The following is a 107,153-nucleotide window of genomic DNA, read 5'->3' as shown; positions in this document are numbered from 1 at the left end:
ATCGTTCTGAGATGACAACATTTTCCCTTACCCTTGGCAATATCAGGCTTCTGAGCCTTCTGCTCTCTTTCATGCAGCTTATTTAAAAACAATATCAGGCTCTTTGTTTACAGCCTTGCATTTTCTTCTAAGTTTCATGGTGTAGTAGTTATGCCCTTTCTCAGTATTGTCCCATTCTTTTTCAATGTTGCTGATACCTCCAAATTTAGAGCTTGCACTTCTCCAGGCCACAATAGAAAACTTTAAGAAAGGTTGTTCCGTTGGTGGAATGTGTTTTGTTTCTACAAAATCCACTGTCTCTACTGGTTGTGCAGTATGCTTTTTTTTTTTTTTTTTTTTTTTTAATTAAAAAAAAAAAGTTTTGGAGAATAATCTTAATTTTTCTCCATTTTTTTTGTTAGCTGCATCTCCTCTGAAACCCTTTGTAATGCTTCATTTAACAGCAGAGATTCTGAATTTGCTACGCTGCCATGCCCAAATGAAGTTAGTGAGATCACCAGTAAGAGGTGCCAGCTAATCTGGCACATGCTCCCTATGGTGAATTTGCGTTGTCTCTTTACCTCCAGGACTCAAATTTTACTTTTCTTCTGCTCATGCTTAGAAATCCTGTATAACACTGAAGCTAAACTCACAAATATTTGAGTTGTTTGTGTCTCTATTTTGGAAAGGAATTAAATGTATTTAGTATGCAGCTCTTTCATTGCTGGGAGGTGTGGATGATTGGATTTTCCTCTTTTGAGCAGCACTGGGTTGGTTTTTGTCTGAGTTTTCATACCACCTTTCTGGCAGTAATTTCTGGTTATCAAATTTAGTCATCTCATCCTTTGCAAATCTGTGCCACACTTATTCCTAATGAGAAACAAAGTGGTTAACTTAATTTTTGGATCAGAAATTGAGTGAATTTCTTTATTCTCTGTGTTTTCCATACTAGATAATAGTCATAGAATCTTTAAGGTTGGAAAAACCAGTAAAATCATCAAGTCCAACCATCAACCTCCAGGATTTCTTTCTGCACTTGCATGAGGTAACAAAATGGAGTACAACTTATTTATATGCTTGTGGGACAAATACTGCTGCTGATTTTACTCCAGGATGCTAAACAGATTCAGGACTTCATTGTTTTTATCTGATTTGTGAAAAAGCCTTCATACTGAGAAAGCTCATTGGGATTTTTGCCTTCCAAGCCTGTTTTGGGTAATGGCAATCCAACCAAATGGCTGGTGTTCCTGAGAATATTAAAATGGGGTGGATGGGTCAAGAGTTAGTATAAACTACTTCAGGAACACTCTGCGTATGCTATGGGTGGAGCAGTTCTATGTGGGAGGGCAGCAGCAAGCTTGGTACAGCACAAACAAGGGACTGGGGAACAATTCTCTGGGAAATACACTGTAAAATCTTGTACTGATCCCTGAAAAGGTGGCTTCAGGTCTCCAACATGGAGTTGTGGTGCAACTCTAACACTTTTCTGTGTTGTGTAAACCCACAGAGGGGCTCTAAGCCCCCATGCCTACCCAATTAAAGCTTCAGCTCTAGCTGAAGCACTGGAGCTAGTGTTGTATAAAGGGATATTGCAGTATCTCTTGAGCACTGGCATTGCAGTATCATCACATCATATGTGATGATGGCAGGACAATCAGGGGAGGGATAGAGTGGAAAAATTCCCTGGAATAAAGATTTGTTGTGTTTTTTTTTTCTAGTTTTCCTGCTTACTGATAATTTGCCTGTTGACAGCTGTCTACATACATGTTAAGTCAGTCTTAAGTCAGCTAACAATTCTGAGCCTTTGAGGTTCCCAGCTGACTCCTTGTTTCACTGAGGCCAAAGAAAAAATTTTAATAACTACATGTTTGTTCAGATTTGTTTGTCCAGCTCTCATTGCTTAGTAAGGGTCACTTAACATCTCTGCAGTGTTGTATAGGACAAAATGAAAAATGAAGCTGTCCTTAGAGGAACTGAGACAACAGAATACAGCTATGCAAGCTGGAAAACAAATGGCTTCCAAAATACACAGTAGGAATTCCCCTTGGCACAGTTGTACTCAGAAAATATGCCATGCATTTGCAGTAGCTACAGAGCTTGGATTTGCCACTCGTTGGGAAAAAAAAATGGACTTGATTGTTTTTCTGCATTAGAACTTACACAAGGCTGTACTGTACCCACCTGCTTGTGTTACACTCTTCTCAAGTTGAAGAAAGTCCATGGTGCTAACAGTGCTAACATAGGATTGGGATGTATTTGCTGAGAGTAAAAAAGATGCTCAGCCCCATTTGCAGCCTAAGTGCCTTCTGCTTTATCATTATATTGTCCGTGTTGTCAATATGGTGCAGTATTCTTCATTTCCTGCCCTGAAAGACTGTTCAGTTGTACCGACTGTTGTTAAACAGAGGTAGCATTTCACCCAGTAGCTGGCTGTGTATCAATCCTGGATAAAGTGGTTCCTTGTAAAGAAAGCTTGCAAAATGCTTTCTGTCTGAACAAAGCTATGGGTCAGTTTTTATTACATGCTATTATTATAATTATAGGTTCTTCTGCTTAATCAGGATGTGCTTAATTAGGATAGCCATTTAATTGGGACATCTCCCAAGGAACCAATTTAGCTTAATGATATTAGTGCTATCTAATCAGGGCAGCTTCAGGGGGAAAAGAAATAACAAAAAGCTTTAAAAAAAAAAGAAAAGAAAAGAAAAGAAAGACCCTAGGAGGAAAAAAGATAAGCTGACATTTTGCTGGTCTGATGCATCTACTCCATTCCCTGAAGGTTTGGGATGCACTGAGCAGCTGAATGGATATCTCATTAAGGTTGTGGTGGTGTTCTGCTGTGAAAGTACCCGGCATCACAGCTGCTGCTGGTGGCTGCTAAGTAGCCTGGAAGATGAGGCCCAGGAACTTCATATTGTTCCTCAGTGGGTGAGGAACAAATGCCCTGACCAATGGCTTAGTGGGGCACAAGGCTGACTTCAGTGGTACAGTTGGCTTAAGGAATCCCAGGCCCTAATGTTCTCAACCCCCTGCTTGTTCCCATGCTGAAACATCACTGTCTCTTTAGCTGCAGTGATACAACATTAACTGGATCAGTGACAGGACAAGGTTTAAAATAACTTCTTTTTTTTTTTTTTTGAAAGTTTGTGGGCTTTTCTTATTTTTAAATGCTTATCAGTTCAGCTTTCCATTTGTCAGCTCTCCTGGGATGCACTGCCATGTCTCATGGAGTAATGAACAAGTGGATAGAGAGAGCTGGAAAGACACTGGCACAATTCAAGAACCCAGTATAGTGTATAATTGCATACTGACTTACGCTGTCTCACTGAAAGCAGGAATGGCTATTACCTGATAGTAATTAAAGTCAGTCTTCATCTGACTCTACCTCTTGGGTGCTTTTCCTGTATGGGTATGCAGAATCACGTGTGTCTCCTTCAGTGCACTTGAGTAGTGAGCTAACAGTTAACCAAGAAGAACTGAAATTGCTTGAAAGTATATCCAGCAAGTTCTGCACAAGTATGTACTCCTCAGGGGCTGCAAGAAGTGAACTCATTCAAGCTGAGTTAATTACAAAATCAAATGATTCTCCAGGAATGATGAATGTCCTAATTGTTTGCCTGCTTGTATTTGGGTCACCTTGTGCAGCCCCATCTTCTTTTCAATGCTTTTACTCCTGAAGACACATGGCTGCAGTTTCCAGACTCATGCAGCTGGCTGGCTGGTAAGTGCAGGGCTGAGTTCCACACCTGCTTAGCTGTCACCTTGCATTTGCTGTTAGATTTCAAAACAGTTTTAGGAACTATCAAGGATCTCCTTCTGGGCTTTGGGTGCCTAATCTTAGAGCTCTGAGTTGTGTCATTTCTCTGCTGCACATGAAGTCTGTTGTGATTTGTAAACATCTATTAAAACATTTGCCAATGTCTTCTTCAATAGATATAACTATTATTGAAAAAGAAATTTGATAAAGAGTAGATATTCCTTGGTGTTGTTACTACTTATTGGCCCTATACCTCTAATAAATTTATGTTTAGCTGTAAAATGAAATATTAAACACATTCTAAGTATAAAATATAGCATTGCTACTGATAAACACACTCAGGATAAACATCACACTGCTTATTTTTGTTCTCTAACTATAACAGACCTCTCAGACAGAAGTGAGTGTAGCCAGCCCAGCTGTTGGTTGAGTCATAGCAACAGCATCAATTAATCTGTTTCCAGGTTTAAAAAACTAATAAATACTTTATGCAATCTCCTAGATGCAGGAGGCTTACATCTGTTCTTTATACTCACATATTCTCTGTACACACAGACACCCAATGCCACATCTTTCATTAGAATCCTATTTCTAAAAAATGATGTTAAGAAGGAATCATGGCATGGTTGGGTTGAAAGGGACCTTAAAGGCCACCTACTTCCACCTTCCCTGCCATGGGCAAGCTAGTTGAAGTAAAGACATGTTTCTTCTTACTGTACTTAGAAGAAGCATATTTTCTGTGTCGTGCTGCACAAAATCATAGCATTCAACTACAGACCAGTCACAATTCTGCTTTCATGTGTGCTCTACTATCTTGGATGTGGATGCTTTTATGGATTATTTTAAAATATATATAATATACAGTACCCCTGATCCTGGGAAATGGTATGGTAATTATATATATGAATCCAGGAATGCTCTGCATGTTGTTGTTTGAACTATTTGTGGTTTGTGGAAAACTGATTGGTGGAAATAGTTTCAACCATAAAGCTGCCTATTGTTATCACTTACAGCTTAGCATTTGCATTTTTGGACCATAAAACATTGATTTTGCAGTACAGAGAATTGAGCTGGATCAAGATATGTTGTTAGAAAATACGTTGCCTGTTACTCTGAGTGCAGATAGAGTATTTCCCCTTGTTTCAGCCAGATGGGCCCCTTTTTCCTTCCCAACAATGTAAGGTGCTCCTTAGCAGTACATCTTTGCCTAAATGTAAGCAACTCAGAGAATGCAACTGCACTGCTGTGAAACCTGCTTTTGCAATGCATGTGGAATAAATTCATCCTGTTAAAATCTGTATTTCACAGAGTATTCCTGAGGGAAAGCAACTGTACTAGAGGCCAGCAGGATTAATAATCCCAACTGGTCTACTGGTAATGATGAGCTCGCTTGGTGTGAAGTTGTGCATGCCTGTGTGCACTGTGCTGTGTGGGACTTCTGACATGCTGGTGGAATTGTGGGTTGTTGTGAAAGGACTCTTCACAATCTGCAACAATTTAGCTGTAGTTCTGATGGATGGAATTAGATTCATGCTGAATGCATGAGGAAATGGTGTAGTTGGATGACCTTGTCAGCTTTAAAAGTGTCAGCCAACTTCTGTTGTCTTTGGATCCATCAGTCTTCCCAAAATCACAGGGCAGAGGGCACATGCACATTGTGCTCCTCAACCAGTCGATGCCTTTGCTGTTGTTTTTAACAAAGTTCCCCATTTGAAAGTATTTGCTGTGAGTTTAACAGAAATGCAGAGGATACCAGAACTTTCTGGTATTTTTCAGCTCTCTCTCTATTTTTCAGAAATTGGTCTTTAGGATATCAGTACCTCTTCTACTGTCTGCCTTTAAATGAAATAAATACTTAGTACATGGAATTATTTATAGTCATTAAGTAACCTATCAAGCAGTGGCAGTTATCTCACCAAGGGCATAGCATGGGATAAGTGCATTCTGCTTGCAGTCATGCTGGAATAAAATGTAATCAAGGCAATATATATGAATGATGAAGCAGTGTTTGCCCACTAGCTGTTGACAGGGAGGTTTTGTATTCCTACAGTCTGAGTAGAGGGCACAATAATTCATGAGCTACAATTATTGCATTCAGAGAGCAGAGATTTCTAGCTGGAGCCTTAGGGACAATACAAAGCTTCATGTTTATGGGTTAAAGTGCAAGTTTCATGTTCTGCATGTTATCATAGCTTGCAACTGACAAAAGCTATCTTTCTACTATCAGAGATATCTCGAGTCTAGTAAAATTAAGCTGTACTTGCATCTGTGTTATCCTACAGTAAAAACATATTATTATGTTGATGTCACTGTGTCCAGCATAACCCACCATATTTTGCCAGTTGATTAAAAAAAACAAAACTATGCAGTGTTGTATTTTCTGTGCACCATGACTAAATATATATTTTTAAAGCTTTTAATTTCTGAAAAACAACAATCAACAACCCACCAGCATTCAGTTTCACCGTGGGTTTCTATCATACAGTCTCTATGCTGCTACTGGACTTCAAGTTTATTGAGCGGTTATTGGAAAGATAAGAATAGGATAAGATTGGAAATTCAGACTAAGGCCTAATTAGCATTGTCTGGCAGGAAAAGGTATTGTACAGAAGTATAAATCTCAGCTGTATTCTGCTTATGACTTCCTGAGTTCAAAGAAATGGCTTTGTTAAGCAAACTGAGATAGCGAGGGAAAGTTATAAAAGCTATGTGGATAATATGCAGTGGTAATAAGCAACAATGCTGATATTAATGTTCAATATGCCCTGGAAGTCTGGCCATTAGAAATTCTGAAGAGAACTGCCTATGAAAGAAATGTCAGGTGGAAATGCAAGGAGATGCACAGGTCAGTGTAAAAGAATCAAGAGCTTCTTGGGTCCTCAGGATGTGATAATTTACTGAAGGCTCTTGGCAGTCTTGGTTTCTTCTGGTTGTGTTTGTGACTACAGTTAGGGACATTATGTTGTGTAGGGCCAGTCTCCTGCAATCTGCCAAGTCTGTAAAGGTGAGCTGCATCCTGGCATCAGAATATTCAGGTGTCCCATAGTGAATTTTTGATACCTGTCCTCTCCTCCTTAGTTGGCTGTGCTATACTACTGTCTGTCCCTGGGAATAATGCATCAAGGTTTTAATCCTTCACATATCAGCGACACTTATCATGTGTTGCAACTTCTGTTTTCTCTTCTTGAATGCTATTTGAGAACTAAATCTTATGTACTTAATACTGTGATTAATATAATGCCATTTTATAAAAGCAGAGACAAAGTAACATAGGCCATAGAATTTTATTTGTTATTACTAGGTTTCTCAAAATGTGCTGCTTATGTAACAGTAACAAGTTGTTTTCCTGCTCTGAAAATCTTACAATTGTTTTGAAGCACATCACAGGTGCAGGATTATTAAAAGCCTTCTCATAAAAAATAAATGTTATGATAAAGTCTTAAAATTCCATGAACTGATGATTTGTTACTTAAGCGTGTTTCTCCTGAATTACCCTTGTAATCCAGTAACAAGGCTTTTTAAAGAGCATACTCAAAAGCATTGCTGTAGTACAATGAACACAAAATTGGTTGATCCTTCTTAAATAGCTAACCAAGATCACATTTACGGATGGGTAAAATATATGTAAGGTTTTGTTTGTTTGTTTTTGTCCTGTTACCTTTTTCTGGGACTAAAGAGACAGATTTTCCCCTCGGTTGCATGAAAGCCTCAAAGCAACAAATGAAATGCCTTTCAACATCCATGCAGACATAATTACATCCAGCCTTGTGCTTTTGCCTTCAGTGGGAACAGGGTACAGTTGCTAGAGCTGTTCACTACAGTGAATAGCATATACTACTTTCTACTGCTTTTGTGCACAGCTACATTCTGTGCATCCTTTATGTCCCTGCGAAATGAAGGAACGATGATAAAAATACCACTTGTGTTCTGGCTATTTGTGAGAGCATGATGCCCAGTGCATAATCAAAGATAGAACTTACATGTGGCACAGATAGTCAGCCCTTTGAAACTTAGATTCATTTTCTGGATTTACTCTGAAGTTTGTTTTGTTACCTGGGGTATCTTTTAAGCAGAGTTTGGTGGGACGAAGCGTCTACCCAGCAGCAAGTCCGTTAGTGATAAACAGTACTTAATTCCAGACTTGACGCTTCCTGTCTTCACTAGAGGGAGCCACGTTCCTGCTCATGTCAGTATGGGTTATTGTAAAATTGGGTCCCTTTGCTTTGCATGGGCAAAATGGCAGCGTGAGTTGCAGTTCACAGGAGAGTCAGACCCTGCTGATAATTCTCTACAAAAACATTCTGATTTAAATCTTACAGTAAAGATGCACACTTCCAAAAGGAAAAACTCTGAAGATAGCTATTTTCATTTAAGAGAGTGATGCTTGAAGAACTCTATATGTAAGATTATAAATCATAGTCTTCTATGTTCATGTTTAGCAGGATATTTTTACTGTAGCTTGACATACATTAGTTAGGTGCTGAAATTGTAACAAGCAAATAGAACAGGCAGAATTACTCAACTGATTAGATGAACAACCCTGAATATAAAAACACTCCAAAATGTAATTGGCATTCATGCACTCAAATAATACAACACAGTTCTGGTAAGAGTGAAGTTGTTTATGAGACATTAATATATTTTTACTACTCAGCATTGCAAGGTTGTATCAGCTCTGCTTTCAGCTACAACAGAAAACTAAAAAACTTTTAATTCAGGGTAAGATAAAATGTGTCCTCTTGTTCTGCATTTCTTCTAATGGGCTTGATATCCAGTCTAGAAATGACATTGCATACAAAGAACCAAGAAAAGCAAGAGATAAGTTAAAGAAAAACAAAAGATGCAGCAGAAGGCCACATGAAAGAAGCAAAAATGTCTTGCCAAGTAGTTGAGGAAGATGCAAAAAGAAATCACATGAACTCTCCAGTTGACATACACACGTTCTGCCCAGAGTAAGAAGTGTGGCTATGTCAGAACACCTTCTGCCTGAAGATTCTACATGCAAGAACTGAAGGTCCAAACCTGAAGCTTTGCCACCAATTTCTGTGCCCCAGTACATGGATGAGATTTAACTTCCATTTTTGCCATCTGCAACTGTGAATTCATCCTTAATGGCTCTTGTTACCCTATAAGCAAGCTCTTAGCTCTTAAGCTTATGCCTTCAGATGCTCAGTCCCAAATTAACATTGCCTGTCAAGACTGATAATCTTTCTAACATCAAGTTGAAGGAAGATTTCTGCATAACTGTACATTAGATAGCTTCAACTCTGTGCAAACCCTTTAACTACAAAGAGTAATGACCTGTGATAAGTAATAACATAATTCAAGATAGAAATAACCTAATTTGGCCACATAGTCAGCCTACTGCTAAGGTTAGTTTAAAAACACAGGACAGAACACAGTTCTGTATTTCTTTATTATTAATCCTCTTCATTTTGAATAAACTCGATGGTTTCAATTTTTTTTTTTTTTACAAATTTTTTTTACAATGAACTTCTCACTCTTTTCTTTATCTTTTTTTTCCCTCACTATGAGCTTTCTTTATTCCTCAGCAGTCACTGAGCAATATCTCCTTACTATACTGCTTATTTACATGTAGCTTGGTTTTAAGGTTTGTGTTTCCATCTGACCTGGATTCCAGTTACGTATTCTTATTCAGCTCCATCTTTGTTGTTGCTGTCAGTGAGTGGAAGTGATGTCTGATATCCACTTCTATGTTAATAGGAAATGGTCTGCATGTGTACACTTATTTCTTTGGGACTGTACACACTCTGAAAAAACAAGGCTTCTTTGAACAGCTTTTCATGCATGTTCAGACTTTCTGAATTAGATGCAATTAGAGCACCAAGGAACTAATGAGTATTTTGCTGCTGAAGCAGAAGTGAAATCTTGCTACCAAGACACGAAACATCTCCAGTAACACAGTCACCTTTTCTCATCATGGTGTGTGCTTCTAACTTTGCAGAGCTTTGTAACTGCCAGCAGCAGGAATTGCGAAACCAACTAGATTCATTTCCATGCAGATCTGCAACTGTTTTTCATTTGCTTGAAAATAGCATTCTGCATCATGTCAATGTATTCCACGAGCTTAATTCAAGTAACATTTTCATTTCCCACTGCTCCTCTGTCAGTAACTTTCATCTTTCTTGTTCTTTGCCCAACTTCTGTGGGCAATGTCAATTTCCAAGCCCGTGTGACAAGAAGGAGAAGTTCTGGACTGACCTCCAGCTGTTTGATGCAAATTGGATCTGCTGAATGCTAACAGTTTGTCAGTTAGGAAAGCACAAAAAATATATATATATTCACATGTCTCTGTTCCCCTGGTGTGTCATCAGTACATAAAAAGTCTTAATACTGAAAAATGAAGCCTTTGTGAATGCAGCTTTGGCAGCCTGCAGTGGTGACGTTGGATGCATGAGGTTCTACCTCAGCCGTGCTGGAGATGTGAACTTAGCTGATAGACCCAATGTCAGTCTAGGTGCACCACAGCTTATCCATTGAACTGGCAGAGCAGCGGTTTGTACACCAGTCTGCACCTCCTCAAAGACACAAACACTCGCACGCCCCAGGAGCCACTGAATGCATTTACTAACTTTCTTTGCTTGTTCTTAGAAAAATCAGGCAGCAGTGGGATCCTGTTTGCATTCCAGCTTTGGCATCACCAGTTGCTTTTATACCTGCAGGTATGACTGCTGTGTGGTGTCTGTACAACCTCTGAAGTGCTTTCTGCTGGCTAGATAGAGTTATGTCTGCAATTCAATGACAGTGAGCCCTTGGAGACTTCTGTCTGCATAGTAGATAAAGGTAAATGATCATATTCTTCCATTGATGCAGTTACTGAATTATGCTGGCAGCTCAGAATCAGTGACTTCACTTCTTTTTTGAAGTTGCTATTGAGGAAACCATAGATGACAGGGTTGACACAGGTAGAAGCCATGGCTACCAAGTGGCACAATGAGAAGATAAGATTGTGGTGGCAAGGTGAAATGATCTTGTAATTCCAGTCCACAATGGTGTTGAAAACATGCAGTGGTAACCAGCAAACAGCAAAAGCAGCAACCATGGATGCTAACAAAATATTTATCCTTCTTAGCTGGACTGCTCGGTTACTGTATTCACTCTTCTCAAACATGTCCTTTCGCTTCTGTAGGCGTAAGTAGATACGCAGATAGCAAAGTATAATGAAGAACAGTGGGATGCAGTACTGCAGAAGAAGTAGAGTAGTGGTGTAGATAAGCCTGTGTTGCTCAGAAGGCCACGAGTCAATGCATATGGCCTTGTCGTAGGAAAAATTCATGATGTGTGAGAGCTGTTCATACAAATCATTAGACAAGATGGATGTGGTCAGAAAGGGAAGAGACATGAGACATGCTAAAGTCCAAATGACTCCAATTCCTAGATAGGCTTGGGAGATGCTTGGCCTCCAACCAGTTGGGTTTATGATCAGCTGGTGTCTTTCCAGAGCAATAAGGACAAGGGAAAGAATTGACACTGTCACAGATGTGCACTGTGTGAAAGAGGTCATTTTGCACATGACCTCCCCAAATATCCAATAGTCCATCATGGTGTAAACAACAGTGAAAGGCAGGCAGACAAGACACATAAACAAGTCTGAAATTATTAGATTGGAAATGAGGATGTTGGTGACATTGGTCTTTTCCTTCTGCCTGGCTATAACAGCAATCAGGCAGATGTTTCCCACAATGCCTAGAACAGTCTCCAAACTGTAAGAGGCGGCCAGAAAAACAGTAAGGTCAGTGACATTCCTGCACTGATTTGAAAGGTGTGAGGGGAAGCTTCGATTTGAGCTGAAGTTCTTACTATTCAGGAAAGGAAAAGCATCATTAACTGCCCTTGTCTTATTCATCCTGGGCCCCAAATTTTTTATCCGAAAAGGTGATAACCAAACACAGACTGGGTCTTCTGGAGCTGGCCTAAAAAGTTATCTGTTCTATTTCACTGCAGGAGGTCTGGTTAGGTCTGCAAAGGAAAGGAAAAAGATTGCTTAGTTATGTTACAAGAAATCAGTCAAAAGTGCAGTGGGGGAAAATAAGACCGAGAAGCAAGCAATAATTCTGTTTATCTTCAGCTCCTTTTTATATGGCTAATCAGATTGCGAAATGGAATGGTTTACAGATTTATGAAGTATGGAAATCTGTGCAAATCTACTGAAATATGACTTTGCCACTTGTGAAGTTATCCCTAGGATTTAATATCGACTTAGAGCAGTACCTTGACTGCCACTAACTCAGTAGAAAGTTGGATCAAAACACACCCAGGGGTAAAAATCATGTATGATCTTGTATTTCATAGAATCATAACATGGCTTAGGTTGGAAGGGACCTTAAGGATCAAGTTCCGAATCCCTGCTATGGGCAGGGCATTTGCAAGACTCTGATCCACAGCTGTGGGAAAGGCACTTTATTGGAGGCATGTTCCTTCACTCAAGTAAATCACCAATGCAAACATTAAAATATATTGATACACGAAGCTAACACCAGAATATTTTAACACAAGTTACTCTGTGAACTGAAATTGTATTTGCAGCCAGAACACGCATTTGCTTGAGACAGTATCACCATGCAAAAATTCAGGCTTGTATCCTCAGGAGGGATAACATGGGACAATTTTGAAAGCATCTGAAATAATTCAAAATCACTTCAACATTTTTCCATTTCTACACAGCTGCGATAGGTCATGGGAACTGCAGTCCAAGTTCCCTACTTCCCCTTTGTGGATGAACCCCATTGCCCATGAGGCACTGATGTCTCCCTCTGGATGGCCAGTGTGGCCATCACAGGGCTTGTCAGGAATATATTCCAACCTATTGATTTTGGCTTTCTGACTAGCTGTATTTGACAACCCTTCTTAATTCCATGTGACCAGATTCCTCCTTCAGCAGAACTTTACTCTTATTAACCAAGAGGGTTCAAATGTTCTAACAGTATGTGCCGTCCACCGGGTGCTGTTTCTGCACAAGGTATGGATCTGCCGCTCAGCCATAGCTCCAGCCCCTGAGCTGTGATTTTCATTGGGATCTCAGGAAACCAAGAGTTGAGTTAATTGAGGCTGCATGGTTTTGGAAATCTACCCACAGGAGTGCCTGGGCTCTACCAGAAGACACCTGGGAGGCTGCTGTAATCACCTGGCATGTTCCTGAGTTCCTTTTCCACTCTGCATGGGGGGTGATATACCCTTTCTTTTTTGTTACCAGCTCCTTTCCTCCAGCTGGCCATCAGGGCACACTGATGTAAATGAATACCCCTTGCTTTAGTAGAGCCTTCTCTATCATCCTTACTCTGGAACCCAAATCTACATCCAGAAATGAAAGAAAAAAATCTGACCCTGCTGGGAGCTCTTCTCCAATCAGAGGCAGTTACAGGCTGTATGAAGACTTCTGACTTGAGAAGCAAATAAATACACAGTGATTTATACCATTTACCCAATACACAAGCCCTTCCTCTGCAATCAAATGCTACTCAAATCTGTGAAGATGTGATAAATTTCTCAGAGCTTCAAAAAAAACAAGTGGTCAAGATAATAATGCATACATTAAGTGGTATGGTGAGACTCACTGTTGGAGTAGCAGTAACTGCTGAGCAAATTCACTCATCAAGGTAAAAGTATAAGCCAGATCCCACAGATTTAAGGGGCATGCTCCCAAGAGGAACACCAAAGGGAGAGTGTGAGTGTGTATTTGTTGCAGACAGTATTGTGGTGCCTCTGAAGGCTCTGCATTTTGTTGGGTTAGGCATCTCTTTCAGTGCATTGCATTCTGTAATATTTCTCACAAGATGACTGGCAAGCACTTCCCAGTCATGTGTTCTCATGGTGATGCCACAGGTTCATAATATATTATCACCCTCATATCACAGGCTAGGGGATGAGGCAGGGAAGTGAGATGTGAGCGTCTCAGCAAAAGCTTTGGTGCACTAAGTAGATGTGAAATTGCTTGTTGGACCTGATTCCTTTGGAAAGTCAGAGGCTAGATGACCTGTGTGCAGCTCTCTGTATCTCTTATTCCAGTGTCTAGCATGTAAAAAACATTTCTAGAAAAGTAGAACAGTGACCTTATATCTACGTATCCTGTTACAGCACCCCTAGATGACAAATTCTTAGGGTCAGTCACTGCCAAGTCCTGTCATCTCAAGGTGTTTAATGCTATTCAGTTTGGTCTAAGTTGAAAACTAATAATAATCAATATGGGCTCCCTCTGTTTAGACAGTTGAATTAAATGTTGACTTACAAACTGAATCACCAGTGCAGGTGGAAAAGAGTTCTGACTCCCCTCACTGTATTAAAAGCATGTTGATTACTCAGTAAAATACACAAAGAAAACAAAACAAAACAAACAAACAAAAAACTGTGGGCAAAGGCAACAGCTTTTTTTTTTTCAGAAAGTGAAGTAATACTTGCTTGGCTTGCAGGAGCAATGAGCTTCCTAAATCAGCATGGGGAGGAAGTTGGGAGAAAGAGTTGAAATTGCTGTTCCTTTGTTTTTAAAGAGGAAAGGATATACCAGCTCAGAATCATCAATGAACTTCAGGAAAGAGGTCAACTATGAAAATCAACATGCTCCAAAAGCAAGGTCTTCTTTAATTGATGCAGTGTGAAATGATATTTCTAAAAAGTGGGTGACACAAAAGTCTGCTGCAACTTTACTGGATACAGAAGAATACAACAGGGAACTTTCAGACTTAATCTTTGTTAAATTCTTCATTTGTTTCCTTTACCGACATTCATCGTTCTTTTGGAAGCAAGGAAATAGAGCAGCTGAGGTCTGAAGGATTTGCTTCGCTGAACAACACAGTCTTCTAAACTAAGAAAAATCACTCAGGATATCCCAAAGAAAAAAATTGAAAAGAAACTACAATCAGCTTGACTGCCATATCCTATATATGCCAGAAAAATTCTTTGAGGAAAAGGGAATTCCGGTGACATTATGTCAGCTACCTAGGAAAGAGCAGATTGTTCTTGCAAAGCTGACCAGCACCAGCTCTTCTCTGCATTCGAGTCAGTCTCTGTATAGCTATGATGGGCAGTGTGTGTTACTTCCTACATTAGACATAAGTAGAAGGGAAAAAACGTTTGCAGTTCTTGGCTTCATCATTTGGTACTCAGACACAATTACTTGTCTGGCTCAGAACTTAATTGGTAGCTCAAGCCCTGTTTGCTGCTTCCAGTCCATAAGTCTTCATGAGAGAAGCAGCTCTTACAGCCAAATGGCTGTATTACTGATTTAGAGCTATGACAATTATCTGGAGTAAAGCAGCTATGGGCTGTCTCTTTTAAACTAGAGACAAATAAGTATTGGAAACATTTAACAGAACTCTGAAACGTATCACTGAGTACGTACAGAAATCCCACAGCCATACAAAATCCATAAAGCATTTGATACAGTGAGATTTAATGGTGAACATTTTTTATACTCTTCCTCTTAGCTAAATTCTATTCCAAAAGTATTGGGAGGGGCTACCTTAGATCACTGAAGGAGCTAATGTTAAGTTTTTCTAAAATCTGGGGTACAAGACATGTGAATTAATATGTTACAAGTCTATAACATTGAAAGATGGTTTAAATACCCACAGAAGTGAGCAAGGCTGGGTGCATCTGTCAAAAACTGTCACTGCTTAGTGGAAAGTGATGGTTTGGTGCACCCATCCTCTGCGAGCTCAAATCCGTATCAGTCCGGCACTGACAAATCAATTGTTTGCACAGCCTTAATCTACACTGAATGATAAAGTTAAGTATTTGTTATGGCCTCTCTTGCTTTTATAAACCTTCTTGCTAAATTATTACTATTAATAATTGTGTTAATGTTTATTGTGGCAGTATTAAAATCTAATTGAGTGCTTGGTGCTGTTCAGATCTAGGGGAGGTGACAAGGCTCTCTCTGGCAACAGAGTTAGGGAAAGAGCTTTAAAAGTATACAAACAGAGCAAAGTATTTATTACTGTTTTTCCTTGCCTTGTGACTGGATTCAGAGCTCATTGATCCTTGTGGACTTTGGATCAGATTCACTTCACGTTCCGTCCTTGTTTCTGTACGGTTTTAAAACCACCAAGAAATCCACAACAGTTTCATGGAACTGAAGAACTGTGTAAGAATTCTTTGCTTTCAGGAATCCAACCTGGCTTTCATTCCACGGCTTATCTTGAATTTAAACTACATCCCCATCAGCTCCAGTGACCTAATTTTAACATGTAAATGCTAATTGAATGTGTTTCATTATTTCCTGTTACCATAATAGTTTACTGAATGAAAAGTCAGAACTGTTCTGAATCCATATTTTCATGTTCTTCTAAAACTTGTTTGTTTGAATTGTATGAATGTAGTAACTACTCAGCAACTCAGTCCTATACATCTCAGATATACAGTTCTTCCCTCACGTCCTAGGTTAAAGTTTCAGGTGAATCCTCACTGAGCTGACTGGTTTCTGACCAGAAAACCAAAGCAGAAGGAGATCAGAATATAAAGGAATTAATAATGATATTATCATCTGTCAGCAACTGAAGCTGAACAAATGTTGACAATCAAGAGTGATACCTTTATTAAAGAGATCTGAGATCTTGTAAATCTGAAATAAATACTTCAGAAAATTCTTACCTCTCTCTGATGGAGGAAATGACCACTGTTGCTGCACGTTTCTGTCTTGGAAGAAGGGAGAGCTGTTACAGCAGCAAAGTTAAGACCATCTGTGTTTCAGCAATCCAGAAGAGATATTCTGCTCGCTGCTTCTGTAGGTAATTTGGGTGGCAATTCTCCCCCTTTTACCCCCCGCCCTCCTTTCTCCTCTTCAGTTTAGCCAATGAATCCCGCTTCATCCCTGTGCTCTGACTTTGAACTTCTGGCTCCCTCTGCTGTTCCATAAGTGCAGAAATTCTACAGATACATGAGATGGAGAGCAGCTTCAGGAAAGAGCTATGAAGTGATTGAAGCACAACACCCATTCATGCTACACTCTTAACATGTGTATGAGTGGAATTGCTAAAGCAGAGAGATGAAGTACAGGAACAGAGCCCCATTCTCTTCTCCTTCCTGAGGAAAGATTTCTGCAGGCTCCACAGTGGATTTTACTTCTTTTTCTTTTTTTAACATTGTCAGTATTGGTTTTCTCATTTTTATTTGCAGTTCACCAAAAACTAGAATTGGAGTTTTATTTTAGGAGAATGCAGGCTTCAGCCTCTAAACACCCAGCTTATGGAAAGGGAAAGGTGGACTGTAACTCAAGCAAACAACTCAGAAGTGTAAGAGCACTGCAAGATTTGGAAATAGAGAGGAGAGTTTGCACCACTACCAGCTTTCCTTGGATTGTTTGTTCATTAGCTTGCTTCTTGTGAAAACACAAGGCAGAAATCAGAGCTGCAAATTTTTCCCTTGCATTGAGAGAACATAGAGACAATATTTTATTTCCAAGGGCTACAGCAGGGTAATCTAATTTTCAACTTTACTTAAAATGTGCTTTAAGCTGAAGCCAGCCACTTACCTGGTCCTGTGGCTGCTGCTCTTCTGGTGTTTTTCACAAGGTGTGATAAGTGGCTGTAGCAAATATGTAGTTACATTTGTAGGCATGTAGTATGCTGACAGAAATCAAACATTTCAATATCAAAAATAATGACAAGCTCTTATCAACTCAACTAACTGTGAAAATTGTCATTTATTTGTACTGTATTCTCTTTCTTTTTTTTTTTTTTTTTTTTTCTGGTACCAGCTATTAAAGAGATGTGTCAATCTACTTTAAGCACTTGCCTGATATTTTTCATCACTAAAGGAATAAAGCAGAAGTAGAAATATATAAGGTATTTCTAGCTTGTATTGGCATTTCTTGTGCTTTGCAATGCTGAGAGACTTTAAAATTGAAATGTGTGCTGTATGCTTTAAGCTGGAGAAAGGTCCTTATTTGCTGCTCCTTTCTTCAGTGCATGTCTGCTTCATTTCTTATTAAGTATTTTTCCCATCTTCCTTTTCAGGAGCTTTATTTACCAGCTGGTTTGTAGCAGCATCTCCCTTCTTGCCATGAGCATCTCCATATGTGGGGAAGGCAGCGTGCAGCCAGCTGGGCAGGCAGCACCCAGTCAGACCCAGATCTTCTTTCCAGCTCCTTGGGCAGTAGAGGCTTCACATCCTCCTGGAGCCAGAGGAGCTGGAATGATTTATCTGGCCTGCTCACTTCTGTTTCTTCCTTAATTTGTTTATGATATGTTTATTAGTTCTGCTGTTCCAAGCATCAAAGAAGGGGAGAGAAGCTGCTAAGAAGCAGACAGCGCTTTTTCTGGGGAATGTTTTGATTTAGGGAGCTGTTCATCCTGTCTCCCTCAGCTTGCAACAGTGCTCAGCCAGCTGTCTCTCCACATCTCCCAAACAGTTAAAGTTACACTGTGTCACATTTATTCTCTCAACCCATACCTTTGGGAATAGCCTGCAACCATCGAATTAGCATCTGCTTTCCTCTTGTGGTCAATAGAGAAAAGCTGCAGCACTGGTCCTGAAAGACTGCTCAGGATTCTGCAGCCCAGGGAGCAGAAAATGACCTGACCATGACTACTTGGCTACAGTATCGAGATCTGTCTTCTTGACAAATTTTTGGGATGAATTGCTGTATCAAGGTTCTGGTCATATTTGGTGAGGTGGATGGGGTTATGTTAGAGTTCTGTTTCATGCAGTTTTTTCACACACAGCCCAGATGCTCACTGTTAACTAGTTGATGTGGGAGGAGCACTTGTGTCTGAACCTGGAAACATGCAGCAGCTGCTGAAGCAGGATATGGTAAAGCTGGGGCTGCCAAGCCCAGCTGTCCCAACTACAGCAGTGCAGGAGAACACTGGAGCAGCACGGGGTAAGAACAGCTGCAGCAAGACAAAGATGCAGGTGCCTCTTTCCTCATCCAAGTGAGTCTCGTTGCTTGATTCAGTGCCTTGCTCAAAGGGATGCTGGTAGCTGAGCTGGCTGGTTTGAATGTGGACATGTTTAATTGCACTGTTCAATAGGGACTACTCAATTGTTACTTGCAGAGAGTTGGTAGGGATCCTGATCTGCTCAGACTTTTGGAAAATGCATAAGCAGGGTTTGTATGAGGGTTCCAAGAGTGGAAATTCCTTCATATGCAAAATGCTTGCTGCTGGAAAGCAGCCTGGAGTTCAGTAGTCTCAGCTATTCTAAGTCCTCTGTTAGTCAGGCTGGCTGTTCCCGTTCATGTCAATAGGTTTACATAGTCTAGCAACCAACGGACCAGCCCTTGTTTGCTGTTGATAGGGAAAGGAGTAAAACTGTGGCTGGCATGGTGTGAGCCTGTCCTCCCACCTCAGTGATAAGCACACGTGCTCCCGTTGCTGCCCACAGCGTGCGCCCCTGATACAGGAAGGCACTTGAGATCTGGCCTCTTTCCTCTGCTGTGCTTTTATATAACACTTGGACTACCCGAAGATAACGTGTTTCTAGGGGGTTGCATGGGGAACAGCACTCTTTGTGATGGTTAGAGACCTCCTTTCTGAAAGAGGTTATGGTAATAGCAAGGCCCCAGCCAAGAAACATTCACTGGGTACAGTTAGCACTTTCCTGGGAGTGAGGGGGATGTCACAGCACTGGGACTATGACTGCACCTTGGATGCTCTGAGGGTCCCTTCCAGCCACATTAGTCCTCATTGATGGAACCCTGGAGCTCTGTCTCTCTTTCTCTCCTCTGAGCTTGGTATTTGGGAGGCCAGTTCACCTACAACACATTCAGCAAATCAAACTATGGTTCAGCATTTGGAGTCCTGATCTTTCCGGCACTCTTAAACAGCATGAGGTACTTAATGACAAATATATTATGGAGGAAACGTACCAGAGAGCAGCACATAGTCCATGCACATGCTAAGGGGCTGCAAGGTATGGTCTGAAGGAGTTACTACCAAGCAGGTCTAGCTAATCCTGAAGGACACAGATTTAAGGATCCATGATTGCATTTCTCGTTTTACTTTCATTATCAAATCACCCTAATGACTTTCTGGAAGTACCTGGAACCATGAATGAGTTTTCTTCTAAAATTTAGTAAGCAGTGTTCCTTAGTATGTGCAGCTTTTCTACTTGCACTCTCAATACTGCCCTTGAAGATAGGTTGTGTGACTGTTTTTCCTCAACAGATATGCAGAAAATAATGGTTTTCCATCAGCTGAAATATGCCCTTGTAATATGCTTCAGCAAGGTAGAAAAAAGAACATGAAGAAAACATCTATGTGTTACTCTTAAATAAACTGAACTCACTAAACGATTTATATGGGCTTTTTGTGCTGGACAGCAGTCTTATTATAATTGCTATTTATATTGTCTAAACATGTTTTATAGGATACTTTTCATATAAACCACTCTCATGGACTTTGTACCAGGCACAGAGTCATGCCTGAAGCCTACTCTCTAAACATGCTTTATAGTCTAGGTTTTCTATACAAACAGCTTTCACAGGGTTGTTTGTCACTGGACTTTGATCCAAACAAGATTATTGCAGGAAATTCTACCCCAGTATGGAAAGCTACAGAGCTATTTATATGGCATTTCTTTGCAATAGGTTGGATTCTAAGGCATGAGCTGGCTGTTTTTGTAAGATACCAGTTATCTCCTGAAAAATATTTTTCCTTGTATATCTGCGCTAATGGATTGACCTACAGAAGGCACTAAGGTGGAAGAGGCTTTCAAAGGGCTTTGTTCTGTTTTGTTCCATCCTGTTTTTCTAGTCCACGTGTCCTTGGGAGAAATGTCAATGAGTGTAACAGCATAATGAATCCGTTTGTCTGGCTGCTTTATGTAATAACTATTACTCTAATTGCTAGATTATTTCAAAATCAATATTTAGCTTTACTACCATGTTTTTACAGACACCGTGAATTCTTGTTTTCAACAAGACTATTCAGTGAGTGCTTGGAAGAAAAATAAATCATTTGATATATGTGAAAATTTATTTAACTCTGGATCCCAACAGAAAAAAGTCACAAAGTTATCTGTGGTAAAGCTTTGTTATAAATGTGTATATAATAAGACAAACCATCTAGTGTCATAAATAAGACAGATGGCACAACTAGAGCTATGAAAGACATGAGGTGAACTCATTCCTCATGAAACCATGCTGCTTTGCTTATTTTCTCTAAGTCACAGATGTAGAATATACCTAACTTCCAGAGGATGTGCAGAAGAAAGAGGACAAACACATCAAACAGCCTTAACCAACCCCATTGTAGACTTTGCAGCTTATGTCAGGATTAGTCTTCTTCACAACTCGGATGGAGCAGCTTTTCTTGTGGAAGAGACCAACGCAGTTCACCCTGTCATAGTTCTTGGGGACTGAAACCCTGTCATTGAGAAAGGCAAGGAGACAAATCAGGAGCCAAGACCTGAACAGAGATAAGGATGCTTATTGAGCTACAGCCATCCTGTAGCAAGCTACATTATGGATTGGTTTGGCTCACGGTCTCCATTAATATCAACACTGAGGAGCTGTCACCAGAAGGGGTTGGAGTTTGATGATCTTTAAGATCCCTTCCGACCTAAACCATTCTGTGATGAGGAAGAGCTGCATCCTCTGTAAGAACTTTGCTGTCTTTCACTTTGTTTCTTCCCAAATAAGTCTATGTGGTTATCAGATAATTCTACTTAGTCATAATTAGAACTAACTAGGATATAGGAAGAGGAATTTTGCTCAAGTGAATATGATATTCAAGCTCAGGCTTTCACCAAGGCTTTTTTAAGTCTGAACATATCAACCAGTTCCTTAATAAGCAAGCAATAATTTGGGGGAACTTACAAGCTGCAGCAAACCATCGCATTCATCTTACACTTGCATTGGTAACAATCTTCAGTCTTCCACACTGCACCAAAAACGTAGAGGTTTCTGTTTGAAATGCACCCTACATGCACACAACAGAAAGCAAGTCAGTAATCAATATGGACATGTATTAACAGACATAAATCACAGTCTTCTGTTCATGGGCTGGCAATCAAAACTCTGATTTACACTGAATCACATCAGCAGAGAATCTGACCCAGTGCTTTGCAGAGCAGATACCACATCTTTACTCCTGAAGTGCACGGGAGAGTATCATGATAAAGTGGTAGCAACCACGTGCTAGAGAAATACTCCTCTGTTCTTGTGATAGATCTAAAGAAATACTTCAGCTGATGGCTATGGTAGGATATTTCTGCCTTTTATTATACTCAGTATACAGATCTAGACTGTAGTTTCTCCCTCCCCTCTTCTCCCTCAACTTTTATAAAGTTTCAACAACACCAGTCTTGCAGCCTTAGCTTTGATTTTAGTGTTAGGTACCCTACTCAAGTTAGACAGTTCATGTGTTCTGCCGTGTGGGAAATGGCTTCAGCTATACGTTAACCCTGAGGGTGCATCTATGTCATGGAATAACATCTGTCTGTCTGCTTGGAGATGTCTTCAGGTGGGTTGATAGCCCAGCATCCTGCTGATTGGATCAATCTTCAACACAGGATGTGTTATACTGTTCCAGCATTTCTAGCAAAATTAGACTTTGAATCTCAGGGATGTCCAGTATTTGCCATTCTTACCATACTTGCTGGATGTTCTAAAGTAGCAGCGGGCATCGCACAGAGTCCTTGAGAAGAGGATCAAGCAGAAGACCAGCAAGAATTTCTAGAAAAGAAGCAGGAAGTTTTCTTTAAACCAGATGTTTTTTCAGTGCTCTAGTAAACTGACACACTTGCAAAGAATTAAGGACAAGTCCTATTATTATAAACAAGCTCAGATTGAAAATACTTTCCACGTATGTACACACACACTACACACCTAGCATATAAACTGCTGACTTACCATTCTTGCACGGGCTGCTCACATTTCATAGTGAGGAGTAGCTGTGTATTTATATACAGTGTGGAAACAATGGTCAAGACAAAGGGAGGTGATGTCACCATGAGCACCCCAGGAGCCAGTGGACACTCTAACCTGTTCCTACCATCGATCAGAAGGTGTCACCTCAAAAAGTCTTGCAGAAGCTTGTTTTGTGCATGGATGTACATCTTGACCTTCACTATGCCAGTGTACATCTGAAGAAACTCCAACAGATACATTAGTCACTCTGCACCAGCACCAGTGTTGGAGAAAGCCTGTGACCCCCCAAAAGCTGCACCTCCAGCCCTGGCAGGCCATCAAGGAGCAGTGGGAAAGGGCATGTGAGCAGCAAGGCAGTGTTGTGCTATTGTTCACCTGACCTGCTGCCGGGACATCACCCCTGGTCTGGAACAGGTCATTCCTACAGTGCAGCAGTGTGGCCAGTGTTCTCAAACTGATTTATTATAATTTCAGTGTATATGTGACATGTTATTTTGTCCAAATTTAATGACCTGTAAGGACTAGCCAAAGAGTTTTGTATCTCCAGGTTGCTGATGCAAACCCCGGCCCACAAGACACGCACAGATCACCATGAACAGACAGCACCTTTTTGTCAACAAAAGTGAGATGAGCTGCATGTGTATTGTCTCAGTTCAGAAGTGAAGCCAACAGTCAGGGTGCTTTTGTAGCTCACGTCTTTCTGACAGCAATAGTAGTGACATTAGGGATTAGAAAAGGCAAAGAAAGCAAAATTCCTGCTTTCTTTCACCTCATACATACCCTGCCTCCAAGGCATTTGGGATCTTGCGGTGTTGGTTTTGGAGATCATCAGGATATGTTACTGCAGGTATTGGGGGTTTTTGCACTATTGCAGTACACACTATGTGAGGCTGCATCTCACAACCATCCAGGAAAACTCTCACAGACCCCAGACCATCAATGGCCATGCTGGAATCTGGAGGAATCCACTGCTTCACTGAACTGGGGCACAGGCATGACAAGCTCTGAAAGTTGCCAGAGGATTCCCAGAATAATGAGTTGATTAATTCTGCTGGTGAGGTTCTTTCAGCAAGCCTGTGCTTGATTAAACACCTTGATTACTCATTAGCTTCTACTGATTGACAAATAGTTGGAGGAAGCCAAGCTGCCCTGAAGGGGGCTCTTGGATAAAAGGTGCAGTAGCAGATCAAGTAACCTTTCTGGAGGGGTCCAGAGCAAAGGAGGTGACTGCAGAAGAACTGGTTGCTGCCTATTTGACAGAGGGGCTGATTTGTGTAAGTGTCTTTGGTTTGATTTTGTTTTTTTACTCTTGTTCTTGGAGAGAAGCTTGAGAGCTTTTATTGTAGTTTGCTTTTAATCTTGTAGTTCTGTGTTAATTTTGTGACTTTTGGTAGATCATATTCTGTGTGTGGTTCTGCTTTAGGAAACAATTGTTGTGTCTGATGCAGTACCTTAAGGAAATGCTCTGTGGTAATCCTTGAATGGATGAACACCTGTCTGAAGGGAATGATTTCTTCAAGTTGACTGTGTTAATATTAAGAGGAAATAAAGTGAAAATTATATTTATCATTTGCTATTAAATTTTTAAATGTGTGATTGCCTTCAAATTTCTGGCTTGACCTTGCTGTCACTCTTAATCTTGTCATATTCCTTGATGAGTGACTGTTGAGTGACTATGCAGTACCTGTAATAACAGTATAGCTTCAAAGAAATGTTAACATTCATGAAGGGCAAGGTGCATTCTAAATTGTCCTAGAACAATAAGCTTATTGTATTTTTTCTCTCATGAAAATAAGAAAAAAAAACTATATTAACGAGTTTTTCCAAACCACTGCTGTTTCTCAGGTAGCCAAGCTCACTGTGGTTGAAGCCATTGCTGCCTTACTGCCTGGTGGTGCTGGGTCTTTAACCTCAGGTGTGTGCTAAAGTATGCTCTGTGTGATTTCTTTTTTTGCCTTTAAAGTTTTTAAAAAAAAAAAAAAAAAAAAGGCACTGTAAGGTTACTTAGATTGGAAACTTGAGAATGAAGAAACCAAGTGCTTATGAAAGTTTGTGATTTTGAGTGACATTTGGGTTCTATAAGAGAACAGAGGCTAAGACAGTCTCTGTCCATGCTTGCTGATCTGCTCAGGAGTCTTCTCTGGAGTCAGTAAGGCTTTCCAAGTCGAGTAGGTAGTGAAGGAGAAGGGAGCTCTCTGTTGTGTGGGTGTGAATGAACACTTCCCTGTAGGGTGTGTCTTTTGGGGTCCCTCTCTTCAGAGAAGGATAAGTCAATCTTGCCCAGTGGATGCTGTAAGAGGTGAGGAGGCTGAGTGCCTCCTGAGACATGGAGTACTGCCTTTCTGTCACAACTTGCTGCTTGCCTGTGTACCTTTATTCCTTGAGATCAGTGGAGCTCACAGCCTGGCTCCAGACAGCCTGTATGTCTTTCACTAGCTGTGGGATATGGCAGCAGTTAATATATGGGTGTCCTTAGCTTGAGGTCTGTGAAGCAATGAGAGGAACATCCAGCCCTGCCTTTCCCTGTTTATCTTGCTGTTTGTCAGTGAAGCTGCCAAGCTAAACTGGTTAAATAATGCAGTGGTTTGACAAGTGCAGTGACTGCCAAACCGGGGAGGCAGTTCTGCCTGGAGATGCTTTTGCCAATTAGGAGGATTCTGAGTAACTTAGAGATGCCTGGGGCCAGGCTGGACTGCTCTCCCCACCTCAGAGTAAAAGGGTGCCTTGATGTCACCCCTGGGTCACCAAGGCTCTGACTGCAGGCCAGGTCTCCACTCCTGAAACTCAAGTGTAACTTGCCTGTATTGAAAACCTAACCTGTCTTCAGGAGCCTGTGATTTGACATGGTCTGTTGGATGACTGTTCATTTTTTAAGTAAGAATGTTCTTTGAAGCAAAAATTGAGTTTTCTAACTGCTGCTCCTGCATAAAGTCTGACTCTTTAAACTCTTCTGCAATGTAACCGCTTCCCTGAAGAGAGGAAAAATTTACTTTGTTCCCTTTTTCACTACTAGGTTTGAGACCTACAGACCTTTGTGGACAGAGACTTAAACTCTTCCCTTTTCCAAGGTTCCAGATGCCCTCAGGAATTGACCCTTCACAAACCTTGAATCTGAGTCCAGAGAGGTTTCATCTTATACTGTTGGCTGTACTGTGCCCAGTGCATCTCAGCTTTGGTGGTGGCTCCTTTGAGCCATTGCACATTTAGCCCTTCTCAAGCTCCCCAGAGCTACCTGATGTCACAAAGTCTCAGGACTTCGGTAGCAGCTCCAGTAATCTAGCCCTGATTTAAATCTTTTTTTTATTCCTCTTGCAGATGGTATGCTGGTCATGTCTATGGATCCTACTTCTACCCATGGCTTTGCAAATGTGTCTGATTAATAAAATAATAACTGCAGTTAAATTGCAGTATGTCAGTATGCTGTAGTTACCAGATAGTCCACAGAATTGTTTCCTGACAGGCAGCTCTCAAAAACTAGTGCTGTGGAAGATGGTGGCAGCAGCTGATGGCATGAATGCATTCTGAACTGTAAATGGGATGGATGTTCTGCCACTTGCTCCTTCCAGCCAATGCCCATGGTCTTATCAGCTCTGAGCTGCTCGTTTTGGAGAAAGAATTGCCCAGGATTACTTGGTAGACAAGCAGTTGTATCTCTGTCTCCTGAAATTAATGCTTCTAAGGAGTTTGGCTGGAAATCTCAGGGTGCAGGGCTATAGGCTGAACTTTGTCCTGCTTGTAGCTAAGTGTTGTGGTCTACTACAGCCTTAGGACCTGAGCAGAGGTGAGCTTAGCAAACAGAGCTTGTTACCTTCCAAGTTAAGGAACGCTGCACTAACACAATGTGCAAGAAACTTCTAAATCTGATATAGTCTGTGGTTCATGGCATGAACTATTAAAAAATCTGTCAACAGGGCAGAAAATTACTTGCTGGAATCTTCTTTTTTTCTACTCTAGAAAGCAAGAAAATTACAGTGGGGGGAAAAAGGGGGGCAATGCAGCCAGAAATATGTATGGTAAAAATGCAGGTTTTGATGAGAAGCATATAAGGAGATTTGTCACCACAGACTTTAAAGCATGAGATCAGTCTTATCACAAACTCTTGTCTTTGTATGGGTTTTTTGTGTGTGTTGTTTTTGCTCTGTTAAAAATTAGAGATGCTAATGCATCTAATTCCTGAATAAAGCTTTGGAGTAGAGTTATCATTGAGCTTTCTTTCTTGGGTATAAGGGACAACAATAGGCAGGCCAAGTCTGAAGATGGGCGCTCAGTCCTGCTGATGACCTCTTCAGAAGCTTCTCTCTGTACTAATAGATTAAAGATACTTCTAAAAAGCTGCTTGCATTCTTAAACCCCTCTGGAACTAATGAAAATTAAGCTCAGATCTGCCAGCCAGAAGAACCAGGCTTTAGGTTTTCATACTCTGTAGATTTTGCTTGACCAGCCTTTCCTTCACACACACGAGCACTGTTGTAGAACTAGGATGCCATCTAGTGATTTCATAGCAGAGAAAGAGGGATAGAGCTATCTGCTGTATTAAGTTCTTATTACTTCCCTTAACACTTGCTGGGAAGTTAGTTAGAACTTCCCTGCAATTTCTGGCTGCTGGTGAGCACCAGGTGGAGTAGCACTAGTTTTCCACTCTCTTTCTGATATGACTTTGATTATTCTAACTTTCAAACTCTTTCTTACTCCAGACTGTGGAGGAGTTCCCTGATACTGAACACACAGTCAAAACAGATACTGAAATTCTAAGTGTTGCTCTTGCAAATGTTTCTGTTAGGACTCATAATCTTACAGAGAGTTATATGCTGAAAGAAAATCAATGTCAAAGTAGAATTTTGGGGTGGGGATAAGTCTTATGACTGTTTTAAATTGATCATATAACTTGTGTGTTCTTAAGTTTCATATAAATTGCTATTATAAAGCCAATCATTTTGCCTTTAATAAACCACAGCATGGCTTTGAGAAATAAGTACACAATAGATTTGAACAGAAACTTGGAGGCATTCAAGAGATGCCAAGACAAATATTCCTGCATACCAATAGATGCATTAATGAAGAACAAAGTGAAAAAGCTGAACTAGCATAAACTGAATGCATCTGCATTTAAAAAATAGTACAAAACAGAAAGTGATCTGCAACTCTCTAGCTTCTCCACTAAGTTTAACCTAAATAAAATATGTGCATTCCTTGTTTAAGATTGTTCAGAAATAAATTTTAAGACTGGCAAAAATCTTAATGGGAACAAAACATGAATGGATACAAAACCAGGTAAGTTTTAAGTGATAAATGCTCTTTAATAGGAAAACTTCCTTTAGATTATGGCATGCATGTTCTGGTGTTGGGTTTAAAATGTGCTATTTGGTAAGATAAACATTACATTTCATTTTAGGGCAAGAACATCTTACTGGTATTTAAAAGTCTTGTCTTGAAAAGAATTACTGCGATTGGAGGGATCAGGGCCCCCCAAAATTCCACCTCATTTCTAACAGAGCTAGTGGGAGTGCTTCATTAGGTGTGTGGAGAGGAAGGGGTGGAAGAGAGCACACAGTCCCTTCCTGGGGCTGTGCCAGACTCCCAGTGTTCTGCAGTCGCTTGTTAATGTAAGGATTACGGGGAACTCTTACATGAATGTTTCCTCTCCACTAAGTGGAGCTAGTGGTACTATCACCTAAAGCTCAAGGGCCCGAGCTGGGGATGTGCTCTTTGTAGGGGACTGTAGCTGTGTGCATTTAAGAGAAGAAATGTCATGACAAAACACTTGGCTAAATGAAGAAGAGCAGAGCTCTTCTCTGTACCTCTGCTTTCTCGGTTTGGAGGGTTTTGTCATTCTCCGACAGCTAGGCTCCTCCTAGAGAAGGCAGCCAAGTCCCTGCTGTGCTTCTGGCATTCTGAAATGAGATGTGATAGGTAACATCATCACATCATCTGTTTCCATGCTGGAACTTGGAGCAGACAAGAAGAGAGCAGCTCTCTGGAGACTTTTTGGTTTAGGCTTGAAACATTTTTTTTTTTTTTCCCATGACAAGCAGTGTAGATCCACATACCATATCAACAATCAGCCAATGGTGGAGGAAAGCATCTGGGTGCATTTGGGATGTGGTTAAATTGGTTGGGATTGCATGAGTATGCCAGTAAGGCTAATTTTTCTGGAGTTTGGGTGCATAGCTTTCTTAAGACTTGCTGTGCTCTGAGAATGTGCTCTCTCTATAAGCTGATGGTGCCTGCAAGATACAGGTGAGCGTAATGGTTTGTTTTTTAAACTCCCTCTCATGTCCTTTGTGCTTGGGTAGCATTCATCTGAAATGACTCAGGAGCTGCAGTGCACTCAGCCTCTGGGCAACTGTACGAGGTTACATAAGGGTTTGTCTCATCTGCTCCAGCTCTGTCTGACAGAGCCCCAACCAGCAAGATTCAGAGCATGGTGGGGAGCTCAGGGCTGAATGGACTTCAGTGGATTTCATTCTGTTTCAGGGATCAGATCATGGTCTGTAGCAGAATGCAAGTGCATTCTGCTAAACTGGGGGGGAAAAAAAAGTCTCTGGTAACGCAGGAATGTAACTAACTGAGGATGGGAGAAAAACATCAGGAAGGGGGGAAGTGGTCTCCTTCTTGGGAAGATTGCACAGAACAGTCTTTTCTCTACAGAAGCCATAAACACAAAATTTATCTTCCATTAAAAGTAGGCCACAATTCTAAGTTGATTGAATTCAGGCTGCAGCATTGCTCAAAAGGGTGCTGGCTGCTAAAGAATTTAATATTCAAGGCTTCAGAAGCAGGCACACTGACCCAGAAAGCCTCTGCAATTACTGATAAAATATACCATAGCCTTCAGAAATGTAATTGGAGTACATTGCTCTTTGGTTACTGTTACATGTGTACTCTTATTTTCTGGCTTGTATTTTTCCTGAGTGTAACTCACAGCACTGGCCAATTTAGAAACTTGAATTCTTTTAGGGTTAATCAGGCCCATGGCTGAGAACTGGGATTGTTGTGCTGTGGGTAAGTGGGGTAGCTGGTGCTTTTTGCAGCCCATAGGTCGGGCAGGCTCTGGGGAGCCAAGCAGTATAAATGGTTATCATGGAAGAAATTGCCTTAGGAAAGGGAATGTTCAGACAGTTGTGTTTTTTTGTTTTTTTTTTTTTAAACTGCTTTTCATTACTTTCCCTTGTTTTTTGAACTGTTCATTCTTTAGGTCACCTTCCCCCCTTTTCCCCCCCCACCCAAAAAAAAGTCACACAAATTTTTTATGCTTCATCTAGCTTTATTTTTGCCTTAAAATAAAGCTGTGTGTGGGTAACAGAATGTACTCCTTGGCACTGAAGTGTAGTGGAAGAAAAATTAAAGTCATCAGCTGCTGCTGATGCTTAAGGTCAGCTTTAATTCAGGATATCTAGGAAGTAATAAGTTAGTTTTTGATACACAGGGAAGCAGAAGGCAGAGAAACAGAGGGAATCCTGTGTGCTTAGGTTCTGTTTTATCACTTAGGAATCTTCTGAGCAGGCTTTACTCTATGGTTGCGTTCTTCAGCTTTTTTTAAGTTTGTGAGAGAGAACCCTTGAAATGAAAAGAGGATATCTCCCCCAAATCCGTGCCTCTCCTTTGTTAGCCCACCCACTCATGTACTTCGCATGTTTTTGAGTGATTGGCTTTCTCCACTACTTCATAAGCACAGGCAGTATTGTTGAATATGCTTACGCACTTCTCTTCGTCAAAATTAACTGGTCTTGCATAGCTGTCATTGGGAAAAGAAGAGCAGACGATTAGAGCAAGAAGGAAGTGGCTTCCATCTGAGATGGCATCTACACTTGTAGTTTGGAGAGGTGATGCTGAGATGGTATTTAATAACAGAAAAGGGAGCTTATATGCAGCTGACAGCAAAAGGCTGCTCACCCTGCTGCTTAAACAGGAGGAGGGTGGAGTTATCATTTACTGATTTGATTTATATCCAAAGGATGCTTGTCATGTTTACTTACTACTCCAATATCATTGCTTTTCTGTTTCGCCACAACAGCAACAAGAGTCACATGAATATTACAGGCAGGCCAGTGTGTGGCTGACTGACCCTCAGAGAGAAAAAAGGCAATTTGTGCTCGGAAAGTTCTTAATTAGCTGGTAGAAGACTCTTAAGTAACTAAATGTTCTCTCTTGAATAAGTGGCTTACCCGAAATTTTAGCCTGTTCACAACTACTCCCTTTTTTCCTTTTGTTATTTCAAAAAAATTTTTTTTAAAACATGAGCTCTATTTTTCAGAGGAACTTCTTGTGTGTTCAGTGTTGGTGTTGGGTTAATGCTCATTTTTGTGATGTAAAGGGAGTCAATGAGAGGAGGGTCCTTGTGGTTTCTCAGGGACCCCTGTGTGAGGGAAATGCTTTGTGCCACAATGTGCCAGTGGAGAGAACCCTACTGCTCTGAACTTACATGGTGCAGCAGCTGATCCCAAACATTGAACAGGAGCACTCTAAGCAGTCTTCAGTCTTCCAATGAGAATTGAATTCATGTGGCTCTCCCTTCATGTCATAGCTGCCTGAAAATGTAGCATGCAGGCAGTTGTCAGACTTACTGCACTAACAATCCTATTGCCTGTACGATTTCTATAGGAGTTTTGTTGGATTTCTCCAGTAATGGAGCTGGACTACTATTGTATTAAATCATGGAAAAAGAGTATCCTCAACTCTGCTGTTCTCCACTGAGAAGCAGCATCAAGTTTCCTAGAATGGAACTTGGAATTAGGTGCCCTAAGCAGGAAGAAAACCAGGCACAGACCTGATCAGAAGTATGCAAAGGTTTTGGCTACACCCCCATTAACACTAACTATTCTTGACTCATCATTTAAAGCATGTCTAAGTCTACCTGGAAAACTCTTCCTTATCCTCAGCTGCAGGAAGAAAGCATGTAGTGGATATGAAGATCCTGTCTAACACTCATGAAATAAACTTTGAGGTGATTTGGAAAGTAGAACTTTATGAGGACTGGGCTTGAGTGAGGAGAGGATTTGGGAGCTCTAGGTTATGCCTTTATCTTCAAATGTATTCTCTTTCTTTGTCATTGTTAGCTTTTTTTCTTCTAGTATCAATAGCTTTTCCGAGAAGAAAAAGGTTTATCTAGGGTCTCCTGGTTTATTTTGCATGGTTGCATGTATCAGCTCTTGTTGCATGCCACTTTTTATCACTTATTTTCCTGTAGAAGCACTCAAAATAAAACAAGAAAAATTACATCATATGCAGGTGTATAAAATAAACCTCTGCTACTTCTCTGGACAAAATCAATTTATGATTTGGCCTGTGCCACGTTTCTTTGAAGACTTCTCTTTTGTAACATATAAATTCAATTTTTTTCCATACCACACTTTCTTCCCAGCAGTTTCTCTCCACTGTTTCCACTTAGTTTTAAATTATGATAGATTGCACCAACTAGATAAATCCAATCAGGCAGTTCTTGTGGGGCTGTATGACAAGATGTGGACAGCTGGCTTCTTACCTATAATCTCATCACCACGCTTCACTGGATTCAGTGGCAGAAAGTAGCAGGAAGCATTGGACACTGTCACGCTAACAGAAAGAACAAGAAGGCAGGCCAAGAAGGTTTTCTGAAGAGGAAAGCAGAATTATTGCAAATACTTAGGTATGTACTGAAAATTACTGATGGTAAATATTGCTATAAGAAGCAGGAAAATACACTGTGGGTTTGAACCAAAATCTAGTTGTCAGTTGTGTTTTAGACACTTCAACACTCATCAGGAATATCAAACCATTTAGAAGACATAGAGGGAGAGCATCATTTGAGAGGTGGGGGGGGAAACAAGTCTGTCTTTCCACGCTGTTAAAATCAACTGTTGCCTGATCCAGGATTGGTAGACTCAGTTACCATCTATGGAAGTTAACTATACAGAGAATGTGTTCTGCTCCTTCCCTCTCCTTATTTTTGTTATTCTCTGTCATGAAGCGTGTGGTTTTTAATGGTCACTCTTTCTCCCTGTGTGTGTGTGTGTATATGTGTATTTATGTGTTTTGGACAAAGTAGAACTGGTGGATTCTTAAAAGTAAGTTATACCTTAGATATGGAGGGAAGGATAAACATGCATTTAATTTTGCAGAGAAAAAGTTAAACACAAATTTTTTGACAAGACATTCCTGGAGGGACAAGATAAGCACTGCAAACAAGGGATTTCATTGGAAGGTGGGAAATCTATAAAGTAACGTGTATTTTAACTGTGCAAATTTTGTGATAATTCATCCCATGGCATTGACAGTCACACAAACATAAGCATCATGAGCATCTGATCATCCTAGGCAAGTCTGGTACAAAATATAAATATATCACTCATGTTCAGAACCTGTTCTCATTTCTCAGCTTTCTCCATAGACCAAACTGTGCCATGGAATGGAGCAGATAGTCTTAATACAGGAAAGAATCAATTGTAAAGTAAATTCAGTCGAAAGATGATGTTGTAGATGTCACTTAAAGCAGCTACCCAGAAAGCAGGATTTACAGAACCATTACAGAATGGGGCTAGTTGGATGACTCTGTCTGCAAGGCCTTTAGGGATACTACAGAGCTGGGAACAGTCATACCTAACTCGGAAGTGCTAGATCAAGAATTTAAGCATATCTCACTGAAATATTTTGATTTCTTGAAAGAAGAAAACAGAATTCCAATACTTACTGAGATATATTCTTTTGTGTGGGGAGAACGTGGCTATACTTGATCTGAAATATGACTAAAAATCAAGATAACATTTTGGAGTTTAAGTAAATGTTCAGATATTATCCTGACTCTTCACAAAAGTAATGGCCAGTTCTAGGCTGAGGAAAAACAGAGCTACTTTCTGCCAGAAAATTGAATACATTCAAACATCTCATGCCTTCATCTGGAGTCCTATTGGACATCTTCTGCACTGTAAATGCTGAAATCTTTTACACAAGGATCTTACCTGCCTGTCCTCGTATGTCTGACTTTTGTTTTCAAAGCTCAGTTTTGAGTTATTTAGATCTTTGAGTGCTCAGATAAATCCAACAAAATCTCTCTGAAAATCTGTAGCAACTTATAATTATCTTTTACAATATAAGATGTAAGGACTCACCATTCTTGCAGAATTATGAGGCTTCCAGTAAGGAGACAGTCTGTAGAAAGCTCATCATGTCCAAGATCTTATATAGACAGGAAGCTTCCAATATCAGTCCTTGAGTAAACTGAACATACTTGAATAAGTCCAATGAGGTTTCTGCAAAATGACCTCATGCTGTAGACATTATTAGAATGAGGAAAGTTTTTTGGTTCCGAATAGGTGTGGTTTTGTTCAACTCATTATCTAGAAGGGAGTTATGGGAGGTACTTCAGAAAGAATTTCTGAAGCCCAGAAGAGATACTTGGCATGATGAGAAGACCATTAGTGACCATGTGGCTGTGGTTGTTGCCCACACTAAAATTTGCACGCTTAGTTTGAACCATCTGGATTTTTAAGAGACAAAATTTGAGCAATCTTTCAACTTTCTTGTTCATTAGCTAAAGAGAAAGTAAGGCTCTTGTGGAAAAGGAGTGGTGGTTGGAAGGGTTATGTGGAAAGCCAGGTTTCTGTGGGGCTTTGCTGGCCTTTGGCGAATTGAAGGCCCTTAGAAAAGGGTAGTAGGTAGCTATTTTCTTCTCTAGTCAGTTTTTCATCTTGTACAAGACCCAAGTGCCAATATCTTGTCAGAACAGGCACTCTTTCCAAATGCTTAGGGTAGTAATTTGATAGTAAAGGAGTCGAGTACAAATTCCTTTTGCTTAGCTGTAATCTAGTTGGTTCAAATATTGAGAACTGGCTATCCTTGTTAGAAAGGGCAAGACTTCTTGTTACCACAACGACATAATTTGCAGTAATTTCACCAGTCTGGTTGCTTAATTATTTTGCCTCATTGCATGGATTTGAGAGTTGAGGCTGAACTCCAAGCTGGAGTGACTATTCCCACTCTCCAGAGTTGAGAGCTAGCTCAGGATGTCCATTTCAGAAAGCCAGCATTATTGTGATGTGTGTTGTGGTGTGACTGGGACTTGTAAGGAGAGCCTTAGCTGGCTTTCAGTTTGGTAGGCTGGATAAATAGCTATCACATAATGAATAGATAGGTTTGGGGGGTTTTCTGTTTTTTTGTTTTGTTTTTTTTTTGTTGTTTTTTTTTGTAACTTCCCTATGTCTTTTTTTCTTCAGTTTCCAAACCTTTCTTCAGGATGGGTGAAATGAGCTTTAAGAGTTTGCAAGTACTCATAAATCTGAGAAAACTGCCCAGAACCAGCTTATCACTGAAAAGTTGGATTTGGCAATGTCAATATATGCACTGCCCTGAAACAGGAGATGACTAACACCACTGCCATGTGGCTCACACCCTTGAGCCTTAAACACTAATAACTGAATCAAATATTTTAGTTCATGAGCATAGGCACTGGAAATGTCTTTAATGACATCAGCAAAGAACAAGTATCCTTATAGGACATCTCACAAACACATATGGACCAGTTCAAGTCTCATGACGGTTTAGGATACTATCAACTTTTCAGAGGAGGTATTGTGAAGCATGTGCACTTATCTATTAAAGGAAAGAAAAGGTTCCATAGGTTACCAAACTTATATACCCTTGTCCTTAGCCAAGGACTTGCTTTGTGTTGATTGCAGTAAAAAGAGTTCACACTTTCCCTTCCATTGTCCTGTTCTTATGCTGCCTGACCTAACTGACTTATTTCTGTGGGAAGGCTGAAGAGAAGTAAAATTTTTACTTGTCTGCATTTTGTAATCTTTATATTGTGAGGAAGTAGATATTTCATATTGGCTAAGGACACTGTGGGAAGTGCCACTGAGTCTTGTTCAAGGCATTGGCTCTTGTGTGTCCTCAAAGAAATGGGACAAGTATTCTATCAGAGTCTGGAGGGGGGAAAAAAAAAAAGGCCATCAAATTACATTGTCTCGATTCTGTTAGTATTACTGAGCTATATGGCTTTTTTCTTCTTGCACGGATCTTCCATGCAATATTTTGCCTAACAGATATACTGCAACAGGCTTTGTATGTGAACGCACCACTAGATGCACCACAGTGTGCGATGCAGGTGCACTAGAGTGTGACTTGTGGAACCTGTTACTGTCAAAACTCAGTACAAATTGCTAGTTTTGTGTTGAGTCACAGAGAAAGTGCTTGTTGCTCTAACTTCAGAAGACAAAAATTCAGCCAACACTCGTGCATTCTCTCTCAACCTGTCAGACAAGCACTGACCTCTCAGCTGCCCCCATTGTGAGGCCTTCCCTGTTTTTTCTAGGTGCATGCTATGCCTGGTATGGAGAGAGCTTCTTGTCAGCACCTTTCTTGGGAATGCACTAGAGACCAGCTGCAACACTTAGGGACAGTGAAGAAGCTCTTTTCATAATCAGTGAATGCCTCCAGTGTATCCTGTTTCCTCTGAAGGAGGTAAAGTCTTGGAAACTTCCTTGAAATTTTACCTCAACATTTTACTTAGTCACTCTTTACCTGGAAGTTCCTGGATATATATCTCTGAACACAGATGACAGGAGGAATGCAAAAACATTAGTATTTTTCAATGCCAGACAGTCAACAGAGAAATACAGGGTGATTTCAGAGTAATGTTCTTAAAGGAAGAAACAAAAAACTAGCTAATAGGATTACTCTGTGAACAACACTAACATAGGAGAGAAAGCAGGAGGAACTGTGAGGCGTATCAGCACACAGATCATGGGTAAACACCATCTTGCAAATATTTTCCCAGTGACCTTAAACGGACAATGCTAGGTGTAATATATATTGGTTTTACAATTTTTGAATGATGTCTGCCACATTTGCACTTGAGACAGGGCAATTGTTTAAGGAGAAGCTTAAATAAACAGTAATAAAGGATATGGCATGCTTTTGACACACAAACATATTTTGAATGTGGTAGAAAAAAGTTTTATCTTTATGGGAACAACTTTGTTAACTCTGAGGCTCATACACCCACAAACCTCAAAACCTGCGTCCCCCAGATCTGTTCTGCTCTAGGAATCATCCAGAAACTGTAGCTTTTGAAGACACAGCACTGATGGTGTGGTTAGTTTGTCCAGGTGATATCTGGAAGAGCAGAAGTTTGAGCTGAGGTCTCAGTTCAGTCTGGAAGGCCCCAGCTGGAGTCAACATCATTTCTTCCTAATCTAGACATCTCTCCCTCCTTCTATGTGTAACAGAATCCCTGGGTAAAATTTCAGATTGAATTCAATGCAGTTGCAGGGGAATTAAACACTTTTTTTTTCCTGTTTAGTACTTCGGGAAAGCAAAAATCCCTCTTGCTAAGGCATGATTGTTAAAATGCATGGGAATTCCAATTCCTCTACTGACCCAGAAAATTCTATTGTGTCATGATACCAAAAAGAAAGGTCAGTGTTAGGCAAGGGATATAAAAACAAGATGATCTAAAGGACCAACTGTGAAGGCCAACCTGTGTTGGAAGGAGGATGGCTCTGTCTGCAATGCAGCAGCTCTGGGAAGGTAGCCGCAGGTACTGCAGCCTCAAGAAGGGGCGGAAAAACAGAATGGTGAGGAGTGACAGAGCCAGCCAAAAAGAGAGCTCTGTTTTATGGGAAATGCAATGTTTCCTACTCTCCTTATTTTCAACTGAAGACAAGTAGTAGCAGAAAGATCTCAGAAATCTTCAGTGAACCAGAGAATCGGAGAAGAGCTTATTCCAGAAATGAGAAAATGCAGTGATTCCAAGGGCAAATCCAAACCCTGCAGATGATTCAGCAAATGAAGATTGCAAGTTTGTGAAGAAGTGAAGATTTTTGCTGAATGTGTGACCAAAACAGTTTAAGTCAGTGTAGGAAAGGTGATGGATGGGAGTGCTGCCTCTCTCCTTGTCATGGGTGTCTGCCTCTGTTTAGTGGGGCATGCATATGTCAACAGCAGATCTGCTCCAGCTGCCCTAGCTTTGAAAGTACTCCTTTGGTCCTCCAGGTGATATCTAAGTTTGGGCAGCCTTGCACCTTTACCACAATCTGCAATGTATGCGCAAAATGAAATTAAATCTTCCTGTTTATCTTTGGTTTTATACTCTCAGTTTCTTAATTCAGAGATTCCTCGTTTTTTTTTGTTTTTTTTTAAGAAAAGCCTAAGTTAATTCTGTTTATCTTTCACCTACACTATATTTTGGCTCTATTCTGAAAGTCTCAGCTTATTTCTAAACCTGTTAGTCACTGATTCAGTGAAGATAAAACTCGTTGCTTAGATGTTGTTGTTGTATGGACTCAGCAGTTTGGGTTGGGATGGGCAGCCACATCCATGGGATATCTTGACTGGTAGGATCTGCTGTCTTTTTTTTTTCAGCTATTTTTTGCTGTAATGTATGAAGTTCTGCTTCTTCCATTTCTTGCTCTAGATATTTTCTTGTTGCTACAAATAGACTAGACCAGAGTAACTTAAAGTGAGATGTTGTAGCTCTTGCCTCTGTCAGTTTCATCTGGAAATCACTTATAAGCTGAGATTTGTGCCAAGGAATTCCTCATTAAGAATGTAAATGTGACCATATGAGACAATAAATTAATTTTTGTGTATTTTGGAAGAAATACTATGGTAAGGCAAAATGTGAAATGCTGAAATATTCTATGGTATGCCACAGCTCCCAACCACAACAAGCTGGCTGTCAGTGCTGTTGTGTGTAGTTCTTGAGGATTTGAATTAAAAAAATAATCTATGCGAAGCATCAAAGTCCCTTTTGTTAGCAATGAAAAGATTTCTATTTGAAATGAGCATTTAAAAAAAAAAAAAAGTCATTTTTCTCACGAAACAGTTCCATGAGCCGCTGTAAGTAGGAATCTGCACGTTCAAAAGATGACTTCTGCTAAGAAGCAGAAGCTGTGTGTTTTTTAAGTGAGGAGGTTCATGCAGGTACAGTTTAGGCTGTGTTCTTTGTAATTGCAACATGAGCTGGCAGAAAATGGAATAAGTCATTCATGACAAGCTTCACAACTCTTCTGCAAGAATCAAAATCTCTTTGGAGAAAACTTATCCTCAGCAACAGAACATTCATTTTCACATGCTGTTTTTTGGAGGGGAATGTTCGCTGACTCTGGAAGGTAAGGTGGTCACAAGATCTCACATTGAGAGGAAATGAAAAAGGAGCAAGAGAAGTGGAGTATATTTCAGTAGATGGCAAGTAGAGGTGGGGCAGAACCTGAAATGAAAAGGTTGTCCTCATGGAAACTAAGTACACAGAGGATCAACTCACCCTGCAGCATGTTTTTCTTCCCATTTCTCTTGTGAAAGCCCAGCCAGTCACTGGCTGTGTTACTTAGTCCATTCACTCTGTGAGAAACTCACCTCCTCAAATCCCAGGCTAGTTGATGTGGTATTCTGCAGGTGACTGAGTTTGATAGAAGACGCCTGTTGTTTCAATGGCTGTGTTACAGACCTGGAGAAAACATTGATCTTGGGATGAGAGGGCACCCCAAGAATGTACCTTGAGACAGCTAAGATTACAGTGAGATTGTGTTCTTTTCAAACTCCAGATTCTGAATGTCTGATGGGTGGGATCCAGCTGTGCCAATCACTCTCAGGAAGGTACTGGAAGGTTTCTCAGAGAGAATCTGACACGGAGGAGGAGAGAGCTTGCTGAAGAGAATCTGGTCAGTGTCCTACTCTCCTCCCAAGCCTGCTGTGTGCCTGAAGTATGAGCTATGGCAGATTACATCCCAAACAGTGCATCATTCTTATATTTTGACATATAGGGAGCTAAAATGGATGCTCTGATTCTTGGCAAGAACAGAACCTGAAAAGAGTGCAAGTGGCTTCTGTCAAGGCACAGATATTTGGCATGTTGGAGTAGTGTGGGAAATACATTCCTTTCTCAAGGAAGGTGGTGTTCTTCAATGTTATTATGTACAAAGAGCCATCGTTATGAAGCAATTCTGAATATTTCATCTGGATTTATTGCGTTCAACAAAGCTCAGTGATATCAGTGCAAGAAATGACAGAAATAAGACTTTGTCTCTGATTATGAATCTTGTATGCTGAATTAGAGTAATTGGGAGATTAAGAGGGATCCACTGAAGTACTCTTTGTTATAAGATCTCTCATGTCTTTGAGCATCTTCATGATGGCAAAGCTTCTCCAGGAACAGGTGAATCCCACAGCACAGAGTGGCTTGAAGCAGGGCACACTGTTAGCCTATACGAGTGAACTGAGCGCACGGCTTTGAGGGGTGCTTCTGTACCACATCATAGTCACAGTTTTTCTTGTTGAAAATGACTTTACATGTTTCTTTGTCATAATCTATAGGAGTAGTATAGCTGTCATCAACAAAGAGAAAGCAAATGTTAGGCATGGAACAATAAGTATTCAATAATTCAGTGGTTTGATAATTATATCTTAAACTAGTGCTGAGTGAGAAATCTCTTAAACTATGGCTGAGACCAGCCTAGCTAGAGGGACCACAGCTACAGCTTACAGGACCTCAACAAATATCTTGCTGCACTCTGCTGTGTAGAGGTATCAGTATGCTCAACACTAGCCTAGAAATTTTCTAGCACAGCACTCTGAAGTGTGGCATGAGCACAGTTTCATCATGTTTTATCTCTTTTCCAGTAATTTTTCACAACCTTCTGTATGCTTGGAGCGTGGTTTCTGTCTCCTGGCAGTAGGAGTCACCTGAGCAAAGATGAGGAACATAATCACTCTTTAGCTCTTGGAGAAAGTGGGATATGAGGAAAGCAGGATATTGAAGAGAGAGAGACAGCAGAGCAGAGGCATGTCACTCTAGAGTCTGCATGTTCAGAGCGTGAAAAGCATCACTGAAAAGGGATTCATGTCACCACGAACCCTTCAGAGCGTCTTAAGTGCCATGAGGTATGAAATCCTTTCTACCTCCTGCTTTTCCCAAGAAGGCAGGACTTAACCTCAGTGGAAAAGGAGCTCATAAGTTGCTCAGCGTTAAAGGCAAGCACCAACTGGATGTGTCTGGGAGGGCCTGTCTCCACTCCCAGACATTGAAAATAGAAATTGAACCAAGGTTAACACAGCCAAGGAGTCAGAAGCTATATGTGGCTTGCCCCAGCTCTGTTGGTGGTGAGGAAATGCTCTCTTGTGTCTTTAGAAACTCATTTATTCCTAGAAGATGGAAACCTGTTGTCTTTTTATGGGCAACGATGGCAGACTTACAGGGAGCAGCAATGCATTTCATGTTGGCTGCAGCTGCATCTGAGGCAATTTTCCGTCCTTGAGACCTCTCCAAAGGGGTACAATACTCCATCCACCATACAGCCTGTGTAACACAGCAATAAAAGATGTTCTTTAAGCCTCCACATTAGAGACTGAAAAGTCTAAAAGTGACTGCACCTTTTCTGAAAATGTTTATTCCTGATAATTGTAAAACAATTCACTTTGCTCCCCTAGCTATTACCTGGATTATTTTGAGAGCATGAACTTGTTCCCTCTTTACTTCTTAGAGACAATTTGATTGTAACAGAGCTCGGGTGAGAGTGAGCAACCAAACAGCTTAGGCCACTATCTACGACCAGACTGAATTCAGAAATCCTCTCACCCCCAGCAGAAGCTCCATGTACAGGAACAACATTAGCAACCTACCATGAATAGCAATAATATTGCTGCAACTGTATCCAGTCCAGAGGAAAATTTTGTTTTTCCCTAACTTTGGAAACTTGGTGCTGGAACTGCCTGTCCAGGTCTTTCTGACATCTCCCACCTCCTTGATATTTTGAGCCCTTCACAGCAGTTCTGCGTAGAACTGTGCCAACAAAATACTAATGAGTGAGATGACTACCTCTGTCCTACCTTTTTCAGCCTCCCCGGGCTTGAAGAATTTATGAAAGCAGTAAGCTTCACCCTGTGTCACTATGATGCCTATTGCAAGAAGGAAGGCCAGAAGGATTTTCTGTAAAAGAGATACAGATCATAAATTTAATTCCACGATGATTATAATTACTCCAATAATCTAAGTCACTGAACCTGAAACAGAAATATGAACACGAAAATGTTTTAAAAGGGATCTGTACATATTTCACAGCATTGATTTTCCTTGTGTGGGAAGAGACAAAATCACGTAACAGTTTTGGTTGCAGCATCACTCCCTGTCAAAGTCCAATCTCCGGAAATCACGAAAAGCTTCTACAGAGGTTTACACTTCAAAACCCTGTCAGATTCTTCTCTCTTTTTTTAATTGCCTTTTAGTCAGACATAGATATTTCTGTGTAAATCAGACTGTGTAGCAGACCCATTGTTTTGCTTTTGAGCACAGCACTTTCACTGAATGTGGCAGTAGAAGAGGACTTTATAGCTAATTAAGTCCTGCTAGTAGGTGGCTGGATAGAGAAGAGAGACACAAATTAGTGCCTTAGGGCAGAATACCAGTGTATGTCCTACTTCGCAGCATTTGAACAGTCCTGTCAAACCACACACGCAGATCTGGGTATGGAACCGTGCATCCTTCACATGCCTATTGGTGGCAACAGCTAAACAGCTGCAAGAGGTTTTTGGAGATGTCAGCTGGGACCTTCTGGACATCCGGGACTTCTTTGCAAAGAATTGTATAACTTTGTAGAGGCACCTATATAGGAGTAGAGAGACTGGAGCACAGGATTGATTTGATGAATTACTCGAGATGGATAAATTGAGGCAAGAGTTTAGAAACTCTTTAGAAAGAGGCTGGAGGCTGAGAAGCAGTGGGGAATGTACTTCAGTTTTCTTGATAGCACTTGCTGACTTACACAGTAGTTTTGTAATATGAAAAGTCTTTCCAAGTCACTGTTCAGAACTCCAGATGTTGCTTCTACTTGAAAGCATGGTTAAAAATATCAGTGTGAGTCTTTGCTTTTAGGTAGCTCTGCTGCCCGCCTTGCGTTACTTAAATCATAAAAGCAAAAAAATAACAGAAAGTTCTGAACCATGGTGAGACAAGGGGAACCTCCTCAGTGTTGGGAGACACTTGCTATTTTAATTCTTCAAGTGCTGCTTTCTTACAGGACAGAGGGATGTTTACAGTGTAGTGAAAGGAAGGTAAAGGGACTATGGAATGATCCTGTGAATGTTTAATCTTTTGTTTGTTCCAGCATTTGTCCTTGCTATTCAAAAAAATGCAAGTCAAATGAAACCAGTCACGCTTCTCTTTCTAAAGAGCAAAGTTCTGGACCCTCCGGTGAATCCAAATAGAAAGAAAGGGAAGTGCATGGTGTTTGATCTCTTCTGAACTGCTCTTTTCCTGGAATAACCAAAGGATACGTGAGCTAAGTGACAGACAGCTAGCAGGAAGCAGGTTGAGCAATGAGGATCAAAAGCGTAAGAGAGCGCTGGTAGAAATGGCATTATTTATTTAATTGAGAGAGGTTATTTTAGTTGCATTAATGACAAGGACTTTTAGTTCTGTATCAGGCTTGTGTTTTTCTGGGCTTTCAAAAGCATGGTACTTCAAGGAATCTTTTTCACTTATTTGCTCTCTTACAAAGGGAATGCTACCAACCAGCTTGCAGAACAGTCTTTTGCAAGTGGATGGATGAATTGATGTAGAATGAGATGGCAAATCATCTTGACCAGCTAAGTTTATTCCAACGAGTACCATCGAGCTCTAAGGAAAATTAAGCAGAGAAATAAGTAGATGATAATTTCTTCCTTCATTTCCAAATCTACATATATCACAGAAACCGATGCCTCTTCTGTAGAATTTACTCCATACCGTAGATTGTCATCGGAGATAGTAATTAATGTCAGTAGTTTGTGAAATTAGGTAAGTATAAGTTAGAGAAAACTGGGCTGTAGGACTTGCCTATCTATTTAGCAATATCTAACTGATGATTCAGATTCTGCAAACACATATGAAGCCTTGAAAAGCTGAAACAGGACAGGTCTTGATAAAAGAGAGAAGCAGACAGAATACACAGTACTACACGTTTCCTTGTAAAGTGAATCTTGTGTTTTGCACCTATAGATTTTGAAAGCATCATTCTAACTGTCCATGAAACTGTGAATATTTTCACAGACAATTTGGAGAAAAGGGTAACAACAGATGAAAGACCCAGTGATATACATACAGTTGTTGTTTTTTCTTCAAATAATTACAAAGCAAAAAAACCAAAAATCATAGTAATCTTCTTAACGGTTTATTTCTTGATATTTTCAGGCAGTTTTTAGGGGAATATACCTACACCTAAAAATGTGTAATTAGGTGATTCTCTTAAATATCCTTCTGTTTCAGTTTCAAAGCAAATAGTGATCTGTACCCTGCTTTAAAAATAATCTAAGCCTTTGACTCACCATAGTATAATGTGCAGCTTTCAGAGAGGTCCAAGTCTCCAGAAGATCACTGCAAGTGCTTTCTGTGGAATCTGAAAGCAGATATTTTAAGATGCCTTTATGTTGAGCAATTTAAGTTTAGAAAAATAGCTTGTTCAGCTCAAATCCACTTATGTTGAAATTTCTGAAGAAACTGCTGAAATTTTGCCAGCTGGCAATGAGAAAATGTTTGGTTCTGTGGAGCACTGACCTGGGTAGAGTTGAACCTCGAACAAAGATTCTCTTGGAAGCTTTATGAATTAAAAAAAAAAAAAAAAAACCTTTTTGATAAAATATAAGTATTGATATGTAAGCTGTAGACAGTACTGTACTGGCTAGTCCAAGTGATTTGCAGATGTGGCAGAATTCATGCTGACTATTTCTTCTTTCAGTGGGCTGGAACATGATTGGAGGAGAAAATCAGGAATAACTTAGAGATCTCTTGCGAGATCTTCGGATGCTCATATTTAATACTAGTGCATGCACTGTTAAATAGCCAAAAGGAATTGTTGATTTCTGATATTAAACTTCTTAACAATCAGATGTTGGTCAAAGCAGGATCACACCACAAATTTCTCTTTACCTTCATCTAAAATAAGTATTTTTTCACAAACCAAATACTTTCTTTTCCTGTGGGACTGTGCAGACTGTATCATGAGTACTTGTGATAAGTTATGTGACCACTTTTAAAAGTGCAAAATCACAGGCAGTGGAAAACATCAGAGTGCCGATCAAATACTCTTTCTCATACTCCTGCAACCTCTCTTCAGAAGGAAACAATAAACTGTGGCGCTGCCTATATTTCAAAAAGAAATACTTCATTATATATGTTAGCAAGAAATAGAAAATTATACTTTCCTACCGAAAATTTAACACCAGATTGGACTAGGGTATATGATTTACATTCAGAAAGTTTGAACAAGTAAAACCAATAGTATCTGCCTGTATTATAAGCTCAATCAGTCTGGGCTTATTTATTCTAAGAGTTGGTTAAATAATTCACGGGGTTGTAAATACATTGGAGTGGTGGAAAGAGAAATTATCATTCACTCACTTCCTAACACTGCCTATTTCTGAGCACCACTAATAATTGAGTTTTGGATGTACTTATTCCAAAGAATTCAGCGGGAATAACAACAACGACAAAGAAGTACATCTCATCAGAATTCCATGACCTTCTTAAAGAAAATGCTGACACTGAAGTCTCCGCAGTTTTGATAATCTCTTAGTAAAAAAAATACATAATTTATGAAAAGCTCATAAGCATTCCATTTTACAGACTACACACCTGTCTCTTTTTGTTATCATTCTAGTGTGTTTAAAAACTTTCATTTCATGAAAATCCTGTTTATGTCACTGAGAAAATTCAATAACTTTCCTTTTTCATCCTTTGCTTCCTGCATTCCAAGTAATAGTCTGTTATTATTGAAATCTTCCCCTTGTCTGTGCTTACAGGCTATTTTTCAGATGAGTACAGTGGTTTTAGTCTACGGGTGGGTAGCACTGACTCCTTCATTCCTGTGTCCCACTTCTAAACGTTTTCCAATTTGACAGCATCTCATTTCATAACTGATTAGAGAAAGAGGAATGGAAGTTTGCCAGTGCTGTCAAAATGACCACAGATATTATGAAAAGAGATAATAAATGTATTTCCCATATACACACCCAAGGGTCACAATTGCTGTCTTAAGCACCGTATTTTTGGAGTATGTTTTAACTACATAATATTGTTTTTCCTTCCTGAATTCTTTTCAGGCCCACTGAAACTCCTGTAAAATTCCTATTTCTTTAAAATGTATAAAATTACTAAAGCGTGGAGGATTAACCAAGCACAGTTTATTTCACCATCAAGACAACCTCGCTTAGTCATTTTTTGTCTCATTAAGAATTATCTGCAAAATTTACCAACAATGATTTTGTATTTTCTCACAGATCATAGCTGCAGAGAAGTTGGACTAGGTGGCCTTCAAAGGTCCATTCCAACTCTAAGGATTCTGTGATTCTGTGTTCCCTAGATAGAATTCATGCAGGCACAGAGAAACTTTAGACCATGTGCACCAACCTATGGCTTGTATCAGTTTTGCATTATTCTCTTCCCTTCACCTACCACATTCAGGATTTGTTGACCCCAGGTCACCATGGGCTTGACAAGGATTTTTATGCCAGTCCTTTTGTGGTTTTTCATAGACAGCTCAAAGCAAGACTGGTTTTGCTTTCAAGGCACTTGTTATGCAGAACACCTTATTCTTCTGTTAGTGGGTTTTTGATCAACATACTGGAGCCCTGCCAGTCATGCTGCTTGGTGTAGGTAGACTGGTGGTGTTTCTCTGGTTGTCTTTGTACCTCTTGTCTCAGGATACGCAGATCTTGCTTTAAGAAAATTGCTTCCCTAGTCTCTTCCTAAAGACTAGATCTGGGTACATCTCCACTGAGATGATTTCAATACACTTTTTTTGGAAGAATTATTGCTTCTGTAATACCATGTTAGTTGTCACATAGGAAGAAGAGAGACAAAACTGCCTTGAAGATCTGACTAAGCCCACTAAAAATCAGGAAATGTTTTAAGGCTTTGCTGCTATAAAAACTGCTAAGAATTTCATAGTTGGAGCTTCATTAGTTTCCCAGTTGAATGCTGCTAAATCTCTGGTGCTCTTTCCATTTCTCAGAAGCACTTTCTCAGAAACGCTGACACCCAAAGGAATACCTGACAAGCTCACCCTGACCAGCTATAGTGGTATTGCTTCTCTAGCAGTTAGAAATACTTTTCTGGGACCTTCCAGTAGGCAGCCCAGTATGACACAGTAATTTTGAGAAGCAACTATTTATTCAGTCTGTGGTGAACCAGTGGCAGTCATTCATAATATCAGGTGTCTTTGCCTGGGCAAACTGGGATCTGTCTGGGTGAGCAGTTCTCCTGGAGCAGCAGGGGACACAAGGCAGTTAGCAGCTATGGGAAGCAAGGTGGAAGGGATTCAGTTAACAGGAACTGAATTGAGGTGTGCATGAAATCCCACTGGGCTGATTTAGGGTGACAGAATGAAAGGTGATGCCAGTTAGCTTTGTCCTGTCCCCTCAGTCCTGCTTCACGGCCCACCGACGCTTTGCAGCTCAAGGTGACCCATTCTTATTGGGCCTTTTGCCAAGTGCACTCATAGAGCTGGAGAGAGAAAAGAAAGCCTTGCTCCCTTGATTTCACTTCCAGTCCACTTAAAAACCTCCTAGTTAAACTGATATAAGACCCTTTTTTCCAATTTAAGTCTAGTAAACTTTATGGTCACTTAAACCTAGCATCAGGTTCAAGGAGTACTTTGGCAATAGTCGTTTAAGTAAACTCAGTTCAACTGCTGGAGAGATTCATTTTATGTGTAACAATGTTTTTGCACTGGCTTAAATGAACTAGTTCAAATTCATTATTGTTAAACCATAGTAACCCTAAGTATAAGCAAGAGTTCAGTGATGTTCTTGGAAGGAAACATCATATTACAATCTGCTAGACTAGTTTTGTTGTACCATTTGTGTTTGTTAGGACTGATGTACGCACTACAACTGCACACCATCACCAGCAATTAAAAAGTCCATTAACAATCCTTTAATGTCTCTAGAGGCAACATTTCTAGTATGAATGTGCATGCACAAGACTTAGAATTCTTCAGTATGCCCCTAGAAGTACCCTGAAGCTTTATTCTCCTCCTGGCTGCTTTCAGCTATTCATCTAATGAAGTGCATATAATTTTGCTGTTTCCAAATTCACCTAAAACTAAATATGCTTTTCCCCACTTTTTAAACGTAAGCTGTGTTCTTACTGTCCATCATCAGCAATCTCTCTTTGAGCTCCTGCACAGCTAGAGGACAGATGTCCTTGTGGTGGGCTGATAATCAATGGGGGAGCAAGGATTTTGCAACATTCACTGCTGATTACATCTAAGATACATAGACCATGCAGATAAATATTTGTACAGAAGTGATACAGAAAAATAAATTGCGTATACAGTAGGAATAGAGATTTTAGCTTAAATAAGAAAAACTTCTGCATTCTTCAGATTAGATCTTAGCATTTGAATCAAACAAAGCGCTTACAGCTTGACTTTAGACACACAGGTCGTTTCATTGTTTCCAGCGGAGCCGCTCCTTGTTCTCAGGCATAAGCTTGTTAAAAGGCTTTGCTGGAACATAAACCAACAGCTTTCTTGCCTCCTTGTTGCTTTATCAAGTTGATACATCAACGGATATTGGATGTGTGATTTCGTAATTTCACTGCTCCTTTTAGTTTTGTATTTCAAAGTTCACTAAAGAGTGAAGGGGGCAACACGGGGCTGCGATTCAGAAGATTTTTATTTGCTGATTCTAATATCGACCTGATGCGTGACTTCAGGTAGCTCACCTAAGCACGCCAGTGACAACTTTGAGTACATTCTGACTATAAAGGACTGCAGACTGCTCACATTGCCCCCGTCCTACCACATTACCCAATCCTACCCCACAGCAAAGGATCTCCAGAGCAGTGGTCATCCTCTAAGACCATGGTTTTACCAGCAGAGGTGAACTCTGGGGATCAAAAGCAATATGGTTCACCCGTGGTGAGCCAACAAAGTCATGTGTGTCCAAGCCAACGTTCTTTTAGGGGGTTAGCACTTCTGCTCTGGATTTCTTTTTCCTTCTTTAGGACTTCTAGTCATCTGGAATAAGGTTATCAGCTCTGTTTCTTTCTTTTCCCGCTTGCATGACAACTTACTGCACTAAGAAAAATCCATTCCATTTTGACTCAGTGCCTGGAGCTGAGGTCTTACAGGTGATGGTGGGTAATCATAGTCTGCCTATTTCTGATACACAGATTATAATTAATTATTTTAAAGGAAAGGTCAGCTAATTTTTGATTCCCTAAGATGAATTCTCTGGTATGTGAATGGGGTGTTCCATCGTGCATTAACCTGTAATGAATCCAAAGCAGAGGAGGAAGTACCCCTGGGAGCCTCAGACCCCTGTGTAGGTCCATTGACTGCACGTTTTGTATTTGTTTCCAGCTATAGATAATCCTTTCTACACTGTGCACAGGACACTGAGGTATCCTCCAGCCATGACTTTCAATAGCCACTCCCAGGTTCTGGTAATTGCAGGGTTTGGACCATCACGTCTCACTGTATGCCCATACCAAAACCATACAATGCAACATGTGCATAAAAATGAGGAGTGGCAGAGAAAATGAAGAACAATGGGTGAACTGTGGTTTTGACTGTTGAGGTTTTGTTTTTTTTCCTAGCATGATAAAGGAGTTTATCTTTTTATTGTAATTCATCTGTTTCTTTTGTTTTATATCCTGTTCTAAAATTATTGAAAACATATTTACTTTGTGTTAGCTATTGGGAAAGTTGGCTGTGGTATTCTCCTTTATTTTTCACTTTGTAAACATTTGTGAGATTAATAGTGTGCTGAGTCTTTCAAGCTTTTGTTAACATTTCACATTTAAGGTAACAGAGAGCAGTACTTCTGAAAACATTTTACCCACAGAAAAAAAGTATCATATAATTTTTACCCTTGTTAGTGCTATGATACATCACTACCATGAATTATCAAGAAGAGAGAATTAAATCTAAATGTATATTGAATTTCACATCATGACTAAGTATGTGTCCAGTGTAAGCTGTAAACTACTCATGAACAAATGCTAATGTGAATTTAATAGATGTTTCATACAAATGCTTGAAAAATCAGATCCTAATAACCATGTATAGTTCAGAATATTTCTTCATAATCTGTTGATGTGTTTTAGAAATTGTTCTGTATTAAAGACAGTTGCATATGGTTTAGAAGTGAATGAATAGAGCATACGCAATATCTCCCTTAAAGCTGGCCATGTTGCTGTGAGGGTATTTTTTGGACAAAGTAACCTATTGCTTGCTTTAAGAGTAGTCACAATCCATTCCAAACAAAAATGTTTACTCTCAGCTCTGCAGAAGTTGTACAGAAATAATAAGCTGTGATTCTAGATACCAAGTACACAGCATCAGCCTCTAAATGATTTTCAGCTTTGTGTCATCTTGTCTTTAGCCTTCCACAGCTACTAGAAGTCCTGTGCAAGTTCCTTGGAAATTATTGTGGATGCCAATGAAGACCATCTTCAGCCTGTGCAAGAATGTAAATGCACAATTTCCTCCTTTGCTTTGCAATTGCTTTTATATTGATGTTTGCAGCTGTCCCTTTGTGAACATAAGGAATGTGCTTGTGGTCAAGATAATCTACACTTAAACTGGTGGATTAATGAGTCCTACTGTGCTCTTTGCTCTGGATACCTCCAACTGTTTGTTGTACTTATCCCACCCTTTTTTACTCCACCCAAGGCCTTGGTTTCCATATGACAGAAGCTAGGGACTTCAGTCAGGAAAAAGCCAACCAAGATGAGCCCCCACTGCTCAATACAACCTCAGCTGATTTCATCAGTATATTGAGGAGGCAGACCTCAAATATATATCCCCAGCTCAGTCGAGAAATCGCAGATCCAACTGCCATTTCAGGTTTATTACTGATGCTAAGTCTATATGTAAGCAAGCCTTCACCCCTGAGAGATAATCTTTTATTGCTACTGCTGCCAGATTGTTTTCTTGAAACCCTTCACGTCTTGTATTCTGGCCCACCTCTGCAATCTACAAAGCCTTCCAGTAACTTTTTAATGGTCTGACTCTGCCTTAAACACTTTCACTGCAGTCTTTCAGAGCCCACTAGAAGATTTCTGGCTCCTCTCGCCGCAGTAAATGCACAAAGCAGAGCAGTGGGACTGCCAGAATGACAGAGCATCGGTCTGCTGTAACTACTCCTTATGGCCATGCAAGAAAGAGCTCGTCCTCTTGACTGATTTCAGAAGCCCTCTGCCCTGCCCTGCAATTCCTTAGGGAACCTGAGCAGCACAAGCACAGATCTTAGTGCCAAATGTAAGTAGAAAGTTACGCCACAGAGCTCAGGCATGCCTGTAAAAGTGGGTACCAGGCAGCTCGGCTCTGTGTAATCTGACATGTTCTGCTTCACAGCATGCAGGTCAGGTCCTGATGATAAATGTGATTATTGATACCTCTGCAGTGCATATTTATTTTTGAAGTTCTGAGGAGAACCACAACTGATCTTTCTTGTTTCTGTCTTCTCTCTAACCTTTACAACCAATCCAGCTAAATTCCTCTCTAGAAGGGATTTTAGGACTGAAATGTCTTTTGGGTGCCTGACAACAATATTTAGGTTGCACCTTTTAGAAAGCAGGTTTGTATTGTGCTCGTTGTAGCCCTGTCTGCTCAGAAAATGGTTTGTGTGTCTGAAATAAACAACTGTCCCTAAGGAGTATTCCTTGTTGGTTTTCTTTCCCAATGGACACTAATTCTCACAGGGTCCCCAGACTGAAGCTGCCTGATGGGAAGACCCTGCAGCATCACAACGCACAGAGCACGTAAAGCCCGCATTCTGTCATGTGCTGGTAGGCAAACCTGCATTATCCACCAAGAGCTGCTTGTTCTGCATTTCAGTGGATATGAAAAGTAAAGAAAGGCAAGTTTGCAGGGTTTTGGAATACTGCAGAGGAAGGGACTATGGCAAAACCTAACTAAAAGCCTTGGAGAATAACTTTAAATTAATCCCATATGTGGGGCTTGCACAAGACCCTGTTGTGAAACCAGCCCGAACAAACATTTTTCCACATGGAATATTTTTGATTTTCTGCTTTATCATCAACACATAAAAATTCTTGAAACTCTTCTAAGGTTGAAGGATTAATCCAGCTCAGTAACGCTTATAAAGTCACTGAAAAGAATGTAGTGATGCTTTTCTTTTAAATGTTCGTCCGGCCCTAACCCAGCCATCTCCATCTCCCTCAGCTATTTGGATGCGGTCATCGAAATCAATAGATGGGAACCCGGAGATCTCGGTGCTTTGTCTTGTTTCAAGAGATCTCACCGCGTGCAGCTCAGCGCAACAAATAGAGCAACTCCACGTGGCGCTAGCGAGGGCTGCCCTAGGCTGGCTGTTTGCATGAAGGACTTCGTTCCCAGCAGGGAGAACACGATGTTACTGTTATATTCCTTCTTGTTAATTCACTCGTAATAAAGAACATAGAGACGCAGCGCTATGAGGATGCTTCACAGGGGTTCGAGGCGGCCCTGACCGCAGCCCTCCTTCCGCCCGCGGCGCCGGCGCGCCCCCTGCCGGCCGTGACGCGGAGCCGCACGGAGCTGGGCGGGGCGGGGCGGCGGCCTCGGGGCGGGCCGTGCCGCGCAGCGCCGTGCGGCGGGTCACGTGACGGCGTTCAGCTGACTGCCGGGAGCGCGGCGCGGGGCGGCCCGCGGTCAGGGTGAGCGCGCGGGCGGGGTCGGGCTGGGCCGCGTCTCTCTCTCGCTTCACCGCTCTTCTCCCGCAGATGAACGGCGCGCGGGATGCGGCGGAGCCGGCGCCCGTGTGGGAGCGGCCCTGGTCGCTGGAGGAGATCCGTAAGGGCAGCCAGAGCTGGTCCTTGGCCTCGGACGCGGGGGTGAGCGGACGCTGCGCCGCGCTGCGCGCTCTCGGCTGCGTGAGCGCCCGCCGTGCGCGGAGCCGCCCCCAGCGCCGCCCTGAGCGCCGCTTCCCGTCCCACGCAGCTCCTGCGCTTCCTGCAAGAGTTCTCCCAGCAGACCATCTCCAGGACCCACGAGATCAAGAAGCAGGTGGACGGGCTGATCAGCGAGACGAAAGCCGCCGACTGCCGCCTTCACAATGTCTTCAACGACTTCCTCATGCTGTCCAACACTCAGTTCATAGAGAACGTGAGTAGGCGCGCACCGGGAGCACGGCTGTAACCGGCACACAGAGCTGTCGCGGCCTGCCAGGTTTGTAGGCTTCCCCCCCAGCTGTAGCTTCCACCGGGCACTTTGTGTCGATCAGCGTTGTGCTCAGGCTGCGCGTCTCCTCTGGAGCCGTAATGCTGTCGTGGGACAGACGCTGACAGAGGATGAGGTGATGAAAATCTGGGTTACTGGTATTTATTTGCGGTGTTGCCATGTCTCTTCTGGCTTACCTTTGCCGTTCAGCTTAATGGCTGTAAGAAGGAAGGGGGCAGACTCTTCAGCAGGGTCTGTGGCAAAAGGACGAGGGGAAATGGTTTCAAACTAAAAGAGGAGAGATTCAGATTGAATAAAAGGAAAATATTTTTTTACTATAAAGGTGGTGAGGCACTGGCACAGGTTGCCCAAAGAGTGGTGGGTACCCCACCCCTGTAGACATCCAAGGTCAGGCAGGATGAGGCTCTGAGCACTTGATGGGGCTGTAGGTGTCCCTGTTCATTGCAGCAGAGTTGGACCAGATGGCCTTTAAAGGTCCCTTCTGACTCAAATGACTATGATTTTGTACCAAACGTTTTAAGTCTTGGATGCTTTAGATTGTTCTTGCTCAAATGTAAGTGGACAGAAAACAGTCATTACTTCTGGGTCTCACTTTAGCAAGAGAGATCTGTCTCTTCCAAGGGGATAGCAGCCACCTATGTTTTGAGAGATTTGGGTTCGGGTTTGCAGGTTCAGAGGTTGCTCTTTATTCCCCTGCGTCTCCTAGTAGCCGATTCTGCAAGAGAGTGCTCAAAGTGCTGGATAGAGCAATCACCAGAACATGCTGAGGGCTGGGGAAGGATGTGACCTTTCCCTGTAATGGCAAATAGGAAAGAAGGAGTAAAGCTGTTAGAAAATAGAACCCAGCTGCCCATAAGTAAATTAGGCTTACTTTTGAAGGCTTCTAAAATAGCTTAATAATAGGGAGTTAAAAGAGTGCTGTGTGTTGTGATTATTTTGGTTTTTTGTTTTAACATTGACTTGGTCTGTAAAAGGGGTTAAATGCTCAGCTTGCCTTCCACTGTTGCAGCGTCATGTGCGGTCTTGAATCACCTTAGTTGGATTGAGAGGCTACGTGGTAGGACCTTCATAATAACTGCAGTGCATGAAAGGATGTTATGAAGATGCCTGGCATCATCTATGGTTTCTTTTTTTAATATCTCATGAATTAATTTGTAATTTTATTTTGTTGATGATGCCCATGATTTAGCCCTTGCAGCAGTCTCTTGCTCTTATTTCAATTAATCTTCCTTGACTTTTTTAGAGAGTATATGATGAAGAAGTGGAAGAGTCTATACCCAAAACAGATGCTGGGGAGAAGGCAGAGCAGGTAGCTAACTTCATCTTACATGGGTGCTTGCAAATCAAACTGTTAACTTTCTTCACAATGTCTTTACTCTTCATGGTATATGTCATTCAAAGATAACATTAAAATCTCCTGCAACACATGATAATCTTTTAGGACCTTCCCCTCCCCAGTTTCAATATTGTAATGTGATAGACAAGATGTTTATTTTCCAACAGTTATGTGTATTTTTTTAGGAAGAGAATTGAAGATTCTGGATACAAACGTTGTGAACTATGGAAGTAGAATGTGACTGCAATTACCAGGGATGAAAACTTAGAGCTTTCTGTATATATTTTATAGTCTTGGTGTGTTATCACATAAAGGTTCCTGTGAAGGGTAGGGAGTAAAAAAAGGAAAGCGTTGTGTTAGCGTGGGTGTTTAAAACGTGTCTGTTTATAGGGTTGAAAAAGGTGAATTAAGTCAAGGGAAAAAAAAAAAACCAACAAACAACCATCAAACCTAATGAAGATCTTTTTCTTGCATATAGTGAAAAACTTTCGCCATACTGATTTGAAGTCAGATTTTTGCATGCGTGTTGCAGCGAGGTTGAGTCTTGAGTAAAATGCAATGACAGTATTTTTCCTGTTGAAGGAAAAGACACGGGAGCAGAAAGAAGCTGATCTAATCCCCAAAATACAAGAAGCAGTGAATTATGGGTTGCAAGTTCTGGACAGTGCATTTGAACAGCTAGACATCAAAGCAGGCAACTCTGACTCAGAAGAGGAAGAAAGTAATGAGAGGGTAGAACTGATACTTGAGCCAAAGGTACAGAGACCTGTTCTTGCTGGGAGGATTGGATTTGTGTTTCTCTTTAGTGGACTTGCTCTTCATTTCTGTCAGCAGTAATATTGTGTTGTTACCAAATTGATGTTATTTACCTAAAAAGAGGATTTGGTGATTGTATGTAAAACTGAAATGCTCTGTGCTGAACTATTTCTTTAATAGCCTGCTTGTCTTGCAGTTGGGTTTGCACTGATGAGTGGTGGCCCTAAAAAGAGTTAGTTGAATGGGAGTGAACTTGGGAAGTTCACTACTTGAGTTCTGGGTGGAATGACACTTTAAATGTCATGCTTATTTAGTCAGTTTTTACTGTCCTAGTTATTAAGAATCCTAGAGGTAGAATTTGCAAGGATTTTTTTTTTGTTAGATATCATCTAGAAAACATTTTGGGACCGTGTAAATAGAGATAGTACGTGTTCCTGATAATGTTAAAAAGGAATACATCTCAACTGGCCCACACCACTTTAAGAATATTTCAAGAGAGTCTCAGAAACAAGCTTGTATCTTTCTCATGTTATAACAAGGGCTGTAGGACTTCTGTCTTCATCAGCAATGTAGAGCTGTGCCTAGCTGTCAGAAAGACTTGATGTTGTCTCTTTCTAGGATCTCTATATTGACAGACCTTTACCTTACCTGATTGGCTCCCAGCAGTTCATGGAACAAGATGATGTTGGCCTTGGAGATCTGACTAGTGAGGGTATGTGCTGGCATAAATTTTGATTTCTCTTGGAGTAAGTAGTTCCTAATCTGAAACTTTGGTCTTTGGTTTTAACTAAATAGCTTGTGTCATACTGCATAGTTGTCTGTGTCTGTTTGGATACATACTGAAAATAGCTACAGAAAACCTTGAGTCATGCTGTAGCAACCACCTTTCCAATATGTGAGTGAGTTGTCAGTAACTCTTGCCCTGTGTATTTGAAACACAGAATGCTAGAACTTCAGCAGCCTACAAAGCTCTTTCAGACCACTCTTATCCATCTGATTTTTAGTTCTCATCACAAAGCTTTTAATGTTGCAGTAGTTATATCTGATGACCAGCAAGCTCTGCATAGAGATGTCTTGTCTGATCTTAACTTTTGTTTCGTCTAAAATAGAAGGATCAGTTGATAGTGATCGTGGAAGTGTACTTGACAGTGAGGAAAAGGATGAAGAGGTAAGCAATGGAATAGTAGCTGCTTTGCATAAGTGTTCACGAGTCCTTATTTAGATGCGAGGCCATTAACTGCCTCACTTTTTCATTTGGAGTCTCAAGACAACATTGCAGTGTCTCCTCCGTATGTCTGTTGTAGTGAATGTACTTTTCTGTTACTGTTCTTATGCAGTAATTTTCTCTGCAGCCTTTCAGGAGAGCAGTAATGTGTTACTGGCTCTAACTAATGCTATTGTAGAATATTTCAAAGTGAAATGTTTTATCCAGTCTAATTTGCTTTGTGAAGCAAAACAACTTGATTCTTGTGTGAAAATTTAAGAATTGACAAATTTGTTGTATGTTACTGTGGCAAAGAATTGGTTGTGAACTAACAGGAATAAGTTCAAACAGGTTTCAGTGATTCTTCTCCAGGCTTTGCCCCATGAATCCAATGCACTGGACTGTCGATTTCTGATATGTTTTGTCTACCTGGAATATCTGTGGTTTGTAGCTGTGCTGTGGAAGCACTCCTTTTATCCTCAGGTGTTTACTCTTGGTATTTTTGCTCAGTTAAAGTTAAATGCCTTTTGAGTTACTTGAATGAACTGTCAGATGAGCTGGTTTACTTGGCTAAGTTAATGAAACTTGAGTGAGCTCCTTTTCAGAAAAATGTTCAGTAGCAGTCAAACAATTATATGGTCTGGTTGGGGTGAGGAGATGAGAAGTATTCAGGTTCAAGCAAGTCCAGGGCTTTTGAGCCCATTCCTTTAACTACTGGACAAAGCAGTGTGTGATAATTGTCTTTTGGTCTCTTGTGTTCCAGGAATCAGACGATGAATTTGGAAACCCGAGTGAGGATGACCAAAAGATGGTATAATTATATGCCCTGGTACAACCTGAAAGACTTTCTGCTTGAGACACAGTGAGAATGCAAAAAAGAGGAGATCAGAGCCCTAGATAATTAGCAATTGAAAGCCTTGGTTAAGCCTGATGTGTATAACTTTCTATGAGTAGGCTGTCCTGACCAGATGGCATGTACTATGTATGAACCTTTGTTGGGCTTTAAAGCATACTTGCAAGCCATCATTAGATGCACAGTATATATTCAGTGGTACTGCATGATGTGTGTTTTGAAGCACTGGAAGTTGAAAGAATCAGCCCCATGAGAACTTGGCTTCTGAAGGAATACTGTGTCTAATTACAATTCTGAATTTATGATACAGGAAGTAAGGAACAATGCAATCTGAGTATGACCCGAAGTGAAAAATGAGAACAGTGTGAAACATTTGAAAAGCATGATTATTTGGATAACAAATGAAAAGGGGAAAATTAGTGCTTAGGTTGAAAAATTCAAATCTAATTTCAACTGTTGGGAATAGGTAGCTACTTTGCCAAGGGGAAGGAATATTAGCCATGTTTAAAGGTGTCAGTGGAAAAGAGGCTTATGCTGGGGACCCTCAGTCTGAGAAGATTCAGGACTGGAAGAACAGTTTTTCAAAGCATGATCCTTGTGAGCACAGCCTTAGCGTTTGGTGATGAAGCCCAGGGGTGTACTAGAGAACAAAGCTAGTTGCTTGCAGCTCTGTCTTTACATCTCAAAAGTTGTTCAGTACCCCCAGACTGGCTGAATGTTTCCATCCTTTCAGTAAGCTTGTTCTGAATGTTTTATCTAAGCAGGTGGAAATTTGTACTTGTGCCTTTTGTATGCCAACTTGAGGAAAGGACAGCAGGGTCTTATTTCTTTTCTTAGAGGACAGCTCAGATGAGTGATGAAGATGATTATGATGGTTGTGATCTCTTTGACTCTGAAAAAGAAGAAGATGAGGATGGAGACTTTGAGGAAACCACAAGACCTGTAAGTGATTACTGCCTCTCCATGGGGATAGGTTTTGGGCTTGTTTCATGAAAAATTTGTCTTTGGTTGTCTTTGGTATAGTGGTAGCTCTTGGATACCTGAAGTGGGTAAACCTGGTAGAGAGGACCTGTGAGAATCTTCTTTCAACATGATTGTTCATGCTTTGTCCCTTGAAACTAGGGGACTCCTGCACCCTAATCTGGAATCAAAACTGTCTTTAAATGTCATTAAAAAACTTTTGTATTTTGGGTATGATAGGTACTTCCTGCTTGTTATATTTCCTAATTCAGGTGACATTAAAATTTTTGTAATCATAAAGGACTACAAATGGCTTTTCTTGGATGCATACAATCTCTTAATTGCCTTCTTAAAATCCTTAGAGTGCTTCTATTGAAGACCAAATAGGAAATTGTATAAATGAGGCTGTGCTATACTGTATTTATAATTGCACAAATGCAAGTACATCAAACTGGCATTGGGATTGAGTAGAATAAATATATGGCATTTCTCCCTGCCCCTCAGAAAAAGAAAAGGCCAACGTCATTTGCGGATGAGCTTGCAGCTCGAATCAAAGGAGAAATACCAGTTAAACAGGAGGAAGAGCGTTCATGTAAGTTAACTCTTAAGCTTTGATGGATGATTGTGAGATGGTGGAGAACTCCTGAGGGTGTTGGAGAGGAGAATTTGTGTAACAATATTTGAAATTACACAAATCTATTGTTTAGCATGTACTAGTTGAAGGCCTAATAAGAGGAATTAAAAACACTATTGTAACTATTTTCTGCTCTGAGAAACATTTAGGTCATAACTTATAGGAATGAATTGGAATTTGCTGAGAAAACTTATTGCTTTCAGATGAGACAGATCACTTCTCAGGTGCACGTGTTATTGTAAATGTTTTCTCTTAACTCCAATTCTCCGTCAGTATGTAAAACAGCTGCACGTTTGAACACACATCCTTTCCCTGTTTAAGGCATTATGTGGAAGCACTGGTTGCTGTGGTCTTTTTTAGAGCTCAAAAAAGCCCTCAAGAAGTACTTTGCTTTCATGGGACATGGTTTTGTTTATTTTTTTCTGCTGCTGTATTTGGTTTAAACATGCTATGTTTTGAGGAACTTGTCAGTCCTGCTGTTTTAATTGATATATTAGAATAAATAATTACTGCATTTACTTCAATCTCAAATGGCAAGGCCACTCTCATGTAGTTATTCTTACAGCAAAACAGCAGTTGAACATAAATGAACAGAAATTAAGTTCTAGAGTGCTCATGAGCTTGCTTTTGCCTTGTATTTGTCTTTCTTGATCTCAGAGTTACGACATTTATTTTGTTCTTGCTTGATTCGAACTATCTAGTTAGGATTTTGGATATTGGAATGTAAAACCTAACAGCTTAACTTGTTCAGTTACAGGCTAATCTTCTGTTAATTGAAATAACCTTGCTGAGTGATGAGAGAGAGGGAGTAAAATTTAGTCTTAAGTAAATCCATCAAGGCATAACGTATGGCTGGAGACATCCAAGGTTCTGTGTGCCCTGTCTGGGATCTGTACTGTCTGTAATGCTGTGTTTCTTTCTGACATCTCAGATGATACTAGTCACTACTAGTCACAATATGAACAACTATGTTGCCATTATAATTTTAAGTGCCATTTTTAGAGCTTGTACTATACAGAATTGCTTAACTGGGCTGATATATTTTGTTTAAATTACTTTTTGAGATTTTTTTTATCATAGGTCAGGCACAGGTTACAAGTAAAGATTATTTCATTTAGACTTTGAACTTTTCTTCTTAAAGCACCAGAGATCAAACCAAGGAAAACTCCAAAAGAAAAGAAGGAAGTTAAAGCTCCATCAGATGGTACGATTTCCTCCTATTTTGTTCTTCAGTCGTTGGTTGAATTGTAAGATAGTGCTTAAAGAAAACATGGTATTTGCTGTAGAGACTGAGTGGGATATCAGTGAGCATCCTTCATGGTGAATATGTATACAAGTCTAGGTGGTTCTGTATGTGTGCAAAAGATGGCCAGTAATAGGTCCAGTGAGAGTTTCACCTTAATGTAACGTTGTGGAGTAGCCACAAACAACCTAAGAGATCTACAGCAGCTTCTCTGTACATATCATGTTTATAAGAGAGAGGGGGTGGAATCAAACTAATTTGTTTTAATTGTTTCTTTATTCCCTTTCCTGAAACTCAGTCAGTACTCTTGTCTCTCATGCTCTCTAGATGACGATGATGATATCTTCAAGCCTCCTAAGCTGACTGATGAAGATTTCACACCATTTGGTTCTAAGGGTGGTCTGTTCAGTGGTGGCACAGGTCTCTTTGATGATGATGAGGTGAGAATGCTAGAGAGAGTACAGATGGAGATGTGTGTGTCCCTTTAGAGCAGAACAAAAAAACACCAAAAAAATTCCACAAATACCCAACAACTCTGGAAGGCAGAGAGAAGGAACAACATTTTGTTTCTTGTTAACATTCAAATATAATGGGACAGTGTATCTTTCTGTTGGACAAAGAAAGCAATGTGAGTGAGGTACTTGTGTTGCCTTTGGCACAGAGCCTACTTTTCTGTGGTAGTGTTGGTAGAAATGCAAGTGTGGTTCTGGCACTACATTAGAAAGGTTTTGATTCCAGCTGTGTACTCAGTGCCTCACTTCTATCTGTGAAGATAAACTAAATATTATTCTGTTTGTTCATTTTAAGAAAGAAGATTTCTATTAAAAATTAATGAGGTTTAAGGCTTGACAGAAAAGCTGTGTTTAAAAAAAAAAAAAAAAAAAAAAGATGATTACATCTGATTTTTATCATGCAGTTGATACGGGAAGAAGTCCAGAACAGTAGCCAAGCCATTGCCTTTGCAGAATGTAGTGTTCCTAATTATAACTAAAGAAACAGCACACAAATTGATTGGGTATTCTACATGGAATGTAGAATATGGCAACTGTCTTTTCCTACAAAAGACAAATTCACTATTTTACCCCTATACTCCTTTGCATTTTTGTCTACTACCAGGGTGATCTTTTTGCTGAAGCACCGAGAGAAGATTCAAAAGAGCAAGAGGAACAAGTTCCTATCAGTACAGGTAAGAACCTGCTTTTGGATCTCTACTTCTGTCTGTGCTTTAATTTATCGCAGCCAGCAGCTGCAACATAATTTTTCCAACTAGGAATTCGGGTGTAGCAATTGTTTTCAAATCTCTTATTTTCTTCAATCTTAATAGAGAGCAGTTATGTTTTCCTTGAATTTTATATGTTCACTGTGATCGCTTACACACACCTGTCTTCCTGGAGCTGACAGAATATCCTTACAGATGTTGGCAGAGCTCAGTGCATATACTGGGTTTCTGTTGCTGAGGAGTACTTTGTGTGATCCAGTCGTGGATTTTGTTTGGGTCAAGATTGTTTCTCACAGTTCGAATATCTACATTTCACTTTTGTTGTATATCCAGACTCTTGAGGAATCTGATGAGCACTCTGTACTGCAGCAGTTTTTATTGAAACATTGTACTTACTGAATTTTCAGATGTGGTTTTAGAGGCTGAGCCATTTTGTTTTGGTTGTATTGTATCAAAGTAATTTCAAATGTGTCAGTGTAAATAACACTGTGGATGCATACTGCATTTGTAAGCTTCAGATTCACTGGCAAGTTTTAATGAATTACAGTAAGCTAGACTGTTCTTACATGCATCTGCAAAAAGACAGAAGTTCAAAGAAAACATCTTAAAGAGTTCTGGGCTGCTGAGTAAAATGTGGAGCTCAGAAAAGGGGAAAAACTCTCAGGTTCCTATTTCTATGGTAGAGTTCTAAAGGCTTTGATAGTGTGAGTGCATCCAATTGTATTGTACTTCCTGTGATTTCAGCAATCTCTACAAAATCCTTAAAGAAAGTTCCTGCAGGTGCAGTGTCTCTGTTCCCAGGTATGATTCATTCAATAGCAAATTGCTTCATGCACAAAATGTTCTTTTCTTTAAAGTGCACTGGGGAGCTTTTAAAGAAGAAAGCTATGAAAGCTCAGCAGCACTGCACTGCTTAATGATCACATGCTTAATGACAAACACAGGCGCTTCTGCTGTGCTAAGCCTAACTTGCAGCATGCTTTATGTTTAATCAGGGTTCTGTAGGAGTTCTGAAGGTAGGTGCCAATGATGGGAGACAAATGGTAGCAGCTTTCAGCTTGGAGAGTTACGCTGGTTTACTCCTAAGGATATATATTACTTTAAATACTAATATACTGTTTATGTCTGCAGTGCACTCAATCACACCTTCGACTCATACTCTGAGAGGGAAATGCATTTTCATCTTTTAGTTTTAATCATATATTCTTAGGTTAGCAGAAGCTTATGCTTTTGATGAGACATTGTTGCAGGAATGCTTTAAGTATTGCTGTGATGGAAACTGTGTGTCTGGTTCAACTTGCACAGAAGTAACTTTTTTTAGTAGCTTTTCAGTAACTCTGGCTATAGTAACTGTGTATCCCTTTTCCCCCATCTGACCTGCAGGAGGGAGTGATGTCTTCAGTTCCTCTGTAATTGTGGAAAAAGACAAGAAACCTGCAGCACAGAGTACAGAAAAAGCTCCTAAGCAGCCTGAAAAAGTTGTTCTTTTTGATGATGATGATGATGACTTCTTTGTGGGAACAACTAAAAAGCCTCCAGGTCCAGGTACCTCCTTATCTGTGCAGTGGCAAGTTAAATGTAAAAGATCATTGAAGTTCAAATGGTAGGAATCACTGAGTCCTTCACTGGACTTATTTTTGACATGGTTTTTGTTGGGTTTTTGTTTGTTTTGGTCTGTGTTTGTTTTAATATTTATTCTATTAGCAACTCTTTTCCTCAGAATGATAGGGCTGGTTTATTTGTACATGCTCTCCACTGATCTTTCTCTCTTAGGATGTTACTTCCACTTCAAAGTCAGTATTTAGACTTAAAGCAGGAAAATAGTACAGACTTAACTCATGCAGCTTTGAGTACCTCTGCTCACCACCACCTATTAACAGGCACTTGGCCTTTAGGTTGTGCCAAGCTAATGTAAAATGCTTTGTTGAGGGATTTAGAAATAGCCATTCAGTGAGACTCCAACTGGATGCTTGTTGGTTACAGTGTCCATCAGTGATGCTTTGTTTCACTTCAAGAGCTTGCCTTATTTTTTTTTTCTTAAAAGTCTCAGGTACTGGTTTCTTTTAAAAGAGAGCATGCTATCTTTGACTGCTGTCCCTTGTTCAGTAGTGTCTGTGCTGTTCTGTTCTACTCATTACATTTTTGTTTTGTCTCTTAATGCAGTCAAATCTGCAGCTGACCTATTTGACGATGACGATGAAGGTGACTTATTCAGAGAGAAACCTGCCATTGCTCCTGTGGCTGCTAGCACAACTAAAGAAGTGGAGAGTGAAAAGAAGGCAGCCATAGCAAAAAAGGTAATGGAATGTAAATAGGTTGTATGGCTAAGCTATTAGGAGAAAGAGATCACTGTTTCTGAGGTCATCTTTCCATGTAAAACAGTATGGAAGTGCCATATTTTTATGGCAGAACTGGATTCATAGGGTCTTTTGTGACCAGAAGTCTTTTAGTGCTTCAGGAGCCCTCAAATGTTTTTTGCTTCTCTAACTTTGGGTTTATTCAAGGCTTTTTGCTTGTGGGAAATGATTAGAGAATCTTTTTAAAGTAGAACTAAATTGGGAGCAAAATGAGAAGTCTTTGCTAGTCTTAACAAGCAAACAACAACAGAAGTGTAGGAAATTCATTGCTGGAAAGAAGCCAGCCTGAATTAAGAAACTTTGGTATTGTGGTTCTGTACAGCACAGACTGTTTGCAGTTACACAGACCTATGACAGGAACTTTAGTGGTAACCCATTACCTGTATATATTTTGGGATAGGATTGTGGGTGTCACATTTCTACCTAAGCATATACAAAAGTTTGAGCATTCAAAACACAGCTTTTCAGCTGAAAACTCTTAAGTTACAGAAAGCTTTAAATGCTGTCCCAAGGGCACATGCATAAAGCTGCGAGACTTTTCTAATGCACACTCAATTTTATTTTTCAGAGAAGTGTCTTGGAGCAAGTGGCAATGCGCTTAGTTTCTGTAACACAGACTGTATATGTTCACTGTATACATACTGACTGTCTAAGCAGTATATGAATGTAATGAGCTACAGCAACTCTTGTCCCCTCCACACTGAGAAGCATACAGTGCTGGGGATGTATAATACTAATTGTTGTAGGACTCTATCCATACTGCCTTTTAAAAAGCACTTGAGCACGAAGCCGAAAGCCAGCTCCTGTTTCTGATGCAATGCAAAAGCAGGAGAGGTAATGGGAGAACCTCCAGTACCGTTGTTCAGATCTCATAGTACTTTCTTTTCCTGGAAGAGAGGATGAGAACTGATTCAGCAGCACCACTCTTGCTCTGTCAGGAAGTGAAGGCTATTTATACTCTAGGCTTCCTGATGGTAGTGTTTGGATCTGGAATCATTCCGACAATAATGGCAATATAGCTGGTGGCAGGCCTGGGCCACGCTGTGCTAATAAAGGAAATGATGGCTGGCACAAACTGTCCTTTTTTTTAAGTATGGCTTAAAAATCATTTTCCTTTGACTCAAAATGAGACCTGGCATGCATTGCTGCACATTTTCTGCTGAGAAGGAAGGTGGTGGGAAGGGGACCTTTTTCAGCTCTGACTGCATAAGTGTTGCTCACCCAGCAAAATGAGACTTGAGCTCATGCATGGCAAGCATGTATCCTGTTCTTTTGACTACTGTCAGCAGCATGCCCTTTAAAAAGGGCATTGTGTCCTGCCCTTACTCTAAATAGGTGCTGATGCAGTGGTTTTCTTTGTCCTTAAGAGTCAGCCATCTCCAGGTGATGATTTCAAGCCTTCATCTGAAACACCTCAAAGGAAACAGAGGGGCCTCTTCTCAGATGAGGAGGATTCTGAAGTGAGTATCTCTGAAACAAATTACTGCAAAAATCTTTGGAATCTGAGTCACTCTGACTTTTTTCCACTTATCTGCACAGTTGTGAACTCTGACACCATGTATCTGCTCCTGGCCTTTCTGAAAACTTTCTCCAAAAATGGGATCTTTGATTACTTCTTCCCCAGTGCAAGAAGACTGAACTTGTGTGGTACACACAAACGTTAATTAGAAATCTAAAGGGAAGGAAAGAGCAGCAAATTAAGAACAAGAATTACAAAGGACTGAATGTGTTTACACTTGTCCTTGATTTCCTGTAGTAACAAATCTGCAAAGCTGTGGGAAATCACCATGAGTTTTTAGGTTCTTGGTATATCTTAAAGACAATCTCTCCTGACTTCACAGACACACTGAATGTTTTTAAAGGAAAAACGCAGATCTCCCATTTCTTAAGTGTATAGCATTGCTTTGTATAGTGATATTCCTCTGGTTTGTGCAGGATTTGTTTTCATCAAGTAAAACTGTGACATCAAAAGCTACATCTCTCCCCACCAGCAAGTCCACAACGAAAACTCCACTCTCTTTGTTTGATGATGATGAAGAGGTAAGTACCACTTCCTGATCCTATCTGTTCATGGGAACAGCCTGCTGCAGGAAATATTCAGATGTTCCATTTATGAGTTCAGATTTTTAAACACTAAATTTAGAGCACCAAATTGGTCTTCTTACACTCTGTAACAGTTCTGAGCATGCAGACAGCATCATGGAGGAGGTTTGATGAGGTACTCCTGTGAACTCTTGATATCTTTTTAGTATTTTTAGCCAGTGCATGTCATCTCTGAACCTAAATGCTAAGAACATTGTCCCTCTCAAACAGCTAAAGAACACTGAGGTACAGAACTCGTATGAGCTTGGAAAGGCTGCTCTATCCTGGCCTCTGCTGTCTAGCCATGAGTGAGTTCTTGTTTCCACTGTGTCACGGCTGGCAAATATCTTTTTCTTCCTTGCTTTTCCTTGAAAAAGACAACTTTCCTTTCCTTCCTTGAAAAAGACAACTGCTAGTGCAGAAGTTGAGATTAGAGCACAGTTTGCACTAGAAACTTTACAAGATTAGCATCTGCTTTTCTTATCTGTTGCACTCTCTTCTTCCTCCTGCACATGCTCCATTGAACTTTCAACTGTGGGTCTGTAGCCTTCACGGTGAGTTAAGTTACCCTATAGTTCTAGTGTCAGACAGACAGAAGGCCTGTTCAGAGCTGGAAGAGCAAGAATTTTTGCAAACTGAAGATAATGGTCTCTTGTTCAGGAAGGGGTTGCTTGAGCTCCCTCCTTTTCTGAATGGAGGCTGTGCACAGAGGTAACTGTTAGGATTGTGAAATATTCTGTAATGTGGTAAAAATCTCTGGATTTTAGTATAGTCCAGGAAGGTTGTGTTATGAAGTTCAAGTACGTAAATGTAGAAACTGTGCCCCACTATTTTAGCTGTTGTGCTGCAGAATGCTGTATGGGGGAGTTAGGAGAATCTGGATGCCTAAATCAGGCAGTGTGCTTATGAGTTTCTGATCTATCAAATGCTGTGTGCTTGAAATTCCCCGTACCACAGTGTTGTATCACGCTTGAGAATATCTTCAAAGAGGGTTCACAAAATTGCTTCTTTCTTATTTGAGAAACAGTGGGCCATGGTGTCTTGCATGCTGATGACTTCTCAGCAAGCTTTCCACTGTGAATTTGGATTTTCATTTTATTGTTTCGGGGTTTGTTTTTAGGATCTCTTTGGTGTGGTACCTGCCAAGAAGCAACAGGAAAAGCCCCCAGAAGAGAAAGCAAAACAGTCAGAGCCACACAAGAAAGCCTCCAGCTTGTTGTTCAGCAGTGATGAGGAGGTACTGAAGAGCAAGACTTGAGTGAAATGGGTTGCAGGGTTTTTCTACTAACCAAAACAAAAAACCGTTCAGATAAGAACTACAGTCAAACTGCTGTGTCCTCTTGCCATGCTTGCCTCATTCCTGTGACTTGTTTGCTGTTGAGGAAGCTTAGTCTAGGCTCAGATTAACTCAGGATCTGGGCAACAGAAATTATGTGGAAAAGAATCAATATTTTCAGGGTAGTATTTAGGTTAATAAGAAATAGAGGACACTGCTGCCAACAAGCTTGACTTAAAAATACTGAGTGAAAAAAAAAAAAATACATTTGTTTCCTTCTACTTCATTTTTTGGTGAGGAAAAGTTTAAAGTTCTGGATAGATATTTGTTTGGAGTTTTTTTTGTTGTTGTTTTTTGAGTTTTCTTGGAAGTTCAGAGATGGATAAAATGAAATGCAAGGATGAAATTTCCTAGGGACTGGCATTCTATTAGAGATAGGTGAGGTGTGGTCCTACGTGTTAACTGAAACTCAGAGGTACAAAGTAACTAAAAGCTTGTCTGAAAAGCTTACACTGACCTTAGCTCTTAAGAGCAGCTGTAGTGGGAAAGTGCATGTACATTGTTCTGCTGGTAAATGTATGCTGAAAGGTGACCAGGACCTCCATGAAGCTTGATCAATGTCAAATTGCATTGGCTAACACTATAATGCAGGAATGGGGGGGAAAAAAAAAAAAAGCCAGTAGATAGATGCAAGGGTTGTAAAAGTGGCTTTGGCCAAGACAAAAGAAACTTGAGAGTTTCTTGTTTTTAAGGAACATTGGAATGTCTCCAAGCCACTTAAGCTTCCTTCAGAAGATAACCGAAAAGAGGACCCTGCAAAATCATCTAGCACCATCAGTCAGGCTAAAGCTGTGAAGAAGACGAGCCTATTCGAGGAAGATGATGAGGAGGATTTATTTGCAATCACTAAAGAGAGGTGAAAATACTTTGGGGGGAATCTTCAGAGCAGTTCAGCTCTGTCCTAAAAATATGAAGAGGCAGACTCGCTGTGAGTGTTGTCTCTTAATGATGCTGAGGACAAAGTGGAGATGTGTGAGCGGGGTGTGTTGGACTTCGCTGGGCTTTTTGTCTTTTTTTTAGTCTGTGATGGATTCTGTTCCTTCATCAAACTGGGTTCTTCATTTCTCTGCTTCTAATCCCTTTTCTGACCTCTTTCATCTTCACTTCTGTAGAAAGGTATGCAGATGAGAGAGGATGATGGTAGAATTGTTTGGATAGTGAGGAACCCAAGTCTTTTATCTAGGATCACACATTGTGAATGAAGTTACGCTTCCTAAAGAGATGCAGAACATGGGCCTCGAAACTTTTGCATTGATCTTCCACTTTTATTCTTTTCCTCGCTGCAGCCAAAGAAAACCACAGAGGATATCACTGCTGTTTGAAGATGATGCTGTTACTGGAGAATCACTCTTCAGTTCCCAATCAACGCTTCCGTCAGCTTCTTCAGTGGTATCTTCCCTTTCTTTTAAAAATAATGCAGAACACTTGCACAGTGTTTACATAAGTTATCCTCCTTGTTAGGTAATGTAAACCCAACTTGTTTTAGACAGTAGTAGTTCTAACAAACTTGAAATGGGATCAGACAGAATTCTTACAGGCAAGGCTTATTACTATCAGGCTAAAAGAGATTTCAAAGTTATCATCATAATAATCATCACTAAACTTGTTTGGTTTATGCTGAAAGCCCTTTCGGGGGATGTTTAAAGATCTCTCAAACCATAAAGTACCACTAAGAAGAACAGTTTACTGCTGACTGTGAAACTGGAATTTCATCTGTTGTGGTATCTCAGCTCTAACTGACTGGCCTTCAGTGAAGCACTCTCATGCTATCCTGTCTTCTGAGCTCAACCCACAGTGTGCTACCTGTCTGGTTATGCTTTGGAGCTGGAAGTAAGAACTGTAGAAGTTTAATGCAGCAGACTTGCTGCACGTATGACCTTACTCCCCAGTCTTGCCTTTCTTGTTGCCAAGAAAAGAGTTGCCAGAAACATATTTCATAGTCTTACCTTTTTCCAGTTAGGTTAAGTGCAGATTTTGGGGGTGGAAAAAGAAGCAGGCAAGCTGGTCTGGCTGTTGGCAATCTTAGGAGCCACTGCAGTAATTGAACAGGATTCCTACAGCATCTGCTTTAAGTTTGCAACTGCTTCCTGGCACTCTTTATTCAGTCTTAAGAGCCTTTGATACTAGAAATCAGAAATCACAAACCAGAATGCAAGAAAAGGAAGCAACTTCAAGCACATTGCCAGTGTCCATGTAGACTCCTGGATAGCAAACTGAGGGTCTGCTGTCGCATAGCAGCATGTTCTTCTTATATACCAAGCAATTCTGTGTCAATGACATTCTTATAATTTTGCAGGAGAAAATAAAGCCAACACAAGCACCACCCTTGTTTAATGAAGAGGAAAAAGAAGAAAAGAATGATCGACCACATATTGCAAAGTCTAACCAGGCACAAGATGCATTGTGGTCTTCAGAAGAGCCTGAAGCAGTTCCTGTGCCTAGAGGATCAGATGTTGAAAGGCAGGTGACAAAGGAAAAAGTAAGAGATTTTCTTATATTAACCTGAAACATGGCAAAGATTCAGTATAAAAATGTAATGGGGACAGAATTATTTTTTTTATTGCCTCTGCTGTTACTTAAGAGAGAATAACTCAACCTTTAGCAAAATCACTTATTGGTCAAACATAAGCAAACTGATTAAATGGCATTTAAGTTAATTTCCCAGCTTGCATTTGCTGAAGTTTTGTGTTTTGAGTTGTTTTTCTACTCGAGGCTGAGTGGGGCAATTTTTTTCATGTGTGCAGAGCTCTTCTTTTGAAAAAACAGTAAGCTTATATTAATGGGTATGTTTTGTAAAGCTGAGTAATTTCACTGTTCAAGCATGCTGTCTGATGAATTGTAAGTGGTGTTAGTAGTTATAGAGTTGAGGCTGAATAGGATTGTGAGTTTCTCATGGGCAGTAGTTTACAGAAAGAGCTTTGAGTGCATTATTGAAGAAGCTTCAACAGGACTTAACTCCTGGGCGTTCTCCTTCTCAAAGATTGTTGGGGAATTGGCAGCTGATGAGCTTCCAGTGTATTGTTATGGTGCTTTAAACCTTCCTGAGCACCTTCTTAGTGTTCAGGTGGTGCTGCCCAGATGAAGAATCTCAAATGGCATGAACTAGATACCTTGCAGATAATGTCAAAACAACTGAATGCAGAGTTGTGGAACAAGATGTAACCTGAAACATAGATGGGAAAGAAACCGTATTCAGAAATCTGATTATCAACATCAGGTTGTAGAGTGTAGACTACAGGAAGACAACTAAATTCATTTCAGAGTTATAAAATGTTTTCTTAATCTATTGAAATGTATCTTGATAATCTGCATGTTGTTATTCTGTCTGCTTAGTATAATTGAACTGAACTTAATTGTCTGCTGTGATAGCAGATTGCACAACTCCAACCACAGCTGGCGTTTAACCAATGCATAGTGGGTCTGAGGCAGACTCGAACTAAGTAACAGCTTAATGTGGTTTGTTTGTTTGTTTATTTTGGTGGAGCCTTTTGCCACATCATCTTTGGAGCCAGATCTGTTTGCAGCATCACCACCAGCTCTGGAGAAAGATGCCGGTGTCCAAGCTAGAAAAGCATTAAGCTTGTTTGATGAGGAGGAAGAGGAGAGACTGGAAGATGATGGCATTAAAAATGCACACAAAGGCAATGATGTGGTGAGTCTAGGGAAGTTCTTGAACACTGGGAAATAATACTTCTACCTCTAAACCAGTCCTATTCTATAGGCTAGTTTGTAGAAGGGTTTTGTTTGTTTTCACACTTCCTTTCTCTGATTCTTGCTGGGTAATCTTTCTCAATTTCTAAATTTCCTAGTTCTTGGATGAGAAATAATTGCTACACTTAACCATTATTCTGAATCCCTCTTCAGTTTTTTCCATCCACTGACTCGGAAACATTTTGTCATGTGCTGCTTTAAAAAAAAAAAAAATCTGAGAAGATTTTTTCTTGATATACTTACTTGATGTCTGTTCCAAAGAACTGATTCTTCAATTACCCCTCAAGGTTGGAGGTATTAGAAAGTAGAGGGATATGGAATATGAAGCCTCATAGTTTATCCTTCTTTTAATAGTGGTGCAATCTGCTTGTTCTGCATAAGCCAGCAGACTTAGTTCTAAGATGACTCTAGCTGAAGCAATGCTTAATTCTGTTTTCCAAGCATGTGTTCACTTTTTTTAAAAAAAAGCCTCTAGTTGCCATATTCTTGCTGTCTGGCTTTCCTGATATATTGCATCAAGATGTGGGCTTTAAATCTTCGGCAGTGATATCCTTGAATTTATGGCAACCTTCATATTTCTACTTGATGTAACTATACCAAGATGTGTTCAGTAAACTTGAAATCATATCTAAAAGTACAGAGTGTATACTAGAGTATACCACAAGTTTTTGTCATCTTATTGTAACCTTGTAAAATAAATTTTCAACACCAAAGACTATATGCACTCTATTTGTAAGTCCCTGGAGCTGAAAGAAAGAAATGATTTTTAGACAAAATTCCCTGTTCATTGCTGCCTCAGAGTTAGTTGAACACTTACCTGTTATGAACATGTGTTTTTGGGGTTTTTTGGGGGAGCAGGAAGTATGGAGTAGTGGCTGGAAAAATCTAAGCCCTTTTAAAGCTTAACTAGGAAGCAAGCAGAATATAGCAGTAGTGGAGTGGTTACAGTGCTGAAATGCATAATCATGAAAAAATTACAATAATTAGTTTAGGAACCTAATCTTTTTGACAGGGAAATCTGAAAAGTGCTGCTATCCTGAGTGCTTAGTGTATGTAGCATCCACGCATAAAACTGGGTGTACATCAGATCTTTGTGTATTTGTGCATACACAGCTGTTCTAATACTCCAAAAATGTGACCCAGCTTTTGGCATAAAGATAAAGCAGGCAAATGAAGATGTATAAAGGCAGTATTTAAAAAAAAAAAAAAAAAAAAAAGAAGAATGGACCAAAAAATGGTGTAATGGTGTCCTGGAAGCTAGCATTAGAAAGCAGATGCAGTCTGGTGTGCCAAATCATGGAGAGCTGATGAGAGAACGTGTTTGACTATTTACCTTCCCTGCCACTCAGCAGATGAGTTGGAAATACATGTGTTTGTCAAAGGCAAAAGTTCTGTTCTTCACTATGGGGGTGCTTTTGCTTTAAAGGAAGGATGACCACTCTATCAACAATAACAGCTTTAAAGAGCTTCGTCTTTTTTTGTTGTCTTTTTTAGGTAGTTCAGAAAGATAACTAGCCAGATTCTCTTCTCACTTCTGTCATACACTCTCATCTATATAATTCTAAGCATAAAAGTTTCTTCCTAAAAATATGAACATTTGCTGTATATTCATAATACCATACTGATGATCTTTTTTTCTTCCTCATAGGGAAGTATAACAAGTAAATAATAAACGCTGCTTTTCAAATTGGCAGACCTGGAAGTACATTTTGTTTAATGTCTTCTAATGAAAATGAACTGATAATACAAATATTTACGTTGTAGGTTTTGCAAAAACTGTGAACATGCTACTGGTAGTTCAAGCTGTATTTCTGTTGTTGCCAAGGCCTCAGGTCATTTGTAACCTGCCTTATCTGCTTGGCCAGTACACCCCTGAAGTGGGTATCCTCTGTAAGTAAGACTTTTTTTATTGTCTGAACCTTTCTCCTTTCAGCCTTCTGAGAAGAGCATTCGTCCCAAGAGCACTGGTGTCTTTCAAGATGAAGAGCTTCTTTTCAGTCACAAACTTCAGAAGGACAATGATCCAGATGTTGACCTCTTTGCCAGTCCCAAGACATCAATGGTGAGTTCAAATTCCTCCTCTGAACCTGCTGTTTAAAAACAGTCTTTGAAGTGTGTAGCCTTCTAGTATGTCACAGTTGAGCACAAACTTAAAAGTCCCTGATCTCTAGGGATGGCCAAATGCTAAAATCAGCTAAGGCGTTGTGGGCAGAAGATGTGCTTTTGATCTGTGACATTCTTTTTTTATCCTTTTTCTCTTCAGTCTACAAATCGTATTCTGAAACCATCATCTGGAGGAAGTCTTTTTGGGGATGATGATGAGGATGATCTCTTCAGTACTGCTAAAACAAACCCTCCGGTATGTGATCTTCTGTTATAAATGGCTTCTGCAGAAGACCATGGAAATAAGTGTATAGAAGGGAGTTTTTCCACGTGTTCTGACAGGATTTGAAATCACTTAAAAATCTTTTTGAGAGAATAGAAATTGCTCTTGTGACTCTGAAGACATATGGAACAAACAGGTACAGCAGACCTTCAAAAGCTGAGATCTGAGAACTATATTTTTTCTCCTCCATTGGTACCATTGGGATGGACTTTAATATTAGAGAACACACTTGAGCAGAAATCAGAATAGTAAAGTTCCTTGTGTATTATTCAGGGCCTGGCTGGTTTAATGGGTAGTGATACCTTGGAGATGTTAAAACTTTGGCCTACTTCTCTGCAGTGAGGTTCTTTAGGCTCATTATGGCTTGTGGGACTGGTAGCCCTGAAGCCCTTTATGTCATTTAAGTCTGTATATTGGTTTAATTTAAAGTAATGAATGTGTTAATAAAATCACTGGATTGTTATTAGAGGGGGAGAAGCTGCCAGAATTAGTCTATATAATGGGTGGTTTGAGTTCCAAGTCCTAACATGCATTCTGAACTTCTGCTCTAAACATACAAGGACTGCTCCAAAAGTAGTGCCTCATATTTTATTATGTTGGCCTACAAATCAGCGGGGAGTGTTGGTGGTATGGCAGTGGAGGTTGAACCTTCCCCCCAATATTCCATTACCTTTTGTTGCTGTGCAACAAATGTCAGCAGAGGGGCAGTCTGATGAAATAGTTGAAATGATAAAGTGTATAGTTGAATTTCTCCTTTGGAATTGCACCCATTAACGTTCACTGACGCTTGCTGAAGGTTTATGGAGACCAAACAGTGGGTGTGAGCTGAGTGAGGCAGTGGTGGTGTGCTTCAGCAATGCATTACTTTTGGAGCAACCTATGGAGCTTAACTAAATTGAAGCCAGCTCTAACATTAGTCTATTTTCAGGTCAATAGCTGGAAGCTAGGCCAGAAAACTGGCAATATTTCCTGGAAACTGTTTATCTGAGGAGTGTGAAAGGGACTGTCTCTAGTCAGTGACTGCAGCTACTCATGAAGCCTGCTTGCTTGAAACCATGAAAACAGTAGTGTTCCTTAGCTAGTTTATGCTTTTATTTTCCCCGCTATTCTGTATATGAGAGATATGTATGCTTTTGGAATCTTATCCAAAGTCACCTTATTTTCCACTGCCATAGACAACAAAGGTTATAAGTGTGAAGAAGTGAAAGGCCCTTGTCATTGATGACCAAAAAGCAACACCTGCAATGCACTGCAGGCCTAAAAGATGTGGACAGTTTTCTTTGGAAATGGAATTCAGATCTTAAAAAGCTTTGCTTGTTTTCTTGCTCTGCAGATCTTGTTTTTTTTCCAATTCATGTTGATTTGTACTCTTAATGCTTTCAGAAAATAGCAGAGAAGGAAACAGTTAAGACCAGTCCTGTCCCTTCCTCAGAGAATTGTAATCTTCTAGAAAATGCTTTAAGTGCCAAACGACATGAAGCTCTGAAGACAGTAACTACAGAGGCAAGTACTGAAAGCTTGTGTCTTGGACTGCATGCACAGGAAAAGACATTTTAAATAGGTCTCCTGAAAAGATCAGAACTGATGCCTGGATTCATTGGCTGCAAAGCTGCAGAAATGCAGGCCATGCTTGTCTCTGCTTATCAACAGGTGCACTGTTAATAGCAGAAAGTTTAAATGCTATTGCTAATGTTTTATTCACTGCTAGCGTGCTTATGAGGGCCAAGTGCAAGGCTGTGAAGAACTTCAGGTGCAGTTTGGTGTGATTTGTTCATTTGCTCATTCTTTGAAATGCCAGTATCTGCTGGAGTTACTGTGGTCTTTAAAGTATAGGTAGGTTTTCTCATGATCATGAGATCATGACCAAGAGATCATGGCACACAGCACAAATCTGTGGCAGCTAAAACTCTTTTCATGGAAGTTTTATGATGAGCAAACAAGACTCCTGATCTTGTGGAACCAAACACTCCCTCACAGATGGGGAGTCTGTATCTGAATTGTGGCTTGTCGCATCAGAGCTGCTTGTTTGATTTTTCAGCTGTAGGAGATGAGCTTTTCATCTGTGGGGTACTTGAGAATATTGGTTGGGGGAAGGTTGTTTTTTGCCTACTGAGCTGAGGAGCACATAGTAAGTCTGTAGGGCTAGTAGTTAGCTTATCTTCCCTTTTGGTAAAGTACTCCTCGATGTAGAGGATCACATTTGACTTCATACTTTTGTAGCCGCTGAAATACAGGAATGATCTTGACCTGTGTGAGGTTCAGCCAATTCCCATGTGCATTTAAGTGGTAGATTACTTCAGACAGCAGGATTCTTCTGTCATGTCAAGGCCCCCCAAAACAGTGTCTAAACCCTCAAAGACTGCCCAGGCACAACAATGACAGCATAGCCCAGCTCATAAAGCCATTGCAGATCAGAGACTTGTGGAAAGCAAGCCTTGGATGGAAACCTTTTATTGATTTGGTTTATCCCTGAGTCCCAGAACTGACCAAAGTCTTCAGGCCACACAGCTTTCTTGCTCACTGAGCTTGCTGGTCTTATTTCTTGTATGGGTGGCCTGCTTTCTGTAGAGGAATGCTCCCTTCTTGAAAGCTTTGCAATTTTGGAACTCTCTTGGCTTCTGTGTGGGTTTCGTTAAGGTCTGTGGCCCTAATACAGCAAATGACAAAGAGAAAAGTCAATTATAAAACTTATAAAATATACAATTATATTAAAAATGTATAATTATGCACATATATAAATTATACATATACATCATATAATTATGCATATATGTAATTATGACAAGACAGCATGACCACAGGATCTTAGGGGAGTGAACAAGCAAGAAGGTAGGGTGGCTGTCACGATTGGATTTGACTTGTGTTGTGTGTGACCTGGAGAAAGGAGGAAGTTGTAGAATTATGATGGTAAAACATAATATTGGGTAGAAAGGGGTGGAATTAAAATGTTGTAACAAAGGTAGGGTTATGACAAGAGGAACAGAATTTAAAAGTCAAATGACTAGTTCTGGTTTTAGAATGTGTGTTGAAAACAAGATATCTCAAGAAGCTGATAAGCAGTGAGATGGTTCCTTTCTGTAGATGTTTTGAAATTCAGGCTATAGTCTAGTTGAAGATGTTGATATTCTCCACCTGTTGTTTAATTCAGTGTAATTTTGTGCAGAAATCTACAGGTCCCGTTCCCATTAAAACCAAAGAACCCTCATCTCGGATTGGAAAGTTACAAGTAATTATTTTACTGGCATTCTGGCTTTCAAAAAAATAAAAAATAAAAATCTTCCTTGCCTCACTGGCTCTCCCTGAAGCAAAATCTTTTTACTTCCCTACCTTACTTTTGCCATTTTTTTTTTTTCAGATGACACGTTCTCTATTGTTAATTTTTCTGTATTGCATGTTTAACATTATTTCCCCCTTTACCTTTCAGACCTGACTATGGGCAGTGCTATTTAACTCTATTTGGGGGCAGAGGGTGGGCTTTTCGGCCTGCTATTCTTCTCAGCAATATTTTAAGTACGCTTAGGGGTTGTGAGTTTTGGTTATTTCCTTCTCTTGATATGAAAAATCTAATAACTGTCTATATAACTGTTTCATTCCAAAGTCAGAACCAGTCTTGTCCTCAGACAGGGTACTGGACTACATAGTTTTTTTGTGAGAGGTACTATGACCGTGGTGTTCTTGAAGTTTCTTATACAGTGTAATAGCATTGAGTACTCAAAGGTTTAGTGAGACAAAGAACGTGGGAGATCTAGAAGTGAGTTGAGATGAGAGAGGCCAGGCACTTCTAGGAGTAGAACTTGAATGCCTAAACATACTAGTTCTTGCTGCTTCTCTGGAGCAGTATTAACATGCTATTTTTGTGTGTGTGTGTATGTGTTTTTTGTTGTTTTTTTTTGTTTGTTTTGTAGGCTAACTTAGCTATTAACCCTGCAGCCTTACTTCCTGGTGCAGTGCCTAAGATTTCCACTGTAAAGTCCCCCTTCCCCATTTTGGACACTCCACTGCATGAGCCCAATGACGTACAGAGCACTGAAGCCTTCCCTGCTGCAGGGAACAATGAAGAATTAGGTGTAAGCTTTGATCAGCCTATGCAAGCGGATACCTTGCACAGCGCCAATAAGGTAACCTTGGTATTTAAGATGAGAGAAAAGGGAATTAAAGCTAAATTAGCATTTTCTCATCATTCCTTGCTCAGGTTTCACAATTGAATGCTTGCTTAAATGTACTGGTTGCTGCTTATAACGCTGGTTTAAGTAACTTCAGCAAAACTTGAAGTTAATTTCAATGTGCTGGTATGAAATGAGTAAAACGTTAATTTACAGTGTTATGAAAGAAGTGTTAGAACAAAGTATGGGTATCTGTCTTCCATAAAGTGTAGGGTTATTTTTGTTTCCCTTCAATATAGCCCTCTCTGTTTTTATTCTCTTCCTACAGACCAGAATCAAGGTTACAGGAAAACGAAGGCCTCCAAGCAGAATGGCCCGCCGGCTAGCTGCCCAAGAGTCTGGTGAGAGTGAAGAGGTGGGCAATGCTAAAGAACCACAGTTCTCAGTACCAAAACAGAGATCAGCAATAGAGAATGTAAAGGAGCTTGTTACTGAAGTGGAATCCAAAGAAAATGGCTTTCTCTCTGGCTCACCACTACCAGCTCATGGCAGCATTCTGACGAACAAACTTCCTTCAGAATCCACGGACCAAGGAGATGATCTGTTTGAATCGGAAGACCTTTTTGCAAGCCGTTCAACATCCAGAACAGCTACACAATCAAAATTGAGGGAGGAAATGCCAGACAGTGTGGCCAGCGAACCCATCAAGGGTATGGAGAAGAAACCTGAACTCTCTGTTCTGGGTAATCAGGACAGCAGTGATCTTTTCCAGTCTGCACAGCAAAAATCTTCATCAAAAAACAGCCCCATATCTTTTTTGGAGGAGGAGGAAGATTCTCTTTTTGCCAGTCAGAAAACTGGGAAGGAGTTGAAATCTGCTGTTCGGCAAGCTGTTGATTCCACTGCACAAGATATTTTTGAGGTAATGGCTGAGGCTTGCTGGAAGGAGTAGGGAAGGAAAGCCTGCGTTGGCCTTTTTGATCCCCAGGGCCTTATATACAAATACTTCTACTTAAACACAGGCTGAGTGGAGGCTGCTATAGGAAGGGGATTGTGCAGAACAGTTAATGAAGTCAATTGTATTCTGCTACTGGGCAACAGAAACCCCTACTTTCAGCGCTCATCTTTATTAGCAAGTGTTTATTAGCAAGTGTGGATTAGAAGGTGAAGACTTAACACAGAGCAGATAGAGCAGTGAACATGCTGTGATGACATATCCAAAGTTATTACCTTTTTTAAATTAATGAAGTATCTTTTCTGCTACTTGTTCAGTGCACAGTAGCTCAGATAGATCATTCAAAAAAGGAGAAAGGTTGGCATTCTGGAGAGGTGACACTATATTTGACCTGTGCACAATCCCTCACTAGGGCACATCCGTTAAGGGAGAAGGCCCGAGGCTTTAGTCTTCTAAATGCCCTAACAGCTGTGTGCAGGTAATGATTATTCTCTTGAAGCGTGCTGTGTATTGATAATCTCTCTGTACTTTGCTCCAAGGATGATATATTTGCTACTGAGGCAATTAAGCCAATGAACAAAGCAAAAGAGAAAATGACAGAGAGTAACCTCTTTGATGATAACATTGATATTTTTGCGGATCTCACTGTAAAGCCAAAAGAAAAGAAGACCAAGAAAAAGGTGGAACAAAAATCCATATTTGATGATGATATGGGTAAGTGTCTAATGTCTTGCTATTAATGTAATGTCTCCAAATGTGTTTATTTTAGATTTATTTTAGATGTTTTAGAACCATCTTTCTTGAACTATTAACTGCTCTGAAGTCTGTGAACATGCAAGATTTTAACCTTGTGTGAGAAGTTCCTAGATCTGTTGGAGCAGCACAAATTTAAGTGCTGTAAGAAAGTGTATAAAACCCTCCTGAGAGGAGGAATAGTTTAATTCCTGTAGGGATCTTTTCATCTGTGGGGATTAGAACATTTCTTGTCTAGAGTAAGAGAATAATCTCATGCTCTTACAGCATTAAGAGATAAGTTCCATGTTTAAATTTGCACAGCGTCTTGTATCCTGTTTTCAGATGAATCACTGATGATGTGAATAAATCTTTCCCTACCCCAGCTACACTGACTATCGTAGAGCTCTTAAGATCTTAGGGTTTTGTTTACATCAGTGTATACCCAGAGCAATTTGGAAATGATACACCTGAAAGCGAAGGGTGCTCTGTATAATTTTGGAAAAAAAACACCATATAGTAACTTGAAATGATGTAAACCATGCTCCTTTCTTGTTCTGTCAATGGAGATACCAGAAGTCATTTGATTTCTCAACTGCATCTGTTCTCAGATTCTTCGTGTTTATAGCTCTCTCTTGGGATTTGCATAATTCTTTTCCTCTAACAAGGAAACGTCCCTTCTCTTCTGGATTTGATTCCTGTCAGCCTTCATTCTGTTCAATCTATTCAAAATGAATCAACAAGTGCACAAGCAAAACAGTGATTAAGCACTCAGACCTGATGGAGTGACCTGGCTAAAGTCTGTAAAGGGATTAAAACTTGCCAGAGAATTAAAAGGTTGAGATTTCAAAGCATTCCCAATTGATATATTAAAAAAAAAAAAAAGTTTACACATTTGCAGGCAAAATTCTTGAAATATATGCTGAATCAAGAGAGAGATTTCATTCTAAGTTTCTTTTAGAAATATTTTAATAGTTTACTGTTTTCCATGTGGTCTGTAGCAAATGAAAGAACTTCCCAAACCACTACCTCTTCTAAATACTTCTGCATACAAATCCAGAGCCTTGTGTTGAAATACAATTGGAGAGTACCAATTTGAAAATAGCTTGAAAAATAAGTGATGATGGATTTTGTCTTTTGCACTCTATTTTTGACATGCATTCTAGTGCCAGAGCTTGTTGTCTGATGTCTCATTTGATGTTGATACATATGAGCATCTACAGCCCCATGTATCTGGTAGACTTGGTTTTCCTCTAGAACATGGATGTCATCCAACCTTTTGGCTTTCCTGGGCTGCACTGAGTGAAGAAGAATTGTCTTGGGCCACATATAAAATATATAATAAATAATAATTAGAATATATGGCATAGGTACTGTATACAAGTAACAAAACTTTTATATTTTTATTGAAACAAAAAATAAGGGCAATAAAAACGTTGGAGTCATGCTTGACTCATGAAAAATATCACTAAAAATCATTTAATAAAGTTAACAGTTTATGATCTTGTGGGGCATTTATCAGCTGTCTAGGGCCACGTGTGGTCTATTGGTTGGACTTGCCTGCTCTGGAGCTTTGTTTTTAGTGCAGCCACGGGTATGCAGCTTCTTAGTGCCCAGAATTATGGACACTAACTGCAGTGCAGAGAAGACAGCTGATGGTGAAGATGTTCTGCTGGCCTCAGAGCAGTAGAAATGACTCTTCCCTGTTCTGCAGGTTAAGATTAGGATTCAGCAATATGGTAACGCTTTATCTAGGCTGAATGTAGCAGAAGGAGATCCTTTCTGCTGCAGATAAAGCACTTAACTGGCTGCAGTTCAACTGCATGGAGGTCACAAGCTGCTTGCTTTCTTTGTTCTACCAGTTTTGTATCATTGTTTAGTATATTTGTGGTAAGCTTGTGCTGGCAGTATTATGAAAAATTCCCTTGTAGGTCTTTAACCTTCTCGCCCCTTCAGTGACTGTATGGTTGATGACACAAGCATCTTGATGTTGTCTCTGCCCATCTAGAATTTAAAAAAAAAAAAAGTGAACTTTCTTGTGCACTGACAAATGCTGGAATTTGTGGCCAAAACTCTTTTCTCTAACAAGCCTTGTTATAAAATGTGAGTGATACCTCTACTGCTGATAGCACTCGCACTACTTCCCGGCTGACTATGAAGCAAATCCATGTGACAGCTTTTTGCTTTGGAGTAATGCCAGTAGGGAATTACTCTATTTCACTGCTTTTTCAAACTGCTGTTGTGCTGAGATGCTGTCCTGGATTATTCCTGTGTAATCCTTATCAGCACAGTAGCAAACGTGCTGAAAGGGAAGAAGCAGCAAGAAGAGAAAGGCAAGCATTTTGTGACAGGCCGCTTTTTGCTTGGCCACTGCTCAAGGTTAGGATAGATATTTAAGGCTGGAATATTAATTTTCACACTCCAGACCAGAAAATAACCGAGAACCTCTATATGTGGTGTGTTTCCTAAGTAGGGGTTCAGAACCAGCTATATAAGAGCCTTGTGAATCACAAGGAATCCAGGTATCTCTGCCTTGTAAAATAAATTTAAAATTAAAAAAAAAATCATTTTCACAGTCTCCAGAGAACCTCATGGCAACACTTCAGTGCTTATACAGTAGGAGCTGTCTTCTTCCGTGAGCATGGTGTAAGCATGAGCCACAGCAAGAGCTGAAGGGCTCTGCTGCTGTTATACGGTGTCTGTGTTGGAGGATTTCCCCTTACCTATTGTTATCCTGGGAAAGAACTCTGTCTTAATAGAATGGAAGATTTTTTCATGTTTCAGTCCTGTTTACTTTTACTCATGATAGAAATGCTTACACTGAGGAAGGCAGTGGGAGGTCTTGATGCAGGACTGCAGACAGACTTTTTGAATATTCAGTAGGAAGGTGATCAGAGCAGTCTGCCTCCTGCATCTTAGCTGTGTCCTGTTCTCCAGTGCTGTATGCTATGTTTTTGTTGTGCTGTAGGTTAAAGACTCTGCATGGCTAGCAGATGGCACAGCAATCACTAGCAAGTTGTATAGTTTTTCTCTTGTGATTTTCTTTGGTACCAATCTCAGCAATTCACGGATTCTCTCAAGTTCTTCAAATGCTAATGTTCTAGATAACAGGAGGTTGTCTTCTGGAAATTGCAAGATGAAATTTATTGCAAACATTTAACTTATTAATAGTTGTCAAATGCTTTTGAGAGCTTGAATATGTTATAAAATATAAGTATTATTCAGCTTTATGGAGAAGCAAAACTATCCTTGATTTGACTTGCAGCTAGCAGCTCCCACGTATGTCCTTAACAAATCCAAGTAGAATTGCAGCAGAAAAGCATTTGTTTATAACAGAATGTCCTTGGCAGTCGCTGTTGTGTGCTGGGGACTTTTCTGTACAATAATACTTCTGTTTAGCAGTCCTATTAAAGCTATCTTTTTTTTTCTTTTCCCATATCTAGATGATATATTCTCTGGCAGCCAGATCAAGATACCCACTCCCAAAAGCAGATCTTCCCAGGCAGCCTCGGAAGTGAAACCTGAAAGCAAGGCACTGAGCACGTTTGATGACCCACTGAATGCCTTTGGAGGCCAGTAGCCAACAGGAGTGTGTTGCAGAGAGGAGGCCTTCCCTGAGCCCTGTCCAGTACTAATATTCTGGATTCCCTAATCCAGTAGGCCTGAGATGAGATGGCTGTGGATATTTAAATGACAGATTACCCATTTTAAATGGTTAGTATACTCTTGTGCTGGGTCTAATTGCGCTTAATGATATATTTAAAGAGGACAGTAACCTCCTGCTATTTTTTTCCATGGTGGCCAGATGAATATAGCCTGTGCAATACCTTCAATGAAGTTATCTATTATACAAAGTATAGTTTGTTTTATTGAACAGATCTATAGAGAGAATCATTGATATTGTTAAATAGTAAATTGAGTCTGTTAAATGAGATATGTTTGTATGTCTTGCTTTTTTCTTTACTACTTGTGAAGGGTATCTGCATCATGACTAGAAAATAACCAGAACCACTGCCATGCTTTCTCTGGATCAGCTGTCAATCTCCTGAGCTAATGCTAGTGCCAGACTGGGTTCTATTATCAGGTACAGCTCCTCTTATGTAATCCTGCACTTAAATCTGAGTGCAGGGATTGACAACAGAGGGAGACTGGTTATTTCATGTTGGCAGCTAACGCAGTCTGTAAAAATAACAATAGTTAAAACTTTTCTGCCAGAGTGTGTTACAGAAGATCAGCAGAGCCCTAACATTATCTTCTGTTCAAGTTGTAAGCCACCAAATGAGTTTTTCACCTGCCTGGATTTGCTGAGGTGTTACAAATAGCACATCCCAGGAAGTCCATCTGCACTGATTGTGCTTGGTTGCTTCCATGCTGGCAGGTCTGCATGCAGTCCTTAGTGCAGGGCCTCACAGAGGCTTGGTTCACCTCTTACCTCACTTACGGAGGAACACCCATATGGGCATGCACCATAGGCGGCCCTGGTGCTGACGTGCAGTGAGCAGAAGTAGAATGTGGGAGATGCACACAAGTGGTAGCTGCAAGGAAGGTGCCTGCCTGTTATTTATAGGCTGTGCATCTGCTGCTTGGTCCTCATATGTAGGGTTGGAGTGCTTATGAGCTCCTTTCTCTTTTGCTGAGAAAGGATTCAGAGACAGGCTTGGGAGAGGGGGAGAAAGGGTGAGTGCTTCTATTTCATTTCTCCTTCCTTTTACCTTGGTAACTTCAGTTAGTTAGCATTGTGCAGTGCTGCGGTGAGATTTAGGCTGGATGTAAGGAAGAAGGAAGCTTTTTTTACAGTAAGGGGGTGAGGAACAGGTTGCCCAGAGAGCTGGTGGGTGCCCCTTCCCTGGAGACAGACTGGACAGGGCTGTGAGCACCTGGTGGAGCTGTAGGTGTCCCCGTTTGTTGTAGGGAGTTGGATCAGATGGTCTTTATGGGATCCCTTTCAACTCAAACGGTTCTAAATGAAATAGAATTTTAAAAAAAAAAAAAAAAAAAAAAGCTTTTTATTCCGTGAAAATTCAGCAGAGGAAAAACCCTCCGTCGCACCTCGTCTGGGGGCGCAGCTGAGGGACTGCGTGTCCCGTGAGCCCCCGCGCCCCCCGCCTGTGACGTACACACCGCTGCCGCCGACGAAGCGCTGCATCCGGGTCCTTCCAGGCACGCTCCGCCGCCCCGCGTCCTAACGACCACAACAAGTGGCACCAGCCCTGACGGCGCCGCGAGCCCCGCCCGCCGAGAGAGCCGATTGGCCGAGCCCTCGGGCCCGGCCGCCTCATTGGCCCGCGGGAGAACTCCCGCCGGGGATGTCATAAAGGCGAGGTAGGCGCGGAGGCTGTCGGGCTGCGAGCGGCGGTGCGGTGTGTCTCCGCTGCCCCCTCCCGCCGGCGGCGGCTCCTCCCCCCGCTGTACGAGACACGCCGGGCGGAGGAGGCCGCGCCGCGCCTCGCCTCCTCCCGTCTCCCCGTAGCCCCCGAGCGGGCCCGGCGGCGGCAGGTACGTTGGCGCCCTGTCCTCCGTCTCCGCTGCGCGGGTGCCACTCTTCCGCCTTCCCTCCTGCGGTCCCCCCGGAGCGCTGCGGTGGAAGGGAGTAGGTGTCCTCCGGGGGCGGGCGGGGGGAGGCCGCCCTGAGGCGCGGGGGCGGCGGCGGGCAGCTGCTACCTCTCCTTTGTCTGCGAGAGCCACGCTCCCCCGCCCCGCCGCGGGGCCTCCGGGCCCGGACGGGTGCCGCCGTTCCCCCAGCGCTGAGCCCAGCCCGTGCGGTCGGGAGAGCAAACCGTGAATGAGAGGGCAGCAAAAGATCCTGGAACGCTGCCTGAGGCGTTTGTCCCGGAGCCGACGCGGTTCCCTGCACGACCTAGATGCTAATTTCCCAGCTCTTATCTGCTGTTTTGTTTTCCTTCTGGAATAAATGGGAAGGCTGTGCCCAGACGTTGTTAGGCTGTGCTTGTTTGCTTTGTAGGCGGCCGTTCCCAACATGAGCAGCGATACACCACACCTGTCCCCAGGACTGGGAGCAGGACACGGCTTTCTGGCAGAGCTTCCTACCGAGCTGTGAGTCCTTTGTCATGGCCAACAAGAAGGAGCCTCCTTTCTTCAATGAGGATAACATGGGGCCGTTTCACTACAAACTTCCCTTCTATGAGACCATGGAGCTCTTCATTGAAACGCTCACAGGGACGTGCTTCGAGCTGCGGGTTTCGCCCTTTGAAACTGTGATTTCCGTCAAAGCAAAGATTCAGAGGCTGGAAGGTACCGTTCTCTTTTGTTTCAGCTTCATCTCCATCGCCTCAGAGGAAGTCTTGTTTTACGTGTTATCTGTTCAGTTGTAGGTGTAAGCTAGATGTTCAACTTGTAGGTTGGGTTTTGGAGTTGTTTTTTCTTTAATTTTTCTATCAGTTCACATTGTAGGTTTCACTGGAATTGATTTTTTCTTATTCTTTTTTCTAATGCGTATCAGCAATAATTTGTATGACTTCTGTGGCAAATCACTAGTTCTCCTAATTGTATGGGGTATAACCTTTTTGGTCTTCACCATGTTGTCAGACATAGAACTCCCTTGTTACTCAGTGAGAGCTCTCAAAGCAGGAGCTGTCAGGAGTCTTGCAGTATATCTGTGTTGCAGCTCTGAGCTTGCTTCAGTCTGGGTGCTGCAGCTGTTGCCTCTTAGGTTGGTTGGATTATGGCAGTTCCATTTGTCTGATACCACAGTCAAAAAGGTAACTGCTGTGCAGGCCACCTGCAAGGACAGTGTGAGGCTGCTGGTGGGAGTTCTGAGTAGGTGAGAGATATTGCGGTGGTGGCAGTCTGGCTGAGGTGCTGCTTTGCAACGTGATGAACTTTGCATGCTACTCAATTAAAGTTGTCTTTAATTTATGAGGTTGGCATGATGCTAATGGAAGGAGAAAACATGGTGGGTCAGTTCTGTCTCCCCTTCCTGCATGGAAGAATGTGATTCAGAATACCTCTGTATCAATACTTGTTCTGCTTTGCAGTATTGCATGCTTGCACTTCATAGTCTTTACAGAGCTGTGTAGCTGCGTAAGCTGACAGTACAGCAGTTTCTAATTTCAAGATAAGGGATCCTCTTTCTCCCGTTTACCTGTCCACATTTTTCATTCTTCTGTCTGCGTGTAACCCACTTGTGAGATGTAATATGATGCTTGATTCGAAGGATACTCTTATCCCTTTATGGAAATCCATGCTAATGAACTGAAGCAGAAGCATTGCAACAGTAAGGGTGACTTTTGTCTAGTGAGGTCATGGCAATAAGAGCGACTTTTGGCTAATAGGGTTGCATACAAGAAGCTCCACCGTGCACGTAACTAGAGATTTACATCAGCATAGCTGAATTAGTGTAGCTACATGGACATAGTTTTGTTGCTTGTACTAGAGCCTTAATTAAACGTGAGTCAGGGAACGTGTTGAGTTGCTTCTGGAGGCTAGAGGTGAAACATAAAAATGATATTTTTTTTATTTTTTATTTTTTTAATTCTTTGGTTGATTACAATGGTACGAAAGGTGTGACAGATAAGAAGGCAGACTGTTGAGACAGTACAGATGAAAGCAAAGGCTTTAAAGGATGCATGAAGAGACCAGTGGAAAATATGAGGAAGAAGAATTTGGATTTCTTGTCCGAAATAGGAGACTGCAGCTTGGCACACTGAATTATATCTACAGCTGGTTGTAGGCTGGTTATGTCCAACTTAAAAGTATCATCATTTCTTATAAGAAGAGTGCAGTGCTTACCAGAAATGTCTTTTATGTTGTACATTCTATGATGATGGACTAATGATTTAGGTGCTTGCTGTATTCACTTAATTATTAATAATTTGATTCTTATAATCAAATACTTTAGTACCCCAGAATGTAGTTAAAAGATCTGTAACTTGCTAATCAATATGAGTTACGGAGGGGGCAGAGGAAACTGGTTATGTATACAAGTGTATAGGGGACAGACACAATGACAAATCAGTTTTGTGCTGCAGCCAAGGCTACAACTGCATGTTTTGGAAAGCAAAAAACAAACAAAAGCAGAAAACAACTTTTCAGCAATGAAGTTTCTGTTGTAGAACAAAAGTTGAAGCAATGAATCAGGTGAAGGCAGAATTGTGAAGTAATTTTATGGTTATGATCTGGCATGGGAAGCAGAAAGCTGCTTTTTTCTTTTTTCAGCAGCTATTTTTTGCTTTTTATTATTGTATTGTTTCAACTTCCATGGAGTGTGAACCTCTCCTGATTAAGCTGTGTTTGTGTCTGGAGAATACTCCTGTGCTGCTAGGAGACTCTACAGGTCCCTCAGTGTGTGTGTTGTCTCTGTAGGCTGATGTATGTGTTGAGGATGATGGTCCATAAGCATACAGAAGTAACATTTGGAAAAATGATTTGTTTTGCTACCTGACATCACCATGTATAAAATCTAGAATCATATCAGAATTTAACAGATTTGGTAAATTGTCATCAGCCCCTCTAGTTCTAAGAGGCTAATAGTAAAAAAAAAAAACTAAATAAATAACTTCTGTCAAAAACTAGACTGTCAGTAGCTCTTAGTTGTAATAAGAAGGGATAGTATGGATGACACTTAAGGAATTTTGAAATACTTCTGATACTGTTTGTCCTCTTGGTATCTCTTTAGTGAGCTGATGTGGAAAGGATTTGTTTAGACAGCTGCAGTAGATGTTGGTACCCTACTAAAAAGAGCTCTGGATCTCAGCTCTCTCATTCCAGTTAGCATTAATCAGTGGATGTGGGTTAAAATGCATTAATGGATTCTAGCATATCTAAAATTTCTGTGCACATCAGCTCATAAATTGGAGTTAGCTGTGGTTTTGGGTCGGGTCCAGGCATGTGTCTGAAACATGTCCCATGTAAAGCAAGCACTCGCTATCAAAACTTCAATTTGTTCTAATAATGGCTTTGGATCCACTTCAGATAAATTATCTCTAGCATTGAATTCACTGAAGGAGCCTTCTTAAGTGTTATGCTGGTGGCATAACACTTCGTTTTGTGTTTGTCTCCCTTTGTCTCTGCTGGTGGCATAAAAGCCAGAATACTCTCAGTCAGCAGCTGTGTGTGGTGGTGTCCCTTTGGTTTACTTGTAGATATTTTGATCTTAAAGTCGGACCACGTGTTGATGGTCAGGGGTAGGACAGTACTTGAGTTTCAAGATGATGTGGAAGGCTGAGGTTTAACATATTAATGGTGCTTAAAAGTAGCAGGATTTCACCAAAAGAGCAACTAGCATTTATTTTCAAATGATAAACATTGGTCACTCCATTGCACAAGTCTTTGTGGCTGCTGGGCTGGGCAAGGTTTAGTATTGTTCACTCAGAATTACATCTTTATATTTAATTTTATAGGAGGAACGTTCAGATAGTGGTCTGTAAAAGAATTGTAGATAATACATGAACTATGTACAGTAATGTGGGCTACTATCATATAAATGAAGGCTGGTGACTTCAACTGTTCCGGAAATGTCACCTGGTGCTGTAAGTTGGTGAACCTTTGCAGCTCTTCCCTAATGTAGGCAGTTCAGAGGGCAAAATGGAGGCTGTCAGCTCAGCCTCTGTAAGCAGGAACAAAAAGTAAATGTTTAAGGAGCTCTGCAGCAATTTCAACATGGGATGAAAGATAAGTACGTTGCATTTGAACTTTGAGTTTAAAGTATTTGTCTTCCTAAACATAGTAACATTCTACCTACAATATAAAATAAAGGTTGCTTTAAAATCTGTAGGGCTTTTTTAGGGTCAAACCATATCAGTTTTTTGAGCCTGCTTTCCATGCCAGAAAGAGTAAAGAAGTGAGCTGTAAGGGTGTGTCTTGAATGGCTGATTCAGAGGCAGCATCAAACCCCTCCTTCCCTTTTCTGTGCCCCCATTGTCACCATTTTGATAGGTCATTTTGCCTATTGAAATGGCTACAGATGTCTATACAGTATGAAGAAACTTCTGACTTCCTACAGCATCACCTGGCTTGCTCACTTGCTTTTGAGCACTGAGCTTTTGCTCGTTGCTCTATTTTCCTCTCATCTGAGTACTGTCTTACAGCTGAGCAGTGATGCAGTCATGTGCTGCTTAAGGAGGAGGGGATAGTAGATGAGTATCTTGTCATTCTCATTGTTGCCAGTTCTATGTACTGAACCCACATGCAGATGTCATTTTAAGGAAGATTTGCTATAATCATAGAATCCTAGAAAACCCTGGGTTGAAAAGGACCACAATGATCATCTAGTTTCAACCCCCCTGCTATGTGCAGGGTTGCCAACCACCGGACCAGGCTGCCCAGAGCCACATCCAGCCTGGCCTTGAATGCCTCCAGGGATGGGGCATCCACTGTTGGCTGATGCCTAACTTCTTGCACATAAAACTATAAACCATATAGCATTTAATTTGTGTATACGTAACAGAATTCTTAGAAATCAGCATGAAAGGGAATTAATAATAAATACTGGTCTTGTCTGTTTCTCATTATACCAGAGTATAGGGGTTTCATCTGTTCATTTAATCAAAAATACATTGTCATTGTTAGATGAACAAAAACATGCTTCACAGCAGTGCTGCCAGTTGCAAGCCAGCCTTTTTAACAAATACTCTCTCAGTTTATCAGAGTAATTGGAAATTGCTCCTTGGAGGCTGCTGAAACCATAACAAATGCAGACCGTAATGACTGTTTGTGATCAGAAGACTGCAAAACAACAAAGAAAAGGACTTTACTGCAGACTTGCTGGCTCTTGCTGGATCATTCTCATTTTGCTTGTGCTGCAGACTTGAAACTTAACCAGTAGCCAGTTATTAAATAGCTGGCAGGATAATAGCTATTATGTTGGTCTACTGTATGAAGGCATCTGGTCTCATAAATGGCTTGTGCACTTCAGATAATACAAGACTTGTTCTGACTACCTTCCAAGTGCAGCAGAGTTGTGTTGATCATTCATAAAAGAAAATGTTAGCTGTAGTGGGAGAAGCAAATTGTCATCTTCTCTGAAGCGTTAAAAAAAAAAAAAAACAACAGTGATAGTTCCACCAAAATGCAATCAGTCTTCTACATGGCAGCATCTGCTTAGCTTGTTGAATCTGCTTGGGCTTTTGTCAGAATTTGACCCCTTTTTCCTCTTTGCTGTTGATGGTGTTTGTGGCTTCGTGCCCTTTCTCCAGCTTAGGAAGTGGCTGCTTTACTGACTTTCTGCTCCAACTTGCCAAACACTGTCACCAGCCTTGAGAAGCTGAGTGCTGGTGCCAAAACAACTGAAAAACTCTGATCTTTGCATTCCCCTCTCACCAGATGTATTTTTTAGAAGTCTGTGAGGTATAACTACTTATACCTCCTTTTAAATATCTGAGAATGTAAATGAATAACAAATGACACAATCTGACACTAAAGTGACCAAGAATTAAAGTATGTGATAAGGTTGCTTTAACCTTTTGGAGAATATATTTATAGGTTTTGCTTCCTAACCTAAAGAACTGCATTTAGACCTTTTTTAACAAGTAGTTCTTGGCCTCCATGGGTTTCCTTTTAATCACATTTTTTCAGAAGTGCACAGTGGAATCTTAAATACTGATTTCAACAGATACATTCAACTGAAGTACTTCCTTTTTATGCTTATGGAAAGATTGTTTATTTATTTATTTTCAAAGGCAGTGAAGAAAGCTGTTCACCTCCCCAGTAACCTTAGTGTTTCTGGTGGCCAGAGATGTGTCATCCTTTCTTAACTGTCCTGACTTGTACTATGCAAAAGTTGGAAAGAGGCAGCATTCTAATAGAAATGTGTGAAGATAATTGAAGTAAGAAGTAAGCTTATGCTTACTCTCTTCAATGTGTATCATGCCTGTATCTAAATGAATTGGTTATACAGGCAAAAAGAAACATAGTGATCTTCATGTAGGCTGTCTGGTAAGTAAGCATGCCATGTACGTTTTTGTTATTTCTTTTAACAAAAAAGCGGTACCAAATCTGTCCCAGAACTTGACTTGAAAATGAGTGTTACTAGACAATAGTATTAAAGCATTCTGATGGTCTAGAAGAACACCTACAGAAGGTAAAAGTTTGTAGGAGGAATTTCGTTGTATTGTATATATGAGCTTCTGGTTTCCATATGAAGTGACAATAAAACATATTTATAGTTGTTAGCACTGTAACAGAGCTGTCACCAGTTATTCTAATGCAACCTTGTCTTAGCTGTGAGTGACACAGAATTTCACAGAATTTATCTGTAATAAATAATTCGGTACCTCTGTAGTTAGTTTTATCCTGCTTTTCATGTCAGTAGACAGAAAGCTTTGAGGTGCAGATAAGAGGGGAGAAAAAAAACAACCCTCCCTCAACTGATGACAAGAAACGAGTATGGATTCTACATTGTCTGAAGCAACTTAATGCTTCTACAGACCTATTGAATCATAGAATGGCCTGGGTTGAAAAGGACCACAGTGCTCATCTAGTTCCAACCCTCTGCTGTGTGCAGGGTCACCAACCACCAGACCAGGCTGCCCAGAGCCACATCCAGCTTGGCCTTGAATGCCTCCAGGGATGGGGCATCCACAACCTCCTTGGGCAACCTGTTCCAGTGCATCACCACCCTCTGCGTGAAAAACTTCCTCCTAATATCTAACCTAAACCTCCCCTGTCCCAATTTAAAATTCCCCCTTGTCCTATCACTATCCACCCTCATAAACAGCTGTTCCCCCTCCTGTTTATATGTACCCTTCAAGTACTGGAAGGCCATAATGAGGTCTCCCCCAGAGCCTTCTCTTCAAGCCAAACAATCCCAGTTCCCTCAACCTTTCCTCACAGTACGGGTGCTCCAGCCCTCTGATCATCTTAGTGGCCCTCCTCTGGACCCGCTCCAAGAGCTCCACATCCTTCCTGTACTGGGGACCCCAGGCCTGGACGCAGTACTGCAAATGGGGCCTCACAAGAGCTGAGTAAATGGGGACAATCACCTTCTTCTTCCTGCTGGCCACCCCTTTTTGAATGCAGCCCAGAACACTGTTGGCCTTCTGGGCTGCAAGCGCACACTACTGGCTCATGTCCAGCTTCTCATCTACCAGGACCTGCAGGTCCTTCTCTGCAGGGCTGTTCTCCAGGAAGTCTTCCCCCAGTTTGTATAAATACCTGGGGTTGCCCCGACCCAAGTGCAGCACCCTGCGCTTGGCCTTACTGAACCTTGTTAGGTTTTCATGGGCCCACTTCTCCAGCCTGTCCAGGTACCCCTGGAAGGCCTCCCTTCCTTCCAATGCATCGACCGCAAAGCTCACCTTGGTGTCATCCGCAAACTTGCTGAGGGTGCACTTGATGCCATCGTCTGTGTCGTTGATGAAGATGTTGAAGAGCACCGGTCCCAAGACTGTCCCCTGAGGAGCACTGCTTGTGACCAGCCTCCACCCTGACACAGAACCATTGATCACAACCCTGATCCAAGAGGTTGAGCTCCTTGTGTGAGCACAGGCCTACTGAAAACATCGTTTTCATTCATAATAAATGTTCAGAAGGTTGGATATCATGTCTGAGGGCTGCTCAAATGTCTGTCCTTGTCCTGCTTGCTTCCTTCTCTTGTGGTCTTCTTTCTTATCTCTTATCCTTGTACACCCACATTCTTCAAAAAGCAAAACTCCCCAAAAGTTCTCTTATCAATTTTTAATCTTTTTTTTCTCCCTTCAGGTATTCCCATCTCTCAGCAGCACTTAATTTGGAATAATGTGGAACTCAAAGATGACTATTGTTTGAATGATTATAAGTAAGTATAGAGTAAAATTGAGATGAATGTTTCTAAATGATTATTAATATAGACAATAGAGAATGTTACAAGAATTATTGTTATTTACAGCATTTCAGAAGGCTGCACTCTGAAGTTAGTTCTGGCTATGCGAGGTGGACCTATTAACACTAGGAGAGGTAGGTGCTAACTTTGCTAAAACCTAATTGTTTCATGTAGCAAGTTAAAACTGTGAACAGCTACTCTTAACTATTTCAGGCAAGCAGGCTTCAGTTTCCAATTAATTGGAAAATACTTGGTAAAAGTATCCCTCTGTTTTTTTCCTTAGTGTAACAATTGCACCATCTCTTAATTTTGTTTGCCCTTAGTTTAAGGAGTATCTTTGTACAGCATCATCGAGTCTTACAGTCAATAATTCTTCAGGGAAGAAGGCAACATTACTGTAACGTCATTGTTTAATAAGAAATGGATATTGCTTTAGCATTCGTTATGTGGATCATCCATAGAGCAACGAAAACTGAAAGTGGAGAAAAAAACCCTTCAATAATTTTCACTGGGAAAACACTCAGCATGTCTTTTATGGTGGGAATTCCAATTGTAAACTGAATTGAGCTCTCAGAGGTGATGAAAACATTGCACCTAATATTTGAGTGCTTTAATGTAATGAAGCCTCAGTTGTAATGCTGTTCTAAGTATAGTTTACCGGAGATACTTTTTGTAAAACAAGGTGTATTTGCGTTGTAAACCTGACTGAATTAATATTTTTGGTTGTATTACTGTAGGAGAACTATGGTTAGTCTTTGTTTTAAAAGAACTCAGTACCTTAAGAGGCCTGATTGTCATCTGGCAGCAGCTGACAGTTGGGTGATTCAAGCTATGACAAGTTTTCTGTAAACATTTAGCTGTTCTTCCTGAAGGATCTCCTGATTGCAGTACTGAGTGCTCTTAGTAAAAGGATCCAGGGATCTGCTGCCTTAGTGGAAGAAACATAGCTAGGGTGTTATTTTTTACCATGTAAAATTGAACTAAACTACATTTTTCTTCTGATTCTGTAGCGACAGAATTACCCAAATTGAGGCTGTTTTTTAAAAAAAAAAAAAAAAAAAAAAAGTTCAGTAATTTTATTTTGGACCCATTCTTCTGACTCTGAAGTAGGCTCACCTCTAAAACATTTTAAAAATATTTTTATTGGTTGATTTTTTATTTTTTTTTCCTCTTGGTCAGAAAATCTGAGAGTAGAACAGTTTAGAGTACCTAAACTCTAAAGAGTACCTCTGGAATGGATTTTAAATTATGATTAGTGAACAGACAGGTTTTCAGAGGATGGATTGTTTGAACAGTAGATATATAGCAGTTAACATCTCAGCTAGATTATTTCCAAAGAATTCTTGTTGTTTCTCAGACTTTGCTTGCTAATAAAGAATTCACTGAAAAGTGGTGTTGTAAATCTAGCATATCTAAGCATATGACTTGAATCTGTAGAGTGCTGCTTGCAGAACAGCAAGAAAGTTTGAAAGAGACTGTTTCAAGTTGAATCTTTGATTGGTGTTGTCTTCCAGTGAACGGACTTGCTGGAAAAGCTTCTGTATTGTAACTGTAGTTGTGTTGAGGCATGGTCTGAAAGTACAATGTGATTGCTAGAAGTTGAAATCACTTGGTTTTATTCTGGGTTTGTTTTTTTCTCTTCATAGTTCCTGTAGAAGACCCTATAAGGGAAATAGCTGAATATATGGATCCCAGCAGAGATGAGATCTGGGAGAAAGGGCCATCTAACAAACAAGTTACCTTCTTAGTATATCGAGAAGGAGATCACTTGAATTTCTTCCGGGTAGTAGACCGAGGAGATGGTACTTTAACTCCGTTGTCTGAATCTTTGAGGTAAAGTTGGTTTTAATCTTTATATGGCATCCCCGTCTTGAAGAATAATGTTATTTCCAGTTTTATTTGTCAAATGAATATCTGTAATATTGGAGTAATTGTGCACAAAGGGCTCTGAGTGGTTTACCTGACTACACAGTAGGGCTCTGTGGTCGGTGATCATGCTGGCTGTTGCCTATCTCTGTGTGTCAGAAAAGTGAGCTAATGCTGACCTTGTACTTGAGGCAGTTCTCGACATTCCAGCCCCCTTTCTCAAAGGCAATTTGACACAAGACAGAGTCAACCTGGCAACAAGGGCATGAAAAGCTTCCATTAATTTAAAAAAAAAAAAAAAGTTATTACAATTTTTCTTTTCCACTTCAAGGCATTTGTTTAGTTTTATAAAAATTTGTTTTCAGTGTAAATCTTCTATATGGAAATGACTTATGCAAGTCATTAGGCAGGAAGATAAATGATTGCTAATGTACAGAGTTTGCCCAAAGTTTTAGAGAAACTTTTTTTTTACATTCTTTTTAGAAAAAAAAAAATACTGAAACGATTATTACTAGAACTGATCTTTGAACATAACTTGACTTCGGTTTAGCTAATGTTGAAACACCAAACTTATATCAGTAATTTGATACTAAGATTAACAAAGGAGTTAGACTGTCACTTAAGCTACTGTTTTATAGTGAACAGGCTGCTGGTCTGATTCTTTTTCTGACACTATCAAAATTGATAAAGTATATTGGAAAAAATATTACATTGTCCTTACTGGAGCTTTGAGGTAGGTTTTCTAATCCCCTGAAAAATTTAATATTTGTACATTTGTTTAAAAAAAAAAAAAAAAAAAAGCTGTACTAGCTACATTTTCTCCAAGGTTACGGTTTGCATAGTTTTAGTTAACTATTCTTTTCACTGTTTATTAAGCGAAGCCAAAGTCACGTTTCTCACATGTGAGTATTTAGTGACTGCAGTTTAGAAATTAGATGTTGTTTTAGGTTTTGTTTAATTGCTCTCCAGATTGTTTTACTTTACCTACATTTAATTGTTAAAGCTTGTCAAAGTGTAAGTACAGTGGTAGTTGTCTCTGGATTAAAAGAAAATACCTGGAGTTGTGGAGGTGTGCTGGCAGTGTTTTGACAATATACTGATAGTCTGTGAAGCACACGTTTTGTAAGCAAAAACTCAAGAATGTTGACACCAGTGGAGAAAGTCAGTTGAGAAATGGACTCGAAGTATAATGAAGAACAGATCTCCCCATCCCACTTTTATAGATTTACGTTTCCATTAAAGGAAAAACTCCTTAATCCTTTTTTGGTGTTATTTTTGTCTCTATTTGGTCATAAAATGGAAAAAAAACGAAAACAATTATTTTTACATAGAGGGGGAAGGTGAAGCATGGGACCATTACATCCCTCTTCTTTCTATTCTTACCTTGAAGGAGGGGAAGTTCAGAGAATGGCTTTGAGTTGATGACTTAAATCTTTGCAGATTTAAAATTCTGAGATGGTTGTGTAGTGTTGAATCTTTACCAGGAGAGGTATGTAATGTGCGTGCAGACCATCCCTGTACAGAGCTGTTCAATGTCTAGTAAGAAATGACTGGACTATTCTTCTGACTTGTTTTGAATTTGCTCTTAAAAGTTCGTCTCCCAGCTGTGTTACTTTGTGAATTTTGCTACATTTTAGGAAAAGGATTGGGAAAGTCAGTACAAAAACACTGGTTTCTTTCTGACTCTTGCAAATCTAAATTTAGTGAAGGTGCCCGCTTTGGTACTGAGTTTTGGTACTGACTTGCCCATCACCTTTAGTTGTTCCTTGGTCTCTTTTGGAGAGAAGAAATTTTTGTTTGGTAGAATAAAACATTCTTATGAACATGAGGGAATCACCAGATTGTCACAATTTCTAGATGTTGGCAGCCTAATGGAAGAATTAAAACACTCTTTAAAAAGTATTATGTATGAGATTGAAAAGACATCGATTTGTAATGAACGGACACTCATAATGATTCTTTTACTTAACTGTCAAATGTTGGATATGTGTTAGTGACTAATGCTTCCTAGGAAAAAAACAAGTCAGATTCTGATCTTAAAATGTTGAGTTTTTGCATTCTATTGGAATACAAGTTGGAAAAATACAGCGTGAACTTCCAGTGACTACTGAATTAAACTATCTTGTCTTAGCTCTAGCAATTCTAATCTGTATTTTTTTTTCCGAATGTGAGACTCTTTAGAAACCTAAACTGATCCTTTTTTATTTTTTTTTATTTTGAAAAGGAGAAATAGAATATCACATCCACATGGGTGACCCCTCCATTTCCATTTATGGTGAGAACACCCCTCAGGATGGATAGAAATTTGGACTTTCCTTCCATGCCAGTGTCTGATTAATTGGAAAACTGATCAGCTTGTTGTCTGAGTCACTGTTAACAGCTTTGGCCATACCTTCAGGAGACACTTGTGGAACTGGATATCCCTTCTGTGGGGAAAAATATATAGTGAGTGTGAACCAACTGTGTATATGGTATAACAACTTCCCAGAAGTGGGACTGTGTATTGGTTTCAGCATCATCGTTTTTATGAGCACTCTAATAAGGAATGCTTATGTTCTAAAATAATGGATTTGAAATGTCTTTGCATACAGTTTTTCATAATGCTTTGTCAACAGATCAACTGCGGATTTGACTTTCTAGTTGTGAGAATACATTGAAAACATAATTTAATTGGTTAGAGGTGAAAACAAAGTTTCTTTTATTATTTTCAGTGGTGGTTCAGTTTATAATTTGTATGCTGATGATGAAGATGAGACAGAGGCATCACCTTCTGGCCAACAGATTATTGAAAATTCAATTACTATGAATAAAATGAAACTGCTCAAGGCGAAGATGGAAAACATGAATCTAAGTAAAAAGGTGAAAGTGTGATTTAAATTCTTCTATGATCAAATAGTTTGCACTTTGCCAGTATGGGCTTTTTAGAAAAGCAGATTAGATACTTTGCTGTCTGGGGAAATAGAGTGATAAAGGGTATATGATTTATTATCTGTTGTTTAAAAGGACAATAACACATGAATGTTCTTCCCTGGGGCATCGGCTTCCCTTGGATCTACCTTTCAGAATTCGAGGAATTCACTGCTTGTCCTTGATGTATTTGTCTTATTTTTGTGGTTGTTTTGTTTTTCTTCTGATTCTTTAAGTAATGTTGTTTTCCAGTACTCTTGCAGTAGAGAATGAGCCATGTTTATCTTAAATAAAACTTATTTCTATTTCTGCATAAGAATTAGTGTAACTAAGAGTCCTGTAGAGTTAAATATGAGAACAAGATTGCCTAGCAATTAAAACATTAGGCTGGTATTCAGGACATCTGGATTAGTAAAATTATTTAATTATTTAAAATTATTAATTAGTTCCCTGGATGTAAAATGAAGACACACCTTTTCTTTCTTTTTTTTTTTTTTTGTCTGAGACTGTACTCTTCTGGATAACTTCATTGGCATTCTGGCTTCCATTTTCTTATTCCTCTGACATGGCCTTTTCTGGTTATAATCTTTGATCTTGCTATTCTGTTGGTATGTAGTCTAGGTAGTTAGCAGGTGGGAGAGTAGTGTGAATGATATGACGAGTGTTTTCTGGCCTTTTGCTACTGTCAGAATTCTTCAGAATATGATCTCAGCCAGGTCTCTGATTGCCTCCATAATTCAAATACTAAATGTTGTTGGTTTTGTTTTTTGCCTGTTTTTTTTTTTTACAATAGCCTAAAAAAACTGTCAAGGTGAAACCTCGTCCTCCAACAGCTCCTCGACCATCCAGTGGCTCGGCGGCTGCTGCTCGCCACCGATTTTTAAGAGTGCTCCCTCATATTGGACAGTCCTGCCTACCTCCTTCTGGGAATTCATATCCTTCAGAGTCTTCCCAAAATGCACTTACAGCATTGGCTTCTTTGGCCACAACTGGTAGAACAATGCCGTCCCCAGCTAATGACTTTCTTAAGGAAGATGATACTTGGCAGAGCAATTCTTGGTCTCAGTCAGTCAGTAGCATCAGGTTACCTCCAAAAATATCTCGTGTCGAACTTGAAAATGCGAAAGTACCTACAAATAGTGTTTTGACTCCTGTTTCATCTCTGCCTGCAAATTTGGAAAAAGTGTCTGAAAACGTGACTTCAGCAACACAGGAAGATTCTGTTTTGTATCCAAATCTATCAAATGTAGAACTGTGTGGAACAGAAGAAAAACTTCTGTCTGAAACAGATACTTTTGCTTTGTTTACAGAAGCAAACACCACTGAACAGTGTAGCGAGATACATGACACAGGAAAGGTGAACTCAGAACTTGAACTCTCAGATGGAGATGAAGAATCTAAGGTTATAGAACAGCACAAAAAGCCTATAAGTAAAGTACTGAGCACTGCAGCGATGGGAACTGGACTTCTCAGTACTCGTCAATTAAGTCCTCAAAAAAGTATGCTTTTGTCACCTCTTTGGTATTCATCGCAAATGGCACATCATAGTTCTTTGAAACCACAAACACAACCCAAATGCTTTGAGTCTTGTAACTTGAGAACTACAACCTCACCAGACACGCTCCGATCCTTGGAAGTCCGTAGTATAGCAGATTCCTCTTTTTCTAGGACTGCTAGATTTCATAGCATGAAACTAGATTCACTTAGCAAAAGACCTGATATAATTGCTAAAGCAGAAGCCAGAGACATTGCAGATGTGGCTAACAAGGGATCCAAAGAACCTGTGAGTTCTGTAAATAACTTAGGATTTCTAGCTTCGCTGGCCCGAAGTGTGAGCAGGGAAAGTTCACAGAGTTCTTGTGGGACTGGGAGGTTTCGGACTTCTGGTATTGCACTACCTACAAACCTTCAGAATTTTCATGAAGAAAGCTTTAGGAAAACTGCTCCTGCAAATGAAGCTGCTGAATATATCCTAGTGAGTAATAATAATTCCAAAGAAATTGGGCTTTTTCTGTCTTTCTTGCAGTGGCATTATGAAAGCTCTTATCTTGTGTTTCTGTCTGCATCTATTTTCTAAATTCCTTTTTGTATCTTAGCTCTGTGTTTATCTAAATGGGTCCTAGAAGTAATTGGTTGTTTAGTTCACAACTAAAACTATTAGTTATTGTAATGATAGAATTATGACTGTTTGAAATGTCATCTGATTTCTGCTGCTCACTAATTACACTTACGCCAAAATTCTCCCTGTGAATAGTACCATATGTTCCTAGCTTCAGATCTCCAGTGTACTATGTTGTTTTCGTGCATTGTGAAATACAGGGAGACTATTAAAATTCAAGTCAGTCTTTCTGAGTAAGGCTTTATATTGTATAATTCTTTTTTTTGTACAGAAGTCTTGGACTGTTTTTGTAGGTACGTTCGCTGTTACAACATTGTTTCAAACAAGCTGATGCCAGATTGCCTAATCTTTCATTTAACTTCCATGTGCTAGTAATTTCCTTGTGGAATTTTTTTTTTTTAGTCTGCGCATGGGCTTGGAATGAATGGAAGTAATGCAGCTGTAGGGAAAAGAGTAGGTAAGTAATGTGACTTAAATAATAATTGAAGATGACTCTTTAATCTTTCCTGGTTTATCACATGTTCAGAGGACAGAAATCATATATCTTTGCGAAGTTCTTGCTGTGTTTCACTTCTGTAGTGTCTTGTGACCTTTAATATTTTAAGCAATTTTTTAATATACAAATGTCATCCTGATCTGGGGTAGATAAAATTGTGACTCTTTCCTAGCTTTATTAATACTTAATGAGTCCTGCATATTATCTTTAGGCATAAATATGGCTTTCTACTCTGAAGTTTCCGAAAGACTAGTTCTGTGAATACTTCTGGGTGTACTGGAATTAGACTGCTTTGATTGGTAGAATTGTCTTTAGGACTGCAGCCTAAGCCAAAAAGATTTGGCAAAAGCAAAGCAAGGAGGGCATGGATGCTGAAGAGCACTGATACCACGCTGATTTCCTCTGGTTTTTGTGACAAGCATTGATCTTTCTACTTTAGTCTAGATAACTGTAGCTTGCCATCTACTGGAAGTGGGTGTTATTAACCTAAATGTGATTATCTGGTGTAATTAATTCTCTCAGGAGGGGAATGTATTTGTCTAGAGGAGCACCTTTAAAAAGCTCTTAAACCATGTGAGTTGGTCTCTAGCCTGAAGCAGCCAGGTTGTGTGCTAAGAAAAGAGTAGAAGAATGATCGTGAGCCTAGACTGTATAACAATTCATGGGATGTATCTCCTGCCTCTTCACTTGGTCAGGACAGTAATTTTCCTGACTGTGTTCAAATGCTCATTCAAGAAAAGCTAACGTACTTGGTGAATCTTGATTTTCTCTTTTATTCCCTCCTCACTGTGTGTATATTAAATAGCTAAACACAGTGGTTTACTTCCATATCTTTTGAAAACCCTTTTTTAGGCTCATTTTGTAGTGTCAACAGATTAGTGTTGTCTTTAGGTCTTGCAGACTTTGTTTTGGTGATAGGAAAACCATCCAAGTCAATGAGAACATTGCTTTGAAGTGTTGAAGGTGTGCTGGTCTGGTAATTCCTGAGCCGAACCAGAAGCCCAAGAAAAATTTGTAAGGCCCATAGGCAGTTCCAAGAGGTCTGACTTACTCCAGTTTTTACTAAAGACAGTAAGCTAATGCATTTGGTAAAGATTCTCAGCACAATCAACTTTTCTTCATGTCTTTGACTTGCAATTGCAGACTTTCTCTTCTCTCTTTATGATCTTAGGGAAAGAGGGAAAAGAGGGAAGCATGTGTTCCAGAACTGCTTAAGATCCAGTACAGAGAATGAGCTAGAAAATAGCCTCAGAAAAAAGTTATGCAGTGATGTAAGGGCAAAAGCTGTGAAAGCTTTTGCCTTCCTGTCACAGCTGGGGTGCAGCTTTGAATTGACAGTGAGCATTAATAAATTTGTTTGTCCGTAAGCACTCCATGGCAAAAGAGACAAGTCTGCATGATGGGGAAGCCTACTTTTCTATCATCTACTCCATTTCGGATCCAGCTGTGATGAATAGACTGCTTTGGTTTGTTTTGTCAAGCAAAAGTGTATTTTCCAAAAGGTTTCAGACATGAGAAAGACACAGTAGGTGTCGTATTATGCATCCCCTTGGGAGAAAGATAATGATCACTTCTATAACTAGCCAAAGGACAGATTCCTATTCTTGTTTAAGGCCTTGATTTTATGTAGTTACTTCGTGTTACAACAGCTGCTGTAGGGGCTGATGCACTATTTTTCTGTTTATGTGTAGTTCACAGTGAAAAATGTTTTCAAGCTCTCTTTCCCAAACAACGCTAACTGATGCTTCTGGAATAGTGTGCTTTTAGATAATGGAATGGGTGGCATTGACAAACATTACCTGGAAGTTTCTATTCTTAGATGACAGTAGGATGATAGCACTGATCGGTAGAATCTAACTATGAAGCTACATAGTTGATCATGCATTTTTATTGCAGTTTTTATGTGCCAGCAAGATTTTTAAATGCTGCTATATTTATTTGGTAAACTTGAGTTATTAGCTACTGCATATGCTATATGCTGTGTATTGAATGTTCAGTTGATTCTTCAGAAAGCTATTGTGTGTAGTGCTTTCCCAGTTGCACTACATTTTGCATTTGGGAATAGCATTAGTAAGTTTGTTTTTTCTCTGTAATTTCTTGCTTATATGAATTTTTAACAGATGTAAAAATAACGTATCAAAGTTATGCATTGCACTGCCCCTTTCAAAGGTGTTCCAAAGGTGTTTTTACTCTTTTGGGCTTGAAGGGCTATCCCACTTGAGATATCTTAAGAAATGGAATATAAATCTGGATTTTGTAAGATAATTTCAACTTGTTTGTGGCCAGGGATAAATAAAATTGTCTTTGCTGTCTCTCTACCTCTGAAAGGTGAAGCAACCCATCTTCCACCTGTGACTGGCTCAATTCAAGCAAAAAAGAAAATTGCAAAGTACTGCTTTCTCTGTGGCAAGAAAACTGGATTGGCTACCAGCTATGAGTGCAGGTAGGCATGATGTGTAACTGGCTGTTTAAGGTAAATAGCTGGGATAACCAAAGTTTTTGTATGCTGCATGATGTTCACTAAAACCTAGCACATCAAAAGACAATTTTCAAAGAAGTTGAGAGAGTTGTTTCAATTCTCAGTTCAGCAAAACTCCAGGAAATAAAGTTCAGTAATATCATGCGTGCTCTGCAGTGGAGGGATGGATTCTGCTAGGAAGATAAAGAAATGCAAGATATCTTGTAATAGAGAAGACTGATGTGGACTTACTGCAGACTTATGCTCTGCAAAGTGTGTTAATAATAATTATACCATGAGCAATTTCAGGAAAAACTCCCTCAGATCTGGCCCTATTATAACACATCTGCACTGTTTGATTGCGTAAGAATTTCTTTGACAGCTTTTTAATTCTTACATGTGTACTATTCCTTGTAAAACTTTAGTCACTTTTGAACATCCAGAGCACTTCAAAAGCAGAATGCTAGAGTGCTGGTCCTGCAAGTCACAGCTTGCTGACAGCATAATGAGACTTGGTGGTAGTGACTAGGAAAAAAAAAAACAAAAAAAAAAACCCACCCTTTCTGTTTTGGTCTCAGTTGTTTTCCTCAAGATATTCTTGATATCATTTGCTATGAACAAGCAAAGGCTAGAAGCTGCTGCACTAAGGTCTGCGTTTGAAGCTGATTGGAGTTCATGTCAGCAGCTAAATGAAAAGGACTTCTGCCACTGGGGAATTCAGATGGAAATTTCGGAGAGAGAAACTGCTTCCTTACTCACTCTTTGGTTTTGGAAACATCTTTTGGCTGTTGGACAGTTTTCTACTGAGTCAAGAGATGGAAGCTCTTCTAGAAGTAACTAAGCAGCTTGCTTAAGGCTAGAAATGAAGCTCAGAGAAAGGGGAAAAATTGTACGTTGCCAACCATGTGAACCCTTACTAGAATGGAACATCAACCTAGTAGAGAATACAGACAGGTGATTATAGAAGCAAGAACAAAAAGAGAACAAAATTGTTACCTGGCAGGAAAGCCTCAGGAACAGCTGCAGAATATATGAATCTAGATATATATAGGGAGAGGAGTACAGTAATGAGATGGTAATGCAGCAGGTAATGCTCAGTCCATTTAAAGAGCATTCTGTTTTTGAATGATGTCATTGCTTTACAGTCAAGAAGCAACTTAAATACTTCAAGCAGCAGGATGGAAATGGCCACAAACTGAAGCATAGAAATTCCACACAAATGTGCATAAGAACTTTTTCACAGTAAGGATGACAGAGTACTGGAACAGGCTGCCCAGAAAGGCTGTGAATTCTCCTCTGGAGACATTCAAGACCCACCTGGATGCCTACTTGTGCAGCCTGGTCTAGGGAGCCTGCTTTGGCAGAAGGGTTGGACTAGATGATCTGTAGAGGTCCCTTCCAGCCCCTACAGTTCTGTGGTTCTGTGATGCTAATATTGGTCTCTAAGTACTTTTTTCAGATTAGGTACGACGTACATGCGTAATTTCTTTTTTTTTTTCCCAGTAAGCATATTGAGCTGTCAAGGGAAAAATCCTAATTTTACCTCACTGAATTTGCAACTGATTCTGGAAATATGCATACTTCCTGTGTTCTCTGCAGTTTGTCCATGTATCATCTCTACAGCTGACTAAATTGGTAGTAACTGATTTCAGTTTATGCCAGGCAGAAATCACATGCTGAACTAAATAGTTACTTTAGTGGTTACAATGATGTGTCATGTCTAATTGAAATACATTATGTGGCTTTGACCTGATGCCATTATTTTAGCTCTATGGATTTGTCCTCTAAATTCTACCTGCTACTGTTGTGTAAGATCTTTAAAATGAAATAGAGTAGATCAAAGCCCATCATTCTTAACTTATGTATTTGTGATTCTTGCTAGCTGATTTCAGGAGTACTCAGATGGCTTAAATTCCCAGCTGAAGAGAATGTTAGAACTGCAACTTTCAGTGTCAAAAAATGACAAGTTCTAGACAACTAGAATCCAAGCAATCATGTCAAGTAAACAAGACATGATTAAGCCAAAGGGCTCCCAGCATGTCAGAGTTAAAAGCTTCTAAAAGCTTGTAACTTCTAATATTCTTGATTCTTCAGATGTGGAAACAACTTCTGTGCAACTCACCGCTATGCAGAGACTCACACCTGCACCTACGACTATAAGAGTGCAGGGAGAAGATATTTACAGGAGACCAATCCCATCGTTAGTGCACCAAAGCTTCCCAAAATCTAATGTGGTTGTGCTGCATGTGGCCATTCTGCCATTGAAGAGTTGTATTTCACTGAGAGAAGCACTTGCTTAAACTGCATAATTTTGCCATGCTCCATATCTGAGGATTTGCCAAGTATCAAAAGCACACAAGGATGCATCCTATTGAAGAATAATGTGAACACTACTGCAGTTACAACTTTTCTTCTTTAGTGAATGAAAAGTTAGTTTTTAAAAACTTACACTATGATTTAACTGTTACTGCACGTCTTGTGTTGTGTTTTATAATTGGAAAAGGTATTTCACTAGACAAGTCTTTTAAAGATGCACTTTACTAACTTAATTTACAGTATAACCAGACTTGAGGGGGTGTTGTAATGAGGGCGTCATGTAATGTCTTCTGTACATTTGCATTTTTTGTCCATTGCGTGGTATCTAAGTTATTTCACTGGAAAGATCCTCCTCCCTTCCCATTTTTCAAACTGCCTGTTTTGAGCAAGGCAGTAGTGTACTCTGCTCCCCATTCTTTTCAGATCAGTATTCATACACTGTGTATCCATTCTGAAAATGACATCATGTTAATCACATTTTCTTAAAATAATTCTGTTTATATTACAAATTTGTTTTTAAATAGAAAATCCCACTTGATGACATTAAATATAAAGAACAACTTATTTTACCTTTTTTTTTTGTAATCCTAGATTTTTTTTTAAGACTTCGCAACTTGGTTTGTTAAGATGTTGAATGCTGTTACTGGAAGAAATTCTAATAAATATTAAATTTTATTCCGGCTTCTGATCTTATAGATGCACAAAATGACTACCTATTTCAAAGCATGTTCCTAAACTAAAAATTGGGCTTTGGGAGTGGGGAGGAGGAGGTATTTTTACTTTGTCAGAAGCACTGGCTTATCTCTGCTGCTGCTGAAGTTGGTGGCAAAATTCCCACGTTTCATTAGAAGTAATGTGACCAACACTGTGCTTTTAAGTAAACCTGGATGTGGCAGCAAAGGCAAAATGGGTATTCAACGAATGATGTTTTAACCTGGAGCCTTTATCACCTCCTGCTGATACTGTACAGAAGGCAATTCAGTATTTACTTGCATGAGACACCCTTTAATGAGCATGTAGCTACATCAGGAAGCAATATTTGGAGCCTTACCTGCTGGAGCCGTACTCCTGTCTGGTGTCTTTACAAGCTTATGTTGCTCAGGATGCTCCATTATAAATCCCTACGTTGCATCTACACGTTTAAATGTTACAGTCCCTTTCTTGCTAGATTCCTGAAGTACTTCATTGGTTTTGGTGTGAAAATCATCTCTGTTGCATTGCAAACAGCAGCATCTGATGAGCACAGCAGGTACAAGTTGGGTCAATAACAGAAGGAAGATCAGTGAAACAGAGAAAGTAATCTGAAGAATTCTCACTCTTGGAGAAAATTTTTCCCATGTGGTCTGCTGGCAGTTTCTTCCTTTGGAATTTTCAGAGGATGATGTCCTTGGAATACAGTTTTCAAATTCATTCCTCCAGACAGTCATATGGTAAAGTGGTTGTTCTGTATGTGAACTCCAGAGCTGTTCTTAGAAAAAGGTGCACTGAATATGAAGGACTGCGTGTAGTTTTTGTTCTCTCCAACACAGGACTGTATTTGATGCTGAAGGAAAAGGCCAAGAAAGTAGGCACATGTGGGAGTGTGTTCCCAGCAGTTGTGACTCGGCAGCTTCAATGCAGATGTGTTGTTCCTTTGTAGGTACAGTAGATCTCTGATAGGAAGCAGAACTAAAGTAATATAAGCTGTCATCACTTAGTCTGATATTGCTGAAGTGTAATTGTCAGGGTTATTTTTTTGGTAGTGCATTACAGTGACCATACTCAAGTTTTACTGAGAGTTCACAACTGAGTCAAATCTTGGTTGTGACTCTCCCATTCCGCGTATGCACAACTACTTCCTGTGGTGCAGAACCATACTTACAGATTATTATGACACTATTTTCTGGAAAGTTCCATGGTTATAGTTCCTCATAATTTTTGTTATACCTTGTTTGTGTCTGATACAGGTTTTTTTGGGGGCAGAAATCATCTGGTTTTGTTCTGGTCTACAGTACTGTATTACGGGCACTCTTCTTTCTCAACTGGTAGTACAGACCTAAAAGCAGTTAGGTCTGTCATTAACTGTTTTATTTGCTGGTTTATGTTACCAGGTTTTACTGAATCCTGCATTAGACTGTGCTATGGATGAATTACTGTTTACTGTGTAAACTTGCCTAAATGGTTTGGTTTTCTTAATATCACTTAGCGTTCTGTGGTGCTGTAGACAACCATTTAGCTCTGTGTTTGCTCATGTAATTAAATTGTATCATAAAGCTTTTACATGATAGAATTTTAACAGTGACTTTGTGTGCTTCTCTACCTTCCTTTCATTTTTTTTTCTTTAACTGGAGGACCTGTGAGACATAACCAGAATGGGCTCATGCTGAATCACCTTCAGGATTCTCATGTCAAATTGGTAAGCTCCCTGGAACTGTCAGAAGCATTTAAGCATTTCCAGATCTTGAATGAAAGATTTCCTTTTTTTTTTTTTTTTTCTTTCTGAGATCCCATGGTGATAAAAATCTGTCTACTTGCAATTCCTATCTGTTCAGCTGGCATTCTCTTGGGATGTAATTGCAGTGGTGCCTCTGCTAACAATCTTGTCACAGACAAGGTTGGAGTTGCTAATGTTTTATGTTAGACAATGAAGCCTTTCTAGCTTTCTTACACATGACGAATTGGATGCCTTTTCA

At 40.2% G+C, this 107,153-nt stretch overlaps 5 protein-coding genes and 3 long non-coding RNA genes across 12 annotated transcripts; 3 read left to right on the top strand and 5 right to left on the bottom strand.

Annotated features, from left to right (window-relative positions):
• Positions 1 to 8,178: 8,178 nt before the first annotated feature.
• On the bottom strand, positions 8,179 to 16,523 carry NPY4R2 (neuropeptide Y receptor Y4-2). Its single transcript, XM_090145160.1, has 2 exons — positions 16,343 to 16,523; positions 8,179 to 11,716 (listed from the first exon to the last, which is right to left on the bottom strand). The coding sequence occupies exon 2, from the start codon at positions 11,601 to 11,603 to the stop codon at positions 10,470 to 10,472; it is 1,134 nt and encodes a 377-aa protein (XP_090001286.1). The 5' UTR covers positions 11,604 to 11,716; positions 16,343 to 16,523; the 3' UTR covers positions 8,179 to 10,469.
• Positions 16,524 to 20,690: 4,167 nt separating this feature from the next.
• On the bottom strand, positions 20,691 to 22,366 carry LOC149917051 (uncharacterized). The gene is made up of 3 exons (XR_016468554.1): positions 22,283 to 22,366; positions 21,510 to 21,612; positions 20,691 to 21,057 (listed from the first exon to the last, which is right to left on the bottom strand). It is a non-coding gene; the product is annotated as an uncharacterized LOC149917051 (long non-coding RNA).
• Positions 22,367 to 23,748: 1,382 nt separating this feature from the next.
• Positions 23,749 to 26,740, top strand: LOC116238171 (uncharacterized). Its single transcript, XR_004168900.2, has 3 exons — positions 23,749 to 23,836; positions 24,408 to 24,477; positions 25,878 to 26,740. It is a non-coding gene; the product is annotated as an uncharacterized LOC116238171 (long non-coding RNA).
• Positions 26,741 to 29,815: 3,075 nt separating this feature from the next.
• LOC116238161 (beta-microseminoprotein-like) lies at positions 29,816 to 33,746 on the bottom strand. Its single transcript, XM_031607706.2, has 4 exons — positions 33,647 to 33,746; positions 32,044 to 32,152; positions 30,985 to 31,090; positions 29,816 to 30,297 (listed from the first exon to the last, which is right to left on the bottom strand). Exons 1-4 carry the CDS (start codon positions 33,647 to 33,649, stop codon positions 30,168 to 30,170), a joined length of 348 nt encoding a protein of 115 aa, XP_031463566.2. The 5' UTR covers positions 33,650 to 33,746; the 3' UTR covers positions 29,816 to 30,167.
• A 5,762-nt stretch (positions 33,747 to 39,508) lies between these two features.
• On the bottom strand, positions 39,509 to 43,958 carry LOC116238166 (beta-microseminoprotein-like). The gene is made up of 4 exons (XM_031607712.2): positions 43,833 to 43,958; positions 41,361 to 41,460; positions 40,728 to 40,830; positions 39,509 to 39,859 (listed from the first exon to the last, which is right to left on the bottom strand). The coding sequence occupies exons 1-4, from the start codon at positions 43,833 to 43,835 to the stop codon at positions 39,733 to 39,735; spliced, it is 333 nt and encodes a 110-aa protein (XP_031463572.1). The 5' UTR covers positions 43,836 to 43,958; the 3' UTR covers positions 39,509 to 39,732.
• An 8,127-nt stretch (positions 43,959 to 52,085) lies between these two features.
• WASHC2C (WASH complex subunit 2C) lies at positions 52,086 to 82,497 on the top strand. Of its 4 annotated transcripts, XM_031607726.2 has the most exons (31): positions 52,086 to 52,173; positions 52,240 to 52,350; positions 52,457 to 52,621; positions 53,940 to 54,005; positions 54,615 to 54,788; positions 55,407 to 55,500; positions 55,898 to 55,956; positions 56,756 to 56,803; positions 57,683 to 57,787; positions 58,310 to 58,397; positions 59,581 to 59,643; positions 60,010 to 60,122; positions 60,799 to 60,868; positions 61,646 to 61,702; positions 62,285 to 62,446; positions 63,065 to 63,198; positions 64,626 to 64,718; positions 65,194 to 65,298; positions 66,461 to 66,577; positions 67,369 to 67,532; positions 67,963 to 68,065; positions 68,973 to 69,155; positions 70,161 to 70,328; positions 72,321 to 72,449; positions 72,651 to 72,746; positions 74,157 to 74,276; positions 75,937 to 75,999; positions 76,679 to 76,891; positions 77,205 to 77,798; positions 78,371 to 78,545; positions 82,007 to 82,497. In XM_031607726.2, the coding sequence occupies exons 2-31, from the start codon at positions 52,240 to 52,242 to the stop codon at positions 82,141 to 82,143; spliced, it is 3,969 nt and encodes a 1,322-aa protein (XP_031463586.2). In that variant the 5' UTR covers positions 52,086 to 52,173; the 3' UTR covers positions 82,144 to 82,497. The 4 variants fall into 4 exon arrangements, with proteins under 4 accessions (XP_031463586.2, XP_090001273.1, XP_090001274.1 ...); XM_090145147.1 differs by lacking the exon at positions 61,646 to 61,702 and having other exon boundaries at positions 68,973 to 69,157; positions 70,157 to 70,328; XM_090145148.1 differs by lacking the exon at positions 75,937 to 75,999 and having other exon boundaries at positions 68,973 to 69,157; positions 70,157 to 70,328.
• On the bottom strand, positions 80,236 to 83,770 carry LOC149917050 (uncharacterized). Of its 2 annotated transcripts, none has more exons than XR_016468794.1 (3): positions 83,685 to 83,770; positions 83,441 to 83,523; positions 80,236 to 80,567 (listed from the first exon to the last, which is right to left on the bottom strand). It is a non-coding gene; the product is annotated as an uncharacterized LOC149917050 (long non-coding RNA). The 2 variants fall into 2 exon arrangements; XR_016468793.1 differs by having other exon boundaries at positions 83,681 to 83,757.
• Positions 83,567 to 106,750, top strand: ZFAND4 (zinc finger AN1-type containing 4). The gene is made up of 10 exons (XM_031607676.2): positions 83,567 to 84,059; positions 84,526 to 84,815; positions 92,220 to 92,295; positions 92,386 to 92,453; positions 93,966 to 94,152; positions 96,897 to 97,044; positions 97,886 to 99,067; positions 99,614 to 99,668; positions 102,036 to 102,150; positions 104,260 to 106,750. The coding sequence occupies exons 2-10, from the start codon at positions 84,632 to 84,634 to the stop codon at positions 104,393 to 104,395; spliced, it is 2,151 nt and encodes a 716-aa protein (XP_031463536.2). The 5' UTR covers positions 83,567 to 84,059; positions 84,526 to 84,631; the 3' UTR covers positions 104,396 to 106,750.
• The last annotated feature ends 403 nt before the right edge of the window (positions 106,751 to 107,153 follow it).

Source organism: Phasianus colchicus, chromosome 8 (assembly GCF_987193195.1).
Source record: "Phasianus colchicus chromosome 8, bPhaCol1.hap1.1, whole genome shotgun sequence".
Lineage (NCBI taxonomy): Eukaryota > Metazoa > Chordata > Aves > Galliformes > Phasianidae > Phasianus > Phasianus colchicus.
This window is presented reverse-complemented; position numbering and strand designations above follow the sequence as displayed.

Excerpts from the sequence above, each read along its gene's own strand:
- NPY4R2 (XM_090145160.1), bottom strand. The coding sequence starts at position 11,603 with ATGAATAAGACAAGGGCAGTTAATGATGCTTTTCCTTTCCTGAATAGT.
- LOC116238161 (XM_031607706.2), bottom strand. Across the intron at positions 31,091-32,043 it reads GCGTGGTGATGAGATTATAG|GCAGCTATGACATGAAGGGA; the intron begins GTAAGAAGCCAG and ends CTACATTTTCAG. Across the intron at positions 30,298-30,984 it reads GGGATCAGCTGCTGCACCAT|CTATGCAAGACCAGTTAATT; the intron begins GTAAGTTCAGAG and ends TCCCAATGACAG.
- LOC116238166 (XM_031607712.2), bottom strand. Across the intron at positions 40,831-41,360 it reads GCCCGGGGAGGCTGAAAAAG|GCTGTATGGTGGATGGAGTA; the intron begins GTAGGACAGAGG and ends TGTGTTACACAG. Across the intron at positions 39,860-40,727 it reads GAAATGCATTGCTGCTCCCT|CTATACTACTCCTATAGATT; the intron begins GTAAGTCTGCCA and ends TGTTGATGACAG.
- WASHC2C (XM_031607726.2), top strand. The coding sequence starts at position 52,240 with ATGAACGGCGCGCGGGATGCGGCGGAGCCGGCGCCCGTGTGGGAGCGG. Across the intron at positions 52,351-52,456 it reads CCTTGGCCTCGGACGCGGGG|CTCCTGCGCTTCCTGCAAGA; the intron begins GTGAGCGGACGC and ends CGTCCCACGCAG. Across the intron at positions 63,199-64,625 it reads AGGCAGCCATAGCAAAAAAG|AGTCAGCCATCTCCAGGTGA; the intron begins GTAATGGAATGT and ends TTTGTCCTTAAG.
- ZFAND4 (XM_031607676.2), top strand. The coding sequence starts at position 84,632 with ATGGCCAACAAGAAGGAGCCTCCTTTCTTCAATGAGGATAACATGGGG. Across the intron at positions 92,296-92,385 it reads TATTGTTTGAATGATTATAA|CATTTCAGAAGGCTGCACTC; the intron begins GTAAGTATAGAG and ends TGTTATTTACAG. Across the intron at positions 99,068-99,613 it reads AAGCTGCTGAATATATCCTA|TCTGCGCATGGGCTTGGAAT; the intron begins GTGAGTAATAAT and ends TTTTTTTTTTAG.